At 49.9% G+C, this 121,382-nt stretch overlaps 7 protein-coding genes and 1 non-coding gene across 17 annotated transcripts; 5 read left to right on the top strand and 3 right to left on the bottom strand.

The window, feature by feature from the left end:
- The first annotated feature begins 16,494 nt into the window (after positions 1 to 16,494).
- HYI (hydroxypyruvate isomerase (putative)) lies at positions 16,495 to 19,350 on the top strand. 3 transcript variants are annotated; one of them, XM_043461621.1, is made up of 8 exons: positions 16,497 to 16,837; positions 16,917 to 17,028; positions 18,047 to 18,161; positions 18,480 to 18,558; positions 18,650 to 18,699; positions 18,804 to 18,873; positions 18,961 to 19,095; positions 19,194 to 19,350. In XM_043461621.1, the coding sequence occupies exons 1-8, from the start codon at positions 16,639 to 16,641 to the stop codon at positions 19,265 to 19,267; spliced, it is 834 nt and encodes a 277-aa protein (XP_043317556.1). In that variant the 5' UTR covers positions 16,497 to 16,638; the 3' UTR covers positions 19,268 to 19,350. The 3 variants fall into 3 exon arrangements, with proteins under 3 accessions (XP_043317555.1, XP_043317556.1, XP_043317554.1); XM_043461620.1 differs by having other exon boundaries at positions 16,495 to 16,837; positions 18,804 to 18,852; positions 18,961 to 19,350; XM_043461619.1 differs by having other exon boundaries at positions 18,961 to 19,350.
- SZT2 (SZT2 subunit of KICSTOR complex) lies at positions 19,343 to 71,653 on the bottom strand. 2 transcript variants are annotated; one of them, XM_043461617.1, is made up of 72 exons: positions 71,550 to 71,653; positions 58,460 to 58,585; positions 57,984 to 58,157; positions 57,517 to 57,687; positions 53,771 to 53,902; positions 52,861 to 53,002; positions 52,347 to 52,453; positions 48,941 to 49,151; positions 48,554 to 48,724; positions 47,962 to 48,196; positions 47,647 to 47,776; positions 46,592 to 46,734; positions 46,194 to 46,346; positions 45,946 to 46,060; positions 45,517 to 45,734; positions 45,204 to 45,419; positions 44,735 to 44,813; positions 44,437 to 44,531; positions 44,005 to 44,173; positions 43,721 to 43,835; positions 43,490 to 43,603; positions 43,131 to 43,301; positions 42,914 to 43,008; positions 42,548 to 42,671; positions 42,292 to 42,456; positions 41,997 to 42,201; positions 41,605 to 41,720; positions 41,250 to 41,496; positions 40,296 to 40,437; positions 40,070 to 40,162; positions 39,845 to 39,923; positions 39,449 to 39,742; positions 39,144 to 39,285; positions 38,875 to 38,970; positions 38,724 to 38,787; positions 38,307 to 38,492; positions 37,812 to 37,979; positions 37,637 to 37,724; positions 37,467 to 37,538; positions 37,088 to 37,289; positions 36,166 to 36,265; positions 35,319 to 35,448; positions 33,370 to 33,522; positions 33,166 to 33,268; positions 32,975 to 33,080; positions 32,778 to 32,889; positions 32,111 to 32,229; positions 31,839 to 32,003; positions 31,494 to 31,578; positions 31,195 to 31,359; positions 30,939 to 31,106; positions 30,318 to 30,451; positions 29,744 to 29,910; positions 29,533 to 29,630; positions 29,311 to 29,443; positions 29,081 to 29,211; positions 28,848 to 28,948; positions 28,598 to 28,774; positions 28,143 to 28,410; positions 27,960 to 28,039; positions 27,750 to 27,875; positions 27,447 to 27,646; positions 26,044 to 26,134; positions 25,736 to 25,816; positions 25,579 to 25,653; positions 23,142 to 23,355; positions 22,647 to 22,800; positions 22,385 to 22,507; positions 21,875 to 22,280; positions 21,645 to 21,761; positions 20,337 to 20,405; positions 19,343 to 20,175 (listed from the first exon to the last, which is right to left on the bottom strand). In XM_043461617.1, exons 1-72 carry the CDS (start codon positions 71,574 to 71,576, stop codon positions 20,032 to 20,034), a joined length of 10,287 nt encoding a protein of 3,428 aa, XP_043317552.1. In that variant the 5' UTR covers positions 71,577 to 71,653; the 3' UTR covers positions 19,343 to 20,031. The 2 variants fall into 2 exon arrangements, 1 of the variants encoding a protein (XP_043317552.1); XR_006268177.1 differs by lacking the exons at positions 19,343 to 20,175; positions 20,337 to 20,405; positions 21,645 to 21,761 and having other exon boundaries at positions 22,139 to 22,280; positions 22,647 to 22,915.
- Positions 71,654 to 71,683: 30 nt separating this feature from the next.
- On the top strand, positions 71,684 to 82,748 carry MED8 (mediator complex subunit 8). Of its 4 annotated transcripts, none has more exons than XM_043461623.1 (8): positions 71,684 to 71,759; positions 73,063 to 73,181; positions 74,120 to 74,264; positions 74,798 to 74,938; positions 75,132 to 75,213; positions 75,582 to 75,830; positions 76,563 to 76,623; positions 82,064 to 82,748. In XM_043461623.1, exons 1-8 carry the CDS (start codon positions 71,754 to 71,756, stop codon positions 82,074 to 82,076), a joined length of 816 nt encoding a protein of 271 aa, XP_043317558.1. In that variant the 5' UTR covers positions 71,684 to 71,753; the 3' UTR covers positions 82,077 to 82,748. The 4 variants fall into 4 exon arrangements, with proteins under 4 accessions (XP_043317558.1, XP_043317557.1, XP_043317560.1 ...); XM_043461622.1 differs by lacking the exon at positions 82,064 to 82,748 and adding an exon at positions 76,982 to 78,106; XM_043461625.1 differs by lacking the exons at positions 75,582 to 75,830; positions 82,064 to 82,748 and adding an exon at positions 76,982 to 78,106.
- Positions 82,749 to 84,523: 1,775 nt separating this feature from the next.
- LOC122437101 (transmembrane protein 258-like) lies at positions 84,524 to 91,105 on the top strand. The gene has a single exon (XM_043461633.1). It carries the CDS (start codon positions 87,503 to 87,505, stop codon positions 87,740 to 87,742), a length of 240 nt encoding a protein of 79 aa, XP_043317568.1. The 5' UTR covers positions 84,524 to 87,502; the 3' UTR covers positions 87,743 to 91,105.
- A 147-nt stretch (positions 91,106 to 91,252) lies between these two features.
- ELOVL1 (ELOVL fatty acid elongase 1) lies at positions 91,253 to 96,100 on the top strand. 3 transcript variants are annotated; one of them, XM_043461630.1, is made up of 8 exons: positions 91,253 to 91,402; positions 93,916 to 93,975; positions 94,110 to 94,300; positions 94,516 to 94,596; positions 94,718 to 94,774; positions 94,865 to 94,970; positions 95,057 to 95,193; positions 95,364 to 96,100. In XM_043461630.1, exons 1-8 carry the CDS (start codon positions 91,312 to 91,314, stop codon positions 95,583 to 95,585), a joined length of 945 nt encoding a protein of 314 aa, XP_043317565.1. In that variant the 5' UTR covers positions 91,253 to 91,311; the 3' UTR covers positions 95,586 to 96,100. The 3 variants fall into 3 exon arrangements, with proteins under 3 accessions (XP_043317565.1, XP_043317567.1, XP_043317566.1); XM_043461632.1 differs by lacking the exon at positions 91,253 to 91,402 and adding an exon at positions 93,187 to 93,284; XM_043461631.1 differs by lacking the exon at positions 91,253 to 91,402 and adding an exon at positions 93,327 to 93,524.
- Positions 96,101 to 96,270: 170 nt separating this feature from the next.
- Positions 96,271 to 106,741, bottom strand: CDC20 (cell division cycle 20). 2 transcript variants are annotated; one of them, XM_043461629.1, is made up of 11 exons: positions 106,724 to 106,741; positions 99,810 to 99,998; positions 99,548 to 99,696; positions 99,365 to 99,461; positions 99,078 to 99,206; positions 98,781 to 98,977; positions 98,576 to 98,670; positions 98,206 to 98,434; positions 97,918 to 98,043; positions 96,887 to 97,004; positions 96,271 to 96,541 (listed from the first exon to the last, which is right to left on the bottom strand). In XM_043461629.1, the coding sequence occupies exons 2-11, from the start codon at positions 99,988 to 99,990 to the stop codon at positions 96,363 to 96,365; spliced, it is 1,500 nt and encodes a 499-aa protein (XP_043317564.1). In that variant the 5' UTR covers positions 99,991 to 99,998; positions 106,724 to 106,741; the 3' UTR covers positions 96,271 to 96,362. The 2 variants fall into 2 exon arrangements, with proteins under 2 accessions (XP_043317564.1, XP_043317562.1); XM_043461627.1 differs by lacking the exon at positions 106,724 to 106,741 and adding an exon at positions 100,171 to 100,330.
- On the bottom strand, positions 105,134 to 119,924 carry MPL (MPL proto-oncogene, thrombopoietin receptor). The gene is made up of 12 exons (XM_043461626.1): positions 119,610 to 119,924; positions 119,311 to 119,443; positions 118,789 to 118,967; positions 117,975 to 118,273; positions 117,177 to 117,339; positions 116,675 to 116,801; positions 111,980 to 112,158; positions 111,675 to 111,817; positions 109,156 to 109,315; positions 108,866 to 108,962; positions 106,724 to 106,811; positions 105,134 to 106,538 (listed from the first exon to the last, which is right to left on the bottom strand). Exons 1-12 carry the CDS (start codon positions 119,686 to 119,688, stop codon positions 106,251 to 106,253), a joined length of 1,935 nt encoding a protein of 644 aa, XP_043317561.1. The 5' UTR covers positions 119,689 to 119,924; the 3' UTR covers positions 105,134 to 106,250.
- LOC122437464 lies at positions 113,059 to 113,161 on the top strand. Its single transcript, XR_006268288.1, has one exon. It is a non-coding gene; the product is annotated as a U6 spliceosomal RNA (small nuclear RNA).
- Positions 119,925 to 121,382: the final 1,458 nt, after the last annotated feature.

The following is a 121,382-nucleotide window of genomic DNA, read 5'->3' on the forward strand; positions in this document are numbered from 1 at the left end:
GATTAATGCTGAGAATAGAGAGCAAATCACAAAAGAAAAAATACTCTAATTTATACTGTATTAACATCACAGGCAAAACTAAACAATATACAGTACTTATATATGTGATAAAACTATAAGGAAAAGCCACAAAGGTGATCAAGACCAATTTGGGATGATGGCTACCTTTGGGTTCAGAGAGGAGGGAGGAGGATGCATTTGAATTTGGAGAGGAGCATATAAAAAGCTTCAAAGGTTTTGTTGTTGTTCTGTTTATTAACCTCGCTGTTGAGTTATATTTTGCTATTCTTAAAATTTTGCATATATGTTATAATACTCTTTTGAATGCATTATCTATTTCATAATTTAACAAAGATAAGCATCTAACTGCAATAAAAGGCAGTTGAGAATAACTCGTATTGGATCTTTTTGCATCCAATATCTCTTCAGATCTTGGCCAACTCCTAAGATGCACATACACACAGTAAGACTCCAAGAAGCTTAGAAAAGAATAGCTGATAGAGTAAAAGGTTGAACAGGGATTTCAACAAATGCATGATGTTGAGAAGACAGAAGTTGGAGTTCAAATACTGCCAGGGTGAAAGGATTTTCATAAAATTTAGGCTTTTAGTTGTGACCCCAGAAAAGCCATCCTTGGTTTAAGGTCCACACATTAAGAGGAAGTTCCATGACCTTGGAACAGGGCTCTGCTCCAAGGGTAAGTCCAACCCTCGATAGGATTGAGGCATTTGCCCAATAATCTCCCCTCCAGAGTACCCTTCTTATAGCTGGACTATAGAGAAAGCTGAGTGCCAAAGCATCGATGCTTTTGAACTGTGGAGCTGGAGAAGACTCTTGCGAGTCCCTTGGACTACAAGGAAATCAATCCTGAAGGAAATCAATCTTGACTATTCATTGGAAGGACTGATGCTGAAGCTCAAACTTCAATACTTTGGCCACCTGATGCAAAGAACTGGCTCATTGGAAAAGACCCTGATGCTTGAAAAGATTGAAGGCAGGAGGAGAAGGGGATAGCAGAGGATGAGATGGTTGGATGGCATCACTGACTCAATGGCCATGAATTTGAGCAAGCTCTGGGAGTTGATGATGGACAGGGAAGCCTGGTGTGCTGCAATCTGTGGGGTTGCAAAGAGTCAGACATGACTGAGTGACTGAACTAAACTGAACTAGCCTCCAGAAGAAACTTTAATCCTCTTTGTAGAAAGACAACACCATCAAATCCTCAACAATTTTTCATACACAATGACAGGCATCAATAAAAATTATGAAGTATGATTGAAACAGAGCCAAATGCTTAAAAATCAAGAGAAAAATAGATCCATACATGATTTAGATATTGGAGTTATCAGACTGTTATTAATATAGTTAAGAACACACAGGTTTTTAACCAGAAACCTGAAATCTATATGAAATGATTAAGTTAAATCCCAGAAATTCAATAGATAGGTTTAAAAGGTGACTAGACACAGCGGATTTATAAACTGGAAGACAGTCTAGAAAAGAATACATAAATTGAAACACTGAGAGTTTTAAAAAAAGATTTTAAAAGACAGAAGTAAAGGATCTTTAAAAACCCATAAGAGACATAGAGAAACAGTGGAAAAGTTTAATATATGTATAGTAAGATTCCCAGGAGAAAAGAGAAAATGAAACAGAAGCAAATGGGACAGGCATAAAAATACAAATTCAAGAGACTTTTTAAATTCTATGAGCTAAATACACACAAAACCATGCTCAGGCACATTAGAGTCAAACTAATAAAAACCAAAGACAGAAAACATATTTAAAATGGCTAGAGAGGGGGAAACACATTACTTTCATAGAAGGAACATTATGACCTATAGCTGACTCTTCAACAGAAACAATGGATGCCATAAAACAATGGAATGCCTCCAATCTAGAATCTATACCCAATGTAAATATCCTTCAAAAATGAAAATGAAGTTGTTTCCCAACAAACAAAAGCTGGGAGAATTTGTCACTATCAGAGCAACATTAAAAACTATTAAAGGGGGTTTCAAGCTGGAGTGAAATAATTCCAGTTGGAAGCACAGCATTGCAGGTTCATACCCAAGGAGTGGGGAGTTATGTTTTACCTCCCTGAAGGCAGAGTATTTATATAAATTATTTGGAATTCTTGTACAAGGGGGATTTCTCTCTTCTCCTTTATTTATTTATTCTATTATTTACCTATGGACTCATGGCTATTTATTTTACACTTTGGCTTATACAGTACTCTTTTACTTTTTTTTCCTTTGCTCAAATTGATCCAGCTTTGGCCACTGGGAGCTTTTCATTTGATTCCTGCATCCTTTTGACATACCCTAATTTTTTTTTTTTTTAAAAAGCACTTCTTCACTTTATGGCACTACAAGATGATTTAGACTTATCTTGTATATTTTCTGTCCCAATTTTAGTTAGCCATTTCTCTAAGGGCCCCTGGTTTCTTTGAGAATGACATTAGAAGCTGAGGTACAAGTGATAGCTATCTTTGCTGCTAATGGGGTGTCATAATGTCCAGGCCCTCTCAGCTGACAGAGTAATGAAGCCTATGCGTATATACTAGCCTGTGCACACACATATGTATGTATGTGTGTGTATGTATAAATATTTACAAATATATATTTCTACATCTGTATCTATATTAAGCTAAATATGAGTTCACATAGATGTAAGGACATATATTCAATCTCTATGGTAACCACCAAAAGAACAAGAAAATGTAAAGCTGATAAGGTAATGGAGGGAAAAATGAAAAAAAAATTAGTCCCAAAGATGGCAAGAAAGGAGAAATAAAGGAACAAAACCTTGATGAAACAAGTAGAAAGCAAAGAACAAAATGGCAGATTTGAATGTAAAGAAAAAGAAACAGTAAGAGTGTCAGAAAAAAATTAGTAGGACATTCACCTCTCCAGATCCACTGTGTACATTTTTCCACCCTGCGCTTTGCCTTGGGGCTGACCCGCATGGACTATGTCAGTGAATTCTTCACCTTCTGACTTCTTGTTGGGTTCAGCCAATGCAGGTCCCCAGCAAGACATATCCCTTAGAAGTCCACTTGGACTGTTGTGTCCTGTGATCAAAAGTCATTGCTTCTTTCCAATTGACCTGCTCTATCAGAATTTTCTTATGGATCTCAGAAACGACTCCCTCTCGTCATCCCTTCAGGCCTGGGGATATTAATTATTCTGCTATTCTTAGTTCTGGATTAACACATTATCCCTTGTGGGTCCCCTTGCACTTACACTGCCCAAACCTTAATAAATTGTCCTTTTATAAAACCTTTCTTGAATTACTAATTTCAGTGAGCCATCTGTTTCCCATTCAGACTTGGGAATAATAAAATAATTGTAGAATCAGGAAACAGTCCCTCAAAATGAAACTGTGGAAACCGTGGAATTCAGTTGCTCAGATATTTAAGGATTACTGTTATAACCTAGCTGGCAAAGAGTTAGGAAATAAACAATCCATGACATGTGCTGGCATCATCATTACTCAAGTTATCAATCGTGGCAGCATGAGACGAAATGCAGATGGAGGCCAAGGCATTAAGAGATCAAGTGGCTCTAACACTTCATTACTATGGCAAGAACAGTGGTTATAAAATAGTGGAACCAACTGGATTCTTTTTACCACACTGAACTATATATAGGGAGAAAGGAAAAAAAGCTACAGAAATACAATAAAAGAAACATATGGAAAACCAGAATACCTCCACGGCAGCAGTGAAGGAGTCCCTTGTTTCTAGTAATTGCAGAGGAAATATGGCTAAGAAACAATCCTAGGGTATGATTGTAAAGGTCATGGATTTTCAGTGCCAATTAAATGCCAAGTCTCTTATACCTGGTCAAGGTTATTGGTGGAAAGAGTAAAACTCTGACACACGGGAGGGAAAACATGATGCCCAAAGGGCAGAAAATTCCGACCCTTCATACTCCTTCAAATCTCTTCTGCTGGCTGAAAAAAAATAGCTCTTCTTTGTATAAAAGCCTTACAATAATCGCATGCAGGACAGTTGCTTCATAAGCTGAGGTCAATTTTCTTTAGGTCCCATCTCCTTATCACTTTCAGGCCCATGCAGAACCCACATGGAGAGGTATATGCCTGTTACAGAAGAAGATGGTCTATGTACTTAACAAGCTATAGAAACTTGCCAAGGTGTAGAATCAAGGGTCTAGCAAAAACGTGTGGTAGTGGATTCTAAGCATGTTAGACAAGAGGTTCTCAAGGTGTGATCCCTGTACCAGCAGCATTGGCACCATCTTGAATGTGTTAGAAAAGTCAGTTCTTGGGCTTCACCTCAGATTTATAGTCATAAACTTTGGTTGTGGGAGTAGGATCAGAAATCTATGTTTTAACAAGCTCTCAGGGGACTCTGCTATACCCCCAAAGTTTGAGGACCACTGATAGAACAGATCCATTACATTCCCATTTCCTAAGTCATCAGACACCCTCTTCTACAGCATTACTGCTCAAAGCGGTGGTATTAGATAAGAAATGCTGGTATCATCTAGGAGCTTGTTAGAAAATGCAGAAGTTTGGGCTCTACACAAGACACACAGAATCAGATTCTGCATTTAAAAAGCTCTCCAGGTGATCTGCATTCACATTAAGGTTTGAGAAGCCCTGTTCTATAGTAACGGTTCTCAAATTTAGCATGTATCAGAATTATCATACTTTGAGAGCAATGGTACTGGATAAACCTGCTCACTTCTCCCCAACCACAGCCCTCGGGAAGGCCTGGAGGACACTCCCCTCATGAAGGCAGTAAGAAGTCTTTGAAGAGCTTGCAGTCACTGGACTGTCATCTATAGACTGGAGATAAGGTTTAGGGATAATGCAAGGGAATTGTGTTCCTTGATCTCAGCAGTAATAATGGGATCCCAGAGTAGAAAGGTTTAGGTGGCCATGCTTACCTGTCAGAGACCAGGTAAGGCCACAATAAGCCACAGATATATAATGGCAATAGGAGTGCTTTGATCTCTAGGTAACTGTGGCAGAGATTTTTAGAAATGAAATAGTTGGGCAGCCTCTGAAGGTGCTACTTGACAAACACAGATGAAAAATTCTGGATTTCTGCACAGAAACTGAGGGGAGGGTATTTCTGTCTTTTTACCCCATTCCCAGGCCCCTGGTAGCTTAGCTGGTAAAGAATCTGCCTGCAATGCAGGAGACCCTGGTTCAATTTGTGGGTTGGGAAGATCCCCTGAAGAATGGATAGGGTACCTACTCCAGTATTCTTGGGCTTCTCTGGTGGCTCAGAGAGTAAAGAATCCACCTGCAATGTGAGAGGACCTGGGTTTGATCTCTGGGTTGGGAAGATCCCCTGGAGAAGGGAAAGTCTACCCACTTCAGTATTCTGGCCTGGAGAATTCCATGGACAAAGGAGCCTTGCAGGCTATAGTCCACGGGGTCGCAAAGAGTGGGACATGTCTGAGTGACTTTCACTTTCAGTTTAGACCTAATTAAGACAGACTCAGAGTTCACAGACTCAGAGTTCACAGACTCAGAGACCCTCAACTGGGGAAGAACCCTGCCATGTGGCTGCAGATAGATGCTGGGTGTTGTCCCTGAATGTTGTTGTCTAGTCGTTAAGTCGTGTCCGACTCTTCTGCAACACCATGGTCTGTAGCCCACCAGGCTCCTCTATCCCTGGGATTTCCCAGGTAAGAATACTGAAGTGGGTTGCCATTTCCTTCTCCAAGGGATCTTCCTGACCCAGGGATTGAATCTGTGTTTCCTGCGTCTCTTGCATTGGCAGGTAGACTGTTTACCACAGGGCCACCTGGGAAGCCCATCGTCACCAGATGACCTGCTACCATTAACCAAGGTAACTGTGCTCTAGTGAAAGGTACAAACTAGATCTTCCGGAGGTTAATAGATATTGGTTCTGAATTCACGCTGATCCCCAGAGCCCTGAAGTGCTGCCATGATCCACTAGTGAGACTGAGAATTAATGAGAAGCAGGTGATGTATGGAGTCCTAGCCCAAGTCTAATACAGTGTCCTTGGGGTCATGGACACACTGTGTGTTTCCCCCACCCCACCTCTCAGAATAGATAGTGAAAAGAGAGATACATAATAACAGGTAGAATTCTTATATTAGTCTTTTCACCCATGAAATGAAGGCTAATATGATGAGAAGGGCAAAGTGTAAGCTCTTAAAATGATCCCCCCCATTTACATGCCCACCACACCAAGAAAGTCAGTCAGGAGCAATACTTTCACCCTGGGGAAATTACAGAGATTAGTGCTACCATTAAAACTTGAGATGTGCAAGGGTAGTGGTTCCCAGCACACCCCCATTTAACTCACTTAACTGGCTAGTGCAAAAACCAGGTGGGGCACAGAGAAAGAGAATAAATCTCTGCAAACTTAGTGATGCCGATCACAACTAGAACACCAAAGATGAAATTTTTACTGTGGCAATTCAATACTCCATGGCACCTGGCATTCAGCTTCACCATTTTTCATTTCACCTGGAAAATATTTTCTTTCCAGGAAAAGCTGAAGCAATTTGAATTTATACAGCAGGGAAAATAGTATAACTTTACCATCTTTACCATGACAATGTCATGTCTCGTCTTCCCTGCCATAATATTATGTGATGGGAACTTAAGCATTTCTGTCTCTGACAGGACTTTCCCATTGATGGTATTATGATCAACAGACCTGTGAGTGGGAAGTCTCACACTCTAGAGGCCTTTGTAAGCTAAATGTGTCCCCGAGGCAAGGAACCCACCATACAGGGGAATTATCTAACAAGTATCTAACAGAATAGCAAACACATTCTGTGGTCTGGAGCATCCTTATGAAGGAAGAGACAAGCTGCTATCTCTTGAATTTCACACCACAAAGCAAGAGACACACTGATGTTGGAGGGAGGCCACTGTGGACCCCTCCATCTTGGAGGGAGCAGAGCTTGGTTCTCGTGGAGTAAATACATATTCCGATTGTCTCCTCTGCCTGAAGTTCTTCCAGGATCATTTGTAGAGTTACAGAATGCCTTATCCTTAACCATGCTACCAAATGCTATACCATCACCTCTGACAAGGGAACATGATTTACAGCATAAGAAGTGTGAAGTCCTCAAAGCCACCCACATTCCTTCTCCATCTCCAAAGCCACCATTGGACAATTTCTCATGCACTAACTCCACATCTCTTTCACCAAGAAGAGCTCTGGCCCTTGGAAGGGCTCACCTAATTAGGTCAGGCTCACCCAGCTTCATCTCGCTTTCATACCTGACTTGGGACCTTAACTGCATCTGCAAAATCCTTTCATAGCAATATCTAGACTAGCTTTGGATTGAATGACTGAGAGAAGGGGCGTGTACACCACAAGCAGGAATTTGGAGAGACTGTCTCTGGATTCTGCCTACCACACCTCTCCTCACTTTAACCTGAGTCCTTGTTTGAAGAACACCAGTGGCAGTAAAGCTACAGGTGTCAGGGGGGATTATGCAGATTGAGATTACCTCATGATGAAATGGTAGTCAGTGGGATTTTGTGCATCTTGTTGATAAGAACACGAATTTTTTACCCAGATGAAGAGTGAAAATGCACAATGAGGAAAGAAAGAGGAGAACTCTGATGGATATTTTCTGTGTGTCCCTCATTGTCTTCTCCTCCTTGCTCTCTGCCCGAATAGATGGACCCGGGTTGGCTCCATCAACAAGTTTCCTTTCCCTTGGGTTTTGGCTGGTTTATCTAGTAGGGAGGCCCACCAGGAGGCTAGAGGGGAGAAGAGTCAGCTGGGGTATTTATTTCTCAGGCTTCCTCCATACAGGTTGCCTCAAGTGGCCCGTGTCCTGCAAGCGAGGACTTCTGCTCCCTGTAAGACAGTTATTGCTATAGAACCCTCTCCTCCTGGATTTCAGTCCCCTTGCCTGCACCCCCTTCACCCTTTCAAGCTTAGGAGGAGGAGCAGCTCTGCCATGACAGCGCTAGGTTGCTTCACTATCTCATGGATCTCCCCTAAGCCCTGCCCATGCCTTCGTAAATAGTCCCTTTATTCAATCTTCCGAATTATACTAATTTGAATGTGCCATCTGTTTTCTGTTTGGACTCTGACTGATACGAGAACCTATTAGGAGATAGGCACTGGAGTGTGGCAGATGGAGATACAAATATTACCTTTATTACCACTCCAACTGACACTGGACAATATGGCTTAGGTCTGCTAGGCAAGCAGGTTGCTGATACTTCACCCTGAGGTCAGCCCTATGAGGGCTCAGCCCTGTAAAACTTATGGAGGGGGGAGTGGACCAGGAAGATGCTTTTTCACACAGAGGAGGGAGGATGGGACTCAGCTGAGCATTTAGGCTCCTCTCCGCCCAAGGAGTCACTCTGCTTCCTTGGGAAAGACCGAGAAGGCCGGGTAGGTGCCCAGAGCCTTCTATACAGGGCAGACTTCCTTCATGTTGGGAATATGAAGCCTGGGAGAAACGCAGCACTGCTCCAACACTCCAAACAGCAAATGCTTTAACTAAAGACAAAGGTAAGTAAAAGAGCCAAAGACTTAACATCCAGAATTTCTTTTTTTTTTTTAAGTTCTACCACTTTATTGCTACAAACCTATCTCCCTCCACCCCGTGCACACATGCTCAGTCATGTAATCTCATGGACTGCAGCCCGCCAGGCTCCTCTGAACATGGACTTTTCCAGACAAGAATACTGGAGTGGGTTGCCATTTCCTTCTCCACAGAATTTCTATAAAGAACATCTACAAACTAATTAATTAAAACATTAAGAATCCTACTGAAAAGTGGACAAAGGCTGCAAATAAGCAATTCACAGAAAAGGGAATGTTCATGGCAAATAAACATCTGAAAAAATGTTCAACTTCAGTAAAAAGGAAGGACTTGATTTTTTAAAATGTTTTTTCCTGCATCAGATTGGCAAAAATCCAGCGCTGATGAAGATGTAGGGAAACAGGCACTCAGAGGCTGTCAGAACGAATGTAAACTGATAAAGTGTTCTGAAGGGTGATTTGGCAGTGAATGAGAACTTTAAATGTGCTCATCCTTTGACCAAGCAAGTCCACTTTCAGAGACATATACTGGAAAAATATTCATATGTGTACCCACATACAAAAAGGCACACACAAAGATGTAATATTGTTGTAATAGTGATAGCTTGGAAGCAATCTTTTTGTTCATCAATAGGGGAAGGATAAAAGCTTTGTATTCTGGAATAAAATGCAGTTATTCATACTTGCACTCTTTGAGTCATACGCACACTGGTTATATTTAACAAAGTTTAAGGATTGCATGTGGATGAGTGTGTAATTAGCTAACACTACATTAACTAATACTGCCGAGAACAACATGCGTGTGTAGGGGAGGGGCACAGAAGAGTTTCTGGACACGATCCAGACACTCAGTAATAGAATTTAGAAACTAAAGATAAAGGGCCAGTTATAGGAGTCTCCTTTTAAAGATAATGGTGTATAACATGGAACAACAAATATTATTATATTCTTCCAAGAATATAATGATTGTTCATGCAAGTACAAATTTTGTAGAGTGATTCAATGCTGTTTCACATAATGATGTTATTATTCAATGTACTGTGTGAGTGAGATGACTCTGTTTAAGTGTGCTGAAATTTTAGTTATACAGTCCTAATGTAGATGTACCATGGGTATTCCTCTGTGACATACTTGGATACAACAGAAACCTATGAAAGAAAAACTTTACCAAAGATTTAGTTTCCTTTTTGACACAGTTACAAGCGATCATGAATCCATGTGATATGGACTATTACTGGTAAAATTGAGTAAAGTAGAAAGTTAAATTCTGAAACCTTGGAAATGCAGACTCAATGGCTCAGACAAATAATAATAATAAAGTGACACTAGATTCTTAAATCCAGGCAGCTGTAACTGAACACATGGCTGGATGTGAAAATACCTAACATGATATATGGAGCCTGATTTGAACATGCCATATAAAAGTGATAAAAAAGACTGGGAGCTCAGTTAAAATAGAAAGGAAGATGCTCTTGTATTAAAGCAAGGTAGGAAAGAGCTTAATGAAGATTGGGTGAAATATAAATCATCAGCATAAATTCATTACTTTGAAAGATAAAGATTCTCTCGTAGACACTGAGATCCCTAAGTTGCTGTGAGTCATTTAGCTTACTGCTACCAGCTATATGAAATTATATAAATTCATAAAATTATGCAAATACATAGCCCAAGTGCCCAAGGTCCAAGTCTTTAAATTGTTTTTTTTTTACCAAAAGAACCAAGTGTTTTTTGAAATGTGCACAATTCTTGGTTTGCTGATGGGAAAAGCAAGTTAGTTCTGAGACATCTCTTTCTGGGGAGGAGTTAAGAGGAAACGAGACTAGCCTGACTGATTCCCTTACAGAGATTTTGAGTGAACACAATGCCTCTCTCAGTTTCTCTTGCCATGTCTCTCTGTTATTGTTGCTTAGTTGCTAAATTGTGACCTCTCTTTTGTGACCCCATGAGCTGCAGCCCACCAGGCTCCTTGTCCATGGGATTTCCCAGGCAAGAATATTGGAGTGGGTTGCCATTTACTTTTCTAGGGGATCTTCCTGACTTAGTGATTGAACCTGTGTCTCCACCATGGTAGGTGGAGTCTTTACCACTGAGCCACCTGGGAAGCACTCTGTACATCAACTTTATTCTCTCTGGCTAAGTGTCACCCTGTTTATTTTATTTATATACAGAGTACATCATGTGAAATGCCCAACTGGATAAATCACAAGCTGGAATCAAGATTGCTCGGAGAGATACCAACAACCTCAAATATGCAGATGATGCCACTCTAATGGCAGAAAGGGAAGAGGAACTGGAGAGCCTCTTGCTGAGGATGAAAGAGGAGAGTGGAAAAGCTGGCTTAAAACTCAACATCCAAAAAACGAAGATCATGGCATTCAGTCCCATCACTTCATGGCAAATAGAAGGGGAAAAAGTGAAATCAGTGACAGATTTTCTTTTCTTGGGCTCCAAAATCACTGCAGACTATGACTGCAGCTATGAAATTAAGAGATGCTTGCTCCTTGGAAGGAAAGCTATGACAAACCTAGACAGCGTGTTAAAAACCAGAGACATCACTTTGCCAACCAAGGTCCATATAGTCCAAGTTATGGTTTTTCCAGTAGTCATGTATGGATGTAAGAGTTGGACCATAAAGAAGACTGAATGCCAAAGAATTGAGGGTTTTGAACTGTGGTGTTGGAGAAGACTGTTGAGAGTTCCTTGGACTACAAGTAGATCAAACCAGTCACTCCTAAAGGAAATCAACCCTGAATATTCAATGGAAGGACTGATGCTGAAGCTAAAGCCCCAATACTTTGGCCACCTGATGTGAAGAGTGGACTCATTCTAAAAGGCCCTAATCTGGGAAAGATTGCAGGCAGGAGGAGAAGGGGATGACAGAGGATGAGATGGTTGGATGGCATCACTGACTCAATGGACATGAGTTTGAGCAAAGTCCGGGAGATGGTGAAAGACAAGGAAGCCTGGCATGCTGCAGTCTGTGGGGTCACAAAGAGTCAGACAGGACCCAGCAACTGAACAAAATGTTCCCATGAGGTATGGTTCAACTAAGGAGAAAAGAGGGAACAGACATTGGGTAGGCAATCTACAATGTCTATAACAGGTACTCTGGTTAGTCTACCTTGGGTCAGGTGTCCACTCACTGACCAATCACTGTGGCTGGGTTGAGAGAAGAACTTATAAGAAGATGGCAGAACCTATTCACAGTTAAGATGAAGAAGTGGTGAAAGTGAAATAATTCTCCCAAACAAGAGAAGAAAGAGAACCTCTATTAGATATTTATTGCTGCTAAGAAATTACCCCAAACTCAGGGGCTTAAATGACAAATGTTTACTACCAAAGAGGTTCTGTAGCTAGGAAACTGGGTGTGGCTTAATTGGATGTCTCTGACTCAAATCTTGTCTGTCATGAGGCAGTCAAGGTGTTGGTCAGGATACAGTTATCTCAAGGTTCAGTGGGAGTGGACCTGCTTCCAACCTCATTCACAGGTTGCCAGCTAGAGGCATTGGCCCCTAGTCACTAAGTTGTGGCCAGTTCTTAGTTGCTCTGGAAAGACTCATAGACATAGATCTTTCCGCAGGGCAGCTCACAATATGGCATCTGGTTTTCTTCAGAGCAAGTGAGTGAAAGAGGATACCCAAACATAAGCTAAAGCCTTTTTGTAACCTAATCTCCAAGGTGACATTGTTCTATTTTTGCTGTATTCTATTTGTTTGAAGTGAACTGCAAGGTCCAGCCCATATTCAAGGGGAGCGGACATGACGACCAGAAGGTGGAGATTGCCAGGGATCACTTTACAGGCTGCCTCCCACAGGTTCTGAGCCCATAATATAGTAAAGGACCACTAGGCTGAGCAGTGACATGCTGAATCTAAAAAGTAGCAATTATAGTCTAACACAAACAAGCTGAGTCTGTAGAAAAACCTTGAGATTCTCATGATAGTGAAATGAAGATGTTCATATAAAATGTGCCAACAGGTGGTAATAAAGCATATCAAAAGTTTTAAAATGCTATCATTTAAAATATAAAACAGATACAAAATATTCATAAAATATATGTAAGATACAGAGAATGTAATAAAGGTATGTGATCACAACACACCAGGAAAAGGGGATGACCCTTAATTTTGAAGTTTCCAACACCACCCCCTTCTCTCCCCCTCGAGAAGTCACCATCATCTTGAATTTTGTGGTCGTGATCACTTGCTTTTCTTTATAGTCTTACCATAGATGTTTGTATTCCTACCCAAGGTATTGCTTGGTTTTCCCTGCTTTCGACTTCATGTAAGTGGAATCATACTGTATATATTTCTCTGTGATTTGCTTCTTTCACTCACAATTATGTTTCTGAGATTTATCCATTTGATGTGTTCATACTGATGTTTTCAATTTGATCCAAAGTCACTAAGTCTTCATGCATTACTCTAATCCAAGAGCCACTCAATTTTATCATTTAAGTCACTGGTTTCCCTTCACTTTTATAAACAACACTGCAGGGCCATACTACAACTCATCTATATATGTATCGATGGACATTTGAGTTAGTTCCTTATTTTTGCTGCATAAATAGTGCTGCTATGAACATCACTGAATTATTCTGGGTACTCTTCTCCACAAAGTTCTCCAGGGGATAAACCTGAGCATGGAACTGCTAGATCAAAGGTATATGAATGTTCAGCTTTAAGAGATAATGCCAAATTAATTTCCAAAGTGGTTGTAGTAACTTATACTCCTATCAGCAGTGAATAAATGTTCCAGTTGTTTCAAATCCCTTCCAATACTTGCTATTGTCTACCTTTTAGGGTGGGTTTTTCTTTTTTTTTTTGCCAATCTGGAAAGTATTAAATGAAATTTCATTAAGGCTTTGATTTGCATTTCAAATATGAGTTGCAATATTTTTTTATGACATTGGCAAGTGCAATCGGTGATCAAATGAGACTCTGAACTCTACGTGCAAGTTTCAGCCATCATCCACATAATTATTTACAAGCTCTTGTTCTCTTAACTGATCATCATACCTGTGAACATTCTTTAATTAAAGTTAAATGCAGGGCTTCCCTGGTGGTCCAGTGGTTAAAAGTCTGCCTTGCAATGCAGGGAAAACCGGTTCAATCCCTGCTCTGGGAAGATCCCACATGCCACAGCTTGCTAAGTGCGGGAGCTGCTGCTACTGAGCTCACGCTCCGTTTGCTACTGAAGCCCGAGTGCCCTAGAGCTGGTGTTCGACAACGAGAAGCCACTGAAATGAGAAGTCCATGCGTAGCAATGAAGACTCAGTGCAGCCAAAAATAACTAAATAAATTTAAAAGAAAAGTTAAATGCAAAGAATCGAGATTTGTAATAATAACTTAGTGTAATGCTTATTTTGCAAAGTGGGATAAGGCATAGACAAATGATGACTAAAGAAAATAATTTTCCTGGGCATTGTTCTCCTCTTGTATATGTTTTGATACATTATGTGAAGGTGGATATAAGGAGAAAAGTGAGTCATGAACATCTAGTTTATACATTATCTCTGCTGCCCTAAAATGGGTATACAAGCAAAAAACGGGTAGACCATTGGAGCCTGGACAAATCTTGTTCCTGGTAAAGACCCAAGAAGATGGTGGTGTTTTTAAAGTCTTAAACAGAATTTGCATACTCAGAGATTTACCGTGAAGTGTTAATAAGGAATTACTTACCTTAGATGTTACTCTGCATTCAACAGTGGATCATAAACATGCTGAACTTGAGATTGATTAAAATGTTAAACTTAGTGAGGCCATATCCTTACTGGACAGTACCCAAGAAACATGTCAGGCTTTCTGGATAGATCAGCTGGTAAAGAATCCACCTGCAATGCGGGAGACCTGGGTTTTATCACTGGGTTGGGAAGATCCCCCGGAGAAGGGAAAGGCTATCCACTTCAGTATTCTGGCCTGGAGAATTCCATGGACTGTATAGTGAATGGGATTGCAAGGAGTCAGACACGACTGAGTGACTTTCATTTTCACTTTCTTCCAAGAAACATGTTCCTGGAGGAGTCAGAGTTCGAAGCAAAATGCAGAGGGGCAAGAAATAAAGTGATTTGATTTCAGGTGAGCTGACACCCGTCTGTTCGTAGAGGCAGTGCTGAAGAAACAGCACCTGCCAGGAACTTGGATTAATTCTAACTCTCAGCCTGGACCCGGGGTGGCTGGGTGAGCCTGACTTGAGATGCAAGTGAGCAGTGACAGAAGACAGTGGACAGGGGTTCTCCTGACGTTGCACTTCAAGCTGCCTTTTGTCAAAGTTAGCACAGGAAGCAGATCAAGATGGCTTCTATGCATGTGTCATCTGAGTGTAAAACTACGTTTTTGAGAAACCATTCCCAGGTGGCGCTAGTGGTAAAAATCCGGCCTGCCAATGCAGATAGACTTGGGACGGGTTAGATCCCTGGGTCGGGAAGATTCCCTGGAGGAGGGAACGGCAACCCATTCCAGGTTTCTCCCCTGGATAATCCCATGGACATGGACAGAGGAGCCCGGCCGGCTGCAGTCCATAGGGTCGCACAGAGTCGGACACAACAGAAGCGACTTAGCGCCCACAGCACATTAGCACAGTCATAAAAAACTTAAGCATGGTCCTACTTTTTCACCATGTAATCCCAACCTGGAATCTGCCTATTCAATTGGGTTGAAAGTGAAAGTGAAGTCGCTCAGTCGTGTCCGACTCTTTGCGACCCGGTGGACTGTAGCCCACCAGGCTCCTCTGTCCATGGGATTCTCCAGGCAAGAATACTGGGGTGGGTTGCCATTTCCTTCTCCAGGGGATTTTCCCGACCCAGGGATCGAACCCAGGTCTCCCTCACTGCAGGCAGACGCTTTAACCTCTGAGCCACCAGGGATTCAACTGGGCTAGTGTGGCTGAAATAAATTTATTCGGATGATCTGAAGAAACACCAGGAGACTACAGACACAGAAACCAGGGAAAGTCTAAATAACCTGGCTTGGGGAAGCGTAGACCTGGGAATTCTAAAGCAGCGGTATCTCAATGTGCTACGCCTACTCGTAGTGTTCGGTTATTCTTCTCTGTTCTAATTTTCTTCACCACTTGATTCCGGCTTATTTAGTTTCTACAGCCAAAACCATCTGCCAAACCCACCGCTTACTTGGCTCTCAGTATTTCCTTATTAGAACTCTCCAAGAGGGAATCTAATTGGCCAGATTTAGCTTTACAAACTGGACAAGGGTCTCGGGCCCGCCTGTGGATTGGCTGCGCTTGGATCAGATGTCTTTCCGTGGCCCAATCAGCTGGGGCTGAGAGGGGACAGCCCGCCCACAGCCGCTCGGTGCGGAGTCCGGGGGTGGGGGCAGTTTTCCTTACAAAGGACTTTGAACTTTGTACCTACAAGAGCAACCTGAGAAAACGATTCAGAGATGGAACCAAAAGGTGCATTAAAGAGCCTTTATAGCACACGCACACACACACACACACACACACACACACTTTGAAACCCTTGTAAGCGTGGTCAATTCTAGGCTGTTCGGGTGTGGAATGAGCAGCTAATTCAAGGTTTTCTCAGGGAAAACGAAATAATATGCCATAAGACCTCATATACACTGTGATCAGGGTTTTCTAAGACAAGACTGCACGTGTTTAGTTTTTGCCCTGTACAGGAAAGTTAACGGGTGAGTGGTGCGGCACATGGCTTTCAGAAGTTCTTTAATGAACAGATACTCTGAATATAATGAAGGTAAACACCAAGCGTTTGTTAGCATCCACGTTCCTTCACCCTAACCGGGCCCGCGCCCCCTCCCCGAGCCTTCCTCTCCCGTCCGGAAAAGTGCACTTTCCTGGTAGGTCCGTGGCTCTTAACCACCCACGGGTCTCCCAGCCCGAGAGGGCCGACACCCAGCTCGCGGCGCCAGCGCGCCCCCACGCGGCCGGGCCGGGTTCCTTCACCACTTCCGAGTCCTCCACGCTCCGCCCCGCCCCGCCCCGCCCCGCCCCGCCCCCCAAGTGCGGCCCTCCGGCCTTTTCCCCGGCCCTGCACGCCCCTCGGGCCCTCTAGGCCCCCGCTAGACCCTGTCGGAGGTTGCAGGCTTCCAGCCGCGGAGACTCCGCCCCGCGCGCGCTCTCGGGTAGCCATGGCTCCACTCCGTTTCTCGGCCAACCTGTCGTGGTTGTTCCCGGAGCTCTCGGGCTTTCCCGCGCGGCTCCGGGCCGCGGGCAGTTCCGGCTTCGAAGCGGCCGAGATCGGCTGGCCGTATGCGGAGCCGCCGGAGGCGCTGGCGCGCGCGGCGCGGGAAGCCGGGCTACGGGTCGTGCTAATCAACACGCCCTCGGGTGCGCCGGGAGGGCCCGGGCCGGGACAGGGTGGGGCCGGGGGGAAGGAGCAGGGATCTGAGGCCCATTCTTTCCGCAGGAGACAGAGAGAAGGGGGAGAATGGGCTGGGGGCTGTTCCCGGGAGGCAGGCGGCCTTCCGAGAAGGCCTGGAGCAGGCGGTGCTGTACGCTAAGGCTCTGGGCTGTTCCAGGTAACCTCCCCTCTCCACTCCCCCGCCCCCATAATCCGCGAGAGAAGAGGCTCAGGGGTAGTCCCGTCTCTGCCTCTTCAGTCCTGGTCCCTTGTAAATCGCCTTTTGCATTTCATCTGTGTGTATGTCACTCAGTTTGCAACTCTTTCTTGCTCACCTCATGCTGGGAACTCAGTATGACCTGGGACATAACACAGTCAACAAAGCAGTGGTCCATTAAGAGGACTGGTCAGTTCAAGGAGACCTGGGAGCAGAGTGGGTACTAACTCGGTCTGGGATCAGAGAAAGCTTCTTAACAGGTAGTGATGTAGAACTGGGTTTCCGTGGTGGGTGCTTGCTTGACCAAAGGAGCATTCCAGGCAGGGATGTAGTAGCCTCACGCCCCCGGGGCTTGGTGTATTCCACAGAGTTTATGAGGCTGGAGGTGAAGCCTATCTGCTTTGGAGGTGGCTGAGAAAGATGAGGGGGGGAAGGGAGAAGGTGGGGGACTCGGAGTGGGGCTGATCAAGGTAAATGTCAAGTCCTGCACAGGGCAACCAGGCTGAGAAGGAACTGGCAACAAGCAGTTATGAGGCAGAGGGAAGTGTGTGTGTGCAGAAAACAGATGGGAAGAAGCTAAGAAACAGATGCAAGGAGGAGAGGCAAGCAGCATGGAATACCTGAGCATAAGGGTCAAAGTAATTTTTTAAAGGTGAGGCCTGAGGAGAAGGGCCATGGAAAAGGAGAATCTGGATGCACAGGAGGGGCTGAGTGAGGACCTGTGGTCTCTGAAGCAGGAGGATGGTGGGCCTTCAGAAGGAATCTGGGAAAGGTCGTGGTCTTAGGTGGACCTAAGTGTCTGAGGGCGCTGGGAGGCCTGAGCACCACAGCCAGGTGGTCCCGACTGGAGACCTGGAGAGATGGGAGGCTGGTGCAGTGGGAGGGCAGCTGAAAGAGAAGTGCCCAGGGAGCGTGGGAGTGAAGGCTTCTTCGCGGAGGATGGACTCCACAGCCCCCTCCAGCCCCATTTTCCCCACAGGATTCATCTGATGGCTGGCCGAGTGCCCAAGGGGGCTGACAGAGCCGTGGTCAGGGGTGAAATGGAGACAGTTTTCCTGGAGAACCTCAGGCATGCAGCTGAGGTTTTGGCTCAGGTGAGAAAGTGAAAGCGGCTTCCTAGATGTCACAGTGGTAAAAAATCCGCCTACCAATGCAGGAGACGTGGGTTTGATCCCTGGGTCAGGAAGGTCATCTGGAGGAGGAAATGGCAACCCACTCCAGTATTCTTGCCTGGGAAATCCCAGGACAGAGGAGGCTGGCGGGCTACAGTCCATGAGGTCTCAAAGTTGGACACGGCTGTGCATGCACACAACAGTGAAAACACATGCAGACACACATACTTCATGCATATATGTATGTGGAGGGGAAGCACAGTAGGAACAGCTCTACTCATGGATCTGGCCTGGTGCTAGGAGAACCTCGTGGGACTGCTGGAGCCCATAAACACCCGCATCACGGATCCCCGGTACTTCCTGGACACGCCCCAGCAGGGTAGGCCCCCAGCCCCCTGCCACCTCCTGTCCATTGATTCTCGAGCCCTCTTTGAGTCTTATGACCCCCGTGTCCCTGGTTTCTCTCCCAGCGGCAGCCATCTTACAGAAGGTGGGAAGACCCAACCTCCAGCTACAGATGGTAAGTGGGGGAGAGGGCGCGCTTCTCAGAGGGCCCGTGTTCTCCAAATCCAGGGACAGTGGTGCGGGCTGCAGGGTCTCTGACGGTGGGAATCTCTGCCCCAGGACTTATTCCACTGGCAGATCATGGACGGGAACCTGACGGGGAACGTGCGTGAGTTCCTGCCCATTGTTGGTGAGGCCCCTTTCTTGGCTTCTTCCTGGTCTGCCATGAGGTTTCCTCTGTCCTTCCACTCTTCCCACCCCCTACATCTACCCCCAGGGCACGTGCAGGTGGCACAGGTCCCAGGTCGGGGGGAACCCAACAGCCCCGGAGAGCTCAACTTCTCGTATCTGTTCCAACTGCTGGAAGATGAAGGCTACACAGGCTTTGTGGGCTGCGAGTACCAGCCTCGAGGTGAGGGTGGGCTGAGCCTGGCCCCTGGAGGGACAGTGTCGGACAGGGGCTGTCTTCCTCCTCATGGGCTGAGATGCCTCGCGCCCCGCTCCCATCAGGAGACACCGTAGAGGGCCTGAGTTGGCTGCGTTCGTACTGGGAGATGAGGGGCCGCCCACAGGCTGGCCAGTGAGGTCCTGCGCTCCAGCCACATGCCTCTGGGACGGTGAGCAGCACCACTGAGTCTCCTCTAATAAAGACAACCCGCTGAACGTTTCCACGTGTGTATGTTATTGGAGGGGGAGGGGGAGGACACACAGTGTCTAACTTTTAGTTTCTTTGGGTCGCTTCCCTCCTGCAGAGAAGAGCCATACAGCTCACGTTCAGGCCCTCCAGTCTGTGCCTGGTTGCTGTGTGCGTGCTCCTTCTGTACAGATAAACCAAGGGTACAACGGCCAAGGGACTTGCCCATGGTCACAGCTGCTTCAGAGGCAGAGCTGGGATTCGAACGGAGGTGTCTTATCTCAATGGCAGTTGTCTGGCAGTGATGTTCCAGCGGGAACTGATGACCAGAGGGCTCACGATGGGGGTGGGGGAGGTGGGTGTCGGACAGGATTCAGGCAGAGCAGCTCCAAGGGGTCTACCTGCCACCTGATATGAAGAATTCCCAACTCAGCCAGGTGAGCAGAAGAGGAGTCTCCTTCTGGAAGGGCCTGGGGACCTTAGAGGACACGGGCACCTCAGGAGGTGAGCGGACCCTCTGGAGCTCTGCGCTGCTCACTGGCAGCAAGTGTTTAGGGAGCGTAGCTCCTGCTACCAGGCCCCCAAGACACATTCACACGACCTCTGGCATCCCTCAGTGTCCAATCTTGCCCAGGGACCTGGAAGGGCTGGTCTAAGATTTCAAGTGGGCAACCTTCCAGAGCCATGATTCGAGGACATTCAGTGGCCTGTCCCTCAGAGGAGGCGGGTCCAGAGGGTGAAGCAGGCTGTGTTGATGACGGACTCCAGGTGGTGGTAGGTGGAGACCAGCTGGGCGGGAGGGCTCTCGCTGTCCTGGGGCTGCACAGGGAAGGGCTCTCGGAAAACCACCGTCAGAGACTAAGGAACACGGGGTGGGTGCAGTGGTGAGAGGCGGGCAGGCTGGGCCCAGGAAGCAGGGCTCCCCAACCTCAGCAGGCTCTGGGGTGGAGCATTTGGGGTACAGCCTCCCACTGGGGCTGACACAAAGCCCCTCAACAACCCCCCACCCCTGTTCTCACCGTCTTTCCCAAGTGGGAGTCCAGAAACACTAGCACAAAACAGTCCGTGAACTTCTGATTCAGCACAACCTAGAGCCAAAGACACAATGAGATGGACAGTGAGGCAGAGACTCTCCATGAGGGCATCCTGGAGGCGGGACCAGCCTGAGGAAGGCCGGCTTTCATCACCACCTGAGCCCGCCCGCGCTGCAACCTTGCTCCTCATCCTCACTGGCTCCCAGTCAGCCTGTCTGGCAACGTCAGGATGAGGGGGGTGGTCCTTGACCAGAAGGCCCTGCACAAGCGGGCATCACCATCTGAAGCCCAGCAAAATAGGGGGGGCTCTCTCCCTTCGTGTCTCTGGCCTCCCGGATGTCCGTCCCTGTAGCCCAGCTTTGTGATCTCTCCCCAAGCAGTTTCTTCCATGCCTGGGGCTTCAGTGACCACCTGTTCATGTAAGTGCTGCCTACACTCCTCTCCTGAGCTCCAGTCCCCAATAGCCGTAGACCTTCTAGACTGTGGTCCTGCAAGGTCCTCTTGGGCCTCAGACTCATCGCCCTTCCCCCAAACTCATTCCTGCTTCAGCATTCTTGCCACCCACAGAAGCACCGCCATCTGCTCACACTCGCCCACACTACTGCAGCCTTACCCTAACTAAGTAACCTCAGCTTCTGGGTGATGCTTTGTCTTCCCCGCAAGCACCATGTGGCAGGACCCCTCAGCATGGACCAAGCACTTTTTTTTCAGAAGTCTCTTGAACCTCACCCCTCCTAAACTGCTGCTCTCAACTGGGCCCATCCTTGAGTCTTTCCGTCCCTAGTGCCCACTGTGATAGCTCTCTTCTCTCCACTGCACTTCCCAGTAACCTATCAGCCTCCAATGTGCACTTGTGGAGATGGTGGAAAAACAGCTTCTGGGCCAGCAGGTTTGGGGTGGAGCCTTGAATCTGCACTTCAGCCAGCTCCCAGGTGGGGCTGATACTGCTGGTTTGAGGACCACACTGGTAAAAAAAAGTCTTGAAAGCCCAAGAAGTCCTTTCTGGGACTTGAACCTCCATGAACTAACCACTTAGAAGGTTCCAGAGCTTGGCCCTTGGGATCACTATCCAAGGTTTGGCCTTTGAGGGTCCTGAGAGCACAGCTCTTGGTTATTCTCAGTGAGGCACATGCTATGGCTTGGTGCTTGAAGAGTTTTCCTCCTGTCTACCTGTGTAGTCACTCCATCTCAACCTCCCTCCAGAGCCTATGTAGTCAGGCTGGGACTCATTGAGGGGGACCCTGTCATCCCTCTGATGAGGATTTCTTTCAGAGGAAGGTCAAGGAAACTTACCAGGTACTGAGTTCCCAAGTCTGGGCTCTGGAAATGGCGACAGCTCTGGGGAAAGCGGCTCAGGAGAACCTTGATCAGGCTCTGGTACCAGGAGACTGTCATAGACAGGAAGCAGTCCTGGGGGGAAGGTCCACAGGCATGGATCTGTTGTCCTGGAGCCACCTCTGAGACTCCTGCAACCTTTACCCTGGCTGCTGGTGGCATTCCGAGCACCCATCCCAGCCCCTTACCAGCTGCGGGTCAATGTCCCCAATGGATTTGGCATGGACTGCTTCTAGGAGCTCCTCCAGTTCGGCCAGGGCCAGGCGCCCCCCTAGCCTCAGCCGATCAGGTCCTGGTGGTTCCAGCAAGAAGAGGCGCTTCCAAAGGGTGTCCCGCCGGCAGTGCCCTCCAGCCAGCCGCACCAGCTGAGCCAGCCGTGCCCGTGCCGCACCCACCTCTGTAGCCAGTGGGGGGAAGAGGGGAGCTGGTCCGGGGGCCAGACCGGCCCCGGAGGCCTCCCCAGGGCTACTGGCTGAGCTCCCAGGGGCCTCTGGCTCAGGCGTCAGTCTGGGCGGCTTCCGGAGCCGGCGCATGTCCGCAGTGAGTCTGGGGAACAGCTCTCGTTGGCTGGTGAGCACCACGAAGAACTGCAGCCTAGGATGGGCAGGGGGCAGGAGTGTGACAGTTGGTAGGAGAGACAGGGCAAGGACGGGGGGCCACCGGGCAAGAGCTGCATTCGAGGCAGGGGGTCTGCTGACCGAAGAACGTGCCGCTCGGCCTCTCCCTGCTCCTCGAAGGGTGCAGCACAGTGACAGACAAGCAGAGACACGTCGAAGTCGTCCTGGTGACGAAGTCCCTCAGAGTCGAGGTAGGAGCCAGAGCTGAGCAGTGGGGGTCGGGGAGACGTCAAGCCAGGGGTTCCGATGAAGCCAGGCCCACCCTTCCGGCCTAGGAGAACACGGGTCCCCCTGCGGCAAGGATGGCCCTGGCTCCAGCTCCACCCGTCCCCTCCCACCTTACCTGTGCCATGTTGACACCAGGGCATACTCGTTGTGCTCCGGGCCTCCTGGCCGGGCCATCCGGAGTGGCTTCATATGGTAGGAGCTGGCATGGTCGGCCACGTAGTTGTATAGCTGGTGGGCAGCGATGAGTGGGGTGGGGAGCTCCAGGGTCCCTGAGGGGCGAGTTACGGGAGACACTGAGCCCCAGACACAGTGATCTGGTGGGCTGGAGGACAGCAGTCCTCGAGGCTCTGACTGACGAGCAGACTGAGTCTTTCTGGGGAGCTCCTGTGGGACATGGAGATGGGACAGAGCGGCTCAGGCTCTAAACTCAGGAAACAGACTGGGAGTTACTTAAGACAGAAGGTGAGGACAGGGTCCGGGTGACACAAGGCGACTGACAATACAGGAGAGGAGAGACAGAAACAAGGTCTGGCCCCCGGAAGTGGTCCCTTCGGGCCTGGCTTGCGGCCTGTTCTTCTCCGGGTTCGCTGGCTTGCCCTTGGGCACTGACCTTGGTAAATGTGGTTGCGGCCGAAGTGGGGCCCGTCAGGGTGGTGGGCCAGGAAGTGTCGCAGGAAGGTGGTCAGGTGGTAGCCGTGCCGCAGCACCAAGTGGGCGCCCAGCACGTGCTGATGCACGAGGCGCAGGTGGAAGTCGTAGCTGAACGAGTGCACGTGCATCAGATCCCGCACCCTGTCGCACTCCTCTGTGAACAGCATAGAGAGCTGGGGAGGTGGCGGGGGGACCAGGTCAGGGAACGACGGCAGGCTGCCCGGCGCACCCCCACCCCTCCCTCCTCCTGCCTGGGAAAACGCCGCTCACGGTTCACCCAGTCCTGTGGGTCCCTCTGCCAGAAACGCTTCTGTGAGAGGCCCTCTGCATTACATTCATCTGTGCTGTAACTTTTGACATGAAACTGACCATTTTGAGAGATGAACCTTTGAACTCTGTATCCCAGAGTCCACTCAAGTCCAGCACAGATTTACTCATGCAATAAATACTTGCTGAATGCCTACCAGGTGCCTACCTGGTACTGTTCTAGGTGCTGGGGATACACACCCTTGCTCTCAAGGAGCTTACAGTCTAGCAGTGGGGAGAGGATAATAAACATCAGAGTAAATGAATACACAGCACATTAGCAGATCGTTATGGAAAATCAAGTGATAAAGCAGATGCAGTTTTAAACACGGTGGGCTGGGTAGGCCAGGTGTGTAATTACTATTAGGTTTTCCTGGTCACTTCTCATCTCTCCAGTTTTATTTTCTCATCAAATTACTTGCTCTTCCCAAGTATATATCACATATTTTCTCTACACTTTTGTACCGGCCATTCTCTTTGCCTAAATGCTGCTCCCACTGACCCCCAAAGCTGACTAACTCCCACTCATTTGTAAAGCTTCATCTGGGATATCCTGTCAAGGCTAGCCCAGGGTGGGCCTTCTCTAGTTGATCTGTGAATGAATGAATGAATGAAGGAACAAACCACTGAAGGAGGAAGAAAGGAAGGCAGAGACATGGAGCTGGGCTTCTCTTGGAGGAAATCAGCATTACTGAGAGTGTATTAACAGTTGGATAAGTGAGGCTGGAATGGCAGAATCTACATGAGCATGGCCCTTGGTGGCACTGGCCAAAAAACTAGTAGGAAAGGAAATCAATGACTGTAAATGAGACAATTGCCTAGGAGTCAGAGTAGCTGCAGGACCCTGGGTAAGTCATGACCTCTCTGCTTCCGTTTCCCCATCCACTATGGAAATAAAGGAAAGGCCCTCATAAATTTGAAGCAGCGTGATAAACACTGCAGTCGCCAAGGATGAGCCTTAGACTGCAGCTCCAGTACTGCCACCAACTAGCTGTGTCCCAGGGGCATATCACTTAACCTCTGTGAACCTCAGTTTCCCCATCTGTTCAGCAGGAATAAAATTCTCCTGTTTGCTTAGGATGTATACTAAGCACTTACTAACTAATAGCAATAATAAAGCAACTTAGAAATCCAAGTAGGGATACAGATTAGATATGCAGGGGCAGAGAGAGACAAGCTGGATAGAGATCAGGGGTCAGGGAAGTCAGGACTTCAGGAAGCTCAAGAGAATAATGAAGTGGGTCCGTCCCGCCAATACTACAGCAAAGTGTGGAAGAGTACCTGCCCGTCCAATCTCCCTGCTGTGCCCTGGCCCAGGCAGGTTCCTACACTGAAGTCACCAAGCTTTCCTGGATCTCACTCTCCGGTGATGACTAGACCAGGCATCCACACCTGAGTCAGAGCCCACCACCTATGAGCTGGATCTGAAGCTGTCCGGATTTGGGAGGAGTGTATGCCGTCTGTCCTGGAGGGTGACAGCCTGTGCCCAGTCAGACCCTGATCTCTTAGAAACGCGAGGTACAAGGAAGGCAGAGACCCTTGCACGACAAGCCTGACAACCCAAAGGGGCCAAACTCACGCAAGGCTGGAGGGCTTCAGGTCCCTGACCACACTTGGTCCTGACTCATTCATTCATTCTGAGACCTCTTGAGTACTCAGCCCTCGTGGGGTACAGAGGCCCTGCCTTCAGGCAATCAGGGATAGAAATAAAAGTAAGTGTGGGGGTATACTGTATGGGTGGGGATTCTAGTCCACATTCTAAGTGTTAGTGACTATATGAACAGTGCCAGGCTGTCCCCAGCTCTAAGCCAGGACTGGCACTGGCCCACCCATGTGTCACATCACCCATTCAGCTCAAATGTCCTCACTGTCCAACCGTCTATGGTCAGTGCCAGAATGACTACAGGGCCAGACCGCCTTCTGCTGCACTGCCTTCTGCCCCAGTGCCATGCCTAAATACGGCACTGGACTACTGCAGTGTGACTGGTAGCTAAGCCAATCATGGCACTGGAATGACCCGGCCACCCACAGCAGCAGATCATTGCTGGGGCCACACTTAGACCCCACAGCCCTCTGTCCTCACCACTTACCTGAGAGTTGACAGCCTGCCCCATGGGGATTCGGGAACATTCCAGAGCAAACTGTTTAACACAGAAATAACAGCCCTGGAGAGAGGACGAAGACGAGGTCAGGAGGGCAAGAGACAGGAAGGCCTGGCTCTCCTCACTCGGTGCTCCGCCTGTTTACCTGAAAAGCCAGCTCCATGAGGATGATGCCCCCAGGCAGTGCCCGCTGCAGGTGGTATGTGGTGACTGAAGAGCCCGTGCTCTGCAGAAAGGAGAAAGACTGGGGTTTAGGGGCAAGGATGGGGGCTCACTGGGGAAGCAGGCCCCTGGGCCAGTGACTTTAATGGTGTCAGGCTGGGATCAATGACCTCAGTCATTATCCAGGGCCCCTGACTTTAGGCCTTGGGCAAATAATTCAGGCTCAGTGATGCTGGTGTCTGAGGCATTGCTGATTTCACTGCTGGGGAAGGCACATGATGAGGTGTTTACCTTGGGGCTCCCTTCAGCCTTGGTTTTCGGGCAGGAAAAGGACCCCCGTCCTTCTGTTCCAAGGATAGCCATAGCCCGAAGCCGACTGGTGCTGCAGAAAAGGAAGAGGGACAAGGGGGTGAGGCAGGCCTGTGGGGTGAAGGGTCCCTGCTATCAGACCCAGAACCGGTTCACATGGCATCACTGTGGAGGCGAGGAGACAGGCCCAGAGGAGGGAAGAACCTGCTTGGGTCCCATACTGGGTCAGTGGGAAGGCTGAGTGTGCAGTCCGGGGCTAGACTGCGGGGCGGGGCTCTCTCCACAGCATGTGCTGCTCTAAGGGGAGGTGGAGACAGGTCCCTCTCTTCCAGCAAGAGGATGAGGGTGGGGCCGCTGAGGCTGCTGTGACTAAAGGGAGACCCCTGTGGGATATGGCAGTACTTGCTTGTTGGGGGCAGCAGGGGAGGATGGGAGGGGAGTGGGTGATGTCCATCTTGAGACTTCACGGGGAAAGCTCAAGTGGACGCTTGATGCCCTGGTAAGGACGGTTCCTCTGAGAGGGAAAAGGGGTTCTCTTTTGAGCAGGAAAGGTTCAGTTTCAGTGATCTAAAGCCTATTGTTCTTCTCAACTCAGAGACAAAGGGGATAAAGAGAAGTACTGTGAATGAGGACAATATAGAAAGAGCCAATGAGACCCACTCATCATACTCAGGACTACAAACTGCTGGAACTGTTGCTGGGGGTGGGCGGGGGTCAAAACCTTCGGCAAGAAGAAATGTCCCAGTTAACCCTCAAGGAAATAGGGACCAAGCCTATTGATTGGAGAGATTTGAGAGGGAGGAAGACTTGATTTAAAATTTTCCTCTAGAAACATATATTTAACCTTAGTGTCTTTGGTTTTAAAAGGGAATTCTGACTTCTGGGAAGAACATAACTGAATGGGAAGGATGTGAACGCCAGAGAAATCCCTACTGCTGGGACCTGGCTGTGGAGGGCAATGAGCAGAGTGCCTCCTGGGGTCTGTCCCAGAGAAATGAGAGGGGAAACCGAATGAAACATCCTGGAGGTGCAGGCCTGTCCTCTTCCTAAGGTCTGGGAGAGAGTGGGAGGCCGGGGAGATGGAGAGCTGGTTACAGAAACACTAAGCAGGTGGGAAATGGCTTTCTGGGCCTAGGGGGCATCTTGAGTAAGAAAGCGTGACTTACATTTACTACTCTGAAAAGGCATCAAACTGAAAACAGAGAGGAGAGAGAAAACAAACTCACATATCTGGATATGTGAAATGAACCGTGTCACAGTGTGGGCCTGGTGAGCTGAATGTGCACATGGCCCTCATTACCCAAGCAGGACCCAAGGGGAAGGGAGTGTCAGGCCTCACCTGCCATGGAGGAGGAGAGGAGAGCAGGGAGACAAGAGGGGCTCACCTGCGGGCAGGCGAGGGGGGCCGCAGCGGCACCAGCACAAAGCCCATGCTCTGCAGATACTGCACGTACTGCTGCAGGAAGGCCAAGCTCAGCTCCTTCAACCAAGGCTCCTCCCGGGCACCCAGCGGAGGCCCATCTGAGGAGTCGCAGCTGGCGGGGGATTCTCGGCTTCCCGAGGCTGACTCAGGGCGATGGCGCCGCTGTTGGGGTGGAGGTTGAGAGAGACTCTACCCTCCGGCAGCCACCCTCTCAGGGGTTAAGAAACGGGGGTCCCCCAGAGAAATCCAGAGTCTGGAGCCTCACCTGTCCCTCCGGGGGCCCCGAGGTCTCTGGAGGCCCATGCAGCCAGGCTGCAGGGTCGAAGAGCAGGGCCGTTGCACAGTAATGCACCAGGCGGGACGACTGTTTCAGGGTCTCCAGCTCCCCGGCCTGGGGAAATGGACAGTGAGCACCTGGCCGGTGGCCAGGGCAGAGTCACGGGATGGTCCCGGAGGACGCGAGTGGGGCACTCACACTGATGGGCATGCTGGCTGGGGCGGAGCGCTGCTGCCACGTGACAAACAGGTTCTCCATCTTCATCTGGCGCTCCAGCTCTAGGAGTTGGAGGTTTTTAGTAGCAGACCCCAGGAGCAACCGCCCCTCTTCCTGCCAGACTCCTTAGCTGGCCCTGCCTGCCGCCCAGCCCAGCATGCTCACCTCTGCGCTCTGCCATCTTGATCTCCAGGAACTGTTGTCCATGGTAGGTGACGGGATCAGGCGGTCTGGGCACAGGGCCGAGGGAGGAGGTGGGGCGGGCAGCCGTGATATCCCTCAGGGCCTCATCGAAGGGGAATGTGTCCAGGGGAAGGGGGCCCCCGCCCCGCGAGGACCCACTCAGCCGGCCCTGCTCACGGCTCAGGGGGGGACTTGCACTCCGGATGAGGGTCTCTGCTTCCACGGTCGGCAGCAGGAATGGGTTTGGCTCCTGAGAGAGATGAAGCCTCACAAGGGGTCTGGGGCCCCTGCCCTCAGACCTCCTCTCCCACCCCGTGGCTGCCTCCCTGACTCGCCCTCCTATGACCCCTGCTCTCAGCCTGTCCCCTCTCCTGTTTCTGGACGGCAGCTTCCTTTAGCTGACCGCTCAGGAGAGGAGGGGCCCAGACGGCAGGCACCTTTTCGTCCCGCACTGGGAAGTCCAGCTGGCCGTAGTGGTGGAAGAGCCCCAGCTTCTGGCTGAGGAGGCAGAAGATGAGATGGGCGCGCGCGTTCTGCCACTGCACGAGGCGAACCAAAGCTCGGCCCAGGGCCGCCCCCAGGTCTGGAGCCCAGTTGTAGGTCAGCAGCTGGAGCTGGAAGTCAAGGCTCAGCGTCAGTGGGATCACAGAGCCCCTCCTACCACCCAGCCCCTGGCCCCATGCCTACCTTTTTGTCCACGACCTCCAGCAGCAGGAACCTCTGCCGGGGAGCATTTCGCCCCACGCTCCCATCACCTCCCGGCTCAAAGCGCTGCACAGCTTTGGCAGCTATGGGGTCAAGGGGCAAAATGAAGGTCTTGGGGCTGATCCCTCTCAATCCCTCACTGCCCCCCACAGGGTCAGAGGTTACAGGATCAGTCCCTCTGAGACCCCCACCCCCACTGCAGGCTGTGGCCTCACCCTGCTGGGTGGGTCTCCTCCACTGTGAGAAGTTCCTGCCCAGAAGCAGCAGGTGCCGTTCAGCTGCCGGGCGGGGCGGTGGGCCCAACTGTCCAAGGGAACAAGGACTGAAGAGCTCTGGCTCAGGAGTCCTAGTGGGAGAGAGGGATGGACAGAAAGCAGACCATCCATGGCCCCATCCCCTGGCCATCGCCTCTCCCACCTCAGCTTCCATGAGACCCCAAACTCACAAATGCTGCTCAAAGATGCGGACACTGGTGTCGCCAGCCATTGAGGTGACCAAAGTGGTGAACTCAGACAGGACGGATGGGAGGAGGAAGCGGGACACCATGTGAGTGGAGCTCCTGGACACCGAGGCGCATCCTGGATCCCGGGCACAGAGGTCATGGTGGGGCTCGGGGCTGGGGGCTGGGGACTGGGCCACAGGCTCGGGGGTGGGAGAGGGGTCTCACCGATCTGAACCATGAACTCCATCCAGCGCTGAGCGACACGAGCAAACACAGGCTGCAGGGTGCCCGCCTCGCCCTCTTCCAGCTGTGTGGTCCTCCGTCTGAAGACACAGCAGGAGAAACAGCCTCGCACCGACACACAAGACCTGTATGTTCACATGCACTCAACAGCCCCTGTGACTCCACAGCACACTTTCCATGATAACACACATACCTTTGTCTCTGGGCCCCAGACTCTGGGCCCGCTGCCCGCTCAGTCCCACCTGGAGTCCGAACGCTTTCCGTTTTGTGACGCCTCCGGCCCCGAGTGTCTTCTGGCCGATCCAGGACAATGTCGTCAGTTGTTTTGGGGGAACCCAAGTCCCCACATTCTGTTTTACTCTGGGGGCAATGCAGTAAATGAGGAGGGGCTACTGGGAAGGGGAATGTGGTGGAGGATGGAGGCATCCAAGAATAGTTATAAGAGCCCAGAAGAACTGGAGGCTGACCAAGCAGCCTTGAGCAGGCTACTCAACTTTCCAGATTCTCAGTGGCCTCACTAGTAACAGGCCTGCTGAAATCTTGCAGGCTGTGAGGATCTGACAAGGAAAGAGGAAATGAAAACACTTAAGCTGAGGCTATCTGTATATAAGTGAGAACATGCCACGCTCTGTACACTCCTGTCTAAGGGACAGAGTAGTTTCATATAACAGGAGCTCTGGGGCAGGGCCTCCAGGGAATAGAGAGGGCAGACAGGAGGCAGGCAAGAAGGCAGAGATCAACTTCACCACCTCCCTTTCTCCCATTACCAGCATGTCCCAGAAGCTACGCCGGCCAGCTTTGCTGGGGGGAGTCACAGGTTCGCCAGGGCCAGGGCTGGGGGGAAAGGTGCTGGCTCGGCCTGCAGGGCTCTTGGTATCCAGTGACCCACTCCTGAGACTTCCTGTGGGCACCAGGCATCACAGACTCCTATCACTGACCATCAACCCCCATTTCAGACAACCCAGCCAGCCCCAAGACTGGTAAGAGACAGACATGCCATTTACTTACTCTACCTGTTCCTGCAACCCAGCCAGCCCCAAGACTGGTAAGAAACAGACATGCATTTACATACTACACCTGTTCCTGAATGGCAGGGTGTGTGTGTGTGTGTGTGTGTAGGGAGTTCCTGGTTGTGTATGTGTGTGTGTGTGTGTGTGTGTGTGTGTGTGTGTAGGGAGTTCCTGGTCACATACCCCTAATCTGAGTGACCAATTGCACACATACATTTCTATCAAGTGTATCACCTTGCTGATGCAGAGAAGGTGATGGACAACTGCTGAATGTGTACTTTAGATGCAGCCTCTGCCATGTCTCCCCAGACTCTCCTGGCATCCTGACCTGGAATACCACCTCACCTGGACCTCTGGGGTTCTCCAGACTCCACGTACCTGTGGATGTATCCTCTGTACACAGCGGCGCTGGCAGCAGCCAGAGCTCCATGATGGCATCCGCCAGGGCCTGGCGAGCTGCTGTTCGGAGCTTCTCCTCCAGCTGCACAATGCTGATGTTCCCCTTTTCCCACACATCTAATCGAAGCCGTGGGGACCCGCTTGGAGCTGGAAGAAAGAATGGGGGCTACTTGAGTGTGTCCCTGGTTTCCACAGCATTAAATGAACACCCCCTTCTCTGACCAAGCTGCCCCACCTGAAGAACTGTCCGGCAGGACTGGGCAGCGAGTGACTTGAGTCAGCTGCTCGAACTCCTCCTCCTGCAGTGGGTCTGGGGGCCCCGGAGAAGAGGGGGGCCATGATGCCAGTGAGATGGGGGCTCCCTCCTCATCCACAAAAGCTAGAGTGATGCAGGCAACCCCTGGGTAGAAATCCAAAAGGAAAGCTCAGCTCTGGGACTTCCGGGCCCTGCCCTTCCCCACCCAATCCAGCTACAGGACAGGAACAGGCTTTCCCACACCCCATGGCGCCACGGGCCCAGGGGCTGCACTGTACCTTTGCCCCCAGTACCCTGTCCTCCAGGCTTGTTGTACAAGTAGATGTCCAAGTCGGGGAGGCCACCCTGTGGTGGGAGTGGATGCTGGGGAGAGAAGGGCCACCGAGCGCTAAGACCAGGCAAATGGACAAAAGCCATCAGGGAACGGGTGTCCACAGGAAGAGTGGGGAACAGGTACACACAAGAGCGAAGGAAGACACAGGTAGGTAATAAAGGCCGGGGAGGGGCTGGGGTGTTCAGAGATCCATGGGTGTACACAGGTACATGGGTCGGGGGGGGCATCTGTAGAAAACATCTAACTCAGCAAGCAGGCACGCAAGGGTGGACTGGGGGTGCAGCCTCACCTGGAAGTGGTTCCGGCTGTTGCTGTCCGTGTACTTGGGGGAGTGCAGGAAGATGAGCAGGTTCTGCCGCAGGTACCAGGCCAGGGCGGGAAGCCAGGGCCGGCAGGAGGGTGGCAGTGCCAGGTGCAGCACCTCTGAGGGCAGACTCCCTGGGGGCTGGATGAACTGCAGAGAGGGAAGGAAGGGGAGTCAGAGCTGAAGAAAGAGGTTCTGGCTGCGACTGTCCTGGCGGCTGCGGTGGAGTCACGCAGGGAGCCTGGGAGGGAGCTGACCTCCACGTCAGCTGGCGTCAGCTTGCAGTTCCGCACGAGCATGACTGTGATGACGTCTAGTGTGGCCTCATCCAGGCGCCGACGCAGAACCCGCACAAGCTCATCCGTGATCTCAGGACCTGGACACGGATACGGTGGGGAGGTGGAGACGCTGGCAGAAGATCCACCCACCCCATCTCATCCCTTAACGCAGACTCAAACAGGTTCCTGTGCACCAGAGGCAGCCAGCACCAAGTTCTAGTTCTGCCAAGCTACTCAACGTGTGACAGGCGAGTCTTACCTCTCAAAGCCTCAGTGCCTCCCTCAATACAGTGGGAATAATAATAGCATCTATCTCATATGTAACAGTCTTAGCTCAATGCTAGTATACATTTATTGAGCCATAAATAAATGAGCCAGTTGCCTACTGGATACCTTGGGCTCAATGTATCCCAAACCCGCCCCAGTATCTGGCCAGTGGGACTACCATCTATCCACATGGTTACCCAGTTTAGACATGTGGCTGCATTTTAGCCAGCTACAGGTCCTACCCTTCAACATCCCAGGAGCCTATCCTTTCCACCCAGCTCCTGCTCGAGGGAGGCCCGGAGCTAGTATAAGAAGAGAAGTCCCAGAGGACTGTGGAACCGCATCTGGTCACTCCCCTCCCCTGCCCCACAGCCCTCACCTGCCTGCCCCACGCCATGCACCAGCAGCTGGATATGTCTGTCCACTTGGCCCACAGGACGAGCAGCATCAGAACTGCGGCTGGATGCCATGTCCAGGGGAGAACGAGGACCCTGCAGGGCAATTGTGGTCAGGGCCTGGCTCCAGGGAGCAAAGTCTGCAGGAGTACGGGGGAATCAGGGAGTGGGGGATACATGCCGAGGCTTCCTCGGAACAGATGGGCTCCTGGCTTCGGGACAGAGCAAGGGACGGGGGCAGGGCGTCACTGTCCCACGGCCGCTCACTGCAGGACGTCTCCAGGAGCCTGGGAAAGAGTGGCATGGGAGGGCTTTGGACAACAGCTCCTCCGTTGCCCCAGGCTGTGGCCCAGCTTCCCAGGACCCACATACCGCAGATAGTACACAGCTTTTGTTGCTCGCTCCTGGTAAACAAACATGTTCTTCCGGTTCACAACAGAGAAGGCATTAAGCACAGAGCGTAGGGCCTGGATGGCTATAGGGGGAACCTGGGTTTAGGAAACTCTCCTCTCCAGATTCCCCCTCCAATTCCCAACCCCTCTACACTCCACCTGCCCTCCCATGCCAATCACATACCCCGAGAGACGCCCATGCTGGGTCCCATTTTGAGGCGTGAGTGGACTCGAATCACGGTTCCCCAGACAACGTCACAGGAGAAATGGCCAGGGACAAACTGCATTGTGGCGGCCAGGTACCCTCGGGGCCCACAGCTCTCGTCGGCAGCATAATCTGGGGGACAGGAGACAGTGGATCAGAAATGAGACACAGACCTCTGCCCTCAGACTTCTCACCTGTGAACTGGCCTACCTGTCCTCAACCCCCAACTCCTCTGGCTGATCGCTCTGCGGAGGGGGAAAGATGGTTGCTTTGGGTATTAAAATAAGCTCTTAGGAAGACAGGTCATAGCACAGAGGTTTTCAGAACTATCTTAGGAAGACATGGAGGAGGAGCTAAGAAGAGGTGTCAGGAAAGGCAAAGCATAATCCTGAGGATGCTGCCAGGACACTCTGAGTCTGTCAGAATACAATACAGAACACATCCTACTCATGTACTCATTGGGCAGTGCAATAATAATACAAACCCCATTAAAACAGAATGTGTGTGACTGCTTACATATCCCTATAGCAGAGTGAGGGGACACTATGCCCTTTGCTCTGGAGGACAGCTAGCCCAGAAAACCCGAAGGGTTGGGTGGCTCTTTGCAAGAGCCTGTGGCTACAGCCCGTGGCCTTGACTGACCCCTTTCTGGTTTCCAGGTTGATGAGGAAACTTCCAGTAAGTCAAGGTGGCAATTTGGTTTCCCAGAGAAGCTGCTCTAAGATGGGAGCAGTGTACAGGACACCCAGGGGGCTGCAGAGTCTGGAATGGAATGCTGGTTGCTAAGGGTTTCAGCAAAACCATATGGAAAGACTAAAATGAGGAAGGGCTGGATCTGGGCTCTGACTAGTCTCACACCCTGGGCTGCTGGGAGCCACTGTGAAGAAGTGCTTGGCGGTCGCAGCTCATATTCAATTTGCAGAAGATGTCTTCTAGACCCTGGGAAGTCCATCAGTTACAGGGATTCTGCTTTGATATGGAACATATCCCAGGACGTGCTGAGAGACGCGCTCTCCTGTAGCTGTTAGGAACGTTTGTCTACAGACTTGCCGAGCATGTTAAAGATAAGGAGTGATCTGACGTTACTTTTAGAACTGAGGGAGAATGGCAAAGGAATGGCACAATCTGGCTTTTTTCTGTGAGCTGGGGTGAGAGGTCATGAGAAATACGAGAAGGGCGCAGAAGTGTGGAGATTTTGATTACCATCTCAAGTAGATGATCGTGTGTTTCCTGTGACCAGACATCTCAGAAACCCCAAAGGTTTCTATGCCTGCCTGTCTGGAGGGACAGCCAATCAGAGGGCAAATCCTACTGGCCCTCAGGCTCCACCCCTCCGGTGTTCTCGCCTGTGAGCTGGCCTACTTGTCCACCATCCCCTGCCCCTTTCCTCGGCCTCGGCTATCACCCTGCAGGGGAGAGACGGTCATTTCAGAAAACAAGGCAGGGCCAGGCAGAGCATGCCCTTAGGAAGACAGGTCACAGCAGCGCCTGTTCTGTGTCCCTTCTCTCCTGTACTCTTCAACAGCTCCCCCTCTGCTGGCTCTTTCCCATGCAACAGAAACATGCTCAAGTCTCTACCTTATTTTAAATTCCTGCCTTGCCTCCCACCTTCCTTTAGTTTCTGCTGGATCTATTTGCTTCTCCCTTCACTGCCAGGTGACTTGAAAGAGGAGTGACTCCCGGCTCCTCCAGCCTAATATCCTTTCATGTTTCCACTTCCTCTGGTTTCCTACTCCTGTCTCCACTGAAAGCACTTTCACTAAAGTCACTGATGACCCGGTGGCAGCCAAACCCGGTGATCGTTTTCTGTCCTCTTCTCCTTGTTCTCACTGTGTTACCTGGCACCGAGGACCAAGTAATGGCGAGTTATTTGGTCCACCCCCAGCTTCAGCAGTCTTCGGTAAGGAAGGCTCCTGAGTGGGACTCACCATCGCTGGGCAGTGGTACTCGCTGACGGGAGTGGAAGGGGGTCTCGCTACGCCACAGATCTTCTTCGCTCTCAGCCACCAGAAGAGAGTTGCACACATGACTGTCGTGCAGGTCCTGAAGAAGCAGCCGCTGAGAGAAGAAGGAACCAGCTCTTGGGGAACTGAAATATTCCCGCATACACTGCTGGTGGTGGAGAGGGGTGATCAAAGGCTAGAGAGAATGCCCATTATCATTGGGGGGTTGGAGGTCAAAAAGAGCATCAGTAATTACTGGGAGCTCAGAGATGGTGTCTGACAGTCACTGGGCTCCAGGCGCTGAGTGCTGAAGCCAGTGAGGAACATCTGTCTCTCCTCTTTGCCAGAATCTATTTACTGCCCTTCAGATCTCAGCTTAAAAATCTCTTCTTCCCAGCTTTCCCTGACACTGCAGATGGTCAGATCCCTGTTAAGTGCTCTCACAGTCTCTGCTTTTCCTCTATAGAAGCCTTCACAATTGCAGCGGAAATAATTTGTGTGTTTTAGTTGTTTCATATCCATCTCTCCCCACTTGACATAAGCTTCCCTCTGTCTTAATTCATTATCTCATCCCTAATGCTAGCTGAGTGCAATGAGAGGGAGCATCTCACAGTCACTGGAAGGGAATGAGAGAGTAACCCACTCCGGGGGTGGGTTGGGAGAGCTCCTCAGGTTGTAAGGACACTGCGGAGTAATAGCATCCCAGTAACTAAGGGTCAAAGAAAACGTCCAAGTTGGATCAACAGCCTCTGAAAGTCAAGTTCCTGGAAACTTCTTCGTCATCTGGGCTGCATCCCATGCCTGGAGAGGCCTGCCCCCGGCTGCCCCTTACCTGGTTGACCTCCCTGCAGATCTCCCCAACTCGCCTCACCAGGAGCTGCTGCAGGTGGCGACACTCGGTGCCTGGCCCCCCATCCTCCCGAATCAGGCTCCTGGGGAGGATGCATCAAACACAGAATTGCAGTGGGGAGGGAGAGAGGGGAGGGTGTCATGGGAGGAGGGACCAAGAGGAACCATGGAAAGGAAGGAGGACTGGACAAGGGGAAGTAAACATGAAGGGAACTAGGAAACATGGAATTCTCAACAGCAATTCTGGAAGCCTGGGCTGCAGGCTTGCCTCACCAGCCTCCATGTAGGTACCACCTGACGTTTCCATCATGCAGTTCACCTCTTTATCCTCCGATCTTCTTTGTCAGAATGGTGGTCCTCCCTTCTCTTAACATGCCCACCCCCATGATTAGAGCAGCACTGAACAAGATGCCTAAGTATGGTGCTGCTGCTTACTAACCGGGACCTTGAGCAAGTGTAATATAACCTATGTGTGCTGGAGTTTCTTCATTCGGACCACAAGGATAATAATACTTCACAGGTATGTTACAGATCAAATGAGTGATCCATGTAACAAACATAGCACAGTGCCTGCCACAGAGCAAGTACTTGTTAAATATTACCTATTATCCCTTATTTTTATATACCCATAGCTCCTGGGCTGCTGTGTACTACAGATTCTCTTAAGGTTTGGCTAGGAGCCAAAATCCTCATCAGCTTTTCAACTCCATTAGAAGAGCGGAGTGACATGCTTTGTTACAACATGTGGGAAGTGGTCAGGAGCCCCCAGCCTCAGAGCACAAGTCAGATCCCTACCCAAAACCTCAGTCCCAAGTCTAGCCTTCTAACAACACTGAAGAAGGGAGTTGTGGGACCAGGGAAACGCTAACATCGGAGTCAGGGTGCAGGGCCCAGCTTCTCCTTACCTCGCATGTGCATACACTTCCACACGGTCCTGCAGCACCCGGACGATGAGCCAGAAGTCAGGCAGGCAGGGTCCAGGGAGGCCTATGAGGGAAGGCTGTGGAGGTGCCGGCCCAGGAGGGGTCCGCAACGTGAAGGGGGGCTTCTCACCTGGGGTCTCACTGGGACCCTCACTGTCTGAGCCACTGCTGCCACCATCATAACCTGTGTCAAACATGCTCAAGTTCAACCTTACCCTGAGGCTCACGTGAGCCCCAAGTGCATCAGCTTGGTGGGCCCCTCTGGGTTAGTCCCTACTGATGGACCTGCCCAGACCTTTCACTATGCGGCCCTGAGTCCACTTCCCATCAGCTTGGTCTTCCCTGCTCCGCCCCAACTTACCTAGGTGGTCCGAGTCCACACTGCCCTGACTGGACATGAGACTGAGTCCCCGGCTGGGCCCAGGCTGGCTCCCTGGGAAGAGAAGGGAAGGCCTGGAGCCTCTCTGGATCCTGCTGAGGATGCTTTCTGAACATGGGTGCAGGGCCAGGGAGATGCGAGTCATCTCTTACCTCCCTGGGGCAGGTTGGGCAGACTGATGAGCAGGGGGCTCTGAGGATCCTCTGGGGAGCCAGGGGCTTGGGGGCTGGTTGTCAGGGCCTGAGGGTCAGGAGGGCAAGCTGGAGCACAGCCCCATACTTCCACCACCACCCGCTCCTTTCACAGGTCCGCCCAGGCAAGACTCACCTCCCCTTCGAGGCCTTCAGCCTTGTCCTCCTGGCTGTGCCAAGCCCAGGCCGGGGAAGGGGGCTCCCCATGGGACCCACCTGGCTGTTGGCCCACTGCCACAAAGAAGAAGCCACTGTCAGGGTCCTCAAGAAGAACATGACCAGGGAGGTGGAGGTGGCGGAACTCCTAGGGAGCAGGAGCCAAGGCCAGAGGTTAGGCGGGAGCAGCCCTCCTTACTGGTGGGCCTCATACTTCCTCATCAGACCCCTCACAAGTAGCCGGTGAAGCACACACTAGCATCCCCGCTGGGAGTTATGAGAAGGCTCAGGGGCTTGCCCAAGGCTCACCAGGCCCAGGGGCAAGGGTGAGCTGGGCCGCCAGGCACGGGGTCAGGGGCAGACCACAAGGTGAGGAGGTGGGCTCCAACCGAGAGAGGGCCTTCCGGTTCTGTCTGTGGAGCCTGGGGAAGGACAGGCCCCAGGGTGACCAGGGAGCGCCTCGAGGGCAGCATACCTCCTTAAACTGTGTGAGAGAACGCTCTGGCCCAAACACAAAACTCAGCGGCAGCGTTTGGCGCAGGCAGGTGGAGCGTCCGGGGGAGCTGTGGATGTGGGCGGCTGCGCGGTGCAGGGCTGGGCTCTGGGGGATGCCCCCTCTTCGCAGTGCCCCCACCATCTCATCCTCCAGCAGCCAGCGGATCTACGGTCGGAGAGCAATGCAGGGAGTGGTGAGGGACACCCCCCACGCCGACTGGGGCATCACCACCCTCCTCAGTCAGAAGACACCAGGAGAGACTCTGCCTCACAGACTGGGAGAGGCCTCCCTGAACCCCAGAATAAAGGGGGTGTCTTACGTCACCATCTGATGGAAAGGGTGTCAGTTACAGTGCTGAGGAGAGGTTACTTAGGCTGGGGGAGGGAAGGCCCTCACCTCACTCATGGTGGTCTCAACAGCCAGTCTGTGGGGTGTGGCCAAATTAGACAGTCCTGGGTGCCTAATTGGAAGAAAGGTTTACTTACTGGTTTCCAGAGGACAAAACCAATAGGGAGCAAGGAAGCCTAGGAGGGAGGTAAGGAAGTACCTGTCTTCCCCTGGAGGCGGCAGTGGAGGCCCCAGCCCATCATCGGATGGCTGCCCTGGGGACCGTGGGAAGGACGCACTGCTTTCAGATGTTGACCTGAGCAGGACAGGAGCAAAGGTCAAAGGTCAGCACCTATCATCCTCCCAAGGCCTCAGCAATCCTTTCTTGGAATCCTTAAGGCACCCTTAGTCCCCAGGCGTCTCTAAATTCCTTAATGGCTCCCCTACTCTAACGAGGCCCCAGATCCCCCGCCAAACTTGCTGCCACACCGGTGGTGCTGAGGATCTGAGGTCGGGGGGAGCTCCACTTCCAGGGGCAAGGTCAGCACAAAGACGTCCAGAGTGACACTGAGGTCCCGCAGAAGAACTCGGCCTCCGATGGGGGGGCCCTCCAGGCTAGAAAGCACCTGGCCTGGGAGAGGGGGGAGGTCAGGGGTCACTGGAGCCCCGGGACAAGCACAGATTCCAAGCGTCTGGGGCTAAAGAGTTACACGCAGAGGGCCTCCCCCACCCCCAGACAGGCATGCAGGCTGGACCAGGCCCTGTGGCCCTTCCCTGGGGACCTCTAGACTCACCCAGGCAGGTGGGCAGGCTGCACACAGGCACTGAGCTGTGCTGGCCACGCAGCCGCACGGAGCACGTGAGGTGCAGGAAGAGTGGCGGCAGGTCATGCGCCAGGCTCTCGGGCCCCGTGGGGGAGTCGCCCCCCAGGATACTGAAGGAGTCTTCATCGGGGTTCACGGTGTCTGCGTCTGACAGTGAGGTGGAGTCCAGCCCAGCAGGCCCCAGTTCCGGTTCACGGCTCTCGCGGTACTCCACCTCCAGCTCCGGGTCACTCTCGGTGACCACGCAGCAGGCAGATGCGTCTCCTGGAGGCACATGTCATGTGGTCAACAGGAGAGGCTGGCAGCAGAGGCCCTGGATCTTGGCTGGAAGCAGCCTTTACCCCCCCTACTCACTGGCCTATGTACCTTCCTCTCCCATGAGCTCAGCCTCTGAAAACTCCAAGTCACTGACTTTTCTGTCGACCATGTCCCGGGGTCCCTCATCCTGGGCAAGAGAAAGAGGCAGCTTGACCTGAGGTGGGGCCTCAGGGGACCAAGGATCATGGATCAGGAGGATCTGGGTGGGCCAAGCAGGGTTTCAGGGGCTACAGGCTGTGGGGAGGGAGGGAGGTAAGGGAGATAGTCGCTCACCTCACGCCTGCTGGATGGAGGGCAATAGAAGAAGTAGTGGGGATTGGAGGGCACCGTGTGGAAATGGAGACTGCTGATCTCCAGAAACTTCTCCTGTTTGGGGTTAGAAGGCTACAATGTCAGCTGCTATTTGGCTGAACATTGCCCCTACCCTAGAACAGGCACCTACACACCCCCAACCATGAGGGACCACTGCCCAGCCAGGACTCTGTCTCTCTATCCTCACCTGTATGAGGCTGTGAAGGGCATCATGGGCCTCTCCTCTGAGCTGACAGACATCTGTTAGAGAGATCTCCAGGCCCGGGTCTGGATGGCCAGGGACACGGCTGCTCTGAAACTCAGGCTCGCTTAGGTCCTCGGTCTCTATGCTGAGTGGGGTTGGGGGTAGTAAGTGTTAGGAACCATCATGTCCTAGAGGAGCCTGCTTCCCAAGTGGGAGCAGCACACAACAGCCTCTGCCTCTTGGAAGGGTACTGAGCACAGGACATCGGCAGGAAGAGGCCAGGAGAACCCACCCACCCATCTCCACTCTAACCTCTATATTTCTTAGTGGCTGGACATTTCTGTGCAACAGAGGAATGAGTAAGGCTGACTCCTGGTTTTCTGACTTGGACCAGTGGGTGGAGGGAGATATCATTCATCGTGGAAGAGAGACCCAGGTGGAGAAGCAAGGTTTGGTGGGAAGAAAGTGCACTCATCTGGGGGGCATGAAAGGTGGGGGATGCAGACCTCCAGAGAGGAAACCGGGCATCACCAGTGTACTCGTCCCTCCGCTCCTTCCACTTCCCCAGTGCTGACCCCTGCAGACACCAGACACACAGCTGTCTGGCTGCCTGCCTCTCTCACTCAAGTTTCTGTCTCTGTGAGACTCAGCAGTTTAGCGGATTTATCACTACTATCTGGATGTCCTCGGAACAAGCTTCTACTTTCACTGATGGCCCCTGGCAACTCCTCACCACTAACCTAGCTCAACACTCCACACCAAAACAGGAAAGCTGGGAGAACCAGGAGAGCAAGACGGGGAGACTGCTGCCCATGTTGAATGGGAGACAGAAGCCTGGGCAGAAGGTGGGAAACCAGTGACCAAGTATGGCTGGTCGCCTCCCCAAGGCAAGAGGCCCTGGGCTATAGGGGCTTCATCTGCGTGCCCCCTTATACATCATTCAGGAACCATCCCAACCTGGACTCAGAAGCCAGGACAGCTCGTTCCCGAGGCTCGGGGCCCTCCTCCATGCTGCTGCTGAACAGCCCTGGGCTGAGAGGACCAGGGCTTGGGGGTGCATGAGGCAAACCCCGAGTGTGGCCACACAGTGCGAGCAGAAAAGGGGTGATGTCTATTTCCTGCAGTAGCTCCTCACAGGCATCCACTGCTATTAGCAGGTCCTGCGAGGTCACGCTCTGTGCTTGCTGCAAGCTCCGGAACAGCCCTGGGGGAAGCGGAAGGGGCCACATGGTCAAGCTCTGTGAGGACCTCTCCAGTCCCCATGTCTATCATCTGCAAAGTGGGCTCCTCCTTGCCATGGCGTCACACTCACCGCGGACGTAGCATCGCTGTGCGTGCTCCTGTAGCAAGGCACAGTGGTTGGCTGCCTCTTTGTGCCTGGGCTCCATCCAGGCTGAGGAGAGGGAAGGCTGGTCAAGGAACTGAGTCCTAGGAATGGAAGGAAAGAGGGCTTGGCCAGCTCCCCTCAGTGGCAGCCCACACTCAACCATCCCCCACCTTCCAGTGGATTGTCCCTAGGTCCCTACCAAATGCAGTGATGGCCCAGAGACTTCAACTGATGTGCTGAAGGAAGTCCAGCACTGAGCAGGCAGGACGTGGCTAAAAAGCTGAGATCCCGCCACTCATCATCAACTTGTGTATCTGTCCCCTTGAGCCATGGCTGGGGGCCAGGAAAAGACCTCGGTCAACACAGAGGGCACTCACCGGAAGACGAGATCTCGGGGTGCCTGAGGGGGCTGCACACCAACCATCTGCTCCCTCAGTGCTTCCAGAGAACAGCTATAGATGTAGACAGGACACCGGGTCCGGGGCCCATCTGCACCCTCTGTCTGTGAAGCCTGGCGCCCAGGGTAAGCTGGTAGGTCCTGACGGAAGGGTGGGCTCAGCTCTCCTGGATTCTGGGCACTGTCTGTGGGCAAGAGGTGGTCCATGGCATCCAGCCCTCTGTCTGTTCCCATTCCTGCTGCTGCTTAACTGACTTAAGAGTCAGCAGACTTACCACTGGCTGGTGTGACACTGAGGATGGGGACCTGGGACTTTGTCACTGTGACCCCAGTTACTGCCAGATCTTTCAGGCTGGGGGCCCCATTCCAATCCCCAAGCTTAGTTCTCGTCTCCTCTTGAGAGGGTCCCTCCAGGCCATATGAAGCCAGATGTAGGACATCTGCAGAGGAAAAGCGAGACATAACTCAGAGCTGCCTGGCAGGCCAGTGAGGGAGCTGAGGGGATGAGTAAGAGGGGTCAATAGTCAGTACCTGAGAAGGTCGCGGGGAGGAAAGTCAGGAAAACATGCTGGGGGGTCACAAGCCTTGCATAGCAGCGCCACTGAGGGGGCTGGGCAGAGCTGACAGGCCCGAGAGTTTCAGGAGGGCCTGGACTCTGTACAAGGAAAACAAAATCAGAGCCGTCTTAAGGGACCACCCAATGCCCATTCCCTTCCTCTGCCTGAGACTCCATGTTCAGGGACAGCTTGCAAGACTGGCGACCAAGAGGGATGATGGCGCCCTGTCAGTGGTGGGTGGCACTGAGCATCCCCAGACTTAGAAAGAGGGGGGAAGAACATGTGGGGATGGCAGGAGGTCACCATGATGAAAGGCCCGAGAGGATGCACCAGTGCTGACCGGGGTGGCAAGACCGGGGTCTCCGATGGCCTGGGCGCTGCTGCCTGCTTGATCCTTTAGGATCCCAGGGTCCCCCTCTGCTGGCCCCTCTGGACCTACAACGAAGGTAGAGGTGGATGGGAAAGAGCAGGGCTCTGAGGTGCAGGAAAGGGGTGGCCAGAACCCAGACGGGAATCGCTCTGTAGAGTCTGGTACCTGCAAAGAGGCGGGGGCTCACCTGGACTGTGGCAGGTCCGCCGAAGCACCTCGCGCAGGAAGGCGGCCTGGTCGGCAGCGGGCAGCGGGAGCTCCCGGTCACTCAGCTCCTGGCCCAGGCAGCCATGCAGCAGGCACAGCACCATGTCATTGGCGGGACAGGGTCCCTCGACAGGAGGGACGCCTTCTGGCTCTGCCCAACACACACTCCACTCAGCACCCAGGACCTCCTGCTGCCTGGTGTCCCCCGGCTCTGCCCCGGCCAGCCCGGCCCTCCAGCACCCCCCGCCCCATCCCGCTCTGCTCCTTCGCAGACTCATCTGCTCTCTGTGCTCTAATACCCCTTGGCTGGCTAGCCCTCCAGGCACAAGATTCACCCACCTCTGGAAAGCAGGAGGAAGAACATCTGGAGCTGCTGGCACTGAGGCAGCAGTCCCATGAGGTCAAAACGGAAAGGGATCTCGTGGACACAGGCGTCTCTTCCCTGGTCCAACCCTGGGAGGGTAGTGGGTAGGGGGAAGACAATAGCGCGGGGAGGCCTGGAGTCCCCGTCTGCAGCTGGCTTCTCCCCACTTCTCCCCTGCTCCTGCCCAGGGGCCCCTCCCCACTGACCAGCAGAGACTCTCGGCTCCGGGGGCAGGGGACTCCACTCCTTGCTCTGGCAGAGCTGTATCAGGTACTCAAAGCTCAGCATGGAGCCTATGCAGGCAGCATCCCGAGGGTGGAGCTAGGGGAGGAGTAGCAGAGGGAAGGGGTTAACCCCAGCCTCCAGCTCTCAAGGAAGCCCCCACCAACACAGACATTCAGAACACAGAGACTGAGAGGGACCAGGAAGCCATCAGGCTGTGCTACTCCCAGGGGACTAGGGACCGGTGGGGTCTTCCGAGGCCACTCACAGCTCGAGGGATCTCACAGTACGTCAGGTCCTGGAGGTGCCTCCAGCTCTCAGGGCCGGGTCCCACCCGTCCATACTGGGGCTCCACCCACACCTCGGTGACCAGGTTGAGCTCTGAGTCCCCCTCCAGGGCCTCCACCTCCACATCGTTGTCATCATCTGTTGAGAAGCTAAAGGAAGAAGGACTCTAAGCCTGGAAGAAAGGAGAATCCAACCCACCGCCGCCTGGTCGGGAGTCGGTCCATGGAGGGCAGGAAGGCCAGGGCTCACGGGACAGCCACAATTCACACATGGCCTTCTGTCACTGTATCTGCCTGATAAAGTGTCTAAAGACAGCATCCCCTGCCCTGATTTTCAAGGTTGGGAGACAGACCTTCGGGGGCAGAAGGGGGAAGGGGAACTGGAGCAAAGTGGCTCGGGGGTCGGGCCTCACCTGTCCTTGGTGGAGGTTGAATGAGGTGGGAAGAGGATGTACTGGACCACGCACGTGTGCCTCTCTTCGGCCGCAGCCTGCCCCGGGGGCTCGTTCTGGGACAGGAGAGGAGAGTTTGGGCCCGCCCCAGCCCTGGCCCTCAGAACTTCAGGCCCCTTGCCACACTGTCCTGGGATCGGCCTCAGGCCACAGGGTCCCAGTGAGGCAGTGTTTCCATCAGCCCCAATCCCGCTCACAGGCGAGTGCCCTGGGATGATGATGGACCTTGGTGGGAGGGGTCATGAGGGATGGCACGTACCTGAATTGGGAGCTCCAGGACCATGGTGATGATGCCTTCCCCACTGCAGGCGAAGTGGAACCCTTCTGAAAGCCGGACTCTGAGGCCCCGCAGAAGCAGCAGTGGGACGGGATGAGATGGGAGAGACACTCAGCGTACAACCCCTGGCCTCCGATGCCACTTAGACGCCCACTTTCCAGCAGCCATCCAGGCAGACTTGTCTGCTGGTGGCCCTGCTCAAACCACTGGTCCCTCAGGGGCGGCAGGTCCAATGAGAACCAGAGGCCAAAATCACCAAGTTGTGGGGAAAGGTGGTGGGTAGGGGAGCAGCACGCATGCTCTGTGCTGGCTCCTCTGCAGAGCTGGGGCCTCAGAGATGAGGGCAGAGGGAGGGGCCGTGTCTGGCTTAGGCATTCTACCAGCATCCAAGCCCAGCGTTGACGCTTGTTCCCTCCCTGCCCCCAGTGGCCCGGTAGGCTGAGTGACGTACTCAGTGAGGATGGAAAGGAGCTGGGCAATGGCGCTGAGCGGCAGCGCAGGGGCCAGTCCTGATGGGACGCTCCAGAGCCAGCGCTGGTGGTACAGGTAGCGGGACAGTGACGCCAGGCTAGAAGAGGCTGAGCGGCCCGACACCAAGGGCAGCGGCCCCGGTGGCTCCAGGGTCAGCAAGAAGGGTGCCCGGTAGTCCAGGGGCAGCTTCTCATACCTGGGGAACGAGGGCAAATCCCAGCTGACCTCTACGCATGCCCAGATCAGCTGCGGCCCCCACGTGTTCCTGGCCCGCCCTCACCCCCTCTACCAACCTGATGAGCAGCTTGTCCAGTGGCTTATGCAGGACCACAAGGCAGGGCCGGTCAGACAGGGCCTGCTGTGGCCCCAGCGTTGGCGGGGACTTGGAGGGAGAGCTGCCCCCACCGGTGCCCCCCAGCCCTTTTCGTTTCACCTTGGGAGTCGGCTCCTTGCTTTGAACCCGGTGGGGGAAACGCAGGCGAAGGATTTCTTCCCGCAAGTCCGACACAATCTGAGGGGAAACTGTGATCACACCTTCCTGCTCCCATCTCCTACGGACATGCAGAAGGGGTCCCCAGACGAGGTGGGAGAGCCTGGTGCCCCATGGCTTATTGGTCTGAGGGGCTCCTCCTTCGACTGGCCCCGGGAGTGCTGGGGAGAAGGAGCCAGTCGACACTCCAGGGGTCGTGGGTCGTCATGGAGTGAGCTGGGGCCCCGCTCACCTTGTGCCGAGCCTGTGCTGGCGTGCCGATGGGGAAACCCAGGCGGAGCACCATACACGGGGCCTTGGAGATGATGCGGACCATGTAGAAGGAGGACGGGGGCTGGTCTGGGGCACTGGGGAGAAACGGAGGGACCGTGAGCAGCCCTTGGCTGGGAGAAGAAGGGTTTAGGAGGAAGGAGGGAGAGGGTCTGGGGTGAGAGGAAGAGACACAGAATGAGGGGGAGGAGGGAACATCACCGTGCCCACCTGGAGAGCAGCTTCACGTAGGAATAGCCCTCGACTAGCACGAAGCTGCTCCAGTCACGGAGCAGGGAGGTCAGCGAGGAGTGCGAGATCCTACACTGGACGGTGCTGAAGCGGCCGTTGCTGCCCGGGGTGTGCAGGTGCTTGGGGATCGGCCTGGGAAGAGGGTGTGCGGTGAGTGCAGCCCTCCCGGCCCCAGGCGTGGGGGAGAGGGACAGGTTCTCTCTTCCAGGCCCTGTCTGAGGGTCTGGAGGCTCAAGAGCAGGAGGGCTAGGATGGGTTGGAGCTTTCCTTGGCCAAGGTTGGTACGGGCTCACCCACTGCCTCCCCTCCCCATCACTCCATGTCCCTCCCGCCCCCCGCTCCTCCACCTGGGCTGTGGCCCGACAAGGGACACCCACGTGTCATGCTCCAGGATGAGCACCAGGCGGTGCATGTGCAGCCAGCGCTGCCACGAGTTAGCATCCATGGACAGCACCGGCTTCCAATAGGCAGCAAACTGGGCATGGGAAGAGTCGGAGCCACTGTGCTGAAGTGAGAGCACCTGGGGGCAGGAAGAGCTCGTGAATAACCTCTGCACAGCATCGGAGCCTGGGGTGAGGGGGGCGGGGTCAGAGGCGGCAGTGGTGTAAGGCTAAAGAAACCTTCGGCCCAGCCTGGGACAGAGGCAGAAACTGCCTCCAATACCAAGGCTAGGTCAGGGGTCCCCAAACTCTAGCATCTCATGCCTAATGGTCTGAGCTGGAAATGCTGAAATAATAGTAAGAAATAAAATGCACAATAAATGTAGTGCACTTTAATCATTCCAAAACGACTCCCTCAAACCCTGGTCTATGGATAAATTGTCTTCCACAAAGCCAGTCCCTGGTGCCAAAAAGGCTGGGGGACCACTGGCTAGATTAAGACAAATGAGCCCAGGGACAGGCCACGTGGCCTCTTAAAGCTGAATCCAGACACAGGATGGAACTTCCATCACTGACTTTGGAGAAAAGCCTCTGAGTGATGGCAGGACCTCAGGAATGAGGCTATTATTCACTGGAATAAGCCCCCAGCCCCTCAGTGGTAGGCTGATGCCTGGGGCCAAGTGTGGAGAAACCAAAGGACAAATGAAAACACAGTCCTTGAGAAGCACAGCAGTCAGTGGTTGGCTGAAAATGCGGGGGAGGCTGGAGGATGCCATGTGGAGATGGTGAGAGGGCTTGCAGCTGGCTGGGAGACCACTACCAAGACATTCTGCATTGACCTTTGACTCCAATGATCTGTTGAGGGCCACCTTTCTCTAGAGACTCTTTCCTCCCCTGGGAGGGGTGGGGGTGGGGAGGAGGGAGCTCTGAAGGCTAAAGTTCAGGGTCCTGGTTTGGGGGCCTCAGATTTGAGAGGTGAGGAAAACGAATGTGGTTCTGGGCTCCAGAGGGTGAGCACAGGACAGGGAGAATGCACGTCAGGGCCCCCTCACCGGGGTGGTGGAGCCGGGTGGGATGTAGAAGAGAGGCACTCCGCTCTTGGTGCTGTCGGGCAGTGTGAAGTGTTCTGGGACAGAGGAGAAGGACTGCAGGTGGGCAAGCATCTGGTCCGTCTGGTTAATGCTGCAGAGCAAGGGCCACCCTGAGCCTCCCTGGGCTCTGGGGAGTCAGGGGAGGAGAGCCCCAGGGGCACATGGGAGTCTGGACACAAGCCCCTAGTGCTCAGGGTGACTCTCTCCAACCCCCGCTTTCACATCCGTCCCCCCACACAAGTGGGACCTCTGTCACTGAGCGGTGACCTTGCTTACCTCTGCAGCGTGTTCCAGAACCGCCGGATAACGTGGGTCCGATACAGTGAGCGAATGGGCTGTCTCAGCGCACAGGACACGTCATGCAGGATGTCATAACCGCCTTCCATTGTCACTTCCACCCGGGTGCCTCGAGGGCCCTCAGGCTCCAGGGGCCAGGGTGCAGTAGCCACGTACTCAATGCGCATGTTGTGTTTCCACAGCAGCACCAGCTTCACCTCCAGCTGGGACCCGCCTTCAGGGGAAGCAGGAGGGGAGGAGGGCCTGGGACTGAGTCCTGTCCGCAACCTCCACCTACCGCATGGAACTCTAGCCTGGCCAAAGGTTCCAAGCCTGGTTCCACAGAGTGCAGGGCCACAGCCTGCCAACTGACACAAACTGAGGTTTGCAGGCAAAATCTGAAAATAAAGCTAAGTCCAGGACACTACACCACTCTCAGCTGACTCACCTGGAACAGAAGGAGATGGAACTGGGAAGCTAAATGCTAAGAGCAGGAAGCCCCGCTCAACGGACAGGCAGAGTCTGCCACACGGGGTGCACGGGGTCTCCCGCTCTGCTTAGATGAGTGGGACAAGCAGGGCCTACTCCTCACCTTTGGCCAGGGTGACCTCCCGGACACTGTAGCCCTCTCGAAGCCGCACAGACACGGTGCTGACCAAGTCAGCTGGCACCTCCTTCTCAGTGTGCTTTTTCCGGCGCAGGGCCAAGGCAGGGTTGCTGCTTGCGGAGACCAGGTGCTCATTAAACAGGCGGTGCTGAGAGCCTAGGGGCCGGGTGAGGGCGGGGCAGGGGACAATGTTATCTGTCAGCTGAAGGAGGGACGGGAGACGTTCCACACTGAATCATGGGAGAGAACGGGGCAAAGTCGTCAGCCCAGCTACACTGCCTGGGGATCCCAGCCCTAGACAGATCCCTGTATCATCTCTGGGTCCACACTAGGGTCCCCCAGTTCCCATGCCTGCCCCAGTCTGCCCCTCACCGCAGTAATATTCAGGGTTCAGGGCTTCTCCGCTGCGCAGGAAGGAGTAGAGGAGAAATGCCCGGTGGTAGACAGTCAGACCCAGGTTGCCTGGTTCGGGCTCAGGACAAGTGGACAGGTAGGAGCCGAATGTTGCCATGGCGATAAACTTCATCAATTCCACATTGGGTACGTGGCCAAAACTGCAGTCGTAAGAGTAAACTCCTCCCACCTGAAGAAAGTGAGCAAGTAGAGACCTAGCTCCAAGAGAGGCAACGGAGAAGAAAGTACAAGAAGAGACTGGGCTGGGTGGCAGCTCCTGTCCCTGGCCTGCATAGCTGCAGCTTTCCTTCTCTGAGCCCTTCTGTCTGAAGCCAATGCCAGCTGGCCACACCCCTCTCGCCCCACATCAAATACCAGCCTGACCCCATTCACTAAGATTTTGGCCAATGGTTCACCAAATTCCTATCATCATCTCAAGACTGCAGTGCCTGACAAGGCACTTCTCAAACTTTAGGGTGCACACAAAACACCTGAGGTCTGGGGTGAGGGGGCCTAAGATTTTGCATTTCTAACAAGCTCCCTGGCAAGACCAAGGCTGCTGGTCTGTGGACCGTAGTTTGAGCACTAAACCCACAGATCAGAGATTGGCAAACCATATACAACCTGTGGTCAAATTTAGCCTACCATCTATTTTTGTAAATAAACTTTTATTGGAACACAGCATGCCCATTCATCTTCCTACTGTCCATGCCTGCTTTCAGGCTAGAGAGCACAGCTGAGTAGCTGGGACAACCATATGGCCCACAAAGCTTAAAATGTTTACTAGTTGGTCCCTTGGAGGTATACTCTAGAATTCAGCAGTCCCCAACATTTTTGGCATCAGTGACCATTTTGTGGAAGACAATTATCCCATGAACCAGGGTTGAGGGGGATGGTTTCAGGATGATTCAACTGTATTACATTTTCTGTGCAAGTTATTTCTATTATTATTACATCAGCTCCACCTCAGATCATCAGGCTTTAGAGATCAGAGGTGGGGATACCTACAGATGGTTCATTCAATTCCCTGGCCACTCAGCTCCTTAACCCTCATCTCCAAGAACTTTACTCCACTCACCTGCCCCCTAGCTACACACTGGCCCCTGGCTTCATCTTGAACTACTTCCTCTTTGTGAACTCAATTGCTACATCCCTGATTACACGTAACTCTGTCCCATTTTTAAGTTCCTTTCATCCTCCTCCTCCTGCTGCTCTCTGATCCCATTAAGACTCCCAGGCCTTGAACCTTTGCTCTTTTCAAATCTATCCACGTCCTCCTGGCCCTCTTTTCTCAACCCAGCCTGGATCCCATGTTCAAGCAACTTCTTATGCAACATTCTCAACTCCCAAGCCCTCCTTACCTTTTTTCTGCTTCCACCTGGAAACCCCAACTAGGATCACAAGCTCTATACCCAGATCCCAAATGAGATCTTAGTGGATCCCAAATGGAAGAAAAACTGCATAGTTGTGTAGGGGATGCCACATCAAAACGTATGACACCCAATCTAGCTGGTCCTTCAGGCCAGTCTTCAGCGTCACTCCTCCTTCCCAGCTCTGCCTCCCTCCCTCCCAGTACAGGTCTTCACTTCTATCCTAATCTCAGAGAAGGAAGGACACTCTTCTGTTCCAAGAATCCCTCAGTTTGTTTTTTGAGCCAACGCCCTCCTGTTAATTTAAGGGACTTCACTCCATCCAGCTTCCTTTCCTTTATTTTCAAACTCTGCTCCACCATGGCCTTTTGGAAACATGAAGTCTCTAGCTTAAAACACAAATCAGAACACCCTTCTCTTTCCACCCTATCCTCCCCTCAGGCTGCCGTACTCTCTCTTGAGTACGCTTGCTCCTCCCTAGATCTGAACAACCAGATTCCACCTGTCAACACTTGTCTCTACATCCTTCCCTTCTATCCACTCTTCCATGCACTGCAATCATTTCTCTCACCGCCTCTTGACTGTAATAGCCTCAAAAAAAAAAAATTTCCATAACCTCCTAATCGCCAAACCCAAAGGGCACTTTTCATTTCTCACTATACATGATCTCTCTACTGCCTCTCATGCTGTGAAGTACTCCTTTTCCCCCCAAAACCCTGAAATTCTTGACACCAGAGCCTTCTGGTTTTTGTCTGATTATTTCCTCTTCATTCTTTGCTGGGCCCCCTTTCTGTGAAAGATCTTTAAACCCCAGTAGCCCCCAAGTTTTTTGGGGACCCTCATCTATTCTCAAATGCCATGTGTAGGCTGCCCAAATCCTAACTACCTCTCAATTAGTGTGGACTCCTGAGTATCTGATCTGCATGTCTGATTGCTAACTGCTACGAATAGCAGTCATTTACTATGTAATTCTGCACTATGCTAAACCCTTCAAATGCATCACCTCACCCACTGAGGAAGGTGCTATTACAATCTCCGTTTACAAATGAATCCACCCAAGAAGTGAAGTGATGTGTCCACATCACACAGCCAGTAAGTGGAGCCAGGATTCTGGCCAGGCATGCCTAACCCCAAAGGTGATACAGAGGCACCTGGAACAATGTGCACACGCCTGGATTCATCGTCCTGTCCTCACCCCACCCCAACTGCTGCTCTCTGCTGACTCTGCCGGCTCCCACTCATCAGTGAGGTCAGAAACCTGGAGACACCCTTAGCCCCTTCTTCTTGTTCACCCCTCACATCTCGCTAATCATAAGTCATGTTGATGCCGCCCATTCATTTCCTTAATGCTACCCCCTTTCTCTCTTACCCTGAATTCCCCAAATGTAAGTCCTGCTCCTCTCACCTGAGCACTGCAATTAATCGCCTCCCTGCCTCCACTCTTGTCCTGCCCCCAGCAATGAGTGACATTTATAAAACATAAACCCAGTAAGTGACTTTCCTTCCCTCTATCAGCATCACCCACACAACTATGCTGGAACTCCTAACACAGCAGAAGCACCTTTCCACTCTCTGGCCTGTGCCTACCCTCCAGCTTTGTTTTCCACAGCTCTCTGCCTGTCAATCCAAACTGGCTGCAGGCCCCTAAATATACTCCCTCCCTCCTCTGCTTAAGCTAGTTTGAGCTGGGTTTTCTGACCCTTGCAACCGAAACAGGAATAACTAATCTAATGAGGAAGGTGGGACTGGAATTGACTGCCAGACAGCAAATTCTGCATTCTTCTTACTATAACATGCTGTCTCTCACATCCTAAGGAAAGAACAGAGATGAGAATCCTCTCCCACCACTTTTCTATCCTGTTCTAGACATGATGCTCCCTCCCCATCCCCACCATCCCTCCAGAACTATGTTATTGGCTTTACCTGGGAAACCAGTGCCTACAAGAAAGTAACCAGCCACATTTCACCTTGTAAGGTTTGATACTTTCCTCTCCTCCTTCCCAGAAAGTCATTACCTGCACAAAAGAACAGGCTACAGTGCCACTGCGAAGCTGATTCAGCAGCGTCTCACAAACAGCAACATCGGGGACACTGGTCACTCCATCCGTGATTACAATGATACCTAGAGCAGGAAGCATCAGACTCAGACCTGGGGGCCCTCCAGATCAGTCACAGGGAGGCACCTGAGGGACAGGACCTCGGTGTCCACCAACCACTGTGTTTTATAATCCTCCAATGCCTTTCTTTCTCCCCTTCCCTCCTGCTCCAACCTCTCAAGGGCTGGGTCCCAACCTTCCTTCCAAGTGGTGATCTTGGAGCCCTGCTCCTTCCCACCAGGGTCCCTGCTGGTTGTCAGAGCTGGGGGTACTCGAGATACATACTACCGAACACTTACCTTTCACAAACAAGGAAACAGACACGCTTCCCTGGGGCCCACCAATCCTCTGGAACGTCTATCTTTGCTGATAATACCACCCACCCTTCCTGTACCCTACTTTTCCCAATCTCACCAACATTCCTCCCACTGACCTGCACTGGAGTTGGAGGGCAGCAGCTGCAGCGCCAGGATGCCCTGACGAATCATACTGACCAGTCCAAGATCAGCTGTCACCATGGAAACGCCCACTTTCCGGCCTGAGGGCTCCCCTGAGTCTGGGGACTGGTCCTCTGCCTGGCCCAAGTTACAGAAAAGATTGAATGGGACAGATGTCACTGCTGCCTCATCCACAGCAAAGCCAGAATTGATAGTCCAGCATTGCCCAGGCCAGACAGGCCTAATCCTATGAGCATTCCAATCCCCCTACTGTGTGGCCAAGTCCTAACTATGCTCCTTCCCCTGCTGTGTGCTCGGAGGCCGATCCTCAGATGGGCAGGGCGTCCAGCACCAGGTGAAGCACCACACTGTCCTGGAGCAGGCCTTCCCCACCTTTTGCCAGTTGAGGCCCCCTTTCCATAATCTTCCATTGCCATTATGAGATATATTAACACATCAATCAGATTAAGTCTTCAGACAGACAGACCTACCATCTGCCTGGTTACTTCTCAGATATCTAAAAGAACAAGAGAGTGCACGTGGTGAACCCAAGCAGCTTTATCCCAGATTATACAAAATAGTATAAAGCAAGGTCACCCATGATCACCTTCTCAGATCCACTGGGGGAGAAGATTCAGGACTGAAAAAACACAAGCAAACAGCCTCCACATTTTCTCCCAGCAACATGTGTCTTGGGTTGTCTACCTAAGCCCTCTTCCAACAGGGAACCTGTTGTGTGCACTCACTAGCACTTCCTTCCTTGGTGCCCTCTGCCCCTGGCTTTCAGCCCCTTTTTTCTGCTGTCTTTTCCCTCTAGGACATTTGGGCTTGTCCTTCCTCTGTCCCCTCTGTCCCTTAACAGCACCTCCTTCTAGGCGGCCTCTACCTGCTTTCTCTCCCACATACCTGGCTCTGGGGGTCGTACTGCTGCTGTAGCATGGTGGCCACCTTATCCTCAAAGAGACAGAGCTGCGCGTACACCTGCTGCAAGAACACCTCCCGCTGGGAAGGGTCCAAAAGGCAGCCCTGCACCAGCACCTGAGAAGCACAAGGGGAAGGGCGAGACATGAAGGGCAGGGGGACACTGGGCAGTACCCCTCTGGTCTCCCTATTTATTCGCCACACTGGGCTGCCCCAAGCTCCCGCATGGGGGCGCCACTAACATCTTCCAGTTTCCTCCATCTTGGCCTCCAGGACATTGTCTACAAGCTGCCCTATCTGGCCAGGAAAAGCCTTTTGACTCATGTGTTCTTATTCTTGTTGATTTCCAAGCACTGCACACAGAAGCTGCTCTGGATCTTTTCTCTTTCTTAAGCTTAGAATCTTATTCCCCCAACAAGTGTTCCTTCTTTCTCTTTACCTTAGGCAGATAACTCCCACCCACCATTTTCACAGAGAAAGGAAACTAGTCAACAGGAACTCCCCACTCACCCTAACCTTCAGGGTGTACTACTCTCTAACCCACCGAAAATGCCCTCAGCATTTGGCAGTCATTTGGATCTACCTGCATTCTTGTTCTTCCTTTCAGGCTCTGAAGAAAAGATTCCTCTTCCTCTTTTTTCTCCCCAAAGCTAATATTTCCATCTAATCTTGGATCTTTTGTCTCTAACATCTTGGTTCTCTCTCCATGGGGTTTCCTTCCTTCTACTTTCAACATGAGTAAGTTCTCCCATCCTAAAAATTTTATACAGACCTGGTAGCCCCTGTGGTGGCCCTTGGGATCTCTCCTCTCTCCCTGTTCTCATCAGACTCCTACAATCTGCCCACTTCTCCCCAACACCTGCCCTCCCCGCCCAACAGCTACTTCTTCACTCTCTATTCAGAACTGGGCCAGTGGGTGGGGACAGCCAGAAGAGGGCAGAGTGGGACTTTGGACTACTAAAGGCCTGACTGAGAAGAGGAAGACTGGGAACCGGGGCTGTGAAAAGATGAGAAGGATGTTCAGAGGTGTATTGTTCAGAAGAGGGAAAACTGGGTCAACCTAAGGGTCCAACAATAAAGGTTTGGCTAAATATATAATGACAAAAACACAAAATGACAAAAATATTAAGAGAAGAAGTCATTTAAAACTGTGTTTTCAAAAAATATTTAGTGATGTGGAAAAAATGCCCATATCATATGTTAAAAGAGCAGAAGGTAGGACTGGCTGTTTGGAATAAGTTTGATGTTTCTTCTGTCTCTGGACTGAGGAGTGGTGATGAGGGAAATAAACGCATACTCAAAGAGAAGAAAGACATTCCATAACATGTCAAAAATAGCTATTTCTGGGAGGTATATTATGAGCAAGTTCTGTAGGTTTCTTTTTTTTTTAATATTTTATATATTTCCCAATCTCCTTCAAAGGGCATATAGTATAAACGTGACAACTTTTTGTTTTGAAAAACAGCAGGATGCATCTTGAGGAAGTTGTCTCACTTCTTAGCTTACTTAGCGACAAGTAGCCCTGGAGGCTTACCTAAGTTCTCAGTCCTGTCTCCTCCACAGTGGCTGTCCTTGTTCAGAACTCACCTCCTCTGCCATGCTGCAATAATCTTCCACCTCTTCTCCCTAGTCCAGGATTTGCCCCCAATTCTTCTCACTGGCCACAAACAACTGTCATCTTCCTAATGTACACCTCTGATCCTGTCACTGACATTCCAAACCCCCAACAGTTCTCTACTACCTGTGACTAATAATTTCAGTAGCTAACATTTGCACGTTTTCTATGTGACAGGCACTGTTTTATTAATAAATGCTTGACATGTATTAATTCAATCACCACGTAATATTGGTGACATCCCCATTTTGGAGAAAAGACCCAGATGCACAGAGAGGTTAAGTAACTTGCATAAAAGCACAAAGCTGGTAAGGGGTACAGCCGGGAAGCACATGAGGCACATGAGGCACATGGAGATACAGATGTTCTTTACCACTAAACTCCCCTGCAGAATAAAGTGCAAGTTCTTAGCCATGACATCCAAGGTGTTTCATAATTCTGTCCCCGCTTATCTCTCTAGTCTCCCCTTTACTACCCTCCTAACTTCTCCCAGAGAAGGCAATGGCACCCCACTCCAGTACTCTTGCCTGGAAAATCCCATGGGCAGAGGAGCCTGGTGGGCTGCAGTCCACGCAGTCTTGAAGAGTCAGACACGACTGAGCGACTTCACTTTCACTTTTCACTTTCATGCATTGGAGAAGGAAACGGCAACCCACTCCAGAGCTCTTGCCTGGAGAATCCCAGGGACGGCGGAGCCTGGTGGGCTGCCGTCTATGGGGTCACACAGAGTCGGACATGACTGAAGCGACTTAGCAGCAGCAGCAGCAGCAACCCTCCCATCACTCAATCTTCATTGTGTCCAGCTGAGTAACATGCAGCTCCCTAGAACCCCTGTGACTGACAGCACAGTTTCACAGCTCTATGTCTTTGCTTCTGCCGGCCACTCTGCCTGGAAAGCCCATTTCCTCTGTTTTAAATAATTAACATCAATTCATCCTTCAAGACTCAGTTCAAATGTCTTGGTCCAAAAGTTTCTCCTGCTGCTACTCCAGGTTGGCTAGGTGCTCCCACAGCACCTGAGTCATAACTTATCAGTGCCCTTATCACTTTCAACTGAAATTACCTCCTTCAATATCTGTCTCCCTCACTAAGCTCTCAACCCCTCCCAGTAGGACAGGAACAGTGTCTGATTCATCCAGGACCTAGCCCAGGCCTGGCATCGATCCGGCTTCACTAAGTGTTTGTCGAAGTGAACCAAGTGTTGTGTGATTACCTAACATCTAAACTTTTCTCACCTTGACCGTGAGCACCTGCAAAGCCTGATCTCTGTCTGGGGATGTAGTCTACCACCAGCAGTCCTAACACCAGCACTAGGAGAACACTTTAATCTTGGGAAGAGGGCTGGGATCCAGGCATGTACCAAATGCCATGTGCATATTTCAGCCCCTCAGATGCTGTTTCTTGCATCCCCTCTCTCAAAGCCAGTTTGATAGCTAAGTCAACAATGCAGCCATCAGGGACTGTTTCAGGGTAAGCCCCTACCAATGAGTTAAGGGTGGTTATAAGCAGATGAGGGGAAACTGGGCCAATACTTATCTAAGCCCAAAACAGATATTCCAGTAACAGACTTGGCCATTCTCCAAAAGGAGTGCCTTCTGACAGCCTGCCTGGGTGTTGGATAAGCCTGTAATTATCTGTATGGTCAGCATTAACACCCGACAGTTCTCAGGGCTCCAGGAGAAAAATGACCCTCCTCTCTCCTTGGAAGAAATTATGTTTCTGGGTCTTTGTTATATTTCAAAACCACAAAACTGTCCCCAAAGACCGTCTCCTAGAGACAGTGCAAGGAGTTAGGACAGTATCAAGCCTTCTGATGGAACTGAAAGGGGCAGGGGAGAGAAGAAAGACATTCAGGAGCAGAACCAGAGACTTATAGGAGCAATGAGAGAGGCATTTGTCCAGTCAGTGCCAACTCACCTGATGCTTATGGGAAGGCCCTTTAAGGCTAGAGCAATAGACACTTTAAAGAGGAGAGAGACTTGCAGAGATGACTAGGAACAGGTTTGAGGAGAGCTGGAGACTTTGAGCATGGAGAGTAGAGATAGGATAAGGACTTGGTCAGTGGACTACCCAAAATTAGGTCTGAGGATACAGACATGGAGAAAGGATGCAATACCTGATGGGACTGCAGGCCAATGATGGAGGAGTAGGCCTGGATAGTGACGTAGATCTCAGGCTGGAAGTCGATACAAGATCCAGGCACTCGGAAAGGCCGGAGCAGCCCGCCTAGGCAGCGGGAGAGGGCATGGAAAACTTCATCAAACAAGATCTCCCCTGTGGAATCATCCTGAGGGCAATGCAAAGAAAGGTGTCTCAAGGGTAACCAAACACAGCCCCGAGCAGAGGGCAGGTATAAGCAGCTTCCGCGGTTGAGATTCTTAAGGTTGATCATACCCCCCAACACAGTGCACAGATGAGATGGGCTCTGTCTTCAAACACCCACCATTCCTTCACAAACCTGTCTCCTTTCCACAGTGGTACCACTGTGGGATCATTCTTCACTTATCTCAGGCTGCCTCTTCTTACTCCTCACTTCCTACCCAATCCTTTCTTCCCACTGCCTCCCCTCAACCAACCCCTTACCACAATGCCAGTAGATGGGCTGAGGTCCAGCTCAATGACAAACCGATACTGCCAGGCCAGGAAGGTGACCCGGGTGGATGGTACAAGGAGGAAGGGCCTGGGGACCACTGGCTCATCTGGCTGCCACCCAGGAGGCAGGACGCTGAGGACTTCCAGCTCCTGCTCAGACTGAAGCTGATGATGGAGAGAAGAGGGAAGAGTAAGGGAAGTCACCCCTTTCTCTCCAGGACCTGACTTCCAGACCCAGAATGACACACCACTGGCTCTACTTCCCACAACCCACCCAAGTACTTATCCAAGATGGAAAAATGACTAGACAAAATTTCCCCTGTGAAATATTGTGGGCAAAGTCACTTGCCCTTCCTAGAATTGGACCCCTCAAAGTTAGTCTCCCCTCCTGTTTCCAGCACTCTCCTAAAAAAAAAAAACAGGTCCTTGGGGTCAGCCCTCATGTTGTGCATGTTTCTGGGCCTCACCAGCATCTCTTGGGGTGTGGCCTGCACAGTCTGGTGCAGGTGATTGAGGAACCAAGCCAGGCGAACATTTCGGGAGATTCGATAATCCTTTTTCATCAACAGGAACACCTGCCCGGCTTCTTCCACCTAGGGACAAAGAGATATTTAATAAATCTATAAAATTTCGCTAGTCCCAGGGACTTCCCTGGGGTCCAGCAGCTAAGACTCCATGCTCCCCATGCAGGCGGCCTGGGTTTGATCCCTGGTCAAGAACTATGGGCTTGCCAGGTGGCTCTGTGGGTAAAGAATCTGCCTGCAATGCAGGAGACACAGGTTTGATTCCTGGGTCAGGAAGAGCCCCTGGAGGAGGACATTGCAACCCTCTCCAGTGTTCTTGCCAGGAGAATCCCATGGACAGAGGAGTCTGGTAGGCTACAGTCCATGGGGTCACAAAGAATCCGACATGACTGAAGCGACTTAGCATGCACGCAGGGAACTGGATCCCACGCGCCTCAACTAAGGGTTCACGTGCTGTAACTAAATATTCATGGGGCCGCAAATGAGATCTGGCACAGCCAAGTAAGTATTTTTTTAAATCCACTAGTTCCTAGTACATATAGATCACAGTGCAAGTAACTTGTCCAAAAACCTCAGAATCCATTACCGAGAGGCAAGGCAGCAGAGGTGAAATGGTTACCCCCACTTCAGGGCAATGGGCTTCCCAAGGATTCAATTCTCATCTCTTGGTTCCCATTTCTCATCTAAAGACCTCTATGTGGATCAAGTGACCTTTGTACATTTCAATGGATATGTGAGTTTCTCCTATAAATTCTAAGTCCTTTGAGGGCAGGGATTGCATCTTGCTCTATTTTTGTTTTCCCGTGCTTAGCAAATTGCTTAAAACAGAATAGATACTCAATAATGCCTGGCAGTTCCTCCTATTAAGTCTTGACAACAGCAGGTACTGAAAAGCTCTTCACTGGATGAATGGCAAGCCTACTGAAGACCTCAAAGCCCAGCTTCTGTGGGTCACTGTCTCCCTCCCCACCGTTCTCAGCTGTCAACGCTCCAGTTCCTTCCTTCCATTGCCTCACAGGCAGTCGGTTCAACTGTGTCCTAATGACCATCTGTTCCCTTGCCCGTGTCCTCACCTGTCATGACAAAAGCCCAGCCAACTCTTGACTCAGGATGAATTTAACTTTCTTCCTTATCCACACATACACTGCACCAGCTGTATACTCTGACGGAAAGAAACTTCTCACCTTGCCAGTGGTGCCACTTCTAGTGAACATTACCAATCATTTTACCTTTCCCTGGTCAGTAACCTTTCCTTATTCCCCTCAGGTTTTCTGTCAACTCCCATGGTCCCAGCAGATAAACCTGCCTACTGTTTTGCAGGGAAATAAGGGCCAGCTGGCCTGAACTCCCCGATGTTTCCTCAAGGTTAACCCTTATCAGTAACATCCTTTACTCCCTTACTCTTGCCTCAGATGAAAAGATTTCTCTCCTCCTACTTAGACAAACTGTAAATTTCTCTTCCCATGTTCTTCGCGAGGGGGGAAATGCCAGGCTGCGAGGAAGTGAGCAGAAGTCAGTGACATCCTGTTGAGAAATGGGATGTTGAAATGAAGATTTTTTTTTTCTCCAATAATGGGGAAATATCCATGGAGAAGAGATGGGAAAAGTCCTAGAAAAGCAATAATGATGGGTACCTGATGTTGGAGAAGAGTTTGGAGAGCAGAGATGCAACGACTAATGATGAAGAAAGACCTTTCTCTCCAATACAGAAGGCAAGCATAAAGAGATATAGAAACAACGATACACGTACAGGTATGGCTGAGTACTTTCACGGTTCACCTGAAACTACCACATTTTAAATCGGCTATATCCCAAAACAAAATAAAAAGTTTAAAGTTTGGGAAAAGAGATACAAAAAGAGACACCAGAAAATGGCAGGGATGGGAGTAGAAGGAAGAAAGGGGAAGAAACACATATTTGTTGAGTACCTAAAATACATTCAATAGAACACTGTAGAGGTTAAGTATAAGAACTTCAGATTCAGTTCAGCCTCCTATTAGCAGTGAGATTGGGGAAAAAGTACTTAACCTTTGAGTCTGTGTCCTCATTTGTAAAATGGAGATAGTACTGGTATTAGATCCTAATATCAGTATCAATCCTAATATCAATTGAATTGTGCTGTTCTGCAGATGAAGGGGAAACTACACATATGAAGTGCTCAGCATAGTGCATGGCACTTAGTTAGAACACAATAGAAGTTAACTATTACAGGTTATGACCAAGCTCAAAGCTAGGCTGTTTATGTAAGTAACCACATTCAGTCTTCACACAAAACATTTAACAGAAGTAAACGGAGGTTCAAAAAAGTTAGGCGGCTTAGCAGAATTTGTAGTTCAGTTCAGTCACTCAGTCGTGTCCACCTCTTTATGACTCTATGGACTGTAGCATGCCAGGCTTCCCTGTCCATCACCAACTCCCAGAGCTTTCTCAAACTCATGTCCATCAAGTCAGTGAAGCTATCCAACCATCTCATCCTCTGTTGTCCCCTTCTCCTCCTGCCTTCAATCCTTTCAAGCATCAGGGTCTCTTCCAATGATCAGTTCTTCACATCAGGTGGCCAAAGTATTGGAGTTTCAGCATCACTCCTTCCAATGAATATTCAGAGTTGATTTTCTTTAGGATTGACTGGTTTGATCTCCTTGCAGTCCAAGGGACTCTCAAGAGTCTTCTCCAACACCACAGTTCAAAAGCATCAATTCTTCGGTGCTCAGCTTTCTTTATAGTCCACTCTCACATCCATACATGACTACTGGAAAAAGCTTTGACTAGACAGACCTTTGTCAGCAAAGTAATGTCTCTGCTTTTTAATATGCTGTCTAGGTTGGTCATAGCTTTTCTTCTAAGGAGCAAGCGTCTTTTAATTTCATGGCTGCGGTCACCATCTGCAGTGATTTTGGAACCCCCAAAAACTAGACTCTCACTCTATTGTTTCTCCATCTATTTTCCATGAAGTGATGGGACCGGATGCCATGATCTTAGTTTTCTGAATTTTTAAAAAATATTTATTTGGTTGCATTGGGTCTTAGTTGCAGCACACAGGATCTTCAGTCTTCATGGCAGCATGTGGGGTCTAGTTCCTTGACCAGGAATTGAACCCCATGCCCCCTGCATTGGGAGCTCAGAGTCTTAGCCACTGGACCACAGGGAAGTCCCTAGTTTTTTGAATGTTGACCTTCAAGCTAGCTTTTTCACTTTCATCAAGAGGCTCTTTAGTTCTTCTTTGCTTTCTGCCATAAGGGTGGTGTCATCTTCGTATCTGAGGTTATTTACATTTCTCCCAGCAATTTTGATTCCAGCTTGTGCTTTATCCAGCACAGCATTTTGCATGATGTACTCTGCATATCCCAAAGAAAGGCAATGCCAAAGAATGCTTAAACTACTGCACAACTGCACTCATTTCACATGCTAGTAAACTAATGCTCAAAATTCTCCAAGCCAGGCTTCAGCAATACGTGAACCGTGAACTTCCAGATGTTCAAGCTCATCTTAGAAAAGGCAGAGGGACCAGAGATCAAATTGCCAACATCCACTGGATCATTAAAAAAGCAACAGAGTTCCAGAAAATCATGTTTCTGCTTTATTGACTATGCCAAAGCCTTTGATTGTGTGGGTCACAATAAACTGTGGAAAATTCTGAAACAGATGGGAATACCAGACCACCTGACCTGCCTCTTGAGAAATCTGTATGCAGGTCAGGAAGCAACAGTTAGAACTGGACATGGAACAACAGACTGGTTGCAAATAGGAAAAGGAGTACGTCAAGGCTGTATATTGTCACCCTGCTTATTTAACTTATATGCAGAGTACATCATGAGAAATGCTGGGCTGGAGGAAGCACAGGTTGGAATCAAGATTGCCAGGAGAAATATCAATAACCTCAGATATGCAGATTATACCACCCTTATGGCAGAAAGTGAAGAAGAACTAAAGAGCCTCTTTATGAAAGTAAAAGAGGAAAGTGAAAAAGTTGGCTTAAAGCTCAACATTCAGAAAACTAAGATCATGCCATCCAGTCCATCATTTCATGGCAAATAGATGGGGAAACAGTGGCTGACTTTATTTCTCTGGGCTCCAAAATCACTGCAGATGGTGACTGCAGCCATAAAATTAAAAGACGCTTACTCCTTGGAAGGAAAGTTATGACCAACCTAGACAGCACATTAAAAAGCAGAGACATTATCTTGTCAACAAAGGTCTGTCTAGTCGAGGCTATGGTTTTTCCAGTAGTCATGGATGGATGTGAGAGTTGGACTATAAAGAAAGCTGAGCACTGAAAAACTGATGCTTTTGAAGTATGGTGTTGGAGAAGACTCTTGAGAGTCCCTTGGACTGCAAGGAGATCCAACCAGTCCATCCTAAAGGAGATCAGTCCTGGGTGTTCATTGGAAGGACTGATATTGAAGCTGAAACTCCAATACTCTGGCCACCTGATGGGAAGAGCTGACTCATTTGAAAAGACCCTGATGCTGGGAAAGACTGAAGGCAGGAGGAGAAGGGGACGACAGAGAATAAGATGGTTGGATGGCATCACTGACTTAATGGACATGGATTTGGGTGGACTCCAGGAGTTGGTGATGGACAGGGAGGCCTGGCGTGCTGTGGTTCATGGGGTCGCAAAGAGTCGGACACGACTGAGACTTAACTGAACTCTGCATGTAAGTTAAACAAGCAGGGTGACAACATACAGCCTTGACGTACTCCTTTCCCTATTTGGAACCAGTCTGTTGTTCCATGTCCAGTTCTAACTGTTGCTTCTTGACCTGCATACAGATTTCTCAGGGGGCAGGTCAGGTGGTCTGGTATTCCCATCTGTTTCAGAATTTTCCACAGTTTGTTGTGATCCACACAATCAAAGGCTTTGGCATAGTCAATAAAGCAGATGTTTTTCTGGAACTCTGTTGCTTTTTCAGTGATCCAGTGGATGTTGGCAATTTGATCTCTGGTTCCTCTGCCTTTTCTAAATCCAGCTTGAACATCTGGAAGTTCATGGTTCACGTATTGCTGAAGCCTGGCTTGGAGAATTTTGAGCATTACTTTGCTAGCATGTGAGATGAGCGCAATTGTGAAGTAGTTTGAACATTCTTTGGCATTGCCTTTCCTTGGAATTGGAATTAAAACTGACCTTTTCCAGTCCTGTGGCCACTGTTGCGTTTTCCAAATTTGCTGGCATATTGAGTGCAGTGCTTTCACAACATCATCTTTTAGGATTTGAAATAGCTCAGCTAGAATTCCATCACCTCCACTAGCTTTGTTCATAGTGATGCTTCCAAAGGCCCACTTGACTCCACATTCCAGAATGTCTGGCTCTAGATGAGTGATTACATCATCATGACTATCTGGGTCATGAAGATATTTTTGTATAGTTCTTCTGTGTATTCTTGCCACCTCTTCTTAATGTCTTCTGCTGTTGTTAGGTCCATACCATTTCTGTCCTTTATTGAGCCCATCTTTGCATGAAATGTTCCCTTGGTATCTCAGTTTTCTTGAAGAGCTCTCTAGTCTTTCCCATTCCATTGTTTTCCCCTATTTCTTTGCACTGATCACTGAGGAAGGCTTTCTTATCTCTCCTTGCTATTCTTTGGAACTCTGCATTCAAATGGGTGTATCTTTCCTGTTCTTTGCCTTTAGCTTCTCTTCTTTTCTCAGCTATTTTTAAGCCCTCTTCAGACAACCATTTTGCCTTTTTGCATTTCTTTTTCTTGGGGATGGTCTTGATCCCTGTCTCCTGTACAATGTCACGAACCTCCATCCATAGTTCTTCAGGCAGTCTATCAGATCTAATCCCTTGAATCTATTTGTCACTTCCACTGTATAAATGGAAGGGATTTGATTTAGGTCATACATGAATGGTATCGTGGTCTAGAATTTGTAGGCACAGGGTCAGAAGTCAAGCCCACGCCTGATGAGCTGAAAGCCTATCTACTGAGTCTAACATATGGATCAAACTGGGGACTTGGGAGCAGAAAAGTTTTAAAATGGTTACAAGAAGGAACATGATGGAGGTTTATAAAGGATGCTGTGACATAATTCAAAAAGACAATTTAAACATCAATGTGATGTGATTCAGTATTACTTTGTGTTGTCTCTATACCGTCTAAAATCACACTTTGGGAAATACTACTGTTATACTGTTATCCTGCACTGGCCTGAGATAGGCCCTGGCTAGGATTCTGGATTTTATCCAAGAATTAGATCAAGCTACCTAAATCTTTTTTCAGCAGGGCAGTATTATTGTATCTGTATTAAAAAAAAAAAAAAAATCCCCCCCTGGCTACCACAGGATTTAGAAAGCTCCCCTAACAACCAGGGGAGATGACAATGGCCTACAGCACAGCTACTCAAAGTAGCCATTCTGTGAGCTGTTTGTGCCTATTCCCTGCTGAGTCAAGGAGTTGTATTAGAATGTAAAACCACCACTGCCTTTCACTGACGGTCTTGGGAAAAGTCAGCTGAACTAACCTTTAAGACAAGTGAGCTCAGTTGCACTTTAAGGAATCTTTAGAATAAGATGGACAAGAACTGATAATTAATCAAAGTAGGGAAGAAAACTGAAGTCGCTCAGTCGGCTCCAACTCTTTGCAACCCCATGGACTGTAGCCCACCAGGCTCCTCCATCCATGGGATATTCTAGGCAAGAATACTGGAGTGGGTTGCCATTTCCTTCTCCAGGAGATCTTCCCAACCCAGGGATCGAACCCGGGTCTCCCACACTGAGGGCAGACTCTTTACCGTCTGAGCCACCAGAGAAGCCCAAAGTAACAAAACAAAACAAAAAAAAAGGTGTCAAGTAACCTTTTTTACTTTGGTTTGCTTAAGGTAACACCAAAAACCAGTAGGTTGCAGGATGATTTCTGGTAGTTAAAGAAATCAGATATAGTTATTTCCTATCATTTCTAACCATCATTCCCCTCAAAAGGTCCCATTAAATTGAATGCTCTTATTGCCAAACTCCTAAAAAGACACAAAGGATGTAATTGGCTTGAAAGGAAACGGCAGCAATTACATGCCCTCTTCTTCTGATCCCTGGTCTCATAATGAGTTATTCTTATAAATTAGGCAAGCTCTCCCTCTGGACTGGCAGTGTGGCCTTAGTGACCTCTCTTGTCTACATGTTGACTGTGCCATGGTTCTTATCTTGAAGAAGGCTGAGATGGGTTCAGTATTATCAGAGTAAGAAGGATACCCCAGGTCAGCAGCCCTTTCTGTTTATCACTCTGTCCCCAGAGTCTGGGGCACCGCCTGGCCATAGGGTGCTCTATACAATAAGTGAATAAGTGAATTCACGCTATGTTCTAAGCAAAGCAAATGCAACATTTAAAACCAGTCATAGGCAGTACAACTCTTCTCAAGGTGAGGTCATCACAACACTAGTCTCCATGTTGTTTTCCTTTTGTTCTTCTTTGGTGGTTAGTAAAGACTTTTTAAAAAAAAAAAAAGTCAGTTTGTTTCAGTTGTGCAAGGAAATAGCCAGGAAAGGAGTTTTTTGGCCCATACTGAGCCAGGGTTAAAGGAGGGAGAGCATAGGTCTACGTGTCAGCACCATAAGGAGAGTTGGGGACACTTGAGGTCACTTCATCTTCTAGGACTAAAATCTTGGCCACTCTGGGTTTAATAAATGTACCTTTCCATGATTCCCTGTACTGTTTGGTATCTTGTTAGGCATTCGCAAAGCAGTCTGAATTTCTTCATAGCACCCACCACAGTTCATACTGAAAAATCTGTGTACTTTTTAAAGTTGATTTCCCCAACAAGTGTAGATACCGCAGGGAGGCAGGGGCAGTCTACGTTGTGCTGTTCTTTGCTGTATCTCTGGCAACCAGCACAGTGCCAAGACACACTAAGGGATGGAGTATTTGTTGAATGATTGCATGAATGAGAGAAATAGCTCCCACAAGTTACATTCACTCTCTTTTTAAGCTATGTTCTTAGTATCTTACCAGTGATTCCAAAATTTTCACTTTTATCAACATCTGGCTTTTGTTGTTCAAGAACTCCTATCCTTCCTCATCTGCTTTGTGGAAAAACTACTGTTTGGATTTTTCCTTTGCCTCCAGGAAAGTTGTTTTTACCAAGTTTCCACTGCCCCCACCCCCGCCCCCACTAGTTTGTTCTTTACTGATATTATCTTCTCTACAGTTCTGGAAGAGGCGGGAGGGTGGTTCTGGTGTAGACTCTTAATAGATTTGCTTTAGATAGAATGACAGTATTACAGAAAGAAAATGTGATGTGACAGCTGAGACTCTGGCCTTGACCTTTAGTTTCCTCCTCTATAAAATATCACCACCTACCCCAATGATGGGTGAAAGCACATTGAAAAGTTAAAAATGCCACATAAATGCATGTATCAATAGTAACAAGGGGCTGCTGCTTTGAGTCTGGAGGAAGGCCTGCACAGCCATTCACTTCAGCTTTTTGTGCTCACCCTCACTTAGTTGGCAGAATTAGAAATTTCTTCACACTGAGCCAGAATCTGTCTTCTTGATATTACACTGACCTGCTCTTGAAATCTGCTCTCTTGAAAATATGTAACTTACTTTGGATTTTACCTCCTGAGGCCACAGAGGGAAAATCTGACCCTCTGCCAAAGGAGAATCTATCAGATAACTGATGATGGTTCTGAGTCTTTGCTGCTCCACAATAAACATCTTCAGGTTCCTTAAGTGTATCTCTAACAGCATGGTTTCAGTTCCCTGTTTTATATCTTAGATCACAAGCCCATGAACGAACTCTGGCTGGTCTACTTTTCAACTTAAAATGTGGAAGCCAGAATGGAGTATAAGACCCAGGTGAGGTCACAGATTCAGAGTATCCCACAGTCTATTTACTTTGGGGAAAGCTTTACCATGCTGTTGACCCGAGAAATCTTTATGACTTTCTCGCTTCTGCTACTTAGACACATCCCCCATTCTGTCCTAATGCAGCTGGCTTTTTTTGGACACATACAATTATTCAATTCGTCCTATTACATTGGATAAACCCAGCCTATTATTCTATTGTGAAGCTTAGGCTGCTGTTTTTTCTTCTAGTAAATCTCTTTACAGCTTAATTTCCCTGTTGATTCAATCACAATGCCATCAAGTCCTCATCCAAGTCCAAAGAGGACAAAGGTAAGGTGAGTATGCATTCATTTGTCACTCAACAAATTTACAGAGAGTTTGCTATGTGCCAACACAGGGCTAGGTCCTAAGGATATGATGGAAAGCAAAAACTGGCATTCTCTGCTCTCATAGAATACCGTATAATGAAAAAAAAACAATCAGATAATCACTCTAATTATTATATTAATACAAACTAGCTGTGCCTAAGGATAAGAATGTGGTTTTATGAGAGCATGTAACAAAGTAACCTGACTCAGAGGTGGGTCTTAAGAGAAAGTGACCCTGAAGGTTGAGCAGAGTTGACTAAGTGAGGAGGGAAAGGGGGATACACCAGATGGAGAGTACAGACAAGCACTGTCCTATTAGAAGACTTTCTTCGGACTATTTGTTAGTAGGCTGCTTAATTCCACTACTGTGTAGCTTCTATTTCTCCACCTTGTCTCAAAGGTTATTCTGAATGACGGACTAACTCTTCAAGGCCAAACTGAAGTCTAGTTCATCAATGGGTTCTTACAGAATCCACACTCCTGAAACCAGGAACATCTCCTAACTCGAGCCTTCTCACAACATTCCCCCTTGTATGTATCCTTCAAAGTCAACAACTACATTTTCACAAACATCAGCTCTAAGGTTTCTTCATATTCAAGATGCAATTTATCGAAACCAAGACTCAAGAATTAATTCAGGCAGCTAGAGTGGTATTTTTCCAAGTGTGATCCAAGGACCCAGTGGCATCAGAACCACCTGAGGTGCTTGTTAAACTGCAGAAACCTGAGACCAACTGAATTAAGAGTTGAGAGGGCTCCGGAGTCTACACTTGATGAGCTCCCCCAAGTCACTCTTCCACTGCACTGGTTGAGAATTCCCGAGTTAGCTGTGTTCTCAGAGCACTGACACTTACGTGGAGATTTAATCCCTGATACTGAATCCTCCTGAGTTTGAAGTACACTGGAGTTGTCTGGCAAAGAGACAGCAGGGTTTTGAAGGCAGAGACCTGGATTCAAATATGCTCTACTACTTGGTATCCAACTGAGCTTGGACAAGTCAGTTTTTCCAGGCCTCAGTTTCATCTCTAATATGTGAATAAGAATGTCTACTTCAGAAGGATGTTGTGGCAATTAACCAGGAGATAAGACAATGATAGAGAAAGCCTATCATTCTCTGGAACATTAACTGAGGCCTACATACCATTCATAGCAAGCTGAATAAGACATGAGGCATATGCTGCATACTATGTATGCCAGGATGAAGGAAACAATGTTCATCTCATTAATTTGCTTTTTGTTTGTTGCCCCTGTCCCTTGGTGGTTAAGGTACAAATTATTCTTGAAGCCTTTTCCAACCCCTGTGCTGTTTTCTGTTAACAGAGTCCCACGAAAGAGTTTTCACCTGCCCTTGAACCACTGTACATATGCCAAAGCCCTGAACCTCAAGCATGGCTTCAACCTGAATCTTCTTCACCAGTCTTATCTCTCATCCACCTCCCCGAGTCTGAGTGCCTAAGATCACACACTGGTTCCACTGCTTATTAGAATAAGGCCTTGGTGAAGTTACTTAAATTCTCTGTGCCTGAGTTTTCTCACCTGTGAAAGAGGGATAATAACTGTGCCTATTTCATGGGGATTTCCCAAGTATTAGATGATAACTCAGGAAGCACTCATGTTAGCTATTCTCACTGTCACCGAGCCCACATGAGCTGCTGCTTCCTCTAAGTTCTCTGAAGGCTCACAGCTTCTCCTTCCCTCTGGATTGTCAATTTCCCTTTGCCTGCAATGTATTCCGCCTCTCCTCACTGCCACCCCCCACTCCTCCATGCTTGAATGTCATTCCTCTGAGAAGGCTTTAGGATCCATCCCCTTCACTTAACAATTAGGTTAAGAACCCTTGTTAAACACTCACTCGCTCTGTACTTTTCCTTTGAGGCACTTATTATAATTCAATGTTTGTTCACACCATTAAAATAGGGAGTGTCTTACACTGCTCCCTATCCACCCTGATACATAGCACAATTCCAAGTCCATAACAGCACACATCATTTAAGTATCTGAGGAATGATGACTTCTTAAATCTGACTAGGTCCAATCTTTCTTCTTGGGATTATAATAACCTCTAACAGTCACTTTTCTGCCAAGGGGCAGGACTCTTCACTCCCTTTACCTTCTGGGGTAAGATTTTCACAAATGCAAATCAAGAATTTAACAAATGAACTTGTGGCTGAGTGAGACTGCCAGGAATGTGTGTTGATTCAAGTTATTTTAGATTTGCACTGCTCAGTATGGTAGCCATTACCATCTGTGGCTACTAAGCACTTGAGATATTGCTAGCCCAAAGTGACATATGCCTAAGTGTAAAATACACTCTGGATTTTAAAGACTTGGTACAAAAGAAGAATGTTAAATATCTCATAATTTTTAATATTCATTACATGTTGAAATGACACTATTTTGGAAATATGGGGTTAAAGAAAATGTATTATTATAAATTAATTTTACCTATTTTTTTAAAATCTCTTTTAAGCGGCTACTAGAAAACTGGCACATATGGTTTGCATTGGGTTTCTATTGGATAATGCTGTTTTAGTCTATATGCATGAAAGGTCTGTTCTATTTCACAACATCCCTCCATGTCTTCTCATTTTAATTCACAAAACATGCTCCAAATTCCTTGAGTATTCCTCAGTAATGGTATTTCTGATGCATAGGCTACTCCACCAGCCCTGTGGGCACATCTGATCCTTTTTAATAGGGTAGTTTCCTACAATTGTATTTAATCTTGGGTCTCATTACATCAAATCCTAACACTGGAGATTTACCATCCTGTGGCTACTTTCTTTTTGCATTGTAAACATTATGGCTAAGAACACAAGATCTACAAGGGACCATTTGTTTTGGAGTCCTAGCTCTGCCACTTACTAGCTGTGCAACTTTGTTACTCTTAATATCTCTGTGCCTCAGTTTCCTCAACTGAAAAATGGGGATAACAGTGTCTACTTCATAGGGTTGAGAGTAATCTTTGATATTGCTAAGATGGTCTCTGGCACACAGTAAGCATTCAATAGGTAAGGACTCAATGCATGATTATACACCTCTCACCCTTTCCATCCACTCACATGTTCTCCTGTAACACTGGGCACCTCTCCTAGTGATGTTTTCTTTCCAAAGCTGACATTTTACACCCTAATTCCAAAACTCTGCTACTCCCCAGCTGAGAGTAGCACTTGGGTAAGGTACTTCACTTCTCTCGATTTTTAGTTTGTCTGTAAATGAAAATGGCTATTGTCACCTTCCTTGCACAAGTCTGAACCACACAATGTATACAAAAGTTCCTTGCATGGTCCTTAGTATTTAAAGGATGCTTCATTTGCATTTTCCGATTTAAAACGTGTGATCCTCACAATAGACCAGAAGGTAGGTATTTTAAGAAGAAGGAAACAGGATCCGGGAAGTCAAGGCTTGCCAGAAGTTGCACAGACAGCTACAGGGCAGCGCCGATACTAGAACGAGGTTTCACTTTGAATCCAACGTTTTTTCATGAAATCTAAACTGCTCTCCAATAGCATGAGCGCTAGAACCTAATTAATTTATGCTGTTTATGGCGTTCCAATAATATTTGAAAGATGCAGCAACCGGCAAACCTGCCCACTGAACCTGCAACAGAAAATCAAAATACAGATTTTCTGAACGCCATTACGAGGTCAAAGAACCCAAGAGCCCTAGAGTTGAGAGTCGTGGATTAAATCTCGGCAAACAAAACTGAGCCACCAGTTCCTCCTCTAGCCCCCCACCCCGAGGAAAGTAGGGGTGAGGAGATGCTATTGTTGGGCCTTCGGGATGGCCAGGCGGCCCCCAGACCCGGAGGAGGCCACGGCCGCACCTGGCCGCCGGACCCTCCCCCTCGGATCTCCAGGCCCAGCGCTGCGCCCGCCCGCCCCTCACCTCCGGCTCCGGGCGCTCCGAGGCCATCACACAGCCCTCCCGCGCCGGCCCGGGCCAGAGACGACGCTCCGCTCCTGACCCCTGACCCGGAGGTCTCGCGACTGGTGGGGCCGGAAGTGAGTGGGAGGGTCGAGTTCTGCGCTTTCTAATTGGCTGACTTGGGAACCGGAAGAGGAAGTGATTGACACCGCACCCACCGCGGCAATGCAGGTGAGGACCGGTTTGTTGCTAATGACCGCTAGCTAGTTTCGGGTAACGAGACCGAAAGTGGGCTGGCCGAGGAGAGAGTGAGGAGTTGGGGCTGAGAGAACGGGGTCGAGCTCGCGACTGTGAGATAAGGGGACGCGCGATGGGTGCGAGGACCTCTGGAGAGGGATGGGGGTGGAGCCCGGCTGACGGGAGACAGAAACTGCGGTTAAGTTGGGACGGAGAAGGAAGCACTGTCTTGCTAGGGTGTGGAAAAGGATCAAGTTGTAATTTGGGAAGGGGCAGTCCAAGGAAGATGGCTCAAGAAAGAGGTGGACTGGGCTCGGGCTCAGGCCCCGGCCTAGGCTGTTGGATGTCGACAGAAGAGAGAATCTGTAGTTGGAGAGAAGCCCGAGGGTGGAAGGAATTGTGGGACCGTGGTGGCCAGAAGCCAGACTAAATAATCTGAGGCCGTGGGTGGAACCCAGCTCCTGTCCTGCACTTTCGGGGTTTTGCAGTTTTGCTTCATTCTTCCTAGTCTGTGCCCTAGTAGTTAAGGATGAAATGAGATAAAACTGGAGATCGTAGACGTAAAGGAAATGCTATGGAGACCCCTCAGCTTTTAATATAGTTTGCCTAGTGCTTGGGTGCATGTGCGGTTTTGTTGTTTTGTTTTTCATTTGTCACTGTTTGTTACACACGGGTAGTTGTCAGTACATATTTATAGGTTGACTAAGCTTGCGAGACGGGCACAGGAATATTGGCACAGCAATAAAGTGAGTGCAGATTAATTCAGCAAGGAAGAGGTTGAAACAGCAAATGCTGAGGGAAGAGGAAGGTGGGGGTGGCAGCCGTGGCAGTATTCAGAGGAGCCTTCCTGTGTAGGTAGGTTTTCCAGAGATTATGTCATTGCCAAGAACAGCCAGGTTCACAAGGCAGGTTCTAGAACAGAAGATGTATGCTGCTGAGGTGTCCCAAACATAATAAATCCCAGGCATTACGTCTGGTGAAAATAGTCCAATGAGGGAGAACAGAGAAAAACCAAGCCTAATATAGAGAAACAATCACGCCTGGATTAAAAGCAACGAGAGGAAGCAATCAGTAGATAGGAGGAATTGAGGTCAGATGAATGGGTTTAAAGGTCTAAGAGTTGATGCTGTCTGTGATCCTAATACCAAAGATGGTAAACAACCTGACTCTCCCTGTGCCAGTGAGATTCTGTGTCACTGTACTGGTGTTGCACACTGTCACCCTGGCTTTTTGGCCATCCTCTGTATGCATCATCCTTACACTCATCTGAGTAACCAACCCATTCCTATTGGCTCAGAGGGAGGAAAAACAGCTTGAGGCATCATTAGATGCACTGCTGAGTCAAGTGGCTGATCTGAAGAACTCACTGGGGAGTTTCATTTACAAGCTGGAGAACGAGTATGACCGGCTGACCTGGTAAGAGTTGCCAGGGCAAGCTGGGGAGGGCTCCGTGGGTGGGGACTAGACCACTTGCTGGATAGGGTATCTCCAGCATTTATCACTTTGTGAACATCTTTTGATTTAGAAAGAGCTGGGTTTCCTAACATTTAACACTGAAGTTGGCCTTAGGCCCCAGTTGTAAGGGAAGTAGTGAAATGCCCAATTTCTCAACCCAGGTTCTTTCTAGCTTTTCATTCTCCCTGTTTGACTTCTCCGGAATGAGGTCCTCCTGCAGTGGGTCCTTCCACCACAGTATTAATACTGGATTTCTTGCCACGGGTGTTGCCAAGTCTTTTAGGTCCAATCTACTCAGAAAGTTTGGATCTGGAAGGGGATCTTTTACCCAGTTTCTGAAGTTCTAGTGATAATAGTGTAGCCATCGTTCCTATTTTGCCATTGTCTTCACCCCATTCAAATATAGTAGTCCCCCATAATCTAGTACTGAATCCTATTCTGTATATACTGTGGGTTTTTTTTCGATACTACTTGTGTGGGTAGTGTATACAGCATGGATATGCTGGACAAAGGCATGATTAACATCCCGGATGGGACAGAGTGGGATGAAGCAAGATTTCGTCATGTTCCTCAGAACACCTCCCAATTTAAAAACATGGATTGTTTATTTTCTGGATTTGTCGTTTATTATTTATTGACCACGGGTAGATGAAACCTCAGAAAGTGAAACTTAGGATAAGTGGGACTGCTATAATGACCTGTCTTTTTTTCTCTGTGTCAGGAACTCAAAGTGTATCCCTCTTTCTTAACCCCATAATCCCTGTGAGCCAGTCTAGTTCCTGCCCAGGCCAGCATAGGGCTGTGAGTCTTTTGGGGGTGAGTCTGTTTATTCCTAGTCTGAGGGACCCCTTTGAGGCTCCTTTACCAGGAACATTCTGACGTCTTCTTACCACCACCAGGCCATCTGTCCTGGACAGCTTTGCCTTGCTTTCTGGACAGCTGAACACTTTGAACAAGGTCTTGAAGCATGAAAAGACACCACTGTTCCGCAACCAAGTCATCATCCCTCTGGTGTTGTCCCCAGACCGAGATGAAGATCTCATGGTAAGAGGAGAGGGATGCAGCTTAGGAAACAAAGTTCTTAAATGAGGACTGACAGCACAGTGGTTGGTTTCTATTCTAGAAATTTTGAATATACAGTAGTGTGTGGCAATAAGTGGGGGCTACATTTTGGAGGCCTTGCTTGTTGTCCTTCTGGAGTTGGGAGAACCACTCCCAAAGAGTGCTAAATTAACCTGAGGCTTCCTGCACCAAGATAAAGACCTTTTTTCCTCTTTCCTCCAACACCTGTCTCAAGCAAAGAGTGTGTTTTTTTGTAACCTTTCCTGTTTCAATCTTTGGTTAAAATGTGGCAGAGAGGGGTTTATCCTTAGATCTGGTAGAGATAGGGGTGAGTAGATAGAACTGAAGGATGGATTGAGAGGGATGGTGTTTTAGGAAGCCAGATATTATTAGTCTTAGGTTGTGTTTTCCCTGAAAATGCACTGTTTGCCTGTGAAAGGAACTATGTGTATATCAGGCCAGAATTGAATCTTCTTGGAGTGCACAGTAGGATCAATAAAATCTGTGTGTTACAGAGGCAGACTGAAGGACGGGTACCTGTTTTCAGCCATGAGGTGGTCCCTGACCATCTGAGAACCAAGCCTGACCCTGAGGTTGAAGAGCAAGAGAAGCAGCTGACCACGGATGCTGCTCGCATTGGTGCTGATGCAGCACAGGTTGGACTGAGTCACTGCCCTGCTGCCCCACACCCCCGAGTTTTACCTGGAGAGGCTGAGTATTCCCACTCCTCTATTGTAGGGTATGGCAGTGGTTATGCCTCCCTTGCCCCTGGAATAGCTCAAGGAAGAAACATTCCTGTAATCATTTCTTGCTTGCCCTAATTTCTGCACAAACTTACATGTGTTACAGAAACAGATCCAGAGCTTGAACAAAATGTGCTCAAACCTTCTGGAGAAAATCAACAAAGAGGAACGAGAATCAGAGAGTGGAGGTATGGAGGGATTGGTGGAAAAGTGGTGGGGGAAAGAGGGATAAGATCACCGAAATAGGAAGGGTGGTGTTGGTAGTGGTGAAATGAGGATGCAGGGATGTGCTGTTTAGCCAAGGGTATGCATCTGTTCTTTTGGCCTTCTATATTTCAGGCCAGCTCTGGGGCAGGTGGAGAAAGGCGCAAAGGGAGAAGGGAGAATTCCGAGATAGTCATGGGGGTCCTCTGGCTCTTCCTCTGGGTTTCCAGGAAGTCTGGATGCTACCGAAGTCAGAACTCCAAGCCCTGGCACTCATACTGGTCTTCCTGGTGCTAGATGCAGTCCAGGGCCAGAGGCATACCTTAGGGTCTCCACTTCCCTTGCCCTTCAGGTCTCCGGCCGAACAAGCAGACCTTTAATCCAGCAGACACCAATGCCTTAGTGGCAGCTGTTGCCTTTGGAAAGGGGCTGTCTAACTGGAGGCCTTCAGGCAGCAGTGGTCCTAGCCAGCCAGGCCAGCCGGGAGCTGGAACAGTCCTCGCAGGAGCCTCAGGATTACAGCAGGTGCAGATGGCAGGAGCTCCAAGTCAGCAGCAGCCAATGCTCAGTGGGGTGCAGATGGCCCAAGCAGGTCAGCCAGGTAAGGTGACAAGGATTGGCTTGGTGACAGACCTGGAGCAGGGATATGAAAATAAACTGGGTTATCTGCCACACTTCCCCCTCACCCCATCCCCAGAACTGGAGACATTCTCCTTTTCTCCCTTGGACTGTGACCCAGAAAAAAAACTCTTGAGAGTGAAAGCCTCATTTGAGACTCTGTTAATAGGCACCAGACAATGAGAAAGAACTTTGACTAAAGTTGCCCTTAGCTACCCTTCTGTCCCCCTTTAACTTTGGGTAGGTGTGTTGTCAGTGTCTCACACTAAGTATTAGGATCACTGGGTAGATGTGTTGGGAATTGACAAGCAGGCAGGTTTTCCAGTGCTATGCGTATTCCTTGCTCTGTATCCTGTCTCTTCTGCTCACTCTTAGTAATGATAAGAACAGTCTGAGGAGTTCGGATATAAGCAGCTGGAAGACGTATTTTCTTCCAAGCTGTCTAGACAAAGGGACAAGCTCTCTTTTTCCATTAGGGGAGGAGCAGGAGCCTGCAGGGATATGTTCCAGCCCTTCCCACTATTCCTCCTCCTGACCACCTTCAGGTAGAGGGCTGAGCCGGGAGCCGTACCTCTGATCCTTGTCACCCAAGGTCAGATGCCACAGATTCTGAGCTGATGGAGGAGGTGACAGAAGGGAACCTGGGAGACAACACTTCTGATTTATGATGAATATCTGACTGTGCTTCAGGTGTCTTTCTTCATGTTCTTTTTAGGGAAAATGCCAAGTGGGATAAAAACCAACATCAAGTCGGCTTCCATGCATCCCTACCAGCGGTGAGTGCGGGTGGCAACCTCCACTCCCAGGTGCTCTTTTCAGAGTTGGGAAGTGAAACTGCCTTTTGCCCAAAGCTGATGTGGATGGGTACAATGAAAAGAACACAGGCTTTCAGCCGCAGACAGATCCCATCTCCACTGCCAACTAGCTGTGTGACCTTGGGCAAGTGACCTGCTTTTTCTGAGCCTGTTTTTTGGTTTATAAATGATGATAATACCTACCTCATAGGGTTGTTGTGAGGATTAAAATGGGAAAACGATGTAAAACACTTAGCACAATCTATGAAATAATGAGTATCCAATAAATGAGAGTTTCTTCAGCCACTTCTCACTGCCCTCTCCTCGGTTTTCGATCCAGAACTTGCCCTGATCTGAGACTGCTTCATGTCTGTGGTGAGCTGATGGACACAAGATCGTGGACCGCTCAGCTTTGTTTGAAAGCCTGTGCTTATTTTGTGCCGCCAGAGCCGGTGACAGCTTCTGTCCTCAGAGGCCCGCTGCCTCCGCAGGCCTTGCTTCCCAGATTCCAGCCTGGCCATCTCTCCAGATGCAGGTGATGAGGCCTCCGGGCCGAGACAGACCATCCACTTACAACTCTGGAGAAGCCTGGGCCTGCTCTGCTCTCCATCCTGTCAGAAGCCAGTTCAGCTCTCATCTGGGAACTAGTCAGAGTCCCCCATCCTTTACCCCACCCTGGGCACATGAGGGAAGATGTGGAAGTCCCAGTAGGTGGAGGCTTCCTCAGGAAGTGGCTCTGCCAGGCAGGACTACATGAAAAAGGGTTTTGTGAGCACGTGAAAATGTCCCTTGTTCTCCAGACGTTTTTCTCCCCCCCGTATTTTGGAGGGAGAGGGGAATTGCACCTCACACTGTCTCTCCTTATGGTTGAGTCATCCTCAAAGTGTGCCTGGTTCCTGGGCTCAGTTAGCATGACTTTTCTCCAGTCCACTGAGCTGGTAGTTCCAATAAGGGTCAAGTGGATGGTGGGAGGTGGCAGCTGCCAGCACTTTTGCCTGCTTCTATAAAGCTGGAGAGGAGAGTGGGCTTGGGTCACCAGCTTAAGCTGCCTTTCTTGGCTCTCCTTTGCAAGCAAGGGCAGGAGTTGAGTCAGCAGAAGAGGACCAAAGGATTGCTCTGAATAAAGTTATTTAAGTTGATGACCCCTGTGTCAGGGTTATCTGACAGCAGGTAAATTGAGATAGCTATGTGGGGATTGGAGACTACATGTCAGAGACTTTGAGGGTTGCTGCAAGGCAATATTTTTAAAAATTTTACTTATTTATTTGGCTGTGCTGGGTCTTAGTTGCAGCATGCAGGATTTTTGGTTGCGACAGGTGAACTCTTAATTGCAGCATATGGGATCTAGTTCCCCAACCAGGGATCAAACCCAGACCCCTTACAATGGGAGCCCAAAGTCTTAACCACTGGACCACCAAGTCCCAAGGCAATTCTTGTTTGTTCTCCAATAAAAAGTTTTCTTAGGTTTTTTGTTTTTTTCCTCTTATCTGTAGGTTTGATCTAAATGTCTTGAGAGGTAATAAGAGGGCATGCTCATTCTTCCCAGCTGCCTTTTTTCTGTTCTCTTCTGTCACACATTAGTACTTCGATATTTGTTCAGTGCCAGGCAGGACTCTGCCAGGCTGTGGCAGCAAAGGACTGGAAAAGTAGTCACAGATGTCACATCCATTTCAGTTCCATCACGACCAGACATGTATCCACACAGCTCACTGATCACAGCACACAGAGCAAGGCGAGTCCTGCCGTCAGCTCTGAGGCAGCGTCAGACGTTCTCCCCGCTACAGCAGGGCTGCCTTACCCGTCTGGCAGCCCACTCACTCGTCCTTCTCTTCTCTTCCCTCTGCACTGGAAATATCCGAGCTCACTGTCACATTGGATAGAATTCAAGGTGTGCGTCTCCAAAACCCCTGGAGTATCTTGGTGACCACTCTCCTTTATTCCACCCAAAGATTCTTCCTGTTGAAAGTTTCTTGAAAACGTTTTAAACCTGTTGAAACCAACCCCAAGTGTCTTTGTTGTCTCAGACTAATAGCAATGTCATCCCCAAAGTACTATTTGAAATGGATTCCTTGTCCTCCCAGAGTGGAAGTGCCCTCCAGTTCAGTCCTCCCCAGTGGAAGTGCCTTCCAGTATGTCCCAAGAGGAGCATACTCGGGACCCCACTTCTATCTCATGCCCTTAAGCAAACTGTCTTTACATCTATATTCACTCTTAGAGGACATGCTCTCATTCCCAACCTTCCAACCCCAGATCCTCTGGAGTGTACAAACCTAGCAGCATCACCAACTTAGGGGCTCATACAGCCCAGCAAGTGCCTCAATGGAGAGTATCTCCCATCCCTAACACACTCATCCCCAAAGGAGGGAATAGAGATGATAATATAGAGTTTCGAGAAGAGGACATTGACCTGCTGCTCCCTTGCTCAGATTTAAGATAAAAAGATGGCACTCTTGCTTCCCTCTGGTAGTGTTGTCCAGTTTCTAATGGCTCTGTTTTGCCTGGGGCCTGTGCTTTCTTCTACTCTTGGGGACCCGGGGAAAATGAGATTAGGCCATTGTCTCCCAGGTGTGCGTCTGGGATGGCGAAAGAAGCAGCAGCTGTGAAACTTAACTACAGCGCAGAGGTCATCCTGTTGAAGGTGGAAGCTTACTACATCAGTATTTGCATGACACCCATTGCTAGGACTGCCCCTCTCCAGCTCTGCCCTGAGACTGGGACTCTGTCATTGCTGAACCTCTCTTTTGCACGTTGCCCAAGTCACCCTGTTTTCTTCCTCTGCTGGTGTCTATTGCTGCCCTACCTAGTTAGTCATTTAACTTGACCTTGCACTTTCTTGGGAAACAGTCAAGGTAGATAGGTTTTAGCTAAGTGCTCCTTCAAACTCCACAATCAGTCCTGGTGTTTGGACTGAACTGGAGCCGATAGAGTGCCCACCTCCTGTCCTGCTGTTGAAGGGAAGAAGCTGATCTCTGCAGGAATGCCCTAGTGCAAGGCCAGTCCCTTTCCCACCCCCTTCTCACCTCCCCCAGGCAGCTGGGAACAACCTCTCCCTTTGTCTGAACTTCTTGTACAGAATAATCCTCCTTATGGACAATGTATTCTCTGTGCCTTGTGGACACAGGAGCCGTGTGAGCTGATCCCAGCACCAGGCAGGACGGGGGCGGAATCCTTCCAAAGGCCCACGCTAGATCAGCTCCTAATTACTGTCTAGAGAAACCGCCAAGGGATGTACATTTTCTCCCATCTGTTCCAGGTTGTGGGGGCTGGCCTATTGAAGTTTAGCAATGGGCCAGGAGCAGGGCTGGGGGCTGTGGTCCCTTTGTGATTCAGTCTGGAGGGTTCACTGTACCAACCTATGGAGGCTCAGTGTGGCTCTGGCCTGACAGCCTTGAACACACAGGGGCTAACATTTGGAAAGAGTTTGCCACCCTGCAGGTGAGGCTTTCTAACTGAAATTCCAGTCATTGCTTCAAGATGTATTTTGTCCTACGGGACAAATTTCCTGTCTTCCCTTTAACTTCTGTCTCTTATTTTCTATTGAGGCAGGTTCTGGCTGTCTGTTGTCACCTCTTGATCAGTTCACATGCTCTCAAAATATCATCTTCCCCCAAGTACACAATGGACAAGGCCCCTGAGTTCCCTGGGCCTCCATTTTCTCACCTGGGTGCTCCCAGTGATCCTTCCTAGCTTTCAAGTCTCTGACAATATTCTGAAGCCTGTATATCCCCAGGCATTTTTCATTTTCCTTATTGCATGACTATGTTATGATAGGCAAAGTTTTTCTTAGACTGGCCTGCCAATCCCTTGAACTCCTCCAAACTGTTCCTAAATTTCCCTGTCACCTGCAGCTTAAAATACAGACCTCCCTCTAGACCACTTCCCTAAAATTGTTTCCTAACTTTCACTAGTTCTTTAGTAAAAGTTACAACAGAGATAAATACATTGAATGCCAGAAGTCACCTTCCCACTCAGGCATCTCCTTCTCTCTGGGCAAGAGACTCCATACCCCCTAAAGGCAGCAAATTATACTTTTCCACATGATGATAACCTTCCCCATGGAATCGAATCCAAGGCACCAGGGGCTGTTCCCCTTCCTGTGTTTCCTCTGCCATTTCACTCCCTTCCCTGCTGTCACCCAAATTTCCCTCCTTTATGGTCATTTTGATAATTAATCTTCCCTGACCCACAGCCCACGTGTAGACCATCCTTGTTTTGTACTCATTTCTCTGGGCTGCACCCATTTTCACGACCCTGGTTAGTATCCTTCCGTGTTAATCCTTGAGCCCACATCACCACTCACTTGACTCTCGGCCATGCTCTTGAAATACGGAGCCTACCATCACCATCTTCCTTCACGCCCCACACTCACTCTTTAGCCCCACTTCCAGTCTTCCTCAGGAACTAGCCTGTCTCCGATTACTGTTGACCTGATAGCTAAATCCAGACTTTTTTCAGTCTTTGTGTCTCTTACTTATCTCCATGGTTTTAAACAGGGCTGGCCGTTGCTTTTCCACCTTTTTTCCTTTACTGGCTCCCACTTCTCTGACCTTCCCTTCTCTGCAGCTTTTGGCCTTCTGTCCCTCTGCCTGCTTCTTAAATGTTATTCTCCACGACTCTGTCATTAACCTGCTTTTCTTATTCTACCTGCTGTCTCTGTGACCACCACTTTTATGTACATAATTCAAACAAGTTTTATCAGATAGCCCAGACCTCTTTGCTGACATGCAGATGCCTATTGGGTATTTCTGCCCCTATGATCCACAGGTACCTCAGGTTCTGAATGTGCCAGTCCAATCATCTTTCCCTCCAAACCTGTTTCTTTTCTAGTATCCTAGGTGTGACCTAAGCCAGGTCTATGGAAACTGTCCTAAACACTTGCACACTCAGTCAGATAAAAATCCTGTCAGTTCTGCCTCCCCAGGATCCATCCATCCTGGATGGCCAGCTGATGTGAAGAGCCAATTCATTGGAAAAGACCCTGATTCTGGGAAAGATGGAGAGCAGGAAGAGAAGGGGGCCTGGAGCCTCACCTTAAAAGTGATGTTTGGACGCCCTGCATCCAGGCTTGCCCACTCCAACTCATCTTCCATGTGGCTGCCAGATAGATTTCTGCAGATCTGATCACATTATTCCCTTGATTAAAGTCCTTTTGATAGTTTCCTTCCTATGGTTCTCAAGCTGGGGTCTATTCTGGGCAGGTTGGTAGGGGCAGTGTGCTGGGCATACTGAAAGTTACAAGGTAAAGCTCATCCTAGACTGCCCATTTTACTCAAGGGTAAGTAACTTAAACAAAATGCAGAATTATCAGGCATGCAGTAAAGAGTAAGTAGACTTTGGAAAACTCCTACTAGTCCGAAGGATTTCATACTAAGTCACTAAATTCTCTGGGGATATTTATTCTTTTTTTTTTTTTTTATTTCAGTGGACAAGTTTGAAAAACAGCGCAAATTTCCTGGAAAAGCAAGTCGAGTTTTTTGTGATCTAGCTCCCTGACTTCTCCTGACTTAATTTCTATACTGTCCTACTGCCCACTCTGTTCCCACATTGTACAAATTGCTTGATGTTTCCTGAGTGTAATTCTCTTTGGCCTCCCATTCCTTTATTCCCACTTTTCCCTCTGCACAGAACATTTTGTCCCATCATTCTGTGATGAATATCCAATTGTCTTTCAAAATTCAGCTCACAGGTCACACTCTGAAGCTTTCCAAGAAACCTGTCTGTCCACAGCCCAGTGCCATTCCCACTAGGTGCGGTCAATGACCTGCTCTTTTATGCTCTACATTTGTACCTTGTACAAACTTATTCTAGCTCCTGCTGTTCTTTATTGCCCCCCAAGTTCAAGCACCCTGCACTGTCAAAGTTTGAATCCAATTATCCTATCTGAGAGCTATAGTTTCTTTGGCAAGAAATGTGCATGCCTGGCATACATGGCATCTGGCCCATTATAAACACTGTAAGTGGTAGCTGCTGCTATTACTGTTATTATTTGGTTGACCTTGGAAAGAGAGTATAGTCTAGCATTTTGGTTAAAAGAGCATTTTCTAGTGCCAGATTGTTGTCCAGTTGCTCAGTCGTGTCTGACTCTTTGCAACCCCATGGACTGCAGCATGCCAGGCTTCTGTGTCCTTCAATATCTCCTGGAGTTTGCTCAAATTCATGTCCATTGAGTTAGTGATGCTATCTAACCATCTCATCTTCTACCGCCCCCTTCTTCCTGCTGTCAATCTTTCCCAGAATCAGGGTCTTTTCCAATGAATTGGCTCTTCACATCAGCTGGCCAAAGTGTTGGAGCTTCAGCTTCAGCATCAGTCCTTCCAATGAATACTCAGGGTTGATTTCCTTTAGGTTCAAATTCTAGCTGTGCCACCTACTAGCTGTGTGGCCTTCAGTGAGTTACTTTCCCTCTCTCTGCCTCAGATTCCTTATTTCTAGGGATGATAATACTAGTGGCTATTTCGCAAGGCTTCTGTGAAGTTTAAATATATTGATACATACGAAGCGCTTAGGATAGTGTGCCTGACAATAGTAGAAGCTCAGTAAATATTAACTATCCTCAGGGTAGTGTCTGAAAGTCTGCTGTCAGCAATTGTTGCTTCAGTCAATCATTGACCAGTCCCTCTGTGCGGAGGTAACTCTTCCTCCCTCTGTAGCTCATCTGTGCTCACAGCTACGTTCACACTAGGAGAGACTCTCCATGCACATTTAATCCCCCCCTGTGTGCAGAGCAGACACTGGAGCATTTCTGCATTGACTTGCCTAGTGTAACGAGTCATTTCCACATCTAGTTGTGTGAACTTTCTTTCTCCCACTTAGTTGTCACCTACAGTCTTCTATTAAAGCCCAGTTTGGTCTCCTAAACTGTGATTTTGAGTTGAGGCCATATGACAGGCTTCCTCCCTGGCAGTGTTCCTTTTCACCCCTTCTAAGCTCTATCTGTTTGCTGTCCACACCATCTGGGGACTCAATTCCAGTCTGCCCACATCTCATCTGAAGGGGGCCCTTCACCACTCAGAGGTCTCCCTGTGCACCTGGGATGTGTCCTCCGTCCCCGCTCACTCCGTCCAGACTCGGGTCGTCACCAGTGGCTGTGTGACCCACTGGCTATCACACACCAGAGCTCTGTGCTTGCTCTCTTCCCTTCACAGTCACCACCAGTCCTTTAGGCCTTGTTTTGCCACGGCAGCTCCATGGTTCTTGTCACTGTCCTCTAAGCTGTAGCCAGTACCTGCGGACCAGGGGCTGCCTCACACCTCCAGGCCTTAAACGTGCTTTGCCCTCTCCCTGGTGTGTCTGCCCTCTCTTTCTCTTGCTCCAACCTCCTGTTCACCTAGTGAACAATTCGTCCTCCCAATAGCACCTCCTCCTGTGAAGTCTTTATCACTTCCTCCCTTTTACAGTTGACCATTCTTAAATTATACCTGACCTGGAGATGGTGACTGCAGCCATGAAATTAAAAGACACTTACTCCTTGGAAGGAAAGTTATGACCAACCTAGACAGCATATTAAAAAGCAGAGACGTTACTTTGCCAACTAAGGTCCGTCTAGTCAGGGCTGTGGTTTTTTCCAGTAGTCATGTATGGATGTGAGAGTTGGACCATAAAGAAAGCTGAGTGCTGAAGAATTGATGCTTTTGAACTGTGGTGTTGGAGAAGACTCTTGAGAGTCCCTTGGACTGCAAGGAGATCCAACCAATCCATCCTAAAGGAGATCAGTTCTGAGTGTTCATTGGAAGGACTGATGTTGAAGCTTGAACTCCAATACTTGGGCCACCTGATGGGAAGAGCTGACTCATTTGAAAAGACCCTGATGCTGGGAAAGATTGAAGGCAGGAGGAGAAGGTGATGATAGGATGAGATGGTTGGATGGCATCACCAACTCAATGGACATGAGTTTGGGTAAACTCTGGGGGTTGGTGATGGACAGGGAGGCCTGGCGTGCTGCGGTTCATGGGGTCACAAAGAGTTGGACACGACTGAGCGACTGAACTGAACTGGACACTTATCCATTATGTGACCTTAGGCAGATTACTTTAGTTCCAAGACCCTCGATTTCCACCTCCTAAATCAGTGCTATAATCCCATAATATGCTCAGTGAAAGGTACCTTCTACTTAGCATATTTAAAATTCAACTTAAGTAGCTCTTACTTTACTATAGGATAAAGTCCAAGCTTCTTAGAAGGGCATACAAGGCCCGCCAGGCATATAGTCAGCACTGAAATGCCAATACTGTTCTCCTTCCCCTGAGCAATCCCTTACTCTCTCCTGAGCAATCTCGTCTTTATCACATAGCATATTAGACTATTTTGATTATAACATATTACAATTAAACTAGCTTAACTGAAAAAAAAGACCCAATGGATTTGGGTTATACAGATGGGGAGTTGGAGGGTGACTGGCTCCAGGCAGGTCAGGGGCTCGGTGTTGTCTGGGTTTGGGCTCTGTCTCTGCATTTCTCCTCTCTACTACATATAGCTCATCTCATGGAAGAACTCTCTTGTTGCTTGGATTCTGCGCCATTAGGAGCACTGAGGGAAATGGAGAGAACACCAGTGGGGTTGGGCAGAAATTCCATAAAGGAAATGAAAGCAGGGGGATGGGAAAGGATCTAAATGCAACCAGACTTAAAGCTACAACAGTCTACTGTGTGTGGTTTTATCTCTGCAGACAATTTGCAGATATTGTCCCCCGCACCACCACCACCTTCCCCCCACCCATGACCCAACCCCATCCTTTCTCCTAAACTTATAGTACTGTGTTTCAGATTGCCTGTGGAAGGGGCCATCTTTCCTCAAACTCAGAATATCCCAAACTGCATTCACTTCCTCCATCCTGCTCCACGGTGTTATCCAGCTTGCCAGTCTGGCTATCAGTTCTGGTCCCATCCCCTCATCTTCCTTCTTGCTCCGTTGCTCTAGGTTAGGCCCTCACTGTGTCTCACCTGTGCCTCTGAGCTGGTCTCCCACCTGGCCTCCCTTCCTCTGCCTTCCTCTTGATAATCTCGCTGTTATCAGGTTTTTCTTTGTAAATAACAATGGGGATCATACCAACCCCTTACAAATCTCCAGGGACGTCTCAGTACAAACAAAACTCCTCCTTCTTTCATTCAAAACACTTTATGATTTGGGGCCAACCTATTTTTAACCTTCCAGCATATGAAGGCCTTTCATTCACTGGATCCTGTAGCCAAATAGAATCACTTGCAGTTCCTGCTCCTGTCCTAGTCTTCCCTCCAGCCACCCTTTGTCCATGCTTTTTCCTCAGCTTGAATCATCTATGTTACTTCCACCTCACTTGCTGTGTCACCTTGAGAAAAAATCCTTCACCCGTTCTGGTTCCATTCTTTCCCCATCTGTTAAGCAATGATCACAGCACTTACCTCACAGGACCGAACCGTAAGGGCACGCGGGAAGCAGCTGGCCCCATGCTTGCCAGAGAAAGTGTTGCATTTTCTCTTTCCCCCTTTTGGCCTTTCTCCCACATCTTCCAGATCTTGCTAACTCTCTTTGTTCCATCTTGATAACCTCCCCTGGTTTGTCACCTCACCAGAAGCCTTCCCTTTTCTCTCTCCAGAACTCTTCCAGCACATTTTATCACAGCCCTTTCCCCCAAACTGAATTTTTTTTTTTTTAACCTCAGTTCAGTGAACACTAAACAATACTCATAGGGTGTTGGCACTGGCTACGTACAACAGATCAGGCCTTGTCCCCCTGACCTCTCAAGGGTTCAGGCAGCCCCACAGTTCAGATGGTATGATGAGTGTTTGCATGCAGCCTCTCTCTTCTGCTGGCTGGATGTCCTTCCTTCAGCCAAGGTCCCAACCTTAGGCAGAGGATACCAGCGAGCTGAGTGAGGCCCATGGACATGCAGAATCATTAACCGACAAGACCTTCCCCTCATCTTCACTCCTCTGTCCTCACGGACACAGCCCTCCCCTCAACTCCTCTGTGCGGATACAGTTAGAAAGTGCCCTTTGTCCTTTATAGGTGGGGAAGGGAGAAGCTCGACATAGCCCCAGGAGGCTGCTTCCATTTCTACCTGCCGCTCCTGTTGCCTCTCAGCCTCTGACCCTCAGTACCTGTTCTCAGCCAGTTCGCCTGTCGCCTCCACACTGTTCCCTCCACTGCTCCACTGGCTCCCTTGCAGGCACATACTGATAATACCTTTTCCCATTTTTTCCCCCTGCTTCTTTGATCCCATTTCCCTTCAGATTTTTTTTTTTTCCAGAAACACATAAAACCACATAATCATGGAAATAGAGTTGTTAGAGTTCAGTTCATACAGATGGTGGTTTTCAGACTGAACCCTGGAGAAGGTAAATCAGTCGTTTATCTTCTGGGGAGGGACGATGGAGAAAGACCCATGTGAGTGAGGTGTGAGTCAGAGAGGGTGGGGCCCAGGGGAAGTAGTCACCTCACTTCCCTTTGGTCAGGAAGGCTCCATGAATTTCAGGGGGAGTTTCAGCTGTTGGACTTGGTATTCTTCCCTGCCCACACACACATCTGGCCTTTATCCTTATCAAGAATGACTTCCTGGACTTTTTCAGTTTCTCCAGTTTATCAGCCTGCCCCCAGTGTAGGTAGTGTTCCATGGACCATCTTACCTCCAAGACCTTCCACCCAGCTTCCCTGCAGATTCTAAATGGTCCCATTTCCTTCCCGTCCATTGACAAACTTACCCTTCTTTTCTGTATATTTCAGCCTATAAGGTGTTTTCCTGAGCCAAAGTCTAAACTGTGCCCCCCACCCCTGCCCTGTGTGTGCTGTATCTCATTGTCTTCCACACAGCACATAAACACGCTTAAGCCTCTTCCCATTAAAAACAACCCTTAGGGGAGCAGTGGATTACCCTGAGCCCAGCAAAATGGAGCTTGAGGCCCTGAGTAGATATACCAGTCCAGTGAACCCAGCTATCTTTCCCCATGTGACTGTGGTACTGTTGGCCGTTGACATGTTCTTCACCTCCTGGTTCTTTGTTTATAAGGTCACCTCCACCAAGTACACTTGGGATATCTACAAAGAGCTCCTCATCTCATTGGAGGCCTCACTCTTCATTGACTTTCGAGTCCTCTGCCTGCTGCTCTGGGTCAGTGTCTATGTCTGAGCTCCCAAGGGTTCCAACCAAGGGTCCTTACTGAATCCTTCCTTTGGTAAATTAATTTTTGGTTATTGTTTCTGCTGTTGCTGGAAGTGTCCTACCTGCTGCTCACAGTAAAGGCATATATGTGAAAAATCAAAATCAAAACCTTTAGAATCAATCTGGAGGTGAGAGTCAGGCACTGATATTTTAAAAACTCACCAGGTGATTCTGGTGTGCAGCCAGGGCTAAAAAAGATAAACAGCTTAATCCAGACCTCGTACCAGGTCATACAGAGCTCTTCATGACTGACTCCTGCCAACGTTCCCCCCTTACCCACATGCCCTCTGGACTGGAGACTCCCCAGAACTCCCCACACCAGCCGTATCTCCTGCTTGCATGCCTTCACACACATGCTTCCGTCCGCCTGAAAATGTTTCCCTGCCTTCTTTAATACTCAGCTTTGGTGTCATTTCTGTGAAGCCTTCAAGAACTAACCCCCAGCTTGGGGTAAGGTGCCCCCCCCCCCACTCCCTTGCTGCTCTCTTAGCCCTCTCAGTTTAACTCACCACTTGCTATTGTAACAGTTAATTTATCTATCTGTCTTCTTCTCTAGACTGTGAATATTTTTTCAGGAACCCCAGTGCCTTGGAGATGGCATTTGGTAGGACTTGGTTTGGTGGTCTATATCAGATATTTGAAGGTGCTTTCTCCTAGGACTAGGACTGGAACTGAAGGAAGTGAGTCTTTGGGCATGTTCATGTAGTCAGTGGGCCTTTACTGAGGGCTGCTGTGGTCATTTATTAATACCACCGTGGTCCAGTTGACTAATGGATAGTTGAAGATCTCTATCTCTTCCAGGTGGCACAGTGGTAAAGAATCCTCCTGCCAAGGCAAGAGAAGTGAGAGATGTGGGTTTCACTACTGGGTTGGGGAGATCCCCTGGAGTGGGAAAGGGCAGCCCACTCCAGTTTTTTTATCTAGAAAGTTCCATGGACAGAGGAGGCTGGCGAGTGACAGTCCCTGGGGTCGGAAAGAGTTGGATAGAATTGAGCACAGCACCCACACATATATCTCTACCATATTTAACCTCAGGAACTGTTTCATCACTTATAACAGTCTGCTTTGTTTGTCTCTAGATGGACACTTAGTCCAAACCTCTCAATAGTGCTCTCCAAACAGTGCTTTGCAGTTTATTTAGGAAGTATTTGTTGAACGAATGCTCATTAATCGACATACAAGCACATACCTTCTTGCTTCACCCCTTGGCTATGAAATATCAAGGTAGAAACAGTGCTGAGTACTTTACCTGGGTCATCTCCTTTAATCTTCACAATCCTATGAGACAGGTGCTATTGGAGGTTCAGGCACTTACATTAAGTCATATAAGTACTAACTGGAGATTTAAAATCAGGTCTTTGGAGTTAGGTGTGACCCCCAGGGCTACTGAAGTATACCTAACACAATAAATATTTATTGACTCAACAGATACTGCCATCCCAAGGCAAGTAGAAAAGCTTTTGAATTCTTACTGTCTTCCCCACTTGACTCGGGGTCCCTTAACTTCTCTTCCCCTTCTCACATTTCTCATTCACCCTAATACTCTGCAAACACTGTGAAGGAGCAGCTGAGTCCAACATTGGTCAGATACTAGAGGTACAGAGACAACTAAAATATTGGTCCTTGCTGAAAAAAACTTACAGTGAGGGGGTATGCATATAATTGAATTGCAGTGAGATTGTGAAAGCAAAGGGAGGGACTGTTTTATTGCCTGGAAAAGCTGCTTTTATCTTGAGTTAGGAGACAGGGCTTGGAGGTGTGGGGGTATATGAAAGATGCTGATATCCTTGGGGAACAGTTAAAGCATAGGGTGTGGCCAAGAGAATGGGGGGAGGCTGAGGACCAGATCAGGTCAGCCTTCAGGTACAATGCTAATGAGTCTGAGCCTTTTGAATTCTTTTGCCATTTCCTTTCAAGGGTAGGTAGTCGTAGGTACCCGTGGGCTGGATCAGAACTGTACTTTGGCTCTGACCTCTTAACTCTAAGACTAAACTTTCACATAGCTTGTTGTTTAGTGGCTAAGTGTCTGCCTCTTGCGACCCCATGGACTGTAGCCCACCAGGCTTCTCTGTGCATGGGATTTTCCAGGCAGGAATACTGGAGTGGGTTGCCATTTCCTTCTCCAGGAGATCTTTCCTAACCCAGGATCGAACCTGAATCTCCTGCATTGGCAGGAGGTTCTTTACCAGCTGCAGCACCGAGGAAGCCCCTCCACAAAGCTACATTCCACCACTGATGAACACATTGTTTGTCCGAAACTGCCACCTCCTCTGAATTCCACATGTACATCATACAGTCCTGTGCACAGTTACTGGATCACCGTGTGCAGTTATCAGCACTGTTCCAGGAGCTGCTGGAGATACAGATTTCATTTTACTGAAACCTAGTGCTCAACCCAGTGGTTCTGTCTAGTTAGTTGGTGAGTGTATGGCGTGGGGAGGTGCAGGGAGCCAGATAAAGACAACTAAGTGTACAGAGTGAGACCAGCTGTCTCGGGGAAACCTCCAGTGTCTATTTTTCCAAGCCTGTCAGTTTCCAGACCTTCTTGGGTGAGGGTGGTCTGTCACCTGGTCCCCCCCAGCACCCTCTCTCACTGGCTGCCAATGTGAAGTGATTTGGCTAGACAGTAAACCCCATCTGGGGACAGCATCTGCCTTGTTCATTGATGTGCCACCAGCAATTAACCCCGTCTTGCACGTGGTAGGTGGTCAGTAATATGTAGGTATTTACTAACACAGGTCTGATTGTAGCCTCCTCAAAACTCTTTGGTTTCTCCTCTGCTTCCAGAATAAACCAAACTGCTCCATTTGGCCTTCCACATTCAGCCACAGCTGGCTTCACTTCCCCTTTTTCCTTCCACAGCCTTGAAGAGGCCAGCTAGCCAGTGATTCATTAATTTCCCCTGCCCCGGGCTACTTGTATTCTCCCACCTCCGGCCCACACGGTCGTCTCAACAACTCCTAATGCTGGGCTCACCCAAGTTTATGGGCTGGTAAGGAAGGCTTCCCTACACAGCGGCTCCCTGGGCTGAGACCTTCCCGCCTACCGAGTCCACTCTCCAGGCACAGACAGAGAGGCTGCCTGCAGCCCACCCCTCCGGTCCCACTCTCTGGAGAGGGAGTTCTATGAGGGGACGGCTGACCCTGGAACTTGCTCCAAGGTCCCAGGTGGGGTGGGTCGGCTACGAACAGAAGCTGTGTTGGTCGTGCTGGTGGACGAATCCCAGAGGGTCCAGAAGGAGGCCACGCAGGGGCTAAACACTAGGAAGGCGCAGGGTGCAGTTTCGGCGGGCGAGGGCCCGGGCCAGGCCGCGCGAGCTGACCGAGGCTGGAGGAGATGCGGCGGGAAGGGGTGGGGAGCCCGGGCTGGGCGCGCTTCCTGCCAGGGGCCCGGCGGCCCGCCCCTGCCTCCGCCCTGCGGGCCCAGCAGAGCCGGGGCTGGCCGGCCCCTCCTGCCTTGACCAGAGGCCCAATCAGCGGGCGCCCCCTACCCGGCCCGCCCTCTCCCCCTCTGGTGACAGAAAGTCGGCCCAGCAGATGAGGAAGTGGCAGGCAGGCTGGCCCTGGGGACTCCTCTCCAGCCCTGCTCCATCCCAGCCCTCCACGACTGCCCGCCTGGCCCCCACTGGTGAGTCGGGACCTCCCAGGGCGGGCTCGCCACGTGCCCAGGCCCCTGACCCGCGGGGCCACCCGGCCCGGCCCGGCCCTGCCCAGGCAGTGGGCGAGGCTGTGCCTGTGGAGAGTGGGTGGGAGGTCCCAGCTCTCCGGGGCTGGGCCTCCCCAGCAGCCTCCCTCGCGCCTGGTCCCCATTTGCTTGAACCTGGGCTTTCCTCCACCACCTCCTACTCTGGCCCCTGTCCGTCTCTTACTCCTCCCTCCCCTTGGCGCCCTTTTGCACCCCCGCTGCTCCCTTCGCCTGTCTCCTTTTCCCTTCCATCCATCTTAAAGGAAGGAAGGACCAGACCGAGTTTCCCTACTGGGGACACACCCGGACTCTCCTCAAACTTGGGGAGAGGGCCTTCCAGAAGCCTGGAAGCCACCCCTGACCTCCTGGGTGCCTGTGTGTGGGGGGTGGGGGAGGTGAACTTGGGGATGGTGGCAGAGAGAGACTGGGAGATAACAAGCTGGCAAGCTCACACGGGTCGAGGAGGAGCTGTGTGTTAGAGCACATGCTTCTGGGCAGGCCCTACCCCAGAATAAGCAGCCAGCAACACTCTGACTGTGAATGAATGAATGATGACTGCCGTCGGTGAAAAGAGTTGTGGGTGTGCGTCACTCAGGGCAGGTGTATGTCTCCACATGGCGTGGGTGGTGTTGGCTTCATTCACCTGCAGGTGGGCTGTGTGAGTTTATGTCTGTGACCATGCTCGTCTGAGACTCACAGACGTGAGAGGAAACCTGCATGTGAGCACAAGCACTTGCACATGGTAATGCGGCTCCTGTATGTGTGTTTAGGTGTGTTTGCCAGCTGTGTGCGTAGCTAGGAGCAGGCCTGAGTATTAGAGACCGTGCATGTCAAAGTCCACAAAGACTTGTCCGGGTAGTTTGTCAGACAAGGGCAGTTGCAGCCAGCAGGAGGCAGGTGGGCTCTCTGTGTGCATGCGTGTGCCTGCCATTGGCGAGTTGTTGCGGGGCAGAGGGAGAGCTGTGGCAGGGGCGGTGTGTATGGGAGGGCTGTGGGGGCCTGACTGTGGTGGGGCAGTTGTGGGTGGGCGTGGAGGTTGGAGGAGCGTCTGTGAGATGTGTGTGCAGCCCCCGTGACTGTCAGAAGTTGTGCTCTTTACTTAGACCTGCAGGGTTGCTTCTCTGGGTGGAGGGAACCTGGCCAACCCGAGTGCAGGCAGCTCGTGGAACACCTGCTGTGCTGGCTGTTTGGGGAGCGCCTTGCCCCTTGGGGGCTGCCTGTCTGCAGTCCCAGGCTCTCCTCCCGGCCAAGGCTTTTGTGTCCCTTCGAGCCCTCCCCCGACATTCCTTCAGGCCCAGAGAGGGAGAGGGCCTAGTCAATTATGACCCCTCCTTGAGGGAGGGGAAGATTCCTGAGACCTCCCCCACTCCCCACCTCCTCACATGCCACTGGCTCCCGGCCCCTCCCTGGGAGAGAGGGGTGATGGTACCCATTCTGAAGTAGGACAGAATTTATGGCTCATTTAGGAGAGGATGCCCTGGTAAGGGTTTTCAGCAGTTCTCTTTGGGCTGAGGCTAGGCCTGGGGCTGGAGTCGAGGTTTTTGGCTCAAAACCTAGAGCTCATCTGACTGGCCCGAGGTGGCTGGGTGGGTGGTGAGTCCTGTGCTTACTTGGCTTTCTCAATCCTGGTGGGTCCGCCAGGCACTGACCTGTGGCCTGGACCCACCCTCCACCTCTGACGCTGTGCAGTGGGGGTGGGCAGAGGGCGGGGCTGCTGCCAGATCTAGTCAGACAGGTGGAGCCGCCAGGGCAGGAGTCTCAAAGAGCCAGGCTCCTGGAGAGGAAGGGTGAGAGGAGAGCGTCTGAGACAGAGGAGAGGCTGGAGGTGAGAGCCCAGGAGGGCAGAGGAGAGCGCGAGGGAGTGTCTCAGCAGGGGAGAGGAGGAGGGACAGTTCCCGAGAGGACAGGAGGGACTATCCCGGGAGATGTGCATCCTGAAATGGGGCAAGAGAAATTAAAGGGGAGGACCTCTGGAGAGAAGGAAGACCCAGGTCTGGAGAGGTGAGAGACTGGCGAGGAAGGGAGAGGAGGTTCGTTCTGGAGATGAGTTCCCTGGTGGTAGGAGGTAAGCCTCTCTGGAAGGAGACCAGAAATTGATAGTCCTCTTGTGGAAGAAGGGAGGGGAAGTCAGAAAGTAGAAATCCCTGGAGAGGAGCAGAGTGTGAGGATAGGAGAGGAAGGTGTGGAGAGGAAGGGCAGAACAGCCCTTCCCAGGCATGCAGGATGTGTGGGAAGCAGATCCCCCACCCACCCCACCCCCGCCTGCCCTTGCCTCCTCCTTGCTCTGGTCCCTAGCAATTCCTTCCTCTCACTGCTGTGTCCTTTCTGTGGCAAGGTGTCTGGAACTGTCCTGTCTGGTCTGTGTCCTGTCTATGGGTCAAGGGTGAAATTGCGGGGGGGGGGGCGTTGGGGGAACAGTCAGCCCTCTCTGACACCTATCCACCTGACCTCACCAGAGTCCTTAGCCAGGATGGAGGCTGTTGTGAACGTGTACCAGGAGATGATGAAGCATGCAGGTGAGATGCTGTCTGCTAGCCCTTCCTCCTTATAGACCCCTTGACCCTTTGTGACCTGACCTCATGTCAGCAAACCTGGTGGGGACCATTTGGACTCTGTGACCCTTCCTTACTTCTTTTACCCTTATTCATAGATCCGCGGGTCCAGGGCTACCCTCTGATGGGGTCCCCCCTGCTAATGACCTCCATCCTCCTGACCTATGTATACTTCGTTCTCTCACTGGGGCCTCGCATCATGGCCAACCGGAAGCCCTTCCAGCTCCGTGGCTTCATGGTTGTCTACAACTTCTCACTGGTGGCACTTTCTCTCTACATTGTCTATGAGGTAGGCCCCTGGGATGCCTCAGCTTTATTCCTATAGGATAATGGGTGGGCCCTTGGGCTAGAGGAGGCATCTTCTTTCCAGAGAGGCTCAGCTCTGTTTCTCCATCTAGAGCAGGGGTGCCCAACCTCCAGGCCATGCTTGGGGACCGCTGGTCTAGACAACAGAAGAGATCTGGGGGAGGGATGTCTGGCTCTCTAATCCACACTTCTTCATAGTTCCTGATGTCTGGCTGGCTAAGTTCCTACACCTGGCGCTGCGACCCAGTGGACTTTTCCAACAACCCGGAGGCACTTAGGGTAAGTGGCAGCGGAGGCCAGGCCCCAAACAACCAGGGGTAAGAGCGCTTTGGATGTGCCATCTTATAGGCCCGTTTAGAGAGGCTCTTGGCAGTCCTAAAGATGTCCTGACTTCTTACAGATGGTTCGAGTGGCCTGGCTCTTCCTCTTCTCCAAGTTCATTGAGCTGATAGACACAGTGAGTAACTACATGAGATTTGGAAACATGTGGGGAGAAAGAAGTGAGAGGCCTTGGCTCTGAAGCCCCTTCCCCCCACACTTCTCTCAGGTGATCTTTGTTCTCCGGAAGAAAGATGGACAGGTGACCTTCCTACATGTCTTCCATCACTCAGTGCTTCCCTGGAGCTGGTGGTGGGGGGTAAAAATAGCCCCAGGTGAGTGGCGAAGGCCACTGGGGGAGGGACAGGTCCTGGGCACCAGAGGCTTGACTCTCCTGACCCTGTTTGTTGTCCACTCACAGGAGGAATGGGCTCTTTCCATGCCATGATAAACTCCTCCGTGCACGTCATCATGTACCTGTACTATGGATTGTCTGCCCTTGGCCCTGTGGCTCAGCCCTACCTTTGGTGGAAAAAGCACATGACAGCCATCCAGCTGGTAAGGGGCCTGAGCCTGACCCACAATCATCCCCCTAGCATTCTGGTTTGGACCCTACCTTTACCCAACCTACCTCACCTTTGACTCCAGCCCTCCCCACTCAGTGTTCTAGCCCCTTGCCCTCCAGTCCTCTCTCCCTGTGCCCTCTGACCCATGCCTTTTGGTCCCAGATCCAGTTTGTCCTGGTCTCGCTGCACATCTCCCAGTACTACTTCCTGCCCAGTTGTAACTACCAGTACCCAGTCATCATCCACCTCATCTGGATGTACGGCACCATCTTCTTTGTGCTCTTCTCCAATTTCTGGTATCAGTCTTACACTAAAGGCAAGCGGCTGCCCCGTGTACTTCAGCAAAACGGAGTTCCAGGTACCACCAAAGTCAAGGCCAACTAAGAAACATGGCCTAGCTAGGTGCCCACCTAAGTGCCTCAGGACTGCACCTTGGGCAGCAGCTGTCATTGTCCTCCCCAGCTACACCTGTGACCAGGGCTTATGTGGTCAGGACTGAGCAGCAGACAGCTCTCTGCTCCCCACAGCTGGTACACAGAGACCACCGCTTCCGTTCCTCCCTGACTTCTCCCGACCAGCCCCAGGGATGTGGCCTCATTGCCCTCTGCCACTCCAGAGCCGGGGGCTGAAAGGGCTGGACACTTACTTCCCCCTCCCTGCCTTACACTTGGGAGAGGAGCACTCAGGGCTGGCCCCCACCAGGGTCTTGTGGCCTTTTTCCTCACACTGAAGAGGTCAGCAATAATCTGTCACTGTGGACCCAGGCTCCCCCTTTCTCCACCCCACAATGAAGTAGGAGATTCTTGGCCAAAGGTCAGGGTGGGTGGGGGGCCTGGGAATATAGCCTGCAGAGGCTGCTCACTCCTTTATGTCTTTATTAAAAGTGACAGAGGAAAGCACGGTGGCTGTGTGTGTACATGTGTCAACGGAGAAGTGGGTACAAAGCCTGCCAGCCTGTCTGCACACAGGATGGGTGGTCAAGGTGCCCGCAGGATCGATGTTTCTAGCTCTCTGATTACAGTAGAGAGGAGCCTCTGGGAAGGCTGCTGGGACAGAGGTCGTGCCAGAAGAGAGGGAGACGTGACTTTATTAGAAAAGTAAAAAAACAAAACAAAGCAAAACAAAAAACAAACCCCACAAAACACTGCGAGGAGTTGGTCCTCAGCGGATGCCTTGGTGGATGAGGCTACTTTTGGCCGCACTGGCCTTCTCCCGCTCCCGCCGCCGGGCAGGGTCCAGCTCAAAGCAGCGCCACAGCCGCAGGGTCTCATCTGCTGCTGCGGACGCCACTGTAGCCCCATCTGGGCTCATAGTCAGACTGAGCACCCGGGCTGTGTGACCTGGGATGTGAGGAGGAAAAAAAGGAGAGCAATACTTAGGATGGTAGGTACCTATACCCTTCCAATTTTGAGAGTTTTTGTAACAGTTTAATTGAGATAACTAACAAGTCACATACTATAAAATTGACCCTTTTAAAGCATACAATTCATTGGTTTCTAAAATTGTGCAACCATCACAATGATAATTCATCACTCCATAAAGACAGTCACTCCTCAGTACTCTCTCCTCCCAGCCTCTGGCAACCATTAATCTGTTTTCTGTCTCTCTGCATTTGCCTCTACTGGACATTTCATACAAATAGTCATATAATATGTGCCCTTTTGTGCCTGTCACTTAGCACCTACCTTTCAGCTCAGCCACCTTGGCCATGGTTGGGTACTTCCAAATAACCAGCTGGTTCTGGGCAAAGCCGTGGCCTGAGATGAGCTCCTTGTAGTGGGGAGACCAGAGGATGGAGCACACCTGTGGAGAGGAGATGGCATGGGCATGACATACATAGAGCCAACACTACTCAAATTGGAACCGCGTCCACCGTGGTGTCAGGCACTCTGCCAGAGGCTACAGACTCAGACTTGAGTAACTGTAGTCCTTACAAAACCCTTTTGAGAGTTAGACCTGTTAACCATTTTACAGATGAGAAATCAGTTGGAAGATTCAGTAAGTTGTCTAAGCTCACATGCAAATTAAATTAGTTAAGTTAGTAGGTGACAGAGCCAGAATTTGAACTCTGGCTCCAGAGGCTAGAATAAAGCAAAGTCTGCATGTACTGGGCAGGGGGTGTCAGGAGAGGAAGCTGCAGTGCCTGCAGGGAGACCCACCTTTGAGCTAGGACCTCAAATATTCTAAAACATTTGGATTATACACTGTAGGTAATTGGGAGCCCTTGCAGGGCTTGAGGAGGACAGAAACAGACTACCCAGACCAATATAGAGGGCAGACTGGAAGCAATAAAAGACCAGTGCTGTGAGTCTCCACAGGAAGAAGGATGAGGCCGAGGGGAGGGGACACATGTGAATGATACTCTGAGGGTAAACTGATATATCTTGGTGAGTAGCTGAGGAAGATGAAAGAGTCTTGTTCAGATTTCTTACTATCCCTCTCAAATAGCAGAGGAGGAACACACATTTCAGGGAGGCAAGGGGAAGCGACAAGTTTAATTTGGGACATACTAGGGTGGTGCCACCTTACAGAATGTGGGGTTAGAGACAGGCTGGCTGTGGACTGTTGAAAATGTGTGTCTGGAATTGAAGGGTGACATCTGAGCTTGGCGATCATGCCAGTATTGCCTCGGTGAAGCCATTGGAGGGGAGGAGGTTGCCCAGGAAACTACACAGAATAAGAGCACGTCTAGGAGTGAGACTGGAATAAGGACTACCTGGGAATGGGCATCCACGGCACTCAGACAGGCCCCAGAGCAGACGTTCCAGATCCGAATGTGTCGATCACTCGTGCCCCCGCCAGTTGCCAGGACGTTGGACTGCCAGGGACACCAAGCTACAGCCTAGATGGGACAAAGGTGAAGTCAGCAGGTGCTGGAGCAAGACAAGGAGTTACCGGGCACACAGATTAACTCGGTCCAATTCCATCATCCCACGTCCTCTTAATAGTCCCCAGGTTGTTCTAGGTGAGAGTCTGCAGAGGCCCAGCCCAGCCCCACTCTCACCTTGACAGCGCCTTGATGCTGGGTGAAGGTCTGCAGAGGAACCCAGCCACCCTCTCCAGGAGCACTAGGCCACACGTTGACCAAGTTGTCGTTGCCGCCACTGGCTAAATGTCGTCCATCTGGGGCCCAGCGCAAGCCACACACTTCTTGGCTGTGGCCACTCAGTGTGGCCACATGGTGTTCTGCTACCCGAACATCATGGTGGTGGATGTGGCCAGAGCGTGAGCCACTGCAGGAGGGGAGAAGGGAAGCAAGTCCTATAGCAGTGCCAAACAGGCGGCAGGCCAGAGCTGCTTCTGTTCAGAGGTGTACAGTCCAGGGAGAGGGGGGCCAAAATCTGATTTTGTAACAGATTAGTAAAGCCACTGACCTGGACAGGATATAGCTATTCCAACAGAGGGAGCCCACTCGGGCAGAATGACTGGTCATGTTTCGAAGCCGTTTCTGCTGTTGCACATCCCATAGCTACAGAGAGAGAAGACTGTGAGGATCAGGACTTGGCATCAGCATCGTCCTGCTGGGCAAGCCCCCTGGGTCTGGGGACAGTAGAGCTGCAGCACCAGGACAAGTCTCACCTGCACCTCGGCACTGCTGGTGCCCACAGCCAGGTAGTTGCCCTCTTTGATCCAGGCCACAGAAGATATATAGTCCCCAGGCTGCTCCATTTGCAGCAGCTGCAAAATGTCACCAGTGCTAGCACTCCACAAGTATACACTGTTGTCCAAAGCCACAGCCAGTACATTCCCAGAGCTCCAATCCACAAGGTTCAGGTCTGCCAGAGGGGAAAGGGAAGAGCATGAGCTGTCCTGTTTGCCTTGTCCCTCTCTCTCCCTCTTTCTCCATCCGCTGGACAAGGAGAAGACTGCACTTACAGTAGTCATTCCGGATTTCAGGGGCATCCAGGATGCGGTCTGGCAGGGAAGGAATGTAGCGGCAAGTCTTCCTACTGGAGCCCGGTGTGGCCTTCTGGCTATAGAGTACTTTTAGCCTGTTCTGGTAACCTGTGGCAACAGAATGGATCTAGACTGGGAGGACTGACACTTCCACAAGCCTTTAGACAGGAAGGCCAGATAAGCACTTCCTTCCCCTCAGTCTTAGGTGGAAAAGGAAGACAGCCATCTCATCCACCCGGAGCCCTGGGGATAGACTGACATCTTACCCTCTGGGGCATTTTGTGGTTTTCCACTGAGCCGAAGGATCTTGGCTTCTTCCATGTCAAAACCGTTCAGATTCAAAGCCCATGCTTTCTGATGTTCCTGGCACATAAGGGTGGGGATGAGGTGGCGGTATTATCTAGATTTCACAGACCAGTTTCCTGCTAGAAGTCCCCTGGGATACATACCTTCTTGGTGGGCGTCTCACTGTTGTCGGGCTGGTTCTCCTTGCTCAGGAGGAAGCTAGCCACCTCCATCTGGGAAGCATTGCGATGGGGGATATAGCGGTCACCGCCAGGTTTGCTGGGAGTGGTCTGAAGCTTGGAGCTGGATTTGCCTGGGACAGGGACAGGGAAGCCACACTGTCAGACCCGGCTCAGGGGGAGGAGGTGTGAAGGCTGCTTCAAGCACTTGCCCTTTCCTCCCCGCGACCCGCCACACCCTACTGACCGGGAGTTCGGCCTGGGGTCCTGCCGGCGCTGTGGGATCGGTTGGCTGCCCGCATAGGCGAGGGGGCCGGCCCCGCGGCTTCCTTCGCTTTGCGCTGCCAGCGCGCAGGGGGTGCATTGGGGATGGGTGTATCTAGCTGCAGCAGCGAGTGCAAGTCACTCTCGAACACGAACTGGGCCATGGGAGCGTCTGGAGGGAGAGGGCTCCTTGCAGTGGCTGCCCGCTGAGCCCCAGAGTAAGAGAGGCGACCGTGCTCTGGGGCGGCCGGCCACAGTCAGGACCACCCTTGCCGCAGCCCTTCCCGGCCCAGCACCCTCGGCCGCGGCCCCAGACCGGTTCGCTCAGTCCAGCCGTCTCTCACCGTCAATTTAGAGCAGGTTCCGATCCTAGACCGGCTTTAGCAGTGAGGACTTGGACGACTTAAACTCTCCGCTCCAAGCACTCATTGGCTCCTTCAAAATCCAACCGTCGCAACGGTCGCCCTAGCCCATTGGCCTCCACGGCACAGGGGGCGGGTCTTCCGGGGGAAGCTCCCGATCTCACAGGAGTCCGGCAAGCGAGCGGGATTTGAAGGGTGGGAGAAAGGCAAAGGCAGCTTCTACGCCACCAGGTGTCGGGAAACGGGGCGGGGCGGGGCGCGGCGGGGCGCGTCTGGGGGCGGGGCCTGCGCTGGCTGCCTTCCCTTATTGGTTTCATTCATTCCTCAGGCTCCCCTGCACCCGTCCTTCATGCTTCATGCTTGAGGACCGTTTTTATGATACGAGGTGCAGAACAAGGTGGAATGACCTAAACACTTAAGCCTGTTTAGAGAAGGCAGTGTAAGGCAGTGGCCGACCAGCCGGACCGAAGGCAGGCAGGAAGGTTGGGAGTGGGGTGCTGCAGGAGGTGACTGAGAAACTTAGAAGCAGAAGAGAGAAGGCCGGAGCGTCCACTGTTAGCTTAGTGCTTGCGGGAACACTGCTAGGAAGGAAGAAGTGCCTGTGTTTGTTTTCAAAAACTGTTTTGTGTGTTGTTATTTTAGAAACAAGGAAAATGAAGCGGAAAGAGGGGTGAATTCCTTACGGTCAAGAAAAAAGATCAGGATTCAGACCTGCCTGTCTGGGAGATAAGATTGGATAGCCCTGTGAGGGAAACTGGGGCTGACCCCCATGGAGCTTAAGAGATGTCAGGATTTTTAGAGATCCATGAGTCTAATCTGCACGTGGTGCATCTCCGCATCCCAGCAACACACCCGTGTTTTACAGATGAAGAATCCGCAGCCCAGAGAGGGATTTGTGCAAGGTCGCATGCTGGTGGGAGTACAGATCTGACTTCTGTTCAATAGAGTGCTCTAATAGCGACTTCAGTGAATTGTATGATATACTTAGAGGTGAAGCAGCAATCATAAAAATGATAATGGGCACCATTACTGACCATCTGCTAACTATGATGTTTAAAAGAGTTTACGTACATTACTGCAGGTAATTCTTAATCCCATAAGGCAGAAACTTTATTCCCTTTTTACAAAAAAAAAAAAAAAAACCAAAAAAAAAAAAAAAAAGAAAGAAAGAAACCAGGTCAGGGAAAGTCTAGAAACTTGCCCAAAGGCACACAGCCAATAATAACTAGTGGAGCCAAACTATCTAACTAACCTCAGCAATCTAACCATATTCTACACTGTCCCAGAGAGAGGCTAGGGGAGGAAAAAAAAAAAAAAATCATTAGCCTAAAATCAATTCTGATGATGACAGAGAAAATTTTGGAGTTTTCACCCAAATGATATTGTTATTATCTTTAATTTTGAAGCATTCATGTTATCTCTTTCCAATTACCTCGGGAAACAAGGATTTAGTTGTCCTAGGGTTGGAAATGGGGAGTCCCTGAACCCTAGAGGACATAAAGGAGTCAAGCTGGTCAGGGCCATAAATTTTAAGCTAAGGAGTTTGGACTTTTATCTGCTAGGCATTGTGGAGTCAATGAGAGTCTCCATTCAGGGGAGAGCCAAGCAAAACATTTCTGAGGACAAGGCATGGCCAGCAATTTGCAGTTTCTGGAGTAAGGGTCACCGTAGAGGAAGAGAACAACAGGGTAAATAAGGGTACAACTTCAGGGAATTTGAACCTTGAAAAGTAAAGGAATGACAGGGCTTCTTTGGTGGCTCCGTGGTAAAGAATCGGCCTGCTAGTGCAGGAGACACCGGTTTGATCCCTGATCCAGGAAGATCTCACATGCCATGGAACAACTAAGCCTGTGCAGCACAGCTACTGAGGCTGTGCTCCAGAACCCAGGAGCGGCAGCTACTGAGCCCACATGCCACACTGCTGAAACCTGAGTGTCCTAGAGCCCATGCTCTGCAACAAGAGGAGCCACCACAATGAGCAGCCTGTGTACTGCAGCTAGAGAGTGACCTCTCTGTGCAACTACAGAAAAGCCCCCACAGCAACAAAGACCCACCACAGCCCACACATTAAATAAATAAAATTATTTTTTTAAAGACCATTAAAAAAAGACCTTTAATTTAAAAAATTTAAAAAAAAAAGAATAAAGGAATGGCAGAAGCCAGTGGAGATTGTACTGACTTGGACCTTGAAGTGGGAGGAATTCTAATATGCAAAATAGTCGAGTGACGACAGAAAAGGTCAGAGAAATCATGGGTGACCCTGGAGAGAAAGGGATGGGGGGGGTGCTCAGGTTTCCTTTGGAAGGGGTTGCAGAAAGGAGGGTGGGGAGAATATGGAGGCAGCAAGCATGGGCTACTTGTGTAAGAAATTTGAGAGTGAGAAAGAGGGAGCTGGAGGGAAGGCCAGCACTAAGATCCTATGCATCTTTTATTTAAAATTTTTATTTCTGGCTATGCCAGGTCTTTGTTGTTTCCCTGGTTGCGGAGGAGGCTACTCTTCGTTGGGTCGCCCGAGCTTCTCGTTGTGGTGGCTTCTCTTGCTGCAGAGCAGGGACTCTAGGGTGCTTGGACTCTAGCAGTTGTGGTGCACAGGCTTAGTTGCCTCGAGGCATGTGGGATCTTCCTGGACCAGGAATCAAATCAGTGTTAACTGCATTGGCAGGTGGGTTCTTATCCACTGGACTTCCAGGGAAGTCCTGCCTATGCATCTTTGAAGATGAAGGCAAAAGAGCCTGAGGAGATAGAAGAGGGCAGGCAATGGCCTGTTGGTAGAGCAAGGTGTCTGGATACCTGATGAGCTGCTTAGATAAGGGAACTCTCACCTGAAGGACCTGAAGGAGAAGGTATAGAGGGAATAAAATATAGGTAATATTCAGGGGGTGGAACAGTCCAGTTGGGATAATAATAAAGATAACTCTGTAAATACTGAGTATTTACTATGTGCTTGGCATTGTATTAACACTTTTAATCCTCACACAGCAAAATAGCAGAAGAGAATGAGATCAGTTCTGAAGAGCCAAACTAAAGATTTAGAAGTAAAGAGTGAGCAAGGAGTAAGATGAACAGGAAGATCAGTCTGGAGGCAACATACAGGTTGGATTTAGGGAGAAAGACTGGAGGCAGAGGTAGTTGGTAGAGGCTGCAATAATAGCTCAGTGAAGATGGAGAAGAGGAAACAGAATTTGGTAAGTAAAAGGGGTAAGGACATGATGGCTGAATCAGTATAGAGGTGAGAGTTTCAGTGGTTTGGTTCTCAACCCTAGTTTTGAGTCCCTAGGAGTCAAGTTGGAGCCTTGAACATGGCTTGGGGAAGGAAGTATGGAAAGTGAGTATACTAGATGTCATCCATTTGTCCCATCCAGGTCCACATTTCATCCTTCTCTGCTCTGTGCCCTGTGAGGCTGACTCATATGGCCTGCGTCAGTAGATTCCCTTGGGCTCTGGTTTCTGTTTGTATTTCACCAATGGGAGGATGTTATGGGTTAAACTGTGTCCCTCACCCCCAAATTTATATGTTGGATGCTTAAGTCCCAGTACTTCAGTTCAGTTCAGTTCAGTCACTCAGTCGTGTCCAACTCTTTGCGACTCCATGAATCACAGCACGCCAGGCCTCCCTATCCATCACCAACTCCTCAAACTAATGTCCATCAAGTCAGTGATGCCATCCAGCCATCTCATCCTGTGTCATCCCCTTCTCCTCCTGCCTCCGATCCCTCCCAGCATCAGGGTCTTTTCCAATGAGTAAACTCTTCGCATGAGGTACTCCAGAGTGTGACCTTATTTAGAAATAGAGTCACTCCAGAATATAACTAGTTAAGATGAAGTCATTTGGGTGGGCCCTAATCTAATATGCAGAGAAGGCAATGGCAACCCACTCCAGTATTCTTGCCTGGAAAATCCCATGGATGGAGGAACCTGGTATGCTGCAGTCCATGGGGTCGCTAAGAGTCGGATGCGACTGAGCGACTTCACTTTCACTTTTCACTTTCATGCATTGGAGAAGGAAATGGCAACCCACTCCAGTATTCTTGCCTGGAGAATCCCAGGGACATAGGAGCCTAGTGGGCTGCCGTCTATGGGGTCGCACAGAGTCGGACACGACTGAAGCAACTTAGCAGCAGCAGCAGCAATCCAATATGACCTGCATCCTTATAAAATGGGGAAGTTTGGACACACACATATGTAAAGAGAGAATGCCATATGAAGATGAAGGCAGAGGAGAGGAGGAGAGGCCTAGAAACAAGTCTAGGAACACCAGGAAAGCCCCAGAAGCAAGGGGAGAGGAATGGAACAGATTCTTTCTTACCGCTCTCAGAGGCAACCAACCCTGCTGTAACCTTGAATTTCTAGCCTCCAAAACTATGAGACAATAAATGTCTGTTGTTTGTGGTATTCTGTTAGGGCAGTGCTTGCAAACTAATACAGAGGGGGTCAAAGGGTGGTGTTGGAGGGAGTGGGGGAACAGGCAGGAGCTATTTGTTCCCCTGGCTCCATTACTGTTACATCCCCACAGGTTGGCTGCAGCTCTCTGCCACAGCTCCTGCCAGGCAGCCCTCTCTGTAACCACTCTCTCCTGTGACCCCTTGATAACCAGGGTGGGGAGGGGTGAACACCACCTCCCAGTTGTTAGCCCCAGGATGCTGCACTATTCCTTGATCTTTTTCATAAATCCTGCCCCATCTTTGTAAATATGCCCTGTATTAAACTCTCATCCAGATACCCAGATTGAGTGTGTGTATGTCATCTATTTCTGCCAAGACTCTGACTGATACAGTGGGTATGTCTGGAGTCAGCAAAAAATACCATTTGTTTGAGAATTTGAATGGGTCAGGGAATCCATAATCAGAATGGCCTAAGCATATTTACCACTGTATATGAATGGTGTAGAGGATGAGAGAGGTTGGCATGGAATGAGGTGGCATTGCCCAGAAAGATTTCCTTCATTTAGAAAACATTTATTGGAGGCCTGCTATCGTGAATCAAGCACTACTCTAGGTGCTTAGGGGGTGGGGGAGGGGGGAGGCAAATGAATCACAGCCCTTGCCCTCAAGGAGCTCACAATCTAGTAATGGAAGACAGACATGTAAACAGTTATTTGCATAAAGCATTTCAGGTGCTATAGTAAAAGTCTGGGCTGGAGATAAGAGCTTTAGAATGGTCAGCATGTTAGAAAGACTATGAGAGCAGATGGGTCGGAGACTGTTGAGAATTGACTCTTAAGTGACTGCAATAATTAAGGAGTGGAAGATAAGCCAAGATAAGAGATTAGGAGGGAAAAATTACTATAGTCTAGTCTAGATATCTCAAACATTTTGTCCTAGTCGGCACTATGTCGGCAATGCTGCTGACATTAACCCGGGAACCTCTTTCACTGTGCTTTACTTAGAATATCTCACTAAATGCTCTTTACAACTCTGTAGCATTCTGTATTATCCCTATTTTATAGATGAGAAAATTAAGGCTCAAAGATTTTGAGTTATTTATTCAAGGTCACACAGCTAGCAAGTGGGAAAGATAGGAACTGAACTTAGCTCTGACTCCACAGAGTTTATGCTGTCAACTATCAGTATACTCAGAGAAGCCCAAGCAGAACCAGGAGAGATGGTGATGCATCCAAGCCATGGAGGAGAGAATTTAAAGGAGAAATAAGTAGTCACCATGACAAATGCCAACAGAAAGATTAAAAAGGTTGAGGATTAATAAGATCTGATTGGATCTTGTGATGAGAAAGCTTGAGGTGAGCTTTGCCTTAGTAGTTTCATTAGCAGAGTGGTAGCAGGAGAATAAATTGCAGCAGTCAGAGGAGCAAATGGGAGCTGGGAAGTGGAGACTCCTTTTCAAGGACTTTGCCAATAAAGAGCAGAGAGAAAGGAGGTGAAAGCTAGAGGAGCTTAGTCGAATGAATCTTGCCTGAGGAGAAAGGACCCCAGATTGATGCCAGCAGCAGTGGTGAAAGGTCAGTGTTATGAAGTCCAGCCAGAAGGGTAGACAACAGGGAAGAACGTGAGATCTGAGACGGTTGCTGTTGGGACGGGATGGGTTAGGAAGTTCAAGAGGGAGGACTAGAGAGTTTGGATCTGTCCAGGGTACTGGGAGCGAGGGACCTGCCAGCAGCTGAGTGGTAAGTAGGAATGGTTGGCGATGTGAGTGGTACAGTAGGACCCTGGCTCAGCCATTGGTGGGCACACAGACAGGGGCATGGTCCCCAGGCAAGAAGGCTGCAATCCTCGGTAGTCCAATTGGGCCTGGGAGGAACACAGGGGCAAGGGAGCCTTCTCTGAGGATCTAGGTAGAATTTCAAGGAGGCTGGGTTCCACTTCCTCATAGACATCTGAGACTGCAGCCTTGGGCTGGGAGAGATGGGGGGAAAGGGGTCTGGATTAGAGCAGGTCCTGTGGGAGCAGGACCTGGACTGTGCAGGAAGGAGGGCTGGGCTGGAGGTAGGGCCCAGGGATGGTATACTTGTGGGGCAAGAAGTTGTGTGATGGGGCAAGGAGCTCTAAGCAGGGCTGGTGGCAGGGGGAGGTGCACTCACCGGACTCAGGGCTGCAGTATCCCTAAGGTACTGGCCAAGGACCCGGTGTAGGTCTGGAAGTGAGGGCCACAGAGCATGCCTCAGGCTCCTTGAGGAGAAGGAAGAGAAGGAGATTGAGCTGTGGGAGTGAATTAGGGGGGCGAGAGCACTGAGGTGTGTGTGGGGAGGCAGTGAGGTGGGGGAGTAAGCTTGAAGAGGTTAAGAGTAAGGTAGAGGAGCATGGGTGGAAAGGAAACCTCAGGTGGTGGGGGGAAGTCAGGGGTGTGGAGCCTCAAAAAAGCAGTCTGAGTGTCCTCAAACATTCTTGCCTCAGGGTCTTTGCACTTTCTATTCTCTCTGCCTGGATCATCGACTCATTTCCTCATTTTACTTAGGTTTCTGCTCAGATGTCATCCCGACAAGAGAGGCCTTCCCTGACTACCCTGTCTAAAATAGAACCACCTCCCTTCCCCATCACTCTTTGTCTCCTGCTCTACTTATTATTCTTTATAGTACTTGACTTATTGTATATTTATTAGAATCTTATTTTATATATATAATGTAAATCCCCAAGAGCAAAGGGTTTGTCTATTTGCTCACTCTTGGATCTCCAGGGTATAGAACAGTATCTGACCCATAATAGAGTCTCAAGAAATTAGTTGAATGAAAAGAACTCGTGGGGCTTTTATTAAGTTACTGGGGAAGATGGTATCCCTGGGAAGAATGTGGATTAAGGTATGTCGGGGGACCCTCCAGTTCCTTAGGCTCATATTTCCGCAAGGAAGGACTTTAGCTGAATGAGCCTTTGGGCCTCTTCTTTGTTCTTTTTTTTTCCAGTCGAGCCTCTTTTGTGACGACACGTATATCTCTCCAGGGGAGGAGGAGTGATGTATCTGATAAATTGTGGGAAAGGGACTGAGTACATCTGGGTCAGCAGCACAGCCTCCCTCTTCTCCCTCAACCTTTTTGCTGGATCTAGATACAGGCTACATCCCAGTCTGCTCATACATTAGAGAGGATTAAAAGCTCAAAGACATGTTCAACGAGAGATGTGAGCCCAAAAAAGGGGCATCCTAATCCAGCCTAGGGCCATCAAAAGAGGCCACCTGGAGGAGTCACCTTCTGAACTGAGTCCTCAAGAATAAAGAGATGTTACCAGTCAAAGGACTGAGGTGGTATGGAATCTATCCTTTATGTTTATAACTTCCAGTGACATTTATCCTCAGACTTAGTCTCCCCTCATAAACAACTCATTCATTAACAGCATTTATTTAAGGGTGTGCTATTTGGCAGGCACTGTGCTGAAGATTTAAGGATGACCACGTAAGGCACAGGGAAGACATATAAAGAAATGAATGCAGTAAAATGCTTCCTGCACTATGAAAGAAGTCTGTATTGGGGCACAAAAAGAGTAGCCAATAGGGGAGGGTCAGGAAAGGTTTCCTAGGAGTTGGTGAAGAAAGTTATTTAAAGATAAATGGATATTAGTCATCCAGGGAGGATATTCCTGGCAGAGGGGACATTATGTTCAAAGACACTGAGAAGTAAAACCACTGGATTTGTGGAGGAAATCACCGACAGTGTGGCAAGGCTGATGCACAGGGCGGGAGGTGGGAACACCGTCAGGGGCACAGCCTCGCTTGTTATTCTAGAGCCTGGACTTTATCCCGGGGAGCTAATAGTGAAACTTAAGGAGGCGGAGTGACAAGTTCATGTGCGCCGTTTTAGAAAGATTATTCTGGTGGCTGTGGGAGGCTAGACTGGAGGGAGAAGGGGCTCCGTTTTGGTGAGTCAGGTCGTGCCTGTAGGGCTAGAGAAAGTGTGCTGGTTTTGAGTGAAGTTTAGGAGGTGGAATGACAGGACCAGACTGGATAATGGGGAGGGAGGCGCCCAAGTGGTCTGGCTTGGGTGACGGGTGGACTTGTTACTGAGATGAGGAGCCAGAAGGCGGGGCTATTTGAGGTGTCCCGCATAGTGGACATGTCCGAGTGTAAGGAGGCGGTGGGACTCCCAGGGAAGACGTGCGGGGGCGGCAGATGCCACAGGTCTGGATGTGAGATTGTCTGGAGAGCGGGCGTCATAGAGTGACCCGAGGATGCTTCTTTAGGGGCCGCCGGCCTTGCCCGGATCACAGCCCCGTCTCCCACCTGGCCGGAGCGGTACCTGTAGTGCGCAGGAAATTGCCACCTCAGCAGCAGCAGGCCCAGGAGGGCGCTGACGCCCAGGACCAGCAGCAGAGCAGTCACCAGGAAGATCCAGACTAAGGGACAAAAAGCAGTCAGCCCTCAGGAGGAGGCGCCTGGCCAGAACCTTGCTGGCAGGTCCACCAACCCCACCCCACTCGCTGTCCGGGGGCGCCGGGTATGTCTGCGCAGCCGCAGCCTGCTGCGGTCGGAGCCCCGCCCCTCCACTCGCGCAGGCGCAGAGAGCTTTTGCCCCTGCCCAGCCCTCACCCGTCTCGGAGGCCGTCTCCACCCTCACTGGGTCGGACCAGGAGCTCCAGGGACCTTGGAAGGTGGGGCCATGGAGCCTGGCGCGCAGCTGTACGCGGTAGCGGGAGCGCGGGCGCAGCTCCAAGGTCTCTCCCTGGGCTCCAAGAGGTGGCTCCAGCACCTACGCAAAGGTGCAAGCGGGTGGTCAGGCTCCCGGTCCCTGTGGGACGGCGTTGGGCCCTCGAGAACTCGGCCTCTGTTTGACCCCAATCCTACCGCCTTGAATCCCCGGGGATTCCTCCAAAGCGCCTCACTGGCAGAAAACACGCATCCCTGGCGGAAACTGGCTGGAGAGAACACTCGGACAGAGAGCCTCGCCCTGCCTGGCGTGATACACCCCCGGCACACTGACTCATCTACACACAGAACTACTCATCCTGACACACATACATATGATAACATCGGCAGAGATCCGGTACACACACACTGACCAGGTTGGGCGATGGAAACCCCGGACACACTCAGATACTCATAGCCATGTAAGTGAAGTTTCTCAGTCGTGTCCGACTCTTTGCGAGCCCATGGACTGTAGCCTACCAGGCTCCTCGGTCCATGGGGTTTTCCCGGCAACAGTACTAGGGTGGGGCTCTCCAGGGGATCTCCCGACCTAGGGATTGAACCCGGGTCTCCTACCTTGCAGGCAGACGCTTTAACGCCTGAGCCACCAGGGAAGCCTATAGCCATGTAAACCAGGCTACAAATAACATCCTCTCAGTAGAGGATGCCAGAACTGTGCTAGGTGCTGGGGATACCAGGAGAGTCCAAGAAGAAGGAACAAACATCGTGTGTACCAGCAGGGAGACATTATTAACTTGATCAGTAGTAAACATTTATGAACTGCTTGTTACAAGCCAAGCCCTGGGGTAGGCATTGGGGAAAAAGAAAAACAAGGCCTCATATGTCTTACGAAGAAGACATCCAAACAAGTAAATAGTTACAAGAAGTAATGAGTGCAGTAATAACAATATAAGTAAGGTACCACAGAGCCCTCAAAAGAGGGTTACCCTGAGTGAGTTGCTTGATTGCGGGTTATAGAGTGTTCTGTGTACTAAAAGCATGCATGGGTGGGCTAGAGGGTCAAAGATAAGACTAAAACAGTGGTACTAGAGACTTGAGGCCTATTAGTACAATAAACTTAACTAAGTTGTTGATAGAGGGAAGGGACAAGGGAAAAGGAGAGATGAGTCAAGGATAATTCCAGGCTGAAGTAACTGGGTTAAGTGTTGGTGCCATTGTCAGAGAAAAGGAACAGGAGAAGTAAGTTTGAAGAAGAAATGCTGTATTTTTTTTTATTTTATTAAGTTCAACAATAGCCAGAACTTATGAATGGTAATGTCAGAATTGTAGTTACCTTGGAGGGTGTGTGTGTGTGACCAGAGGGCATGAGACACTTCTGGGGTACCAGAAACAACCTTTATCTTCATCTGGGTAATAGTTACATGGATGTATGCACATGTACAAATTAACCAATTGTATGTTTAAGATTTGTGTTCCTTTATGTAATGTATACCTCAATAAAAAAGTAAAAAAGTCTAGGGAAGAAAATAAGTTCAGTTTTGGTTATACTGAGTCTGAAATGTCCTAGGGGGTTTTTAGGTAGAACTGTCTGGTAAGAAGTCATATATACATGTGGTAAATGAGAATAAAAGTAGAGAAAGAAACTAATATTTAATGTCTATTGAGTGCCTTCTATCCCAGGCAATATGCTAAATATCTATATATTTAATTTTCACTATAACTCTGGAAAGTACATAGCTTTATCCCCATTTCGCCAGTGAGGAAACTGAGACTCTTCAGAAGTTTAGGTAATTCACCTATGGTATAGAAGTTATTTTCCACATAGGTGTTGGAATAAGTTTGGGATGGTTAATGTATAGTCATTGAAAATATGGAATTAAAGCACTCACCAAGGAGAACATCTAGATGTTGGTAAAGAATCTGCCTTCAATGAGGGAGACCTGGGTTCTATCCCTGGGTCAGGAAGATCCCCTGGAGAAGGGAACGGCTACCTACTCCAGTATTATTGCCTGGAGAACTCCATGGACAGAGGAGCCTGTTGGGCTACCGTCCTTGGGGTTGCAGAGTCAGATATGACTGAGCAACTAACACTTTCACTTTCAGAGAAGAAAAGAGTCTAGGATGGGAATGCAAGAAGCACAACCTATTAAGAAAGCGTGGAAAGGAAGAGCCCGGGAAAGAGTGAGGAGGTTCAGTCAGAGAAGTGGTAGGAGAATCAGGAGAGAATGATATCCCAAAAGCAAAGGGAAGAGAACATTTTAAATAGGCATAGTCTGCATTGTCACATGCCAAAGAGAGATTAAGATGCCAGTTGAATCAGACAGAACAGAGATAAACAAGCCCAGACACGGATATATATGAGTATACAGTGATATCTTGGTTATCACTCCTGATAACAGACATCCTGAAACTCAGAAATACCCTGAGTATGAGGTCTGGGGTCATTTGTTCCTTGACTGTACCTTCCAGTCCTGATGGCCTTCTCCTGTGTATCGGAGCTGATAGCAGGTCTCTTGGGCTGCCCAGGCTGATGGATGCTGCCATTCCAATTCCAGCTGCCCACTGGAGACCTCCCTCCAGTGCAAGTTTGGAGTGGGGATGAGCACTACAGGGATGTCACCAGGGACTGGCCTAAGCCCTTCTGTGCATGAGACATCATGTCACCAGGGCCATGGGTCAGAAGTATCAGAGTTGGTGATCCTGGGCATGGGGTCAGACATGGTAGGGGTGGGAAATGTGTGGGAGGAGAAGGGAAGAAAGTCCTTACCAGCCTGGTGGATCCAGAAAGGGGAGCCCAGGTAGCTGTGAACAGCACCCTGGGCTGTGGTCACCTCCACAAGGATGTGAATAGCACTGTCATTTTGTGACTTGAAGTGACAGCGGGAGAACTGGGAGGACTGTGATCCTGAGTTTTTCTCCTCTTCACACTTCTCCCAGACGGGGTCCCTACAAATCAGGCAAATAGAGTCATTTGATTCAATGCCTGCTTCAGAGACTAATCTAGTCTCACAGGGAATTAGATTCTAATCTAACTTGCTCCTTGGACAGGCCTCCAGGGCTTTCTCTCTCATGCCATGTATTTTTTTCTGAGGTTTGCTTTGGGGTTCAGCCTCTTCTTCTTAATAACAAGGGAGGGACTTCCCTGGTGGCCCAGTGGTTAAGAATCTGCTTTCCAATGCAGGGGATGGGGGGTTGATCCCTGGTTGGGGAACTAAGATCCCACATGCCACAGGGCAACTAAGCCTGTGAGGAGGAACTAGAGAAAAAGCCCATGTGCTACAACAGAGACCCAGTGCAGCCAAAAAAAAGCTAGATGAGATAGGGAAATAACATGGGCTATAGAGTTCAGGTCTTGGCTTATCGGCATAAAACTCTGGGCAAATTACTTGATTTTCATCTCTGCCTCAGTTTCCTCATTTGTGAAATGGGTCAATAATACCTAATTTGAATGGGATTGTTTCAAAGAGTAAAGCAAAACATATGTTTCTGTAGCAAAACGTATTTATGTTCTTAATCTATTCTCATTAGGGAGCTTTCTTAGTCACCTCTAAGTGTTATTTTACTAACAGATTATTGTGACAGTCTCCTAACTGGCTTTTCTGCCGCTGTTTCTGTTACTCCCTTCAATTTGTTCTCCACACAGCAATCAGAATTTAGACCCAAAATGTTGATCTGATAATGTCCAGAATATATGTCAAAGCTATGCCTTTATTTTGACCTGTATTCCTGTCACATTAGATGAAACTATTATCTGTTGCCTGGATTAAGGCATATTTCTAAATGGTGATCCTGCTTCCACTCGTACTTCTTTTTAATTGCACAGAGAAACATCTTTTAAAAATATAAATGCTTTAGCAGCACATATGCTAAAATGGGAATGATGCAGAGAAGATTAGCATGGCCTCTGGGCAAGGATGACTTGCAAATTCATGAAGCATTTCATACTTTTTAAAACGAATTTATGGCTGCCGGGGCGAGGGATTGTTAGGGAGCTTGGGATGGTCATGTATACACTGCTGTATTTAAAATGGATAACCAACAAGGAACTGTAGTATAGCACATGGAACTCTGCTCAGTGTTATGGGGCAGCCTGGATGGGAGCAGGGTTTGGGGGAGAATGGATACTTGGATATATGTATGGCTGAGTCCCTTTGCTGTTCACTCATTTCTTCTCGCCATTTGGGTCTCAGCTCACCTGTCACCTCCTTGGCAAGGCTTTCTCCACCCACTCATGAAATTAACACCCATCCCCACGCTTCCACGTAGTCTCTATCATTTAGCTCCTTTCTTTCTTGTTGGTCTCCCCACAATGCTGGAAGATTCTCTGTTTTGTCACTCTATCCCTGGAGCCTGGTACATAGTCACCTCCAACAGTTGTTTACTGAACAAATAAATCCTGTCTCCTTCCTGGTTATAACCCCTAAATAGCTAGCTATTACTAAAATCATTTACCATTTTATGTATTTTTATGTTTACTAGGTTATTCAACAGGTAATTTATACTATGTGCTAGGTACTATGAGGAAAAATTTTCAAGGAGCTGTCATTTCATTGGGAAAGGGAGAAAAACAAACAGATGGTATTTTTCTGTGATATGCACAGGTTGGCTTGGGAGTAGCAAGGAAGGTCATCTGACCCAAATGGGGAGGGTCAGAAAATAGTTCTTGTACAAGGCAGTGCTTAAAATGAGTCTTGGACTATAAATAGGAAAGCAAAGTGTACAAACAGGCACCCCAGGCACATGCTTGTGCACAGATAAGAGAGATGGCATCTGGGGGAAACTCTAAGTGGTGCAGAAAATTTTTAGGCCAGAGGGCTTGGTGGGGAGTGGTAAGTGTGGGCAGATCAAGGCCACAGGTGGCCTTATTGCCTTGCTAAGGAGCTTGAGCTTAATCTTGCAGCAACAATGGAGACATTCAAGGAATTTAAGCAGAGAGTTGTCATCACTAGCTTTGTACTTAAGAAAAGTCTAACTGCAGTTTGTGAGAAAGGATCTGTGAGGGTGGACTAGAAGCTGAGAAATTTATTAGGACAATGTCATGGTATTTTACCTACAAAGTGATGAGGATCTGAAAGTAGGATTTTGGCAGTGGGAGTAGAGAGAAACAGATGGATTCAAAGGGGATACTGAAAAGATTGAAATAACCAGTGTTTCTGATTGGATGTGGAGGGTGTAGAAAAGGCAGAAGTTCAGGGTGGAAAACGGAGTTGATGGCAGGATGTACAAGGAGAGGAGAAGCAGGTTTTGACAGAGAGTATGTGAATTTGGTTTTGCCACCCTTTCATTCATGGCCCTCTTCATACTATGGAAATCTATACAGCTATTAGAAAGAATGAGTTACATCATTACAGATGTCCAAGACACATTTTTAAGTAAAAAAGTAAGTTAAAATAAATCATACAGGGCTTCCCTGGTGGCTCAGTGGTAAAGACCTCACCTGCCAACGCAGGAGACACAGGTTCCACCCCTGGTCCAGGAAGATCCCACATGCTGTGGAGCAACAATGCCCGAGTGTCACAACTACTGAGCCTGTGCTCTAGAGCCCACGTGCTGCAACTACTGAAGCCTGCCTGCCCTGGAGCTCATGCCCCAAACAAAACAAGAGAAGCCACTGCAATGAGAAGCCTGAGCACGGCAATGAAGAGCAGCCCCCAGTCGGCACAACTAGAGAAAAGCCCAAGCAGCCACAAAGACCCAGAGCAGCTAAAAATAAATAAATAAAATTATTTAAAAAAATCATACATATAATGTGATCCAATTTATATTGAAAATTAAATAGTATGTTTGCTGCTGCTAAGTCACTTCGTTAGATATGTGTAAATGCATAGAAAACTGGAAGAATACACTAAAACTGTTAATAGTGTTTTTTTTCATTATTCAATATTTTTTTTTTAACTGAGCACCTACTCTGTTCTAGGCACCATGGTAAGTGAGAATACATTGGTGAGTAAAAGTAGACACTGACTTTGCCCTCATGGATCATGTTAAGATCAGCCTTTCTCAATGGAGCTCTGAGAGAGAATTTTGTTATCAATCAAATAACCATGTAAGGTATAAATGTAAAATTATAACTATGTTAAGTATTTAAGAAGGAGAGGTACATGGTACAACAAGGATATATAATAGTGCCACTGTACCTAAGAAGGAAGGTCAGGGATGGTGACATTTGAGTTGAGATCTGAAGGATAAGTAGAGGTTAAGTAAAGACAGACAAGCTGGGTAAACAGCATGTACAAAGATCCAGAGGCAGGAGGGATTGTGGCAGGTAGGAGGGGATGAAAGTAGGCCTTGGAGCAAAGAGCACAGAAGGCAGCATTAATTCAGTTCAGTTCAGTCTCTCAGTCGTGTCCGACTCTTTGCAACCCCATGAATCCCAGCACGCCAGGCCTCCCTCTGAATAAGATAAAGTTGAAGGCACAGATAGAGGCTGAGTCTTTTAGAACTTTACACGGTCACAATAGAATTCTTTTCTTTGTCCTAAGATCAGTGAAAGCTATGGATCTTGGAAGAGTTTTAAGCAGAGAATGTTGCATTTATTTTCCTGCTTTTAAAAACTCACTTCAGCTCCTGTGTAGAGAATGTTTTGGAGGATCCAAGAGGTGATCAGTTAGTAAGTCTTCTCAGTAACCTGAGAGATGAAGATGGCTTGTACTAGGGTGATAGCTGTGATGGACAAACATGGACAGATTCTAGAGATATTTAATAGGTAAAATCAACAAGGTTTGGTTATATATTAGATATGAAGGAGGTGACAGATCAGTGAGGTGTTTGGTTGAAATGCTTGAAAACCAGGTGAAGTTTTGATTGGACCCAATAAATAGTGAAAAGTTGCAGTACATTTTTGAGTAGGAGAAGGCCATGCAAATTTTAAGAAAGGTCAGTTTGTCAACAGCATGCAGGGGTGGGTAAATTGGAAGTGATTGAGAAGGTAGGCTGTTGTAATGGTCCAGGTGACATGATTGCTGTTACTACTGCTACTGCTAAGTCACTTCAGTCATGCCCGACTCTGTGCGACGCCATAGATGGCAGCCCACTAGGCTCCCCCGTTCCTGGGATTCTCCAGGCAAGAACACTGGAGTGGGTTGCCATTTCCTTCTTCAATGCATGAAAGTGAAAAGTGAAAGTGAAGTCACTCAGTCGTGTCCGACTCTTAGCGACCCCATGGACTGCAGCCTACCAGGCTCCTCCATCCATGGGATTTTCCAGGCAAGAGTACTGGAGTGGGTTGCCATTGCCTTCTCCAGGTGACATGATTACATGGAATTAAACCAACACATTCCCAGGGGGTATAAAGAGAGGCTGAAAGGATACAATAACCATTGGTGGATGAGAGCATGGAGGGCCTTTGGTTTGGGGAATAAGGGAGGGGACTGAAGAGGATCAAGGACAATCTCTCCCTTCTTTCTGCAGAGTTGTGCTTCTCTCCCATGACATCAAACTCAATCAGCGGTTCACTTCTCACCTGTCTCTGGGACAGCACCATGCCCCACTGTGGTAGAAGAAGCCTTGGGAGCTGGCATGGTCCAGTTGTTGCCACTGACAGGTAACATTCGTCAGGTCCAAGGTAAAGCATTGCAGTCCAATTTCCCCTGGGGTCAGAGAAGGAGCGATCCCTTGGAGGAGGGTATGGCAACCCACTCCAATATTCTTGCCTGGAGAATCCCATGGACAGAGGAGCCGGATGGGCTATAGTCCATGGGGTCGCAAAGACTGAGCATGGATGTGGAGAAAGAAGCCCTATCAGAGCCCACGTGCTCCGACTCCATAGGGTATCCAGATCATCTTTACACACGTAACTTGAACATTTGCTCCTATCCTTTCTTCTCTCCCTGAATATAATTCATCCTGTGCAGTAGCAAGTTTGAGATCATCAGGAAGGACCATGGTTCTCTGAGCTTCCATATCTAGCCCATGCATTGCTAGAGATCTTTTCTGTCTCCTCCTCCACTCCCCTGTTGACTCACCTGCGTCGCCAGGCAGGTCCACAGTCACAGGGAGGGACCAAGATCCCCAGGAACCACGGAGAGAGACTCCGTCAGGTTGGCTGCGTAGTTGGAGCCAGTAGGAGTTACCAGGCTGGAGTCCTGAGATGAGGCAGCTGCCACCCTTCATTGTCAGAGATGGAGCCTTGGGAGAAGAATCCCAGCCTCACAATCTAGGTCTGCCTCTCAGCCAAGAGAGCCTACATCTCTTATATTCGAAGCCCCACAACATGCCTGTGGAGAGACACTCAGTTCTTCACTGGATAAATACGTGCACAGACTGGGGGCCAGGTCGGTGGGTTTCAGGTGGAGTTCAGGGCTTTTTAGGTTTCCCTGGTGGCTCAGACGGTAAAGGATCTGCCTGCAATGTGGGAGACTCGAGTTTGATCCCTGGGTCGGGGAAGATCCCCTGGAGGAGAAAATGGCAACCCACTCCAGTATTCTTGCCTGGAGAATCCCACGGACAGAGGAGCCTGGTGGGCTACAGCCCACAGGGTCACAGAGTCAGAGACGACTGAGTGACTGATACTTTCACTTTCACTTTCAGGGCTTTATAGGGAAACCCCCACTAACTTGGGGACCTGAAGTGCTCAGCTGTGTTGGTCTGAATGACGCAAAGTGGGAGATTCCTAAATAAACATGGCTTCTGAGAACTAATCAGACCCTATGCTAACTCTCCAAGGACCAACCCAGTCTGGAATCCCCAAAGCATGGCCTGTCCTTTCTTGGGGCAAAATTGAGGGTAAGAGATAGGAGGGGAGCAGAAGAAGGCCAGGATACTTCTCTAGTTGGGGAGGTCTGCTCTGGTCCCAGCTGTTGAGGCATCATGGGCTGTGTACATGGAGACTGGTCCAGGGTTGCGGCTAGGTTTGGTCTCCGCCGAGCTGGGCAGCAGGTCTCTGCGGACAGCAGCTGTGTGACTGTGGGGCCAGTGGAGTTCGTGGGGTCCTTGGGGCCATAGCGGAGTTCATGCCTCAGAAATTCATTGATTTCGGGAGCTGGGGCCTCCCAGCTGATCTGAAGTTCCCCTGGCTGGCTCCCACCCATGGCCTTGATGAGACTGGGGGGAGCTGGCAGGCCTAAGGGCGAGACAGGGCACATCAGAACTCTTTGGCTGCTACAGTCTACAGCTCAGCCCATGGACTGTGGAGAGGGGTGCTCGAGGCTTGGTTGAGGGCAGCCCCTGGGGCAGGGGCAGGGAGGCTCCTTATCCTATTCTGTCCTCGGATGAGCAGTGACCTCACCACAGGTTGTTAGGCTCAGTGCTCCTCAAGAGCAGGGACCTCTTCTCGCCTGTGCATCCTTGTCCTGAAGCCCAGGGCCTAGCACAGGGTAGGTATTCTGTAACTGATGAATGAGTGAGTCAATGAATAGGTTAATGATGGGAAGGTTGGGGTGTCTCTGATGTGAAACGAAGTCTAGCTCTGGACGCTGAGGCTAAGAGGAATGAGAAAGGGGTCTCGAGGTGCCTCTGGGAGTCTGGTAGTGGGGGTGCACCCATGTCATCTTGAAAGAGCACAGCTCGGTCTGATTCTAGGAGCTGGCCCAAGGGTGGCAAACAGAGGGGCCAGGATGACAGGAGGATGATTCTTACCCACAGCATCCACAGAGAGCACCCGCTGGGTCAGATTCTGGTTCAGAAACACGTTCTTCACCCAGAGGTGCAGTTGAGAGAAGAGGCGAACTTCAGCCTGGGCCGGAAACTGGCACACGTATCGGGTTCTAAAGGGCATCACGTGCTGGGACCTCAGGGGGCAGGTGCGGGGCTGCTCCCTGTGGGCACAGAAGTCTGGGCTACCTACATGCTCACCTGTCCAACTCTGAGGACCCAGGTCTGGGCCCAAGCCCAACTTCTGTTTCCATTACCGCCATTTTTCTTCTCAGTGCCTGGGATAGGTGGGATTAGGGGGTACGTAGGGGCTGGAGCTGGCTGTATCCAAAGCACCTCTGTTCAGTAAGTGGCTACTTCGGTCTTGTTACTTGGACTAGTCCTCTGACAGGGCCAAAGGCAAGGAAGCTGCTAGAATAGGGCTCAGCTGCAGCACGCACAGGACAGATACGGGGAGTGGTGTATACACACGATACATATATAGGATACATACGATGCAACACATACCCCGGGTAGGCATACAGCAGCTGATACATTTCACTGGGTGCTCCCTCTTCCTCATCCCAGAAGCAAGTGAGGTCCTCAAAGGTTCGAGAGAAACAGTTCAGGGACTCTGAGTCCGAGGCCAGCAAGGAGGCATCTGAGGAACAGCTGGTGAGTTGGGCTCCCAGTCCTCCCCAGCATGTTTGTGGGCAAGAGTAGGGGACCAGTGGGGGCCTCCCACTTTGCACTTCCCTCCCCTCCTCCACCCGCCCAGGGCTCCATCTTCCTGGGTATGGGTGTTTGCTACCCTCCACACACCTCACCTTGGCTGGTGACTTGTGCCAGGTTTTGGGGGGCCGGGAGGAGGTAGGAGATGACCGCCAAGAGGGCCCAGGAGGGCATCTTCTCCGGCACTGGGTGCCTGCCTCAGCCCATCCTCCCTTCAGGAAGCTGGGCCCCAGTCCCCTCCCGGGCCAGCCCCTCAGGTTCCTGTCAGATACAGCCCCACGTCCTGTCCTGTCCCTGCCCCTGTGGGGCCCATCCAGACCACACTGGGGCTGGGGGCCAGGGGAGGGGGTGTGGGAGTGGGCAGGAGGGGAGGAGGAATTTGAAAGGGAGGATACAGGCCTTTCAGTAAGAGAAAGACGGGGGGTTGCATTTTTTTTCCCTAACCATGTACCAGAAGCAGAGTAAGCCTCTGTGCGGGTCCACATTCACTGCTGGAGAAGGCATATTATGAACAGCACACACTTACTGAGTGCTGTTCACTGTGCTGCCACGTGTTAGGCACTTTTTATCCGCTGACTCAGCCAATCCTCATAATAGTCTTATTATTTCCATTATGTGATGGGGAAACTGGAGCCGCAGACAAATTGAAGATTTGCCTAAGACGACACACCTCCTAAGAGGTAAAACTCAGGACATCAAGCTTTAGAACCCAAGTGTTTAACAACCATGCCAGTGCCTCTGGAAGGTGAAATCCACCAAGAGATGACTGTCTGCCTTGCAGTGGTGGCTATTTCCACTTTAATACGTTCTGTCACTTTGTGCACAAATAAACACGTTCTCCTTGGAACTGGACAGCCCCCTCCACTGTGGGGAGCCTCCACAGTCGCCTTTCATCCTTTTGCTACTCGGATTGTGGTCCAAGGACCATCAGCAAAAGCACTACCTGGGAGTGTATTAAAATGCAGACTCTTGGGCCCTGCCCCAGACCTTCTAAAGCAGAATCTGCACTGTCCCCAAATCCCCAGATAATGTGAATACATACTAAAGTTTGAGAAGCTCTGGGCTTCAGTGCTTTTATCTGGTTGGCTCAGAATCAAGGGATGGTAGGTCTCAGCTCTCCAGCTCTGGCTCATCTTCACATTAGTGGTGGAAGAGTTGGTGCCATCCCTTCTCTGAAGCCCAAGTCCTCTCCTGACACTGTTGTAACTGTAGAGGCTTTTGTGCCAACTCTCAGGAGCTTTGACTCTGGCAGGGCGTGGGGCCAGGGCAGGCCATGGTAACTTCCCACATTTAGCCCCTCTGACCTCACTTGGGGCTCCCCTCACTGGCTTTACAGACTGAGTATCCTTCTTTCTTCCTCCTGAATTAATGTTATTAACAGAGTGTTGTAGGGAGGGGTAGGAGGACTGTAGGATGTGAAACCTTCAGCATCACCTGTGAGGCCTTAGCTTCTCTTGCATCACTTCTCTGCAAGAAGTCCCTGAGGCCAGGGTTGCCCTGATTCCTGCCCAGCTCTCAGGTTCCATGGGACTACCTTCCTCTGCCCAATGGAGATGACATTGGATGCCTCTCCCAGCCCCCAAGCAAGTGGCACCAAATTTGTCGGGTCAAGTGAGAGGGGAAATCAACATTAGAGTTGATGATTTCAAAATTAATGTCTCTAGCTGCGACTCCCCTTCCTGGGCTCCAGATTTGGATCACCAATTGCTTACTTAGAATCTCTACTTCCATGTCTAATGGGCATCTATCTTATACTTAGGATGGCCAAAATAAAACTCTTGAGTCTGGCTTCCTCCCTACACTTTTTTTGTTTCCTCTAGTCTTACCTATTCTGTAAGTGGCATCACCATCTACTCAGTTGATCAAGC

The sequence above is a fragment of the Cervus canadensis genome, chromosome 2 (assembly GCF_019320065.1).
Source record: "Cervus canadensis isolate Bull #8, Minnesota chromosome 2, ASM1932006v1, whole genome shotgun sequence".
In the NCBI taxonomy this organism is placed as follows: Eukaryota; Metazoa; Chordata; class Mammalia; order Artiodactyla; family Cervidae; genus Cervus; species Cervus canadensis.

Excerpts from the sequence above, each read along its gene's own strand:
- MPL (XM_043461626.1), bottom strand. The coding sequence starts at position 119,688 with ATGCCCTCCTGGGCCCTCTTGGCGGTCATCTCCTACCTCCTCCCGGCC. Across the intron at positions 106,812-108,865 it reads CAATTTCCTGCGCACTACAG|GAGCCTGAGGCATGCTCTGT; the intron begins GTACCGCTCCGG and ends CTTCTCCTCAAG. Across the intron at positions 106,539-106,723 it reads ATACTGCAGCCCTGAGTCCG|CCCAAGGCTGCAGTCTCAGA; the intron begins GTGAGTGCACCT and ends CATCTCTCCCAG.
- LOC122437101 (XM_043461633.1), top strand. The coding sequence starts at position 87,503 with ATGGAGCTTGAGGCCCTGAGTAGATATACCAGTCCAGTGAACCCAGCT.
- ELOVL1 (XM_043461630.1), top strand. The coding sequence starts at position 91,312 with ATGAGGAAGTGGCAGGCAGGCTGGCCCTGGGGACTCCTCTCCAGCCCT. Across the intron at positions 91,403-93,915 it reads TGCCCGCCTGGCCCCCACTG|AGTCCTTAGCCAGGATGGAG; the intron begins GTGAGTCGGGAC and ends TGACCTCACCAG. Across the intron at positions 93,976-94,109 it reads GGAGATGATGAAGCATGCAG|ATCCGCGGGTCCAGGGCTAC; the intron begins GTGAGATGCTGT and ends CCTTATTCATAG.
- SZT2 (XM_043461617.1), bottom strand. The coding sequence starts at position 71,576 with ATGGCCTCGGAGCGCCCGGAGCCGGAG. Across the intron at positions 43,009-43,130 it reads GCGGACCTGCCACAGTCCAG|GTCCAGAGGGGCCAGCAGAG; the intron begins GTGAGCCCCCGC and ends CCTTCGTTGTAG. Across the intron at positions 39,286-39,448 it reads CAGCCTGCCCACCTGCCTGG|GCCAGGTGCTTTCTAGCCTG; the intron begins GTGAGTCTAGAG and ends CCCCTCTCCCAG.
- CDC20 (XM_043461629.1), bottom strand. The coding sequence starts at position 99,990 with ATGGCCCAGTTCGTGTTCGAGAGTGACTTGCACTCGCTGCTGCAGCTA. Across the intron at positions 98,978-99,077 it reads TGAAATCCGGAATGACTACT|ACCTGAACCTTGTGGATTGG; the intron begins GTAAGTGCAGTC and ends CCCCTCTGGCAG. Across the intron at positions 98,435-98,575 it reads AATAGCTATATCCTGTCCAG|TGGCTCACGCTCTGGCCACA; the intron begins GTCAGTGGCTTT and ends CCCCTCCTGCAG.
- HYI (XM_043461619.1), top strand. The coding sequence starts at position 16,639 with ATGGCTCCACTCCGTTTCTCGGCCAACCTGTCGTGGTTGTTCCCGGAG. Across the intron at positions 16,838-16,916 it reads GCTAATCAACACGCCCTCGG|GAGACAGAGAGAAGGGGGAG; the intron begins GTGCGCCGGGAG and ends TTCTTTCCGCAG. Across the intron at positions 18,700-18,803 it reads CCAACCTCCAGCTACAGATG|GACTTATTCCACTGGCAGAT; the intron begins GTAAGTGGGGGA and ends TCTCTGCCCCAG.
- MED8 (XM_043461622.1), top strand. Across the intron at positions 74,265-74,797 it reads ACCGAGATGAAGATCTCATG|AGGCAGACTGAAGGACGGGT; the intron begins GTAAGAGGAGAG and ends TGTGTGTTACAG. Across the intron at positions 75,831-76,562 it reads GGCCCAAGCAGGTCAGCCAG|GGAAAATGCCAAGTGGGATA; the intron begins GTAAGGTGACAA and ends TGTTCTTTTTAG.